The sequence below is a fragment of the Lucilia sericata genome, unplaced genomic scaffold (genome assembly GCF_015586225.1).
Source record: "Lucilia sericata isolate MDLA Ls3-8-SP2 unplaced genomic scaffold, ASM1558622v1 Contig000051F_arrow, whole genome shotgun sequence".
Classification (NCBI taxonomy): Eukaryota; Metazoa; Arthropoda; class Insecta; order Diptera; family Calliphoridae; genus Lucilia; species Lucilia sericata.
Genome location: NW_023994087.1, coordinates 101,585 through 245,763, shown reverse-complemented (window position 1 = coordinate 245,763; position 144,179 = coordinate 101,585). Strand labels below are relative to the sequence as shown.

General features: G+C 28.4%; 2 protein-coding genes across 8 annotated transcripts; one reads left to right on the top strand and one right to left on the bottom strand.

Moving 5' to 3' along the window:
• Positions 1-25,523: 25,523 nt before the first annotated feature.
• Positions 25,524-137,237, top strand: LOC119615972. Of its 7 annotated transcripts, none has more exons than XM_037972051.1 (8): positions 25,524-26,721; positions 70,107-70,410; positions 79,330-79,387; positions 111,885-111,984; positions 118,889-118,980; positions 119,496-119,606; positions 133,899-134,168; positions 135,260-137,237. In XM_037972051.1, exons 4-8 carry the CDS (start codon positions 111,903-111,905, stop codon positions 135,728-135,730), a joined length of 1,026 nt encoding a protein of 341 aa, XP_037827979.1. In that variant the 5' UTR covers positions 25,524-26,721; positions 70,107-70,410; positions 79,330-79,387; positions 111,885-111,902; the 3' UTR covers positions 135,731-137,237. The 7 variants fall into 7 exon arrangements, with proteins under 7 accessions (XP_037827979.1, XP_037827977.1, XP_037827980.1 ...); XM_037972049.1 differs by having other exon boundaries at positions 70,107-70,441; XM_037972052.1 differs by lacking the exon at positions 70,107-70,410 and adding an exon at positions 62,382-62,431.
• Positions 137,238-138,846: 1,609 nt separating this feature from the next.
• LOC119615998 (larval serum protein 2) lies at positions 138,847-141,222 on the bottom strand. Its single transcript, XM_037972101.1, has one exon. The coding sequence runs from the start codon at positions 141,095-141,097 to the stop codon at positions 138,992-138,994; it is 2,106 nt and encodes a 701-aa protein (XP_037828029.1). The 5' UTR covers positions 141,098-141,222; the 3' UTR covers positions 138,847-138,991.
• Positions 141,223-144,179: the final 2,957 nt, after the last annotated feature.

The window sequence follows — 144,179 nt, the reverse complement described above, 5'->3', positions numbered from 1 at the left end:
ATGGATACCCTAACATTTCCGCATGTGCATATGTACGTATCTGTTGTGTACTTTTATAGTTATTTATAAGGAAAAGTGTTAAAAAAATAAACATTAGAAAAAAACTACTTCTTTACTTTTTCTTACTTCTCAGATTATTCATAATTCCAAGCCTTTTATTGCAATCGTACATCTGTCCACAACATAGTTTTTTTGTCAGAAGAGCTGATATTTTTTTGTATTAAGAAATACAATTTTTAGTGCAAGTCAAAAACCTTTTTGTTGGTGCAGTCTGTAGAACATTTGACTAACAAACCGAAGTCCCTGGTTCGTATTCTAGCTGGCTCTTTTTATTATTAAAAAACAAAACAACTTATTCAACAACTGTTTTGTAAGAGAAATTGCAAGTACTTCTTTAACTCCCTGTTTGTAAGAGTGCGTAGAAGTACTTGCCTCCAATGACATCACCGTGTTAAAATAATGACTTAAAATGCTAAAGAAGAAGTAGTGAAAAGAGGTTTTATTAGCATTTTAACTCATTACTTTTCAATGTAAGTTTTTCCTGGGTAGTTGCAAGAATACCAAAAGATTCTGCGTAATTGTTTAAATACGTAACCCTACCAGTACTGAATGGAAAAATTATTGAAAAAATATTGTCTCCAGTATAAACTGTGAATGTTAATAACAATCATAGAGATCAGCAGTGTCTGATTTTGTATGTGGATGCACGTATTAAACAAGTTTCAATTATTTTTTTGTTTCATTTTTATATGAATTAGAGTTTATGTATGAATGAATTAGGAAAAGCTAACACCATTGTCGTCATTGGAATCAAAAGCAATGCCAGAAACATGAGAATCTTTCCAACATAATCACATTGTAGCAACAACTACTACACGCTACGCTCACATGATTCAAATATTTGATTAAATAAGTGATTAAGAGTGGTGTTTAACCGAAAAAAATAAGCTTAAACCAGGTTTCTAGTAGGAATGTGTAAAAATTGTTTCCCCTTTCGTTCAGTTTTGGAGTTGTGGGATTTGATTTAATATTCATATAATGGTAACATTTAGAGTCGAAATTCCTTTAAAAATGCCTGGAGGCCTGAAAACATGGTACTGACTTGTACTTACTCAACAACATGAGTAATTACTACTGCATACCATCTGCGTTACTTAGAAGGAGTCAAGTAATGATTTACAAATAATATATTTTGTAAGTACTTACTTTTTAGCCTAAACATGTTGATTTCGAAATTTCTTTTTAACACAATCGATAGACGCAGTGGACGCCTCATATGTCATCTCCGTGTTAAAATAATTTTATAAAATATTTTAACAATATTTTTACCAGTATCCAATACAAGAGATAGATTAAAGTAGTCGACAAAAAAAGCTTAGAAATATAAAATAGAACTGGTTCAATGTGCAGAGTCTTTACTTACAATTGTATAAAGCTGAAGAAAAGAAGATTAACGTTGGGAATAACACAAGCACATGCTCTCTTATAAATATGTAAATTACCCTGTTGGCCAAATCTTCAAGTCATAATCGATGATGCTTGCAGAACAATGTTAATCATAATTGATAGCAGGAGCAAATCAATGACGAATTTTTCGAACAAAGGGCACTTTTTTCGTTTCCGAAAATGTGAGTGTCATTACCTGCATATAGCCGTTGACGATCAGATAAGTAATAATGGGTTTAATTGACGACTGTTTAGCGACAGTATCCTTTCATAATGTCGTTGATGATAGTATAGATAATTCTATTTTTATGATATACGAAAATATTCCCAATCTCTTTTTTGTTAGAAATATCAAAATAATTTTTGTTTATTGTTTCATTTCTATGGATGGTATATTAATAATTAATATCAATATTAATCTGTTAATCCTTGTTTTATTTTCTGGAATTCGACGGTTTTGGTGTAAATATTAGCTAAGTAGTTTCGAAGATTCTATATAAAATACATAATAGTAGTTTTATTATAAATTAATAATTACCGTAGCTCATATTGTGATTAAAAATGCTCAAGTTTAAGAAAGGTTTCTCATGCTTACGTCTACATATTAAACTCAAAACACGAAAAATTGTTTTGTTATGAAAGTTATTCTAAACTTGTGTACAGGACAAATTTGAAAGATTCCTGAAGACAACATCGATGAATGTGGCGATCTGGCTAACTGGGTGTCTGCGCTGATGTATCTATGTATATTTGTATTTGTATTAGACAGCTACACAATTTAAAATATAATGATCATGACGAGAAAGTCTATGAACTTCTTATGGATTTTAGTGCATTACATAATGAAAAATGTTTTTTTTTTTTTTTTATACCCACCATCAAAAAAGATGGGGGGTATATTGATTTTGTCACTCCGTTTGTAACACATCGAAATATTGGTCATAGACCCATAAAAGTATTTATATTCCGGGTCCTTATTAAATTATAAGACGATCTAGCCATGTCCGTCCGTCTGTCCGTCTGTCCGTCCGTCCGTCTGTCTGTTGAAATCACGATAGGGACCACACGAGAGGAGCTAGACAGTTGAAATTTTGCATAAATATTCTCTTTTGTTAAGGTTTGTTTGGTATTGAAAATGAGCAATATCGGTCCAATTTTTCGGATAGCCCCCATACAAGTGGGCCTCCAAAAAACAGCTTTAACGGGCATAACTGTTTTATAAGTAAGAGTATAGCAATGAAATTCGACATAAAGAAGTTTAATGTGAGCCAAAATCTTTCTACCAAATTTTTGAGGATCGGCCTATAAATGACCCTACCCCCCATATAAGGTCCCCTTATGAAAATTACTTTAACACTCATTACTGGTCCCAAAATGCAAGTATAGCGATGAAATTCGGTATAAGTATGTTTCTTACGAACCAAAATCTCTCTACCAATTTTTTTTAGGATCGGCCCATAAATGACCCTACCCCCTATATAAGGTCCCCTTTAGAAAATGACTTTAACACTCATTACTAGCCTAAAAATTCGAGTATAGCGATGAAATTCAGTATAAGTAAGTTTCTTACGAACCAAAACCTTTTAACCAATTTTTTTTAGGATCGGCCCATAAATGACCCTACCTCCTATATAAGGTCCCCTCCTGAAAATGACTTAAACACTCATTACTGGCCCTAAAATGCAAGTATAGCGATGAAATTCGACATAAATAAGTTTCATGTGAGCCAAAATTTTTCTACCAAATTTTTTGAGGATCGGTCCATAATTGACCCTACCCCCCATATAAGGTTCCCTTTAGAAAATTAGTGTTAAAGTACTGGTCCAAAAATGCGAGTATAGCAATGAAATTCGGTATAAGTAAGTTTCTTACGAACCAAATTGAAAATTACTTTAACGATCATTACTGGATAAAAAATATGAATATAGTTCAAAAGAGCTCTGGCCATAATTGACTTAAGCCATATTCCAAATATCACGCTGATGTTTATAGGGGAGCATTCCTTTTACAGCATACGGTTTGATGGTGGGTATATGAGATTCGGCACAGCCGAATATAGCGCTCTTACTTGTTTTTTTTTAAGGAAGTGTTCGAAGGATATTATCTTTTTGATTATATAGTGCTATCAAATTCTAAAAAAATTGAGCTTGAAATGTTCATTAACAATTTTAAAAATGAATAAAAAAGTAAGAGTGTTATATTCTATGCTATGCCAAATCTTATATAGCCATCATCAAATCATATATTACAAAAATTAATTCGGCCATAGATATAGGTAAATAATAACATCTGGGTGATTTTCGGAATATAATTCGAATTCTATCGAATTCGCAAATGATTTTTATATTGGAGGTAGTGTCAATTATAGCCCGATTATCATAAAATTTGGTATATAGGTTTTTGTTTCTGTAGAATTTGAATTTCAAAGTTATTTAAAAACATAAGATCAAAAACTAGCATATAATGTAAAACTGTAACAATAAATAACACTGTATTACAAATGCTAACAAACTAATACTTATGACAATTCTATTCCGATAGAGTCCATAGAATTCGAATATATTTTTAATTTTTTTCACTTCTTAAGATTAACAATTTTAAAAAATTATAAGTTGGCAAATTGCCAATTTTTTAAAAAGTATAATATTGATTGAAAATTTCGTATAAAAGTATCAACTTTTTTTTATAATGTTTTTATTTTTTTATATTTAAGGGGAATTTGTATTTGTTTTATTAGTTTCAATATTCTGTAGCAAACAAAAATTGTAAATTGTTTTTTGAAGCTGTCTAATATCTCCCTATTTAATCGAAAAACGACTTATTTAATTTTTTTCATTTTTCAAAGTCAGGAAGACTATTCTGAAATATATACATATGTTTTTCCCAAGATTACAACGAAACAAAATTGATTTGTTAATCTTAAATCATTCTATTTTCTTCTCGATATAGTGAGATAAGTTCTTTCTACAAAAGACAAATAGACGGAAATGCACATACAAATGTATGTATGGCAGTTTAATGCTGAATGAATTTGAACAGTTTTTATGCGCTGTTACTACAGTTTAAGTTGATGGGGATTAATATTTATGAAAACTTATGATACAAATATAAAAACACTGGAAGATAATTTTGTACAGTTCTATACAGTCACCTCCAGATTCTAAGGATTAACTTAGAGGTAAATTTTCAGACGATTAAAACAACAGCTATATACATATGTACATACATAGTTATGCCAGGAAAATTGTTCATTGTTTAAATACATTATTTAATATCGAATAATAATTTAATTTAAGAATTTACTGGTCTAAATTAGACTTTTCCATTTTGGGTGTATTTTTCTACTCATTAAATTTTGCTGAATTTGTTTTCATATTTTCTTTAACTATATACCTACTCGTTATGTGCGACCACCACTATTCAAGATGATGTCGAAAGTGAATGTCAATTATTTTTTGAATCTTTAATTTAATCTGCATTTCCAAGTGTCGTTTACTAAATTTTTATATTTGTTTTGTCGTTGTTTCCACCATGATTTCTTGTTTGTTCTGCTCAGTGTTTTTTATTTATTTTTTTATAATGAGATTTTTGTATTGTATTCTTAAATATAATGACAAGCCTCAATAGGACATGACTTGTGTTCATAACAATTTACTTTCACAAACAAAGCTAAAACAAAACCGAGTGGTGGTTGGATGAATAGAAAGACGTTCCGACGATGATGATAGCGTGTAGTTGCTAACATTAGTGACAGTTTGTTGTTGTTTATTGTACATTAAAACGATTAAATAGGTGCAAATTTTATGATATTCATGCAAATGAAAAGCGAAAGGAAAATATATACATATATTTTTCATAATGACCATTAACAAGGACATTAGCAGTAAGGTCTATACTTAATGTCAAGAAAGAAGGACAACGTTGTCAGACAGAGCATCACTTAAGGAGACATTCGTGGAAAGAAGAATCAAATAAATGAAAACTAATGATGTGTTTAATTAACGTCAGTGTAAATGGAAATATTTTTTTTATAATTTAAAATTTTTTAAATAACTTTAAGGTGCTGTTTCTAGATAGCATGCGAACACTTTGAGTTAAAATTTTATTTGTATTTTGTTATTGTAACAAAAACAAAATACATTTAAAATTTTTACTCAAAGTACTCGCACGTTAACTGGAAACTACACATAAATCTTTTCCATATTTGAAAGAATATATTGGAAAATACACTTTGTAATCGACTTTTGGCACGGGTTCCTGTTATCCGATTTGGATAAAATTTTACACTAGTTAGTTCTAGTCACATGAAAATGAGCAAAATGATAACCATCCAATCAAAATTCAGACTTTTTGGTCTATGTATGTAGTATGTATGTATGTATGTATGTAGTATGTATGTATGTATGTATGTATGTATGATGTATGTATGTATGTATGTATGTATGTATGTATGTATGTATGTATGATGTATGTATGTATGTATGTATGTATGTATGTATGTATGTATGTATGTAGTATGTATGTATGTATGTATGTATGTATGTATGTATGTATGTATGTATGTATGTATGTATGTATGTATGTATGTATGTATGTATGTATGTATGTATGTATGTATGTATGTATGTATGTATGTATGTATGTATGTATGTATGTATGTATGTATGTAGTATGTATGTATGTATGTATGTATGTATGTATGTATGTATGTAGATGTATGTATGTATGTATGTATGTATGTATGTATGTAGTATGTATATATGTATGTATGTATGTATGTATGTATGATGTATGTATGTATGTAGTATGTATGTATGTATGTATGTATGTATGTATGTATGTATGTATGTATGTATGTATGTATGTATGTATGTATGTATGTATGTATGTATGTATGTATGTATGTATGTATGTAGTATGTATGTATGTATGTAGTATGTATGTATGTATGTATGTATGTATGGTATGTAGTATGTATGTATGTATGTATGGATGTATGTATGTATGTATGTATGTATGTAGTATGTATGTATGTATGTATGTATGTATGTATGTATGTATGTATGTATATCCAGACTTTTGTTCAATATAGCAGATACCTTATAGAAAATTCAAGTTTATTATGCATTTTTGTTAATTTCTTGGAGAATTAAATTGAGCATTTGAATATGCAATTGTAATTATCTATGTCAATATTTCATGATTTTAAAGATACGATATTTCATGAAGAAAGATACGTACTTGCGTAATTTATATTCATATGTATGTATGAAAGGTACAATAATGTTTTAGTTTATTTTTTAACAGACATATGTATTTACATACAAAAAAAAAAAAAAAAAAAACTGCAAGTATTTAAAGGTGAACAAAAGAAGCAATGAAGATTGGGTAGGGAATTTTGTTTTTCATCTTGTACAGGTAAAAGTTTTTCTGTATAAACATTATTATGGTGGTCAATAAAATTGTTCAAAATAAAACGAAAAGGAAACAAGTAACTATGAAAGTCATGTCCCACTATATTATACTCTACATAGGTATATTTAATTTTATTTTTGTGTATTTTGATACACATAAAATTTGGTGAATGGTTCATGAAGTGATTCTTAGCCGGTAGGTATACTTTAAGATGTATGTCGGTCCAACATTTTAGTGTATAACAAACATCTGCACAAACCCTTAATATCTTCCCCACAATAGTGGTGTAGGGTATATTTAGAAAACATAAGGTGCAGCTTGGAATTAAACTTATTTGTCGCCATAATGCTGTTGTGTCTTTTGTGGTATTTCGTTCATTCTTTCTTGTCCTGTCATGCAGTGCCGCAGAGTCCGCGTCTTGTATATTTTTGTTTTTTGTTGAATAATGGCTGAAATTGTTATTGTCTTAATGCCAGAACACATGTGTGGAGGTAAGAATTGTTACTTAAGTTTACTCAACTTAACGTACATTAATAAAATACACTTTTGTCTTTAAAAATAGTAGTTGTCTTTGGTTTTAATAAATTCATTTTAATTTTTTCATTTATTAACTATGTATAATCAGTCTCAGCAGTTGTAAGATTGATTACATATTTAAAACATAATTATAACACGGAGGATTTTTAATAAATCTTTGTAGGTGTATACTTTATTTGTAAAATATCTACTTTGCAATATTGTTTTTAAAATATTCCCAATAAGCACTCAAAAATTATAAATTCAAGTGCTTGAAATTTAATTATAATTCAATTTTAATTCCAGTTTTATTTTCAAGTAAAAGTCAAATAATGTTTTCAAACCAAATTTTCTTGTCAAACTTGAAAATAAATTAAAAATATTAATAATAAAAATGTTCATATTTTTACTTCAATAATAATAAATTAAAAATATTAATAATAAAAATGTTCATATTTTTACTTCAATGCAACAAAATAGAACAGCAAATGTTGGTGTCAGAATTTATAAAAATCAATGAATCCAATTGCAATAAAAGGTATGTATGCAGATTAAACCAACCCAAAACGGGATTAATGTAGAAAATATTCTTTGATATAGGCACGAATGTATATAGAATAATGCAAATATTTCTGGTTGATGCGTTCTTTCAAGATCTTTGCTGATTTATTTGTAATGTTAAAGAAACAGAGTGATCCTGTAAATTATGTTTTATACAAGTTTTTGCCATGTAAAATGTATAAATATGTATGTAATTTTGTCCTCATTCATTTCTTATTTATTATTAATAAATGTCTTAATTATGTCTGTTAAATTTTAAGATATGTGGTAGTATGTTACACCTACAGCTAATACATATGTACATAAATATATATACATATATGTATATTATAGGTGCTTGAATGTAATTACTTTTTCGATAGGAATTACATTAAAATTCAAGGTTTGAATTAAACTGTATTTCAAAGATTGAATTTAAGCATTTTTTCTACTCGAGTTGTAATGTTATTCAAGCCTTGAATTAAACTGTAATAACATTATAATGTTCGACTTGAATTCAAGTTTCCTTTTCACTGGAGAGTGCTATTGAATTAAAGTGTAATGCAAGTGTATTTCAACACTTGAAATTTGAATGTTTGACTGGAATTAAATTTGATTTACACTTTAATTCCAGCAAAAATGCTTATTGGGTTAAGTTTTAAGTTTAATTATCAATTTTTATAATCATTTTGAGTTTTCAATAATTTTCATTCACATTTGAAATTTTAACCAGTACACATTAAAAATAATTTAATTTTATAAAAAAAATAAAAATATAATTTAATTAAAAAAATATTAAATATCACAAAGCTAATTGTTTTCACCATAAACTTAAATCTATAGATTTGTTCCATAAACGCGCCTAAGGTTGTTACAAGTGTCATAAAATCTTCTCAGTACACATAGAATTTACTTTACTATGTGCAGTTTCTTCATATTGTGTATATCTATTGAAAAAGTCATCAGCTTCTAGAAAAAATATATTTCTATTTATCATGTTTTAAAATTATAAGCAATAATGTTTTTGAATTTAGTGCTAATATTTTGCCCGCATGTTGGAAAAAATGTCTCTCACAAATACATTTAACCCGAGGAAAGTTGCATTTAAAGAAGTCATCATTATTGTTGTCAGCGTCATCATCATCTGATGTAGTTACCCTGCCAGCACTTTTGTAGTCGACTACGAGAAAAATTCACTTTTACAGACGGACTATAAGCAAACTACAATGTGATGCAGAGCTGTCGCAAAATTTGGTATTTGGCAACGTAAATAACCGACTTTTAAAGACTAGCTACATGCTAACTATCATGTTTTAACATGTTTTGCATAATTACCAAAAAAGAAAAAACAAAAATTTTATGAAATATTTTAATAATACAAATTTTAATTTAGATAACTAATAGTTAAATATATTTTCCTTACATTTAATTAAAATGTAATTAATTTCTACAGTAGGTAATACAAAAGAAAACCTTTAGTTGACTTTTCTGCAACTAACTTTAAGTTAGTAATAAAGAGTTAACTTTAAGCTAATTTTTAAGTAACTGACTTTAAGTTAGTTGAAAAGTCATGCAGAGACGGTCAATTGACTGTTAAAATAGTCAGTTGGCTCCATTAAAAATAATCCAAGAATCAACCATAACTAGTTGATGAAAAAGTCGGCTTTTAATGCATGTAAAGTTAATTGAGTTGCTGGCAGGGTAATATCACATGAATACGTACACATACACATATACATATACATATGAATGTATATTATAAATCTCTTTGTAAGTTTGTTTATTTAACATGCATTATGAAATTCATTATTTGATATTGATTTATATACATATGAATGTATGTATGTATGTACTTATAATTCTTAATGACCAGAAAGAAACTCACAAATATCATAGAGATATATAATGAGATAGACAAAGAATTTTTGGAGCATTATGAAATTTGTAGCTTTATGCCATCGCTTAAAACTCCGGTCACCGCCGGGTATAAGAAGCTAGTAAGCATGTATCATGTTTTTTGTACTTTTACGTACATATATTGTATATACATACATACATTTGTATTAGGATGGAATAATTTTTGTAGAAAATTATAAAAAAAATAATATTTATATTTTTTTTTATTATTAGTTAGCTCCCCCTAAATTTATATACGACAACTGTTCGTTCGGAAAACAAAAATTCTTTTTATTGTTTATTGACATTGGGCCTCAAAGTGGAGAATCTAGCTTCGTCGTTTGGGAAGCGAAATTTACTTTAATTTTTTCTTCCTTTACATATTATCTTTATTTTAATTCTTTTTATACTCACCATCGTAAAAGATACTGGGTGTGTAATACATTGTAGTACTAACAAAATTTATATATTCTGTCCCGTCTGGTGAAAACATGAAACAGAAATTTTCTCCGAAAATTCCCAATTGATGCAATTTGTTTGGTGTTGAAATTTTTCAACTTAATTTTTTTAGTGGCTCCTTATTGTTTACAAAACATCTATACGCACTTGTATATAAAAATGTATGTTATTTTTATATTTTAAAAGTATAAGAGTTTCAGGTATTTATGCTGCACTAACTTTATGCGTTTTTCATTCTATGAAATCCTGTCATAAATTCCAAGTTTTATGAAGGAAAAGAAAACAACCTATGCTGTATATATGTATGTATGTACATATATAGATATGTATGTTTGTCTAGATGTGTATGTTTTAAGCTTATACTCCTGAAAATAATAGCATTTATACATTTTATTTTGTTTGTTATTCTTCTTTTTATTTTGCAAGATACGAGTTTAAAAAATGAAGTAAAAAATGTAAAATAAAGAAATAAAATGAGATATGAATAAGCAAAACACAATGCAACCACGACCACTGTGCTGTGTACTACACAAAGTTAAGCGGATGTTCACTTATGAACACAAACTTACTCTCTCACCATGAAGCATCTCAACTTTTGCACAAATGCAAAACAAGAAATGTCATCATCTAAGTATGTTTGTGTGTATGTTCCAGTCTATATGTAGGTGTGTGCGAGTATTTATGTATAAATGCAAGTTGACTTTGGCATGGCGAAGAGCTTAGAGTTGTGAATCTATGTACTACATATATGTATGTATATATATATGTATCTATTTGTGAGGATGTGTGTATGTGTTCTCTTTATTTGTGTTAAAAAATTTTCATTAAAGTGGCATTTGAAAGTTCTGTTGCCTTAACTGTTTCCGTGTTTTTCTCAACTTTTTTTGCAACTACACTCTTGAAAAAAACCTTTATTTCCTCTCTTTTTTTGGAATTAGTTCTGTTTTCACTATGCGCCGTTTAAAAAGAAAAATGTAATAGTTTAATGATTTAGTTGTAAAGTTTAGCATTCTCACAGGAGAATATCAAAAGTGATGTTAACAGTTTTTTATCTGTTTAGCACAACTTTGAGACCATAATTTTTTACGTTAAAAATATAATAAATTATATATATTAAAATGACATAAAACTTGAAAGTTGTAATCAGCGATATTGCAGTGACACCTTTTATGTATTTTGTCTACAAAATCTAAATTTGAATTTGTTAAGGAAATGTTGAAATAAATCGGCTTTAATATACTGTAGATAATATTTGCGGTTATTGTTCTTCTATTAACATGTAATTAAATATTTTCATTTTGTGGTAAACTTTGATTATCTTACATAATAATTGTTTATATATAATATTGTAAATTTGCAATCAGTTTAACACAGAGAACATAATTTACAATATCGCATATGGTAGTTTGTACTAATAATAGTGTTTGTTTAAATGAACAAACATTCTGATAAGATACACATACATATGTATGTACATTAATGATATAACTAATTTGGCATACCACCACCAATGTTGTATAAGTAGTGAAAATAACTTTTTTAGGCCATTTGGAATTAAAAACAACAACGCACTAACACCAATTTCTAATATAAACCGAATTTTTTGTTCAATTTCTCAATTTTTTATTTTAAATACAGGGCCCAAATTATGGCATACGATATCGATCGAAATCTCCATTTAGATTGTATTGAGATTTCGATCGATATCGTATGCCGTAATTTGGGACCAGGTATTTCCACCGACATTATGTGACAAAGGCACACTTTTCGGTGGAATTGTCTATATACATACCTTATGGGTATGACTTCTTGAAGTTGTTACAAATATAAAATTTAATATACCCTAATCAAAAAGTCCATAAAAAATAATAAGAAACACAACACTCCCTCTCAAAAAGAGTTGAAATTTTTAGATCGATTTTATTGGTTTTACACAAGGAAATTTCTAAGAGTATATGTATCTAATAAAATAATCTAAGATTTGGTTTCCGAAGATATGTATATGGAGCCTCCAAATTCAAAAAAGACGGACAGACATTTGGTGTCTGAACTTGTTTAACAATCGCGAAAAATACCAACTTGCATCTTTGTAAAATATGTCAATAGTTATATCCCTAATGCACATACATATGTATATACGTATGTATTAAAGGCCTGCACAAGACAACAATAATGCGACAATTTGCTAAAAAATTTCGTGTGGCGCACACGTTATTTTTTTAACAAATTGTCGCATTATTGTTGTCTTGTGCACGCCTTTATTATGTATATATTAGAGCCCTGCATGAGTGACTTAAATAATAAATTAAAACATTTGATTTTTTTGACTGTTTGACTCACTCATTGTTTTATGAATGAAATGAATAGTATATTTGAAAATAAGGAGTGTTAGACAATACTCAGTTCAAACGATACAAGTAATTAGAGTGTTTGTGTGATTCAAGTCAAGTACTATACAGTGAGTGAATCGAGTGAAAGCAAAAAAAAAAAATATATGTTCGACAAATTGACAGATTTTTCGAATATTACTTCGAATTTTCGAACTTAATTTCAAATAGTCGAAGATAATATAGTAGAGTCATCAACTGTACTTAACACTGCCAAATTTCAGCCAATTTTGTCCACGGAAACTGGTTTTATCAGCTTAAAATTTTTTTTCGTACATCAGTTCGATTTTTTTAGTTCTTTGTTCGAATATTCGAACATAGCATTATGTTGTCAACAATTGTACTCAAGACTACCAAATTTCAGCGAATTCGACCACGGGAACTAGTTTTAAAACATTCAAAATTTTTACCATTTATTCAAGAAAAAGTTTGAATCGATTCATTCGATTCAAACAATCTATTTTGTATTGTTTTAACATAAACAAATTGTTTACTCACTCGATTTGAATGTAGTTGCACATTCACTTGATAGTACTCACAACGTTTGAGTATAAGAAAACTTTGTAAATATTATTCTAAACAAACAATGAGTTGAGTGCAAAACAATGAGTCACTCATTGTGTGTAGCAAATAGAGTTACTGATGCAGGGCTCTAATATATATACATACATAAGTAAAGAGATTTAACGTTATGAATAATTGAAACTTGGTTAGTAGTGGTGTCTACATTGACATTTCCGGTAAAATAATAAAACAACGTGCCTATTTTCATTGTTTGAGAAAACTTACTTTTTAAAAAATATAAAAGTGCATTATTAGAAAATACTATAAACAAATACTTATAGTTTCTGAAATACATTCGACTGTTTAGGTACATAAACAAGGATTCGAATAAGAATGTACAAACAACGTCTTGAGAAATTTTTTAAATATTTTTATCAGAAAATACTTTAAAATGCTGATATTTTTTACCTTCAATAATAACAAATTTTAAAATCGAGTTCAAAGAGGATCAAAGTGGTGTTTGCGCCCTTATTCGCATCCTTGCTTCAAGTATCCAAAATATATATATACATTAGAGGTGTCAACAAATATTAATTTTGCTTGGATGGGTCTCATTTTGTTCGTTAGTGTCTAAAATTAAGTGGTGTAAAATTTTAGCCAAATCGGATAACGGGAATCCGTGCCGGAAATCGATTGAAAAGTATAAAATTGGGTAAATAATAGAACATATGGTGCCTTTGACAAACTGGAGAAGATCATGGGCCTAAAGTTCAACGAAAACAATTCGAAATACTTAATTGCCAATGCTAAAACATCACAACGTATCGAACTACGCATACACATGGGAGAGCCGTAATTAATAGCAGTAATGATGTCTGTTTGAAGATTAAACGGAGAATAACATTAGCAAATAGGTGCTACTTTGGACTTAGTAAGCTACTAAGGAGCTTGTCTTACCTGTTCTTAGGTACGGCACTGAATCGTGGACAATGAAGAAGTCGGATGAGTCCACACTGACAGCTTTCGGAAGAAAATTTGTCCGTAAGATCTACGGCGCAATACGTGTCGATGATATAAAACGGAAAAGGGCGGCAAATGCCACGGTTATGATAGCCATATAAAGTAAGTAAAGTAATAACAAATTCTTACCAATTTTGAAAATATTTTACTTAATTTAAAAAAAAATACAATTGTAGTTTTTCGCTTTTAAGAAGTAATACCTATTTTTCTTTCTATACTTGGAAAATCTAGTATTAAATAGTCGGGAAGGTTAGTTAGAAATTTACATTTTTATTGTTTGATGTACATAATTCCGAAAAAATGGATTACAATGTTCTCCCCATCTTATGTAACCAGTATATATTTATGTATGTACATGGTATTATTGTAATGACTGAAGAATATATTTGCATGTCATCTCAATTTTCCATACGACCTTGAATAAAAAGCGAACCAAATGGCTGTCCTTGTGTATGCTTCTTATGTTACTACTAATTTAACAAGTCAAGAACATAAATAATATAAATAACCCCCTTATATTAAAAGTACAATGATAAGAAAATGTATTAAATTACACGCATATACATATATACATATGTTTGTACCTATGTATGTTTGTATATCTACATAGTTTCATATATGCCAAAATATTAAAGTACATAATATAATTGAAATATTTATATTGAAAACACACAAGTGTTTCCACATACTCGAATCGAGTACATTATTAAGCTAGATTTTGTTGTTGGTAATAAGTATAAAATTGAGAAAATTTGCATATTTTATGCAAATATGTGATACTATTAGGCTTACACTCAAATTATTATTTCTACATCTACATGTATGTATAAATATGTATATTTTACTGTTAAATGTTGTAGGTTTATGGGTATATAAGTATTTTAACATATTTTTGCTATATACACTCCCGCTCACTTAAATAGGTTCACTGTTTTGTTTACATTCAAATTAATTTTTTGGAAAAAATAATGGACTAATTGGTTATATTAAAATTTTATTTAATACCATGATGTCTTATATATCAGTAGATAGACAAACATTAGTGCAATACTTAATAACCGATTTTTAATAATGTTTTTTCTAAAATACTACGTTTTTGAACAATATTTTTTTGGCTCATTTGAATAGGTTCGTCATCTTTAATTGACAAAAACAACAACAAATTGCATTTTTCATGAAACTTTTTTATTTTTATAAAAATTTTTACAAAGTTTTAGAAAATATTTACTAAGGAACATATCCGCCGTTACTTGATATAACTCCGAAAATTGGAGGTGATAAAGAGTTATAAAGATTCTTAAGTAATGGCAAGGAAATTTCGGTCCAAGCCTTTGTAGTTCCTTCAATTTAGGCTTCTTTTGTGTCATACTGTCTGCCCGACCTATACACATTACGAGAAAGAATATCCGAAACCTTTTCAATAATAAATAGGTGAGAAGATTATGGAGGCCACTCCAAAATTTTTACATTCGGGCTTCAAATCCACCCTTTTACAGCCCTGGCGGTATGGATCGGGGCATTATATTTTTGAAATATCCACGGCAATGGTTCAAAGATATGCGAAAATGTGAAAAAAGATGTTTCTAGTATAGCATTACAATTATTACAATTCTTACTAGATGAAAGAAATTTAAGCTCACATGTTTCATAATATGAAATTGCCCCCCACTACATCCCATATCCTCAACAGCTATGCAAACGACCGAGGTAGAGCTCTTCCTTTCAAAAATCATAAAAATAATGATTATATCGAAATTATTAATTATTAAATTAAACATTTTTTCATCCGGAAAAACAAGATGTTGATATAGCTTTTTATAACCATGTGTTCACGTGCAAACTGAAGAGGATTTCTCTTTTTTTTATTATTTTTTTAATATTTCTAAAGCCTTGGCCGTTCTTATAATTCATTTTACTGTAGCTAGGCTTGCTGTAACACCCACTTTTTCTCTAAGTTTTGCTACAGAATCACTTGACTTGGGGGCAAATTTTATGAAATCTCTTCTGTCTGCTTTTGTTTTGACTCTATATGTAGTTCCATTTATGTTTTCTTATACAATTGCGAATAATATTCTTAATTTGTCCAATTTTTTTGCCAAATTCCTATGATTTTGGACAGTTTCCAAAAACGCTTGAATTTTGTTATTTTATTCTTTAGTTAATAGCTTACCGCAACCTATTTGTTAAAAAATATATTGTCTATATTCACAGACACTAGAATACCCAGCAAAAAAAATTTGAAGTTGTTCAAGAAGAAGGGATATGTTCATGATTTCTTTTGTACGTATTCTTGTTAATGCATTTTAAATACATGCCAAAATTCTTATTGCATACAATTCACTTGTAAAATTCTGTTATAAGAATTGTAAAATTCACTATAATTTGGTATTCTCTTAGGATTCAAAAGAAACGTGTATTTCATATAATAAATATTAAAAATGCCATTAATTTTATTAGATTTTTGTATTTAATATTTGTTAAAATTAGTAATATTAAGTCCATTTTAACATCTTGATTAATAAGAGAAGAAAATACCAAGATGGCTGAATGCTTAACGGATTTTAATGCATTTTGAAATAAACATTGTGCACCAATGAAAATTTGCATGAGAATCATCGAATGTTCACTGGTTATAAGCACTCATTTTAATGTCGTGCTATTATTCCAAATACGAACCCATGCTCGCCAATGACACGCTAATGTTAAAATCATGCATGTTTCCCCTAAATATGAACCAGTTCATTATCAGTTGAACCCATGCATATACTACTTTTTTTGCACGTCTTTTTTTGCTGGGTATGAATGGATTTTACTCACTGCCAGCAGTAAACTGATTTTATTCTGATTGAACCTAATCAAGTGAGCCAAAAAAATATTGTTCAAAAACGTAGTATTTTAGAAAAAAAATTATTAAAAATCGGTTATTAAGTATTGCACTAATGTTTGTCTATCTAGTGATATATAAGACATCATGGTATTAATTAAAATTTTAATATAACCAATTAGTCCATTATTTTTAGCAAAAAATTAATTTGAATGTAAGCAAAACAGTGAACCTATTTAAGTGAGCGGGAGTGTACTTAATATTGTATACGATTCACTCAATGAAAAGAAGATCTTTTCAACTCAAAAAAGTTATTTTTGAATAAAATTAATTTCAATGTCATTTAATTACTCAATAGTGCAAATATGTTTTGTGTATAAAAATAGCTTTCTTTCTTTGAAAATTGCATTTAATATGTATATACAAAATACCAACATATTCAAAAAGATTAAATTTTGTGTTAGGACAGAAAATATCTATGTATACAGGAAACTGTGAACCATTTGTATTAACTCTGTGTACTCAGTTTTTCATAAACAGCTTTTGTGCCCCTGTAAAAGGACCTTAAAGCTTAAAGGACATATGATTTCAAAAGATGGAATTCCAAATTTATATAAAAAATATCAAATGAAGCTGAAAATCTCTGCTACAAAATCATATTATTTATTTCAATTCATAAGGTTTAAAAAAGAAGTCCTTTTATAAGGACATAAAAACTGAGTATTCAGAATTGCTATAAATGGACTCTAGTTTCACATGCATATCAACTTTTCTATGCTTTTTTTTAAATTGATACAGGGTGTAATAAACTCCTCTCGTTTTTATGCCACCAATTTTATTTTGTTCAGTAGTATTTAATTCTCATAAAAGTCTTTAAGACCCAGTAAAATACATTGTTATTTATAATACAAGTTTGGTTTTAAACAAAATTTGTAGAAAAAAATAATATTGTTTTGATTCAATTGTTATCACGGTTACTATTTTATGGAACAGTGATCTACAAATCACGTTCACTAAGAACGACATTCATCTCTAGTACGAGTACTGTATTGTAAAATAATATAGTATTGTTATACCCTACACTATGCTTTTTTTAAATTGATACAGGGTGTAATAAACTCCTCTCGTTTTTATGTCACCAATTTTATTTTGTTCATAGTATTTAATTCTCATAAAAGTCTTTAAGACCCAGTAAAATACATTGTTATTTATAATACAAGTTTGGTTTTAAACAAAATTTTTAGAAAAAAATAATATTGTTTTGATTCAATTGTTATCACGGTTACTATTTTATGGAACAGTGATCTACAAATCACGTTCACTAGAAACGACATTCATCTCTAGTACGAGTACTGTATTGTAAAATAATATAGTATTGTTATACCCTACACCACCATAGTGGGGAGGGTATTATACGTTTGTGCTGATGTTTGTAACGCACAAAAATATTGGTCCTACACCGATCTTAAAGTATAACGATCGACTCAGAATCACTTTCTGAGTCTATTAAGCCATGTCCGTCAGTCTGTCTGGCTGGCTGGCTGTCCATGTAAACTTTGTGCGCAAGGTAAAGGTCGCAATTTTCAAGATATTTTGCTGAAATATGGACCATGCGTGTTTTTCGGCCCAACGACGAAGCCTATTGAAAATGGTTGAAATCGGTCCATTATTTCACCTAGCCCCCATACAATCCTACCCCCCGGAAAGGGCTTTTGAGTTCATAATTATGTTAAATATTGTAGTATCTCTGCAAAAACGGCAAAACTTAGTTCTGTATACGTCTTAATAATACTACCGATTTTCGTAATTATCGGACTTTATTTGACCCTAGCCCCCATACAAAGTCCCCTTCAGATGGTCAATAATTCACTAATAAACACTAGTATCACGATGAAATCCAGCATACATAACTCTAATGTAAACGTAAAGCCATGTACCAAAAATTATAAGGATAGGCTCATATTTACCCTTGCCCCCATATAACCTCTCTTTTAGAAAATTACTTTTTTCAACAAATTGTTAAAACATTTCGGAATTAAGGTAAACAACTTAAATGCCTTGTTATTAAATATAATCCACATTTTTAACATACTCAGTTGTGTAGGGTATCATATTTTTTAGCTACAGAAAAACATTATTTATCTAACTTCAAAAGATATCGATTTTTTAATATTGTCCACCTAGATTTTGATTGGGGACCACAGTGTACAGGAGCCAATTTTGAAGATCATTTGGTAAAATTTTTCAAATACTCCTCTTTTGTCGCATTGAAAATGGTTGATATGGATCCGTTATTTCACCTAAACCCAAATAATGAAATCTACCGATTTGGGCATTTTAGTTCATTATTAAATCAAATATATGTATGTATGTACTAGTATCTCACAAAAAATGGCGAATTTTATAAACATATATATCTTCTCTGAATTTAAAATTCCAAAGCATTTTTTGTCAAAAATATCACAGTAATTAAGGAAAATAATTCCCGGGAAAAACTAATATGTATATTGTGTGGAGAATATATGCATAAGTTTCTGATGTTTCTAACTTTGAAAATTAAATTTTAGTTAATTTTCTAAGATACCGTTAATCAAAACGTTTGTCCTGGAGTCAATATTTGGTCAGCTGGGTGGGTCAAGAACAGAAAGGCCCTTTTTTAAGGTTTTCGAATTTTTTCCATATATCAAACAAAGAAATGATATTCAATTTTACGTGAAAGATCTTTAAGAGGCGCTTTCAAAAAACGTTTATATGACACCAATATGAAAAAAAAAAACATTAAAAATCATCATTCTTTGATCCAGGTTATCAAATACGTACCAGGAAAAAATTTTTAGAAAACTATCTTGGATTAAACTAAACTTATTGGGTTACCTTAATATACAATCGTCACCTAAAATGCCATAACTAACCAAAAATTCAAAATCTTTGTTGTTGATTCCCATGTATTGCATCAAAACAAATGCACAAAAGAGTTGGACAGTTCTGACCGAAATTTGCGATTTCATTCACGAAAAATACAAGACCCTATCTACAAAAACATTTAAATAATAAAGACAAAAAGTCCAGTCTATTCATTTTTATATACACCATTGTGAATCACAAATCATATAATTCATTATATTCACAAATATTTCTGTCAAAATTTCAAAAATGTTACATAGGGCCATTTGCGTTTTAGGTGACAATATGTATCAATGTATGTATATTTCAGCAATATTTTTGTAGAATTTTGTCGTAAACTTTAATAAATTGTTTGGAACATTTATATTAAATATTTTTAGTTTGTTGGTAGATATGAAATATCTTGTTAGGTTTATACATCAATATACTATTAATAAAGTGTCTTTTGTAAAATATACGCTTATACTTTTGATAAAATTTCGAAACTGAAGGTAACGAAGATTTCATTATAAATAATTAATTAAAACGTCGATGGCATAAACAGAGCTTCAGTCAATAAACACACCATTAAGATTATTGTCGCTTTGATTTTCAATTGGATTACAGCACTTTATGGAGTGACACTCGATTTTTCTGAGTTCTGGATTTTTTCATTAAGTAAACAAGTTCATTAGCAATAATTTCCATACCATTGATTTTCATATCTTCATTTATTTCCACATAGTGTGTCTGTGTATGTGATTTTAAGTACTCGTATCCTATCTTATTAAGCGTATTAAATGTGGCTGACTCATTTAAGAATTTTTCAGTTTATAAATTTCTTAAAAAATAAGAAATTGAACTTTATGGTTTTCTTTTTTTAATATGTTCCCAACTAATGCGTACATACATATGTATGTACATACTTATATACTATTTATGAATCTGTATTTTGGGGTAGGGATGGATATGAATAGATATGAGTATCTCCGTATTTGCGTAAAGATATTTCAGCATAGATATAGACTGTAGTTTTACCACACATTGACATATGAAAAAATTATGCTTCTCGCTGTAATAAAATCTAAAATAATGACGTGGAGACACGCGCTTGTCTTGCTTAAATCAGTGCAAAACGCTAACTTCCGCTCGTTAAACAGTTGAAAAATTAACTATCAACCAAATCGCACAAACAAAAAAATTACAATAAATAAATAAGTATGTATGTAGATTCATATGAAACGCGTTCAATATTGCCAACACATCGCGATATTATGTTTCCAAACATTTGCAAAACATACAAACACACGAACACACTCAAATGCGTAATTACAAACACACATAGATACACTCTGTTTGTGTACGTGTAATTGTGTAAGGAACATATAGTGAATTATGGCAATCATTTCAATGGCGCCACATACCAAATGACAATAAATAAAAATAATAGTTCGTTGTCATTGTTATAAACATGTAGATGACTATTGTAAGCGAAACGATACCCACCATAGAATAATAGACTTACACATATAAATACATACATACATATATAGATCTATTAAGTTTTTTCAAAAAACAAGTGTGTTGGTTTTAAAATAGGCCTCTTAATATTTAAAGTGTATCCTCAATACTTTGTTGGTTTCTTCAACAACGTCTGTGTCTTCACATGCATGTAAGTATGGACGTATGTATGTATGTACCTCTCACTCCCTTTGATATGATTTCATGTCATTTTTATTTGTGATGACATTGTATATGTGAATATAATCAAGGAATTGACAGACATGTTCATATTATGAAAAAAACAACAACACAATCTAATTGTATTTGCCTGTCTGCCAGCCTGGGTATTTTATTTATTATACCCTACACCACTATAGTTGGAAGGGTATTGTACGTTTGTGCTGATGTTTGTAACACTCAAAAATATTGATCCTTAAATGATACTGTCGATTTTCGTAATAATCAGGCCCATTTAACCCTAACCCCCCTACAAAGTCCCCTTTAGAAAATTACATTACTTATAAACACTAGTAGCATGATAAATTTCTGCATAAATAATTTCAATGTAAACATAAAACATTGATCTTGACAGGCCCACATTTACCCTTATAACTCCTCTTTCAAAAAAACCTTCTTTGTCAACAAATTGTTAAAATATTTCAGAATTATGACTAAAAACAACTTAAATGATATATTATTAAAAATAATCCACATTTTTACATACTACTCACTGGTATAGGGTATCATATGATCGACCATGCCCGACTATACATTCTTACTTGTTTATTTATTTATTTTCTCAAACGCTTTACTCTAGAATATTGTAAAATAAAAATATCCTAAAAGAGTTCATTTTTTATATACAGTTCTTCATTTCGTTCTTGTGTTGTTTGTTAGTAGTATGAGTATAAAGATTTACGAAACATTAATCTTAAGAATTTATGAGGAGAAAATTTACTTTCATTTACTATATGTATGTGTGCATGTATGCACGCATATACAACAACAGCGACAACGGCAAGGACAACAGCGTACTGTCTGTCTGTCAATCGATGTTGATTTAAGTTTTATACTTATGTATACATTCATACATCCTGGCATAACGGAGTATGAAACGATTTCATATTTTTTGTTTTTTCGCTTCTATTTGAGGAGGTGTTAAATGTGTCACGTGCCACAAAAGTAATTTCACTTTTATAAGCTCTCATCTTGTATGTGACAAAAGGACACACTTAAGTTTACATTAAGTAAAAGAAGAAAATGTGATGACCATAAACTTAAGTGTTTGCTGTAGTTTTTTATTTTTTGTTGTTGTCAACATTTGAAGAGATTTTCGTTTTTGCACAGTCACACATATAAATACCTTAATTTAAACTCTGCCAAAGCAAGTCGAGTTAAACATATGCTGACCGATCAACAACAAAACGTCAGGGACAGAGAAGCGGAATATTTAAGAATTGAGTATAGAATAAAATATTAAACACAAAAAAACTGCTAATAAAATTAAATTACATAAATTTCAAATTTAAATTTGTATATATTTCAATTTTGAAAAAAAAAAACATTACGGAATATTATCTTCAATTCATATAATTCAGTTCTGGTTAGTGGCTTCTCTCATTTGGCCAGCAATTTATGCATAAAAAAATTGAAGAATATAAATGAAGCATATGATTACTTACTAGAGTGATGGCTAAAATACTTAAATTGTTAATGTGTCAATATAACTTTAACGATGGCATTTTATTACCAATTAAATTGGTTGGATTACCATCGTAATTGTTATATGTATATAAAAATTGCTAATGTGAGTCCACCAGAGATTTGAATATAAATTTGAAAAATTAGAATGAAATATTTTTGGTCTTGTGGTGGATATTCTTGAATGGTGTATTTTTAAAAATATTTTTTAAGATATTTTTTACTTATAAGACAACCTACGTCCAATCCATTAATCTACTATATTTGGTCTATTATTTGTATCGAATTATTGAAAAGATTAATTGAAATTTTTCATTTCATTGTTTCATGCAAATCTTAAGTTGTACATAATATTTTTATGGTTTTGCATTAAAAAACAAATTATGATAAAGAAAATTAATTCAAAAATAATTTTTGTCATCCAAAAATATTGGTCCTTTGATGAAATTTCGTATATTCTCTGAGACGCTAGCCCCCTTCTGTTCCCTTCAAAAAATGACATGAAAGTCAACAATTCACTTTCAAACACTTGTATCACAATTAAATTCGGCATAAATAACTTCTATGTAAACGTAAATCCCTCACTTATTTTCATTAAAATATTTCGGAATATAAAAAATTAGCATTTTTAACTTACTGGTGTATCTGGTGCCATGTCCGTCTATTCATTCTTACTTGTTTGTATAAATAGTTGTGTTTAGGAAATAAGAAGGTGTTAAACTATCAAAAGAATTTCTGTTGTTTATTAATACAGATACAATCGTTTTTAACGAAAAGAAAACAAATTGTATAACCAATTTTGACAACTGACGGTGTTGACTTCTATTGGAATTTTTACAAAGAGTTATCAATTTTCTACGGAAAATTTCAACTAGCACAATCTATGCACTTTAGGAAATAAAATAGGAATGATTTTTTGTTGCAAATTAACACATAAATATAAAAATTGATTTTAATTCGAAGCTAACTAACAAAGACTTCACTACGGAATGTATTGTAAAACATTTAATTTAAGAAAAATCAGTCTTGTAGTTCCCATACTAGAACAAATAATCGCTGCTGTAGGTTGTATAAATTCGGTCATAAATAGGCAGGATTTAAAGATAATCACTGAAATAGCAATGACATTTTTATTAACGACTTTAAATTAAATGGTAATTGTTACAAGTTAAATAATTAAAAATAATTTGCAAGTGGAATGAAACATTTAATGCGAAGAACCATAAATGTACATATTTTATTTTTATTTATTTATTTATTCTCATTAAAACGAGGAAAGCTTTTCATACATCTCTGTTTACTAATCTACTGTGTTTAGAAAAGCTTGCGAGTTTTTTTTTTTTTTAAGAATAGCAAACTAAATAAACCTACAAAAGATGATTTAAACCAAATTATGGTTGGAAATACACAAAAATAATGAAATTTTCTCTTAAAAAATACAAAATTGCTCATAGGCTAGGTTATAAAATTAAAAAAAAAAAAATAAAAACAAAATTATGCTATTATTCAGCATATAAATAATTCGTTAATTATGATAACATCTTTATAAATATAATATATTCATTAAATTTATATGTGTTTATCTTTTGTTCGACTAGTTTCATTATTTTTGCTAACTTGATGCAAGTGCAACGTCATTTGGACCAACGATGGACAAATTTATAGGTCATGTAACATTAACTTGTGCTAGTATATATTTTTTCTCTTTCTATCTCTAATATAAAGAATATAAAGTTTGTAATTGCTCACATGCCCCAGAGAGCCCTTAATAAGGAATTTATTGAGAAGTTACAAAATAGTTTTATTTAAAAGAGAGCATTTTTAAGAAGAGAAATAAAAAAAAAACAATACAAAATCGCAGCTGATAGAAACAACCGATTATGAAACAGAAATATTTGCAAGTAAAACTATATAAACAAATAAAATAAATGAATCGTTAGTATTTCTAGTGAGAGTACAAGGAAACATAAGCGCCAGCGCCCCAAAATATTAACGAGAGCAAGCATCCTTTTGGTTTCTATTCAATATGTTTCAAGTTCTCCTTTAAAAATGAAACGGATAGGAAGTGTATAAAAAAATTTTGTTTACGTTCTTTGATGGATGAAACCGGAGCAAAAGAAGGCACTCATGAACAGAATACACACACAAATATCCATTATATTAGGAGGGCAAAATAAAGCACAACAAAATAAAACAAGAACAATAATGCAAAGAAACAGAAAGAAATATATGAGTTGAATTCGTTAGATAGTCAAGATAATTGTTTGTATATGATTCTGGTTAGAATCGGTTTTCGTTATGTGTCGTTGTTTTTGTTTTTGCGTTGTCTTAGATTCTGTTTTCGTCTTCTCAGAAAAAAACATTTACTGAGGAAATGAAACTGAAACACATTGAGTTCGCTGTCTGTCAGATGTTAGTTTGAAAAGTGCTTTCATAACGTTCGGTACGCATTCATGTTTAATCACACGGTTCTTTTTTATATGTACATAGCGGCTGAAAGGGATAACCGAATACCTACACAGTAAACAAATATGATGCTTAACGGCATAAGTCAGTATAAAATTTTCAATTAATTCTCTAAAATTTAAAAAAAAGCAAAGTGAATATTATTGTTAAGAAAAGTATTGCATCTCAGTTATATGTAGAATCGTTCATAATACTTAAATTTTTTAAATTACATATATTCCCATCTACTTGTTAGACCTAAAAAGTTAAATTCAAACTAATTAAACGCACTCACATGCATATGTATGTGTAATTAAATATTCACACACTCACAAATATTCGGGCAAGTGTGTCTGTGTATGTATGCATTATTGTGTTCTAAAAACATCTAAAAAATAATAACTATAACCACTATTGGATTGACACAGATACGTACTGCACTAAGTGCATACATCGATGTAAATATCTACCAAGATACACATATGCATTAAAAAGAAAGTAAAAAAATATGAAAATAAATAAAACCCTTTGGTTAAAGTGATAGTGATGCCAGGTGATGTTTTTAATCTTTTCACTCTACACATGAGTGCGAGTGAATATTTATTTTACACTGTTGTGTCTGTTGAACTCATAAAGTATTTGATGTACTGGTGAAACACATGCCACGCATACCAAAACTTCCACAAATGGTCATTATTTACCATTCACCTTTAGTGTGGTAAAACGTTGTTAAAATCTCACACATATGGAACGAAGGAATTTATTTGTGAACGTATGTATGTATGCATATATGTAAGTGATTGAATGTGTGTCTGAATGTGCATACAAATTCAGATAATTTGTACCAGTATAAACATACAAACAGTTACATTTGAGTATGGATTTGTGTTCTTAAGTGTAAAATACTTGCAAAATCATTCGAAGATATGTTGTTGTTATAAAAACAATCAGTAAAGAAGAAAACAGAAACAAAACGTGCATACTAAGTGTAAAATAAAAAGCGGAAAATATTAAATAAAGATTTTCTATACAAAAATCATAACGTGCATTGGATTAATAATAATTTCAAACAACACAAAAAGTGACTGCGAAATATAGTCGAAAACCGAAACAAAGATTTCAATATAATTCAAGAGCTTAAAGCAACAATCTATTAAGTGATATATGATCACTGCAACTAAGGTAAATATTTAATAAGATTATTAACCTTTTTTGAACAAATAAAAACTATTTACAAAATTATTGATAACAACGATAGTGATTGTTTTTCATTCAATTGATTTGTGGTAATCAAATCGAAATCAATTAACATTTGACATTAATTGGTATTTATGAACAACTACATTTTGTCGTTTAATTAAAATTCATTTGATTTACTTCAAATTACGAATCTATCTACATATATACCCTCCATCAAAATTTAGTCGAAAATTTAAAATAATATGATATGTTATTATTTATCACCTGCAGATTGATTTTAATAAGAAAGATGGGGTTTTCGGACAGAACTTTGTAGAATTTATCAATCTAACAATGGTATTTTAATTAGCAATTTGGAATAAATTTTCCCTTAAAATAAATTTTAACTAATTCAAAATAATATTAAATTTAAATTAAGATCTTTTCTTCTGCAACAAAACAATTTTAAACAATAATTTAATTAGCAATTTAGAATAAATTTTCTCTTCAAACTACATAATTAAAAAATGTGTTTAATTAAAATTTTACTTTTGCAGAAAAACACTGTTAGAACCTTTCGATTTTGTAAGTTTATTAAGAACAAGGATAATTTCCAATTACTCTGTTAGGCTCATCAAACTCATCTCAAACTCCAGTTAATGTTTAACCGGCAAATATATAGGATATCGGTTAAAATGTATATCTTTATATCTGTATATCTTTTCGATACAGTTTTAATTAGAAAACTGGAAGTGAATACATACATATGTATATGGTGTCATAGCAATCGAATCTCCACACACATAATAAGAAGTTATTTTTGTTAATTTATGTACATAATTAGTTACAATGTATATCACTTTATATGGCGTAAGTTTAATATTGGGGTGATAATAACCTTAATTAAAACAATTGTTTATATTTTATTATTTCCTACTATATTTACTAAAACATACGGACGTTATTAAAATCCCAGTAAAAACTTTCATTACCATGTAAGGAGTTAAAAAATGCTAAAATTTACTTACACAATAGCATTTTAAGTCATTATTTTAAGATGGTGATGTCATTGGAGGCAAGTACTTACCACAAACGATTACAAGTAATTAGAAAAAGTAGTCATTGTAAATCGCGCGAAAAAACGTAAACTATTGAAAGCTATTATCCAGTTTTTGCCGGAATGCTTTAATTTATACATATTATGTACTTACGAATAACTCTTCTTAGGCGTATACGTTATGACTATTACATATGGTTATTACGTATACGCGAATGATATTTTCATGTTTTTTTTTTTAGTTCACATAAATATGTACATTGTACATATGTACATATGTATGTAGTTGAGGAAATATGCACGTATGTTATTTTCCTACTAGGGAGTTCAATTATAAGTTTTTTTCAAAACCCGGTTTTCAGGATATTAAATTTGTTTTTCTTTTTTTAATTTTAATGATTTTATAATTATTTTATGTTATTTTACATACCATTCACAAAACGACTTGAAAATATTATTATTATTATTATTTGTAAGAGAAATTTATAAAAAAGATCATTTAAATTTGTTTGTGAAAGAATTTAGACACGCGATTTACCGAGATTTAGCGTGGATGGTTTTTGCACCAATATGAGTCCTGAGAAAAAGGACAAATTCTAAATTTTAGTTTATTATTCTTAATTCAATCTAAAAAGTTATATTGAGAAGAATTAAATTAAATTTTTAACGGGTTCTTGAATCTCATTTCCTTGAATCTCAAATTCATTTTAATTCTAATATAAAAACGATTTATACACATTAATGAGAATAGAACTCTAAAAAAATTTGTTTTGCTAATGAACTAAAATATTTCTAAATCAAGAAAACTAATTTTGAAATAAGGTCATTTTGGTATCAATTAGATTTTTATCATATTTAAATCGATCTTAATTCAACTCAATTTAAGTATACATTGTGAGATGAATTTAATTCCATAAAGTATAAATAAGAGCTAAAATTTTTGTATTTGATTAATTCACTCGAACCAAGTATTTGTACTTGGTTTAAGAAAATTCGCTTCGGATTGATTTGAGTACGGATTACTCAATTCTTTTTTGAGTGTATATTAGGATAGGTCGAAAATAATCTTTTCTCTCCGATCAACTTCTAATAGTAAAATTATGTTGTATTTTAAAGTCGAATGGAAGTCTGTAAAATATTATTCAAATATTTTGAGAGTAACAGCCCGCGCACCGCCGCCAAAGTTCTTAAATGCATTTATATGAGAGAAAATGGCACTTTTTTGAGTTTTTTCTAAAAATATGTTTTGGAGATGCTGTTAAAATAATGGCCGTTTTTTGACCACCGACTAAACCTAGTAAGCGTTAGCCAATTTCAACAAAACACATTGCACATTTATGAATCTCATAAAGGCAAACATGAAAAGTGTTAGTTTTTGGATCCTTGCTCCAATCTAGTATGGACATGCATTTTACACAATTGGATTTGAATGATTTTCCGCATCGATTAAACCATGCCCGTCCGTCCGTCTGTTCGTGTGAAGCTTCAGGGACAATTACAAGTAGATAATGGGTCTCAAAAATTCCGTAATTTTGAGCTTATTGCGGGAAAAATAATTAAAATTTTTGTTAGTGTATTTCTAACATTTCAAAAAATTTTGAAATGGACCAAACCAAATGCCAAACTATTTTATAAATATTTTTCTGTATAATCTAAAGATTACGACAATTTTGACACCTATTTCGATTAAAACGAAAATAATATGCCCCATTAACACACTACACATCATTTTGTAAAAAGAAATTTTAAGATTATCTTTCTCGTAATCAGCTCAAAATTACAGAAATTTTGAGACCCATTACAAAAAAATCGAAAATATTTTATTTTTCAAAAATTATACTGAGATCAGAATATTTAATCGCTGGTAGGGAGCTGAGGACCATGTGAAAATAATATTTTTTTTAGTTTTCTCGTGTTCAGTACATTAATACGCATCGATCGAGAGGTATTCATACATGATATTCTAAATAAGAGTGTTATACATATTGTACATATGTATATGTATTTTAAAGACTTTATGGCTGAATCTTTATAGGACACTTATATTTTTTATGTAATTGATATAGATATATAGATTTTAAAAATCTGATTTTTACCTAGAAGTGTCAGTAAGCGTAAAAAGTTGGAGATTAAAGGGAGGAAAGACCAAAAGGCTAAATTAAGGAATGCGCACGAAAAAAATGGTTTCGTTTGTTTGAATTAATTTACGCACAGAATTAATTAGTATTGTTATAGTTTTTACATTTATCAGAACCTTCAGTAATGTTATATCAAATTTCATCTTAATTTGTAAAAAATAAATATTATTATTTCCACTGTAAAAAAATTAATGTGGTTTTCACGAAATAATTTTTTTTGTATGGGAAAATGTGTGTGTCACCAAAAATTCATTTTGTAGATCGTAGGAATGTTGAAACTACATGTGACTATTGTTACACAAATCAAAATCAAATCAAAATAATTCAAAAAGGAAGATATATGAAAATAAGAAGAATTTGCCACTTTAAATAGGCTTCTGTAAACGGAAAAGACGTAGTGACTTTTTAATTAATTTAATTTGTTAAATAAATTTGAATGTGTATCTACTTGTGATAAATATACAATAAGGTTATTTCATTAACAATTTGAAATTGTTTTGAAGTTGCAAATTTGAAAAAGGTTGCTTGCTCATTTGCTAAAGCTTTTTCTTTTAAAATAATGCCAAAGTATTCACCCATAACAACGTAAGAGAAGCGAAGCAACATTACCAGAAGCAATGATATTTATGAAAGTAAATGCTATGTAAACCACAAAAGAATTACATGGAGAACAATTACCATTTTCCCCAAATACCAGATACCGGAGTAAACCACGAATGAAATAAACAAATGTGAGAATATAAATGTAAAGTCTTTTAAATGATGTTTATGTGAGTGAGAACGTCTTACACACATACACATGCAATACAATAAATAAAGACATTGCGAGAAAAAATAATATAATATAAAATACAACAGTACAAATTGTAAATAGTGATGGTGACAGACAAATATATTAACCAGAATGAAACAGAAAAACAGGAAGAAAAGCAAAAACTGTCCTCAGAGACCCAAACGAAAATAAAAAAATACAAAATAACAAATACTAAAATAAATTTAAATAACAGAACGCGACAAAAATAAAGCAAACCTACCTTAAGAAGAGTTCTTCAAACAAAAAGGTTTATTTTACGTGGTTGAAATTAATTTTGAAAGAGCTACCAAGAAATGAGCATTAAAAAATATACAAAAATATTTAAATTGTACACCGCTTTTTATTTATTCTTTTTTTATTTTAGCTTAAATAAATACAAAAAAAATTTATTTTATTTTCTTTGTTTTTTTAACAACATTTTCCACTTTAGGTTTAAAACACAACTTTATACTATAAAATTGAACTACATAAGTAAACAACAAATACACCAACATACAACTACATACAAGTGTGCTTATATATGTATGTAGGTATGTATGTGTGTGTGTGATTGTATCTAGAATAAATTTTTATTTCAAAACTGACACAATATCATTTATTTACTTATTTTTTAGATAAAGGGTACAAAAGGCACTTAAAACGTAAAATAAAACAACAACACCAAAAAACTTTTCTTATTCCTTTCAAAAGAAATGTGGGCGGGTGGAAAAACAGGTTCGCAAACAAAAATAAAAAAGAAATAATAATCCAAGAAAGAGAACAGTGGCAACATATTTTTTGAATTTGATTTATACAGATTTGTTAAAGTATGTGTGTATATACATGTTGTTTTTACATAAAAAAATAAAGGAAAAAACAAGTAACACAAGTGTACAAAAATTCAAGATTCATGTTGTATGTGTAGAATAACAAATTCTTGCAAACAAGTGACACACACGAGAATTGCGTTAAGAATTTCCTAAAGAATCTTAAGTGTACTTGCAATTTGGTTCCACCTTCATACTCCTTCTGCCTTGTTGTATTCGATTTATTATTATGTATTTCTTTCTTGTTTTGCTTTTACTTCACAAATCTTTTATTTTGTAGTCATGATGGGAAAGTGTGGCATAAACATTTTTGCATGTGTTTTTCTGTGAGCACGATTAACACGCTTTAACAATTACAAGAATATAAAATGTTTTCTCCGTTTTTAACATTTCATGCGTCACTTCTAATTATAATTATTACATGCGTTTTATTTTAAATTACGACAAATAATTTTGTGATTGCAAAACATTCTCACTGTGTTAAAAAAAGTTAAGCATTTAATTGTTTTAAAGATTTATGACATTTTTTATAGCAGTAGCTTAAAACGATAATATGTATATGTTTATATATGTATGTTTGTATTATATATGAAAAATTTTGCAGATGAAATTTTTTTTTAAAATTATTATTTTTTTAAAATTTTGGACTATTTGTGCCTATATACAACCAAATTAATTGAATAAAAGTCGAATTATTTTAACATATTGAATATAAGAATTGTATATTTTTTCATTAAATTCAATGTTATTACATTATTAAAGTCCTAATTGTGTAAAACATTACACCAAGTTATATTTATATGGATAGAAAGAACTAAATTTTAAGTATATATACAAACAATCACAAAATTCGGACATTGCTTTGCCTTTCATAATTTGAAAATTTTTTATGAAAAACAAAAACAAAAATCTTTTTAAACAAAAGAAGGCGGATGCGTAAATTTACAATTCAGCTTTTTGATATATCAAATAAAAAGCATCGATGTATCGATTAACACCGTATGATACGATACATCGACATTTAAACGATGTATCGAAACCAAAACATCGATATTTACGATGCTTCGATTAACATCGAGCAGCTCTAATTCAAAAACGTATTTTTTGTTTAATTATTTACAAGACGATTCTGCAAGGAATATTTCTTATAGATTTTTGACTACAAATACTTTTAGAATTTTATGGGTCATTCGAATGCGTTTTTTTAACACTTGTTATATAAATACATAACAGTTTATTAAAGTGTGCGACAGTGATATAATTTAAAAGGCATTTGCCATAATTCAATATAAAGTGTCACAGTTATGTAATTAGGCAGCAATCGAGATACAATTTTGCACAAGTCTTTTTTATACAAACAGATATTATACTGTGATGTATTGCGAACATCGAACCATAATTGACCAACTCCAATATAAGGTTCCTTTCAGAATATTACACTAACGATCATAATTGACTTAACAGTAGCAGCATAGCGACGAAATTCGACATAAACAAGAACAAAAATCTATCTTCCAAATTTGATTTTAACACTCATAACTGGCTTAATAATGGCAGATTTATGACGAAATTCAACACAAACAGGAACAAAAATCACTTTACCAAATTTGGTGACGATCGGCTCATAATTGATCCTACCCCCCATATTAGATCCCCATTAGAAAATGATGCAAAAAATATAAAATTCTTTAAAAAAAGATTAAAGTTTAAATTTTTTAAATAGACCAAGTTTTTAGTATTTAAGTGTATCCAAACTGTCCACATTATTAATTAATTACTATATTTTTAATTTCCAAAAAATATGTAGTATCACTGATATGATTATAGGGAACTTTTCAATTAACACTTTAAAGAATTAAACATTTTCTTACAATATTAACTTGTACATGGAACAAATTCAATGGGAGTGATAGGTTTGTATGGCTTGTTGTTTAAAGTTTCAAAAATGACTCTAAGTTTCTATTTGTTAGTTGGCTTTTACCTAAATCTTCCAACTTGCTTTTAAACTTTAACAATTTTCCACAACACAAAGCTTTACTTTTTATATTGATCAACTGGAAAAGAGCAAAAAGCTAATTGTGTTGTTTTCTTTCTTTCTCACTCAAAAAGTATTTGTTTTTGTTTTGCTTATGTACAGAACGATTAAGCAATGTTAAAAGGTTGTGTATATTGTAGAAACGTTTGCGAATTGTTTTGTTAGTTTTAATACATTGCTCGTTAATCGATTCGGAAAGATTTTAAAATATGTATACAAATATTTTTTTATAAATAAATAAAATGTGTGTATGCAACTAAAGAGCCACAGCTCCACATCCAAAGAGTCGCATTTGGCTCGCGACTCGCGAGCCGTAGTTTGCCGACCCCTGACTTAGTGAGATCTAATACCGCCGGCCACTTTTTCAATGCTGTGTAAACCATATGCAAAGTTTTGAAGTCCAAAATCTTAATAGTATTTTGGGGAATGGGCCTTTCAACACGGCCAGATATAATAAGTCTGAAACTGGAGATTAAGTACAGCAAAATTGCGTTCTAATTTTTTTTAATTCGTGATCCTGTTTCCCTGTAAAAGAACTTCAAAATTTCAAAGGAGCACATTAAAAAAAATATATAAATACTTCTGCTTACCCTGCTACGCCAAATTTGGTGTCGAATAACCAAGAAGAGTTGTAAAATATTTTTTGTTATTTATAAATTGATTTTGTCCGGATCAAAAGATGTCAAAAATGCCTTTCAAATTTGTTTTTGAAAAAATAATATTGAAAGCCTAAATAGAATGAAAATTTTAAAAGACATTTTTGACATCTATTTTCCTGACAGTATAAAATAAAAAATATTTCCCAACACTTCTTGTTCTCTTAACATCAAATTTGGCATTGTTTATTCAGTAGAAATATGTTAAAATATTTTTTGAAAAATTTTCTTTTTAAGACTTTGAAGTCCTTTAAAAAGGTCACAGAATCACGAAATGAAAAACTAAAAACGCATTTTTTCCCATTAAATTGATAGCTTCAGACTTATACCATCCACTTCGTGTATAACGAATTTTTTCTCTTTTTGTCGGACGGTGTTTTATACGAATAAAGAGAAAAAATACCCATAAAGTTTTTGACATTGATAATATTATATAGCAAGAATTAGTTCATATTCCTAATGATAGTTGTACTACACATCCAACCTATCGATTAAAACGCGAAAAATTTATAGTCGGGCATCTCTGATCATATTATATCTCTGAACATATATAAAATGTGGATTATTTCTAATAATAAAGCATTTAACATGTTTTGTTAACTCAATTCCGAAATATTTTAACAATTTGTTGACAAATAAAGTGATTTTCTGAAAGAGGTGTTGTATGGAGACAATCCTTATACAATTTGTGTGCAGTGATTTATATATGTTTACATCAAAGATATTTACCCTTGATACAGTGTTTATACGTGAATGTTTTGACCATGATATTATTTTCTGAAGGGGGCTTTCTAAGAGGGATAGGGTCAAATGAGGCCCGATAATTAAGAAATTCGGCAGTATCAGTTAGACTTACATAAAACTAAGTTATGCCCTATTTGGGAGGTACAGAGTCAAAAGAAACCTTTCTGCTAAATGCCATCAAATTGTCTTCAAAATTGTGACCTGTAGTTTCATTTCAGGGTTTACATGGATGGACGGAAATCGACTCAGTAAATGATTCTAAGTCGATTCGTAAACTTAAACGTGGATATAGGACCAATATTACTGTGTGTTACAAATATATGAACACTATGGACAATGAGGACATTATAATCTAAAAAACTTGGATCAGTAAGATGTGACATTAATGATATATGTTGAATAAGGATTTAATCGAAACAAATTATTTTAATGATGCGGAAGATATCACAACATGTCACAATTATTCCAGAGTGATGAAAACACCATAAAAAAGTTCAATTTTATCTTTTAGATTAAATTTGGATTTATTTAACAAATAAAAGTTGGTCGAAAGGCTAATTTTTCAATCCGTCCAGATGTCATGTATTCATGGCAGTACAATATTATTGGTATTACTGGTTCAAAATACAGTTACAGATTTTAAACTATAGGTATTGATATACAAAGTAAGCAAGTTAAATAAAAGCTTGTAATATGTATATTTAAAAATGAGCAATTTTCGTTTATACCCCTAATTTTAATTTTCCTACTACACCTGCAAGCAATCAAAGGAGAAACCAAAAACACACACGTAATAGTTTATGCACAACAATAAATCGATTGAGTTCACGTACATATGTATACAAGAGTAAGTACCGAGCAGTTCAACGAGCCAGTCACTAACTACCTATTTAACCTACTACTTAGGATTTCCCCTAGTCAGCGGCTAACCAGAAGTGTTGCTATTTTAACATGTGATTGTACTAAAAAAAAGTCACTCTTCACTTCATACATTACAAAGATACAGTCAGAAAGCTTGTCCAAAGGAGTCAATACATGGCAATGCATATTTTTGATTAAATTTGTTTTTTAAGCGTTCACTTTGTATATTACTTAGGGACAGAAAAGTGACGACTGTCTTCACTCTTGTTTACAATGAATACATTCGTGATGAAATACCAACCAATGGTTAAGCGTAGTGGAAATGACTGTCTTTTTCGGCTGCATTGCCTCTTCGTCGAACGGCTGGGTGAGTATGAATGCGTGTATGTGCATCATATTATTTTGTGTCACATATGTTTTAAACTTTAGCAGAACGATAACGTACTTGTAGAGCTTTTGCTACGTGATTTTGATAATTAAGTTCTATGTACCTGGATTTTAAACAATTCACTTAAACTATACACTAGAGGGGCCCAAAAATATAGATTTTGTTTGGTTAGATCTTATTTTGTTCATCAGTATCTAAAACTAACATTTAACAGCTCTTAGTTTTAGATATTAATGAACAAAATAAGATCTAACCAAACAAACTCTATATTTTTTGGGCCCTTCTAGTGTAAAGTTTTCGTGAATTGTTTAAAATCCAGGTGCATAAAACTTAATCAAAAACACGTAGCAAATGCTCTGCTAAAGATCCATCTAAACAAAATCTATATTTTTGGGCCATTCTACTGTATACAAACAGACTTCTTCTGTCAACCTGCCACATATGTATGAACACATACTGGCTTCGGTGTTATCTTGTTTGAACGTCTGTATACATCAGCATCTATTTTACATATAACAGTTCCTATCGATGTTGTTTTAGTATAATATTGATCAAACTGTGCTCTTATTTGCTGTTATTTCCCATTCTATTGTTGATAAAATTGAAAGTTTTCAAGTACGAAAACTAATAAACTTCATAAGTTTGCTAATACTTTAATAGCTACTGAATTCGCCGTTTTAGTAAATAACTTCCCTTTACTTTGGGATGCTTAGACTTAAGTAATATAAGATCTAAATACAAAAGAAATTTCTTTGAAAGTGCAAGATTGACAAAATCTCTAGTTCGAGTGAATTAAACACAACGATGGACCCATGTGAGGACTAGGTATTTCAAACTCAAGATAAAAATGTGCCGAATCTTGTATACCTTTCACCATAGAATTTTTGTGATTTATTGAGCATTTTTATTTAAACATCCTACAGTTTTCTGATAAAATTCTAAATAAATCAACAGTTATCTTGTCTCTATAAAAAGCCGTATTTTGTTTGTGTTTTTTCCCCCAAAAAATTTTTCTTCTATAGAAACAAATTATTTTTTGGGACTATATAAAAATTGTATATGAATCGGAAAGAATTTAATGTAGAAGCATGTATTATATGCACATTTTTTATTTTTTTTTAAGCTGTTTCTTAAATGTAGACATTTTGGGTTAAACGAAAAAAAGTGGTAAATTTTAACTAATTCTGTGATAATTAATCGAATTCTGCCACGAAATTTCATTATCCGATTGGATTAAAACTATTCACCAGTTAATTTTAGACATGGTGTAATAAAATTATACTCACAAAAGACAATTTTCAGGGGCGGGACTATTAAGCGAAATTTGCTTGCAAATCATAAAAAAGCTTTAAAAATAATAAAATAAGTATAAGTTTGGGAACTTTGTGGTGATTAAGTTTATAGGTTTTATGGACGTTAAAGTCATTTTATAAGTATGTCCTTAGAATATATGATAGAGAGATTTCAGTTCCTATACAATTCGCTACTTTCTGGAATTTCGAGGCAAGTTATGATCCTTATAGTAATTTTCTAAAGGCAACATTATATGGATTGTAGGGTCTATTATAGGACAATGCTTATAAAATTTAACAGAGTAATTTTAGTTGCTACAAAACTTGTTCATGTCGAACAACCATAAAAATTGAAAATCGACATTCATATTGAAAATGTTTTTTTTTTTTTTTTTGTTTTTTTGGAATTTTTGAAATTCAAAAGTTCGTAACAACAAATTAGTCACAGAAAATCCTAAAAAGCTACACATTATACAATGTCTATTATTGATAAAGGAAAGATAACATGTAAGAAAATGTAATTTTTATAACAACAATAGTTTTAATTTTATAATCACTGATGTCAAGAGAATTCATTTTATGTAAAATTAAAATTTAAAACAAGACACTAAAATAAACTAAAATTTAAATAAAAATAAATATTAACATAATAAATATAAACTTTTGCTTTTTATTGCATATTTTGCACTGTAGTATACCGTTCTCCCTCATTCATCAACTCTAAATTCAACTATATATTAACAAGAAATATTTCAATATTTCACTGCATTTGTTGCTTTATTTCCCCACAACATAAAATTACAAATACATACCTATAAATAAAAGTAAAATAATTTTTGGAAAAGACGAAAAACCCTTAACAGATTTCTATTGCATAATCTTTTATGAAAAAATAAAACCTAAAAGAACATAAATGAGGAATTCCATTTTAAATTTAAATGATTTTTCCCATAGTCACCGATTTAGACAAAATTTTGTAAACAAGTAAAGGAAGGTCAAACAACAAAATTTGGAATAAAAAACAAATCTATCTTTATTATTTTTTTTTTTTTTGGAAATTTTTATATTATTGGTTTTTTAGCTTTCCCTAGATTAGGATTCTTACTAGTCTCCGAGATATAAACAAAAATTTCCACGTGCATCTAAAAAATGGTCTCAAAATATTAAAAATTGCTTAATTTTTTAATTTTTCAACTGAACAAAATTTATAAAAATTAAAATTTTAAATTAAATTATATAAATTGTCTACATTTTTGTAGTGATACATTGAAATTTCTGTCCATATCTAGGAAATTAGTAGGAATCCCAATCTAAAATAATATAAAAATTAAAAAAAAAATAAAGACAGATTTTTTTTTTATATGATTCTTAATTTTGGTCGGACGTGATACCCTACACCAGTTATGAATATTAAATATGATTTATTTTTCATAATAAAGCATTTATCTTGAATATTATTTTTTTTTCGATTAATTTATGGAAGAAAAACTAAGGTAGGGTAAAGGCAAATATCAGGCGATCCCGATAAAATTTGGGGAATATTCTATATCACCGTGCAACAGTCCTTTTCACACATGAAAAAATCTATGTGTGCAGGAAACTGTGGACTATTAGTATTAACTCTGTTTTTCATAATCAGTTCTTAGCCCTGTAAAGTAAAGACTTTAAAGTTTAAAGGAAAAATGATTTCTAAGGTATTCCGAATTTATATAAAAAAGTTGGTATTAATATTAAATGAAGCTGAGAACCTCTGCTCCAAAATATTTATTTCAATTCATCAGGATTATTAAAAATGGAAGCTTAAAGAAAATTTGTCACAAAAAAGTAGTAAAAACTTTGGGTTTCGAAAATTAGACCTTTTTTAATTCATTTTCTTTACAGATTTTTTGTAAATAATATATATGAAAAGTAAAGATTCCCAGCTTTCATTCGATACCAATATTAGCATCGTACATCTATAAATATTTAAAATATTCGTTTGAAATTGTAAGTCTTTTAAACTTTGAAATCCTTTTATTTATATTATTGCTGAATTTGTTTGAAAGTGAGTTTTGGGATATGACTTTAATGTCATATTCTGAAGGGGATTTGTATGGGGAGCTTGGGTCAAATGAGGATCGATCTTTATCCAATTCGGCAAGGTCATAAAGGCTTGTATAAAACTTCATTGTGCCGCCCTTTTCTGAGGGTTCTGTTGCATGGGGCTAAGTGAAATAATGTAATAATGGGCTTCGTATTTGGGTCAAAAAAACGTATGTGCCAAATTTCATGCAATTATCTTATATGCTTTATACTTTAAGGTAGATATAGGACGAATATTTTTGAGCGATACAAACATCCTTAACGTATTTACAAAATTTTGTCCAAAGCAGTGAAAAATCTTTTCATTTTAAAATGGAATTTCTCAAATGAAATGATATTATAATATGAGAGGAAGAGAATGAGTAGCATAAAGTAGTGTAAGCAAGTTAAGAATTTTAGTTTTTCCCTCTTTTTTGTTAGAACTTGTCGTCTGCAAGTAATTTTGTAAATATACTACTATAATATGGATATAAGTTTGTTTACTCTGATACATACATAGTTTTTGCAGCTCTCAAGTTTGACTAACATTTACAAATAATTTTCGCAATGGTTTTTAAATAGCAGAAATGCACAAAAAAAATATTAAAAAGCTGAAAAAACTCTGCGACAAAAATCAAATTAGTGTCAAAACGTTGTGTTTAAGTTTTTTCCTGTGCAACAGCGTATAAAAACCCAACAATTTCCTTAAGCCTTCATAGTAAAAATAATACAAAAACAACGACAGCAGCAGCAAACAGCAACAGAAAAAAACATGAAATTTTGTTGTAGATGCAAAACATACAAATACAAGTACACTACACATGCACACACACACTCACTCACTCAAGAAACAAAAACATTGAGTGACTGACTGCTTGACTGACTGTATGAATGAATGAATAAAATGAATGAGCGAATGAACGAACGAATAAATGTTAAATAACAATATGAAAAACTTAAACAGAAAAAATAAAAAAATTAAATAAAATAAAGTAGAACGAATAGAAACAGCAACAGAACACTATAGAATATTTAGAATAAAATAAAAATTCAAATGAGAGTTTAACGTTTATTTAATGTTGTTTTTAAAATTTTCCAAATACTCGCACTGAAAGACGCTTAGTGGTTGTGTAAAACTAAAGCAAAGCGATGACATTCGTTTGTTATAATTTCGCAAAAACAGCTAAAATAGCAACAACAACGACAACAACACGAAAATCTAAATCAAAAAATAAACAAACAAACTGATTATGTCGAGGAATACAGCGCAGTAGGATTGAATGTAGTGAGGTCCTTTCTTTTAGCCGACTGGATGGCTAAATGTTTGGAAGTTGTAGTTATTATTGTTAGTTGACATTGGTCGGAAGGTGGAGGGAGATGTTGTAGTTGAAGCATTGAATATAAAAAGCTGTCAGTTATTGTGTCAGTAAAAACACAAATTGAAATAAAGTTTTTGTGACATAAAGCTAAAATACCAATGGGATTTTCGACATAAAACTTTTTATTTCTATGTACAATTTGTGTATCTGTGTGTCAGTGAGTGTGTTCGTATGTGTGTTTATCTACGAATGTATGAGTAAATTATTACAGTATGTCGTTTGTTAAAGTGGTACATAGTTTAATGTACATATGTTTATGTATGTATAGTACAAAATAATTGATGGCTCTTTCACTAACTAACCTTTCGTTAACTAACTATCCAACCAACGAACCATCTAACAGACTGACTGAGTTTCTTAGTGTCTGGTTGACTTTGTGTAGTAAATGATGTAAAATTACCATAACATTGTTAATAATGAAGATCATTATTGTTAAATGTGTCAACTTTGTCTATTCTTTCATACAATATTTTTATTTCTCTATTCTACATCGCACTGTAGTGTAGTATGTATGTATGTATAAAATCCTGCGAGTGAGCTAGTATAAGTTTGTGCATGTGTATGTGTTTGTGGAGAAGCGAACGCTGATTTAAGTGAATATTTACAATGACTGATTGCTATTCACGCTTCCAGACAACAGTTTAAGTAATTTTACTTGTTGTTGGCCTTTTATACTTTAATTTCTTTGGTGTAACTTGTGTTGTTACCTCAGTTTTTTTCAGTTCACGATTCAATTGAATTCAACTCCAAGTAAATACACTCAATCAATCTTAAATCGTTTCTTTCTTGCTGTTAAGGCCTTTAAAAATTGTGTAATACAAAGAACGGAAAAAGGAAAAGTTTCTTACAGGTGGCTGCTTTTAAACACGCCAGTCGTGCTTCAACCCATACCTACGTATGTACATATTTATATATATACGCAGCACTGTTAAACAGTTCCTTTGTGAAAAGTCAAAAAGTATACCTTTTGATTTCGCATCAATATAAACTAATTCGTGCGCGATGTTTTATTTGAGCATGAGTTATCGGGCTAAACTTTTCAATAACAAGCTTTTCTACTTCAGTATTCCTTTTTGCAACTTTTGAGCAGCTTTAAGACGCGCACTCCTACTCATGAACATTGTAAATACACACATTTTTTCATAATATTTTTCTATAACAGCAATTTTGATTTATTGGTTGTATAAGAAGTTACGTATTGTATTGTTGTTTTTGTCCTGTTCTTTCAAATTTATTTACTTTTGCTGGAATAATACAATTTTTATTTTACTTTTACTTTCTTTTGACATTTTCTAATGGTTTAATAATATGATTTCTAGATTAAAAACACTACAAATATCAAACAGTGGAATTGGTGGTTCAGTTTTATGGAGCAAAATATTTTTTTGTGCAGTTCGCGGTTAAGTATGAATGGCTTTATTTTTATGATCGTTTTATTTATATTTATTTCTTTCTACATGTTAAGGAAACTTTCATACGAAACTATAACATGAAATAACTAAAAGTCTTTTGTCATATTTTTCCCAATTTAAGTGGCTAAAGTGTATAGTATACTTTAGGGTTATAACTTTTATAAATTTTTTTTTGAAATTTCATAACGGCCCTATCCAATTTACAAGTTTCCGCGGCAAATGCGTTAATGCTTTCGATATTTACTTTAAACCCCCTTTAAAATTTACCTCCCAAACATGTATATTATACTATTTAAAATTCATGTAAATTTATTTGAAAATGTCTGTAGAAAATCGATTTGACACCAGAAACATTTTCGTTATTACAACACCACTGGCTACCACGTAGTGATAGGGCCTAATTTTGGTTATAACCCTAATACTCATACATACATAAGTATGTAAGTATATATATTTTTTTTGTTTTTTTATTTTATATGTGTTTACTTTATTATCAGAATTGTCCTGGTGGCATATAAACTATATGTTTCCATTTTTAAATCAATTATATTTTGCTTCTGGCTCAACCATATTTGTGGTGTGTTACTACATATAGTTATTATTTAACTTATTGCGTATCATGAGTGTACATATTAAAATTAAATTTAAGAATTCTAAACAGTGTTTAAATACTTTCAGGTAAATGAATTAGAGTTACTGTATTTGAAAATTGTGAAATCAACAAAATAAATTAGCACAGGTACGTATGTACATGTTCATTAGAGGTGTCCAAAAAATATTCTTTTGTTGATAAGTGTCTAAAACTTACTGATATAAAGAGTTAGTCAAATCGGATAACGGATAACGGGTGCCGTGCCGAGAATACGAATAACGCTTTGCTATAGGAATTTTGGTTTTATTTACGCATGAATGAAGTTTTTTATGTTTTATGTCCATGGACGTTATGACAATTGTGTCACATGCATATCCCTTAAAATTCCATTTAAAATTACTGCATATTTTTTGAAATAAAATTAAGAATTTTTTTAAAAGACAAACAAAATATTTTTATTTATTTTGACATTGAGATCATACAAGTACAAAAACAAAATACATGTTGTTTTTGTATTGTTGTAGTGATGCATATACCTGTTTAGTGTACCCTGCATTTATCAAAAAAGGCTTAAGCCGGTATTCGAAATTTCCTAGAGTTTAAAACTAGTGTTTACGACCTAAAGCCGGCTAACCAGGACACTTTTTAAAAGGAATCCAAAATGCAACATACACCAAATTTAGATTGTCCCTAAATTCTAAACAAATTTTCCAATAAATCTCTTTTTTAAAAGTGTGACAATTTCCATGGACATTATGACATTTTAAAAAAGTATAAAATCTGTTATGCCATCTGAAAGTCCAATCTTTCGGCTTAAAAGTAAAGGTTTAACCTCTGCTTATATTTTCTTTTTTTCGATATTGGTAATTTCATGTCAATTAACCCAACTTTTAAAATCGATGTTTTCCGATTTGCATGAATTTACACCAAGGTTAGTACTGTTAGAAAGTAAGCCCGACCTGATGTTCGTCATACTTTAAAATTTAATTTCTGGTTCCATAAAATTTCATAACAATTACTGTCTAATCAACATATGTATGTATTTAAGACTGTTCAAACCATATTCTAGGGGAGCCACTTGTATGAGAGCTAGGCGAAATCGTTCACCGATATTGCTCATTTTCAATGCTAAACAACCCTTATTAATAAAGATTATTAGAAAATTTCAGAGTTTTAGTTCATCATTTTATTCTAAAAAATGTCACTGATGATACGTTATTTTGTTTCAGAAAATATAAATACAAAATAACGCAACAAACATAACTTGTAAAATACTTCGAAAAATAATATTTTTTCTTCTGAAATTGATCTTTTATCGTATTTTACACATAAATCTTAAATAATTTTTATTTTATAACGTTTTTTGCACTTAACATGAAATTAAAATGTTTATTTATTATATTGCAATTTGTTAGCCAATTTAAATGCAGTAAATTATCAAATAAATAAAAAACAGAAACTGTAGAACATTTAAGGAAAGAATCCTGTTGACGTTTTTATATAAACTCATATAAATCCATTCAACATCTATACAAACATCCATTACATATAAGATGCTTAACAACATCAGTGTCAAATTACGCTTGACCAAACTGCAAATACCATTGAATGAAAATACAAGTCCAGTACATTTGGTATATACATATGTATGTATATGTATGTATATTATGTATGTATGTTTGTTCGTTATGTACATTAAGGTGTCGCGCATTTATGAAGGCAAAAACGGGTGTATTTAAAGGATCAGAATCTCTTTTAAAATTATTTTGAATGCACCATCAAATGGGTTGCAGAAAAGTAATTTTAATGTTTCTATTTTAGTTAAAGGCGATGGAAAATTAAATAAATTGAAATTTGGTAAAGATCGTTTTATTTTACTTGCGTAATTTTGGAACAAAGGCCTTCCGAGACAAAACGATTTTCTAAAACTATTCGTAAACTCATTTACATACATATATGAATTTATAATTGTTTTTAATATTGTATTCTACATGTTGGGGTACTAAATTTGAAAGAGGAATAAACTGCTGCCCCTATCACAGCTATTTCTCTATACAACTGTTTTGGGACAACTCTTGTTCATATCACAAATTATCAATTATCCTAATACATACTTATGTACAATGTACATTGTACATATGTATATATAATAAATCTCTTTGTAAGTTTGTTTGTTTGTTCATCAATCGTGCCTAAATGACCGATTTTCTTTAAATTTGAAATATAGTTAGATCTATATGTCGAAGAGTTTATAGGCTATATTGTGACTGTGGCTAGAAGGGAACAAAAAGGGGGTAAAATGGCTGACAAACGAGCGTAAATACTGATTATTGTCTATAGCTTTTTAAAGTGGCTGAAATGTGTATTAGCAAAGTTCCGTTGCGAAAAGAAGAAGACAATAAGTAGGACAGAGGGCGAATAACAGTGCTTTGAGACCTTTCTTCTGTTCTAAAGCCAAAAGGGAAAGGAGGAAAAGGAGCATTTTGAACCAAAAAGGGGAAAAATTATCACTTTACGCTCTAAGTAGCTTTATAAATAATATTAAATAATATATACAAAATATTTTTGAAGTATTTTCCAAAAATTGCTTAGTGCGGGGTAAATGGAGTAAAATTTTTTATATCGTAAATGTTATATAAGTTGTTTTAAATCAACGAATTTTTTATATTTCTGAAAGTTGAAAATTTTCAGCGATAAAATGAAACGCCTCTAATCAGGTGCATACATGGACAGTTTACCTAAGGGGAGAATACTTAAGTATAATGCTACAAAAAAAATTGCTTAAAGCTAATGTCGTAAATTATAATCCATTTGCAGCTACAATTTTTTTCCGTTCCTGAAAAATGTTCTATTTTCTCTGTGTTCTTTTTTACTCTATATAAAATGGGTAGGGCCGATTTTATATTTTCAAAAAATTTTATAAAAGTTATTGCCCTAATATATGAACATTTATTAGGGTATGTACATTGTACATATATTTGAAAATATTCTTGTAAATATACATATGATACATATGTATCAGACTATTTGTGTTGTATACATATATAAGAATCAAAATGACACATAAACATGTGGCGTTGAATGTTGTCATTGCTCATGTTCAGGGATTAAGAAAAAAGACATTAAATAAAGCACTTTCTAAAACTTATACACAGTTTAGAATTTATCGCTCAGTTTGTTAAATTATGATGAAGAAACAAACTTAATGAGTGTAAAGTATATATATTTACTATCAGATATGTACACTAGGGTTATAACTTTTTGCAATTTTTGCAAATATCTATATTATTTTTTTCGCGATCGCGAAGAAAGTTTCCGATCCAAACACGATCAAGTTTTGCATAAATATGTATAACTTTTTCTAAATGAGAAAAATAAGTATTTTTGGCAACTGTTTTGCATTTTTACTACATTATCTTAAAAAGAAAATTGTTCTTTACAACAATGTTATGGTATTTCTAAGAAGTAAATCACTATAATATTGGATATTTTAGATAATAAGTAGTATTATTTTATATAAAAATAATTTTAGAAAAATTACGAACAACAGCATTTTAGAAATTGCTTTTTATTATCAAGACAGTATTGACTATAAGGTAGTGCTGTGGTATTTTGCCACTTTAAAACAGTTATAAACCTAATGTACACATATAAAAATATTTTATATGTACACATAAAATATAATATATTTCGACTTTAATAATTAAGAATTATAATGCAGTAAATTACTTAAATTTTATTATTTATGTATTTATATTGAACTATAAGCAGGAAAAAAGCAACGCTTTATAAATTCTAATTACATTGTTCCTGCGGAAAAATTTTGATTTCTTCTTCATCAAATGTTTAAAATTGTCTTTCTTTAAAAAATTTGTATTTATTATGTCTTCCATTTCCTTTGCTCTTTTCGATTATTATTTTTTTATATAAAAATATATGTACATATATTTTTTGTTTTTCTTCCAATCAAATTTGTCACTTTTCCCAAAAGGTGTGATGATTATAAAATATAACTAACGATGCATACACTCTACTGCATGAAGAAGATGAAGAAGTTGGAGGGTGAATAAAAAACTTCTTGATAACAATGCCAGAGAGTATGATCACAATTTTTCGTATAAAATCATCAGATATTCTAGCAAGTAGTACAAGTGCATGTGTATGAGTACATACGTGTGTGAATGTTTGTGTTGGAGCACTAACACCAACAAACATTCTGATACTTTGAATATAAAATAGTTCGTAAAGAACTACGAGAAGTATAGATGTTGCAGAATGATTTGATGCATGAAATTTGCAAATGCACGTAAGTTATAACAAAAAAGTTGAAACCAAATACTTGTGATATGAAGAGAAATAACTTTTTACAATTCTACTAACAAGGTCAATAAAAAGAGAGCAAAAATAAAAACTTGTACAACAAAAACTTTAAGAAATTTTGGGCCTTTAAAGAAAATTAACAAAATTTTAGATTTTAACACGTAACGTAAATAAAACATGAAATGCTTATATTTATACATATTTATGAAAAAATATATTTTTTACTAATACTACCTTAAAAAGTATAAAAAAAATATTCTTTTCATATAAGTATGGACATATATACATTAGATGTGTCCAAAAAAATATGAATTTTGCTTTGATGGATTATTTTGTTCATTAGTGTATAAAACTAATGAGAACCCGCGCTGAAAATCGATTGAAAAGTGTAAAATGGGGTAAATAATAGGAATTTTTTAATTTCTTCAAAAAATGTACCATTAAAATTATATATTCTTAACATCTCAACCAACTCTTATCTTCTAGAGAAAATGATCTTTTAAACAAGGTGTAAAATATTAACTTCGAGCTACAAATAAGAATGTTATAGGCATATAGTAGGGATATAGGAGAAACTGAAGGGGTTGTCAATCAAAATTTGTTATTCTCTTCACACAGAAAAAATAATAAATATTAACTTAAACTTAATATTTATTATTTTTTTGCACACTTTTATTGTATTTAAAACCCCGAAAATAATTTATATTTTACTTACAAAAAAAAATATTTTTAATTCTTTGACATTTCATTTTAATTAAAACTGAAAAAAGAAAAGTTGTAAATTTTCGTATTGAAAATGAAAAAAGGATTTCACATACTTTTTTTCTTTTTCCATTAGTGAAGAAAAAATAACAAAAAGACGTGTTTATATGCTTTAAGATGAAATATCTTCTGAAAAAAATTAATTAACTAATATTTTCATTTACTAGTATATGAAATGCCAGTAATAACATACAAAATAGTTTTATGTTTTTGAGATTTTTTAACTGGTTCCAAGAAATTATTCAGAACTCATACAAAAGTTCCAATGAGCTTAAGAACTTCTTAGAAACACTTAAGTTTCTTAAAATAGCTTGTAAAAGTAAATGCGATATTATTTCTTCCAAGATTGCTGTTCAAGATCTCAAATGTTTCTGTATGCACCCATTATTGAAGTAGTTACATAAGAACAAATTCTTAAATGGTATGTGAAGTATTGTTAAAAAAAAATTTCAAAAAACGTTTCTTCATTATTTAGAAATAATAAAGTAATAAATAAAAGATTGAAATTAATTAAAAAAATGTGTAATTTTGTATGAAATAGTTATACAACAATTTTACTCTTAAATTTTAAGCTTTTATTAATCGGTTTATTCGTTTCATTTCATGTATTCAAGCAGTAAATCGACAAAAGATTATCGATTAACAGATAGACGGTTAATCGCTTGAATACACTAATAAATAGGCACGATTTAGGAAAAATCTGAAGCATAAAATCATAATATCGTGGAAAAACGATATCTGAAAGAAAGGTACAATTTAGTCCGTAAATACTACCGTTTTCGGTACAATCTTTTCTATCAACCATGTGATACCGTTATAATATCGTTTGGTTTATTGGGATTTTTCGATTTTATACGTTAGACTTTCATTATATCCTTTGTTAAACCAGAAATCAACTGTATTTATACAAAAATAGCTAGTGGACTAGAGTAAATTTGAAATGTTTTCTAAGAACATTAACATTTCAATGTTTAATTTATTATAAGCATCTACATAATTCAATTGATCGAAAGATACACAAAACAAACATACATACATTCAAATGCCTCTGTATAGATTCAGAATAATGGAATTAAGGACTAAAAAGTGTCTTTGTTTGTGTTGAGTGTATATACGTATATTAAGGTGGCGCCATTTGTATGGAGGACAATTAAAGCTTGGTTCATTCTATGATAACATTTCTCACTTTTAAGGTTTTTCCAATTTTTTCATGAAAAATTTTGATTATAATCAGAAAATCATGACTTAATTATATGTCTAAACAACAAAAACAAAATTTTATTTACAAACAATTTTATGCGAGATATTGTGTAAGTATTTCAGTTAAACTATATAAACTTATTTCTTCAATAATCCAATGAAATCATAGAATGTTATATTTTGTACGTGTGCAGAATATGATATCAGTTTTCATATGATATAGAAATATGACAAAAGTCATGATAACATTAAAGAGCTACCCTAATGTGTATACATAAATATATGTGGACATTATGAATTACATAAAATATTATTTTTGGACAATAATGTCGTTATCAAAGTCACTTGTGATTCAATAAAAAAAAACGCACACAGTCATTCAATCTAACCCAATAGAGAACCTACTCATGTCAATTTCAAACATTATTTTCGTTTAAAGAAACAGCCAATACAAAATAAATTAAACATAATAAAATAAAAAAAAATAAGTCAACATCAACAACAATAACAATGTCTCAAGGAATAATACCAACATCTGACACTTGTAATAATTCAATTGCATATACATATGTATGTAAATATATATGTATGTATTTATATATAATGTGTATGTTAGTTTGTAAGCGAGAATGTATGCTAGTTTATACTTTACTCTACATAAATATCTTGTATAGGAGCAATAGAAAAACACTATTAAATAAGATTGATGACATACACACGACATCAACATCCTACAGCAACATAAAAATATTTACACACATTTATATATTACCCATATATTTCTTTCACTTCCTAATTTCTATTTATACTAAGCAAAAACATGAAAAGGACAAAAAATTTCGCCATACCAAAAGGTTACTGGGGAGCCAATAAGTCCTTGGGCTATTAAATTTACTTATGTACATATTTATTCATAAAGTAGCTGTGCCCAGGGTGCTTCGCTATCATACAAAAATATAAATAAAAACACACTTTACGATTTGTTACTTTCATGATTGCTGCTCCACAATATGCATATAGTGTAAGCAATAATATTTTAGCAAAGTTTGAAAACTCTAACTATTTTCAACAGTTTCCAAATTATATTTTTTACTATGCATGAGGGGTGCCGCGACCACCATTGATGAGTTCTGCCAATTTTTTCCAATTGTTCTTATGGATGTAACCTTTAGTTTCTTCTAGACATACTGGAAGACACTGTGAAAACTTCAAGAAAATCAGTTCAGCCTTCAAACAAATCCTCAAACAAATAAACACACATTCATTTGTATCTATACATACATATGTTTATGTGTAAAAAAATGAATACATAGTTATATACATAGGTATGAGTGTATATATCAGTGTGTGTATGTGGGAATTCGAAGATTTATAGATTCCCCAGATAAAAGTTAATTTTTATTGTATGAAATTTTGTTATGCAAAACTGAGCACTTGCCCTTTATTATAATCTTAATAAAACACCTGTTGTAGTCAGACAATATACCAATAAACCTCAATATATCACACATAAGTATTTTAAATAAAATATAAGTATATACATTAGGGTTATAACTAGGTTTTCTAAGCGAGAATAATTTATCGGGAATTCCCGGGAAAATTTTGTCGACAATTTTGTCTACAAATTGTGCACTGGTGATTGTTTTACTTAATATAAATTACAATATAAAGATTATAAGTTTCGGAAATATTATATTTAAATTGTTTCTAACCATAAATCTGGGAATATCTCCTCGAGAACAAAAATGTTTTGAAGCATTTTTAGTAAAAAATATAATTAAAATTTTAATAGGAACTGAAAGTGGGATCTTTCCGGAAGAATTTTTAGTTTTTCTTATTCTAGAAAGCAAATTACGGAAATAGTTTACCTTTCCAATGGAATTCTGTAAAATAACTTAAAATTAAAAAATCTCTAAAGTTTTCGATATTAACTCTAAACAAGCGAGTGGGATATCTATCAAAAAATTTATTTTTTAACTCAAGAATAGGATTTTATTCAAAATTTTACTCAAATGAGAGCTTTGTGCATTTAGTTTTAATCATTTAATACCCAAACATGTAGATTATACTATTAAAAATGCTTACACATTTGCCGCGGAAGGTTTTTGCACCAAAATGACCCGAGAAAAAAATTTTCGGTATTAAAATACTACTGGCTACCTCGTAGTGATAGGTCCTTATTTTTGTTATTACCTTAATATATATACATGTAGGACGACAGGCCGCCTCTACGGTCTGTCTCTACTCTTTTCACTTGGATCTTAGATCCCACAAGTCAATTAAAACACAAACACATTTAATTAATGTAACATTTATTAAATAAACTTATAACTAAGTTAAAATAAAATTAAACTGTCCGTTTAGTGTTCAATTCAATTCAGACTCTATTCAAAAACTAAAAACTAACTACAACGTCTGTCCGTACTAGGTTAAGTCACTCAACCGAACCTGATCTCACTCAACTCTCTTTCCTAGTCTGGCTGACTGCCTTAACCCCCTAGGCACCGATCCTACATTCGGCCCTCCTGATGCAGCATTCGACCCGAATGTGGCGTTCCACGGCTTCATATATTCTGCGACCGTGGTACATCTCTTGGAACCTTCGAATTCTCCAATCTTCTCAACTTCGTACCGTCCATGATCCATCTTCTTCACGACTTTATAGGGTCCTAAAAACTTGGGTTTCAACTTTAAACCGGTTCCGTACTGTGTACGTTTTATCGCAACTAAGTCATCTAGTTTGTACTCTCTCTCAGGCACTCGTTTCTTGTCATAACTATTTTTATTCTCCTGCTGAATTTTTAGAATATTCTCCCGCGCTTCATCTCGTAGGGCATCTCGTTCTTGATGGAGCTCGTTGACCGCTACTTCCTCTAACAGCTCACGGATATCAGCACCAAATTTGGTTCTCATTTTCAAACCTGTCATTAATTCAAATGGTGTACTTCCTGTACTTCTGGTGGGTGTGTTGTTTATCATCCTCTGTACTGTTTCCACATGTCGGTACCAATTCTGTGGGTTTTCAAGGCACAATTTGGTTAACATGGGGATGACTATTCGGTGTATTCTCTCCACCTGTCCATTTCCTCTAGGCACCCCTGTTGCTATTAGCAAATGTTGTATGCCTTCTTCTGCACAATAGCCGCTAAATTCGTTGGATGTGAAAGCAGTACCTCTATCAGTAATCACTCGCACCGGATTTCCGAATAATGCCGCCTGCTTACGCATACGATCCACCACTTCACTTGAGCCTGTACTCTTTGTAGGATAAAGCCATACAAATTTCGAGAACGCATCCACGACAACTAAGATGTGGTTATACTGCTTCTTGGTATTCTCCATGGGACCAACGTGGTCCAAATGATAAGTCATCAATGGTTTGTCTGCCTTATCAATCGGATTCAGTAATCCTTCTTTCCTACCAGTCTTCGCTTCAGTCATAATACATTCAATACAACTCTTAACCACACTTTCAACCTTTGGGTTCAATCTGGGAATATAAAACGTCTTCTCGATCAGGTCTGCTGTCTTCTTTGAAGCAAAATGTCCTTGCCGATGAGCCATTTCTATTACTTCACGTTCCATACTCATTGGAACGACGACAAGTTCCTTGGTTGGATCCCTGTGTACTATACCAAACCTCAAATAGTAATCTTCATAACTCTGGCTCTCCAAAATTTTGCTAATCGCCCTGATCCAATCGTCTTCTAATTGGGCCTCTCTTATTCTATGACGTAACGAGTCTTCCATCATCAAACATGAGACTCTACTCAAGGCATCAACATGACGCATCTTCGATCCTGAACGATGCTCAATTACATAGTCGAAATCCTGCAGAAAGAGAGCCCATCTCGATACTCTTAATGGCACATCGTCCTTCTTCATCGTCATTGCAAACGCATTGCAATCCGTTACAATCTTCACTCTCATGCCTATCACATACACACGCCACTTCCTTAAAGCCTCTATAATGGCTAGTACCTCCAACTCATACGAGTGGTATTTTTCCTCGGCCGGTGTAGTTTTCCGACTCATGTATTGGATAGGATGTAGTTGGTTATCTTCCGAATCTCTTTGTAATAGCACTGCTCCATAGCCATGTTTACTGGCATCTGCGTGTATTTCCGTTTCAGCACTTGGATTAAATAGTCTTAATACGGTAGCTCCAACTAATGCTGCTTTTAACTGTTGAAACGCCAAAACTTCTTCATCTTTCATCCTGAAACTTGCATTCTTCCTTAATAAATCTGATAGCGGTTTCGCCACTAACGCATAATCAGGTATGAAACGCCGGAAATAAGAAGTTAAACCTAAAAATCGTTGCACTGCCTTTCGATCCTTCGGAACCGGAAATTTATGAACTGCTACAGTTTTCTCCTCGGATGGTAAAATAGTAGAATTCTCCAACAAATAGCCCAAAAATGCTATTTTCCTCTTTAAAAATTGACACTTACTCCATTTGATTTGAAGTCCGTTTGATGCCGCGACTCTCAAAACTCTTTTCAATTTCTCTAAACCTTCTTGTTCGTCCTTGGATGGTATCACCATGTCATCCATATACACCACTATTGTGCCGTCCATTATCAACTCATGAAACACTGCGGAAATATATCGACAAAACACCGCTGGCGAATTTGATATACCAAAAGGTACATATAAAAACTCAAATTGACCACTATGGGTCACGAACGACGTATATCTTTGGCTATCATCGTCGATCGGCACATGGAAGAAACCGTTTTTCAGATCCAGAGTTGTATAAACTTTTGCCTCTTGTAGTCGTTGCAGCACATCATCAATAACTGCCATCGGGAAATGGTCACGCACAATTTTCTCGTTTAGACGTCGATAATCACAGCACAATCTTTTAGTACCATCTTTCTTTGATACTAGAACTACGGGCGATGAGTACTCCGAACAACTGCGTTTCACAATGCCTTCTTTCAGCCAGTCTGCCACTTGTTGGTCGACAATCTGCTGATCAGTGTATGACATTCTTCGGGGGTTGTGAGACACTGGAATTTCATCCTTAAGTAAAATTTTCATCTTTACTGGGAACGTCTTGGGTCTAATCGGGTTATAATCCCCTATCATGTTCAAAATTTCCTCCTTCACTCCACTTTCCAAATGGTATACATCAAATTCACCTATTTGTGAAGCAATACAAATTTCGCCAAATTCACGAACGACTTCTCCATATTCTGATTCGTCAGCACTCTTCACCTTTACAACTTCCGATTTTACTTCCGGTTTTGAAGACTTTAATGAGAACTTCGCTCCATCAGCATTAATCGAAATGTCCACGTAATCAAGAATATCGTTCCCCAACACAGCCGAATATAAAATATCCCTTTCCCGAGCTACATGGAATTTCACTGGAACTAAAACACCATCCAAATCAACATCAGTCTCGAAAGCGCCAATCGTTTCGATCTCTTTTTCACCTATTCCCAACATCTTACATCTTTCCGCACTTATATTCACATCTTTCATCATCATTAGGGAATCATACCTCACACAACTGATGTCGCTGCCAGTATCCACTATAGCTGATATCTCAAATCCGAGTATAGTAACGACCTTAAATATTCTGTTAGAATGCGATAAAACATCCTCACACGATTTAGGGCTCTTGGGTGATGACAACGTATGCATACTGCTACCCGCCTTTTTCTCTTTCGTCTCACCTCCTGTATTATCACCTTTCTTACAGTTGAAGGATTTGTGGCCGATTTCATTGCACTTAAAACATTTCGGCTGTTTCACAGTGCACTCTTTTAAAAGATGGCCTTTTCCACCGCAATTGTAACATCGTAGGGTTCTCTCTTCCTGCTTCTTAACTTCTACCGGAAACTCCTGCTTTTGGCGCGATCTGTTGAAACTTGTTGTCTGAGCCGGTTTGGTTACCTTTTCATACACCTTCAACTTCGTCTTTAAGTCTTCAATATTCGTCGCCTGGTAAAGAACTGTCTTGTTGGCTTTACTATCGGGTATCCCCTCGATAAAGTACTCTATAATGCTGTCTTCATCTAAAGCTATTGGAGAACCAATCTCCATCAAACAATACAGGTACTCTCGAAAACTTTCACCTGGGCGCTTCTTCCTAGTTTTCAACAAACGATGAACCTCTATAGCTGAGAGTTTTACGCCAAACTCTTTTTGCAATGCACCTTTCAGTGACGACCAATCTCGAACATTAGGCTGGCTCCGACAAAATATTTTTGCTGCTCCTGAAAGTAATTGTCGTGCGTAGATATATTTTTGTAAATCGTTCCATCCTACGGTATAAGCGCAATCTTCATAATCGTTCAGCCACTGCCCTATTTCGGGTTGTCCCTCGCCTGAGAACTTGGATAATGTTTCCTCAATATCCTTCAGTGTGAATGTAGAAGGTCCATGACGTTCTGCATCCACTGGTCGTTGAATAATCGATGCCGCTTCGCCGTATTCTGAATCTTGACCATCAGCCCGCTGCCCAAAACTATAAAATGTAATAACTCTTTCCTGTAAAACAGTCTTCGATCCGTCCACGCCCAAACCCAGTTCGTTACACTTAGTCTTCAACTCCTCAACAGTCAGTCCTAAAATTTCTAATAATTCCATGTTGTCCTCAACGTCAAATATTACAGTATTAGTTTAATAAAATAAAATTAATTAAAGTCAATAAATATTATTAAATACAATATAAATATTTCAAATCATTAACATTAATATAATATATCAAAATTAATCCACAAAAGTACCCCTAATATTATGAAAATAATCCTAGGTCTACCCTAATATCAAACACTAACTGTAAATAATTTACTATGCTTGCATTGACGTGCAGCCTTTCAAAATTCACATTACTTCATAAAAAAACAAATACTCAAACACAATAGTAAACAAAGTTACTCTTCACCCAAAATTTACGTTAAATTTAAAATTCAACCTCTATACTTAAACTTCATAAAAAATTTAACTCACATCAAAATACCTTATCAGTACTTATGAACACTCATAAACATACTCTTCCTATTCGTTGATCACCCACTACTTCATTGAATGCTCAACTACTCAAAATCATATCAAAATATAAGGGTTGTTTTCTACAACCATATAATCCAATATACTACTCAAACTCTCTGAAACTTTAAATATAATATAATAAAAATACTTAAAATACTCAGCTCCTCCTTATTGCAGCATCATCTTCATAGCAGCATCATTCTTGTTGTAGTATATTCTTCATAACAACTTCGGCATAGTTGCGTCATCTTCTTAGCAACAACTTCTTCACGGCAAAAATTCTTCCTGCAGCTTAAACAGACTCCACCTTCGTATACGCATGTATAGTTGTCTTTGCCTTATACACTCTCACTGTTCTCTTTGAGTCTTTTCACATACAACTTTTTCTTCTCTCTTAACTTTTCATGTGTGTGTTACTCAAGATTCATCTACCGATCTCACTCACTGTGTGTGTTTTTTCAACATCTTTTTTATATGTGCTTTTCTCACTTCTGTAACGTTTTTCAAAACAACAACATACAACAACGTCTGTTTTCATCTTTCGGCCCGTTTTTTCTAACAGACTTTTTCACTCACAACATGTAACAATACACAAAACCTGTTCTTCCTATTGTTGTTGTTTTAGTTTTTTCCGTTCACTTCTTGCCTACAACACATATACACATAAACACATCACTCTGAAACGTAGAAATAGTTTTTTCTTATATTTCGTCGTTAATGATCGTTCTATTGTTTTTTTTTTCTTCTGATTTCAACTTAACTTCTTTTATACACACACAACTTCATCACCAAACACAGAAATTGTTTTTTCTTATGTTTTTCCGTTAATGATCATCAAGTTTAGTTCTTCGCAACACACATTCTCCAACATAAACACAGAAATTGTTTTTTCGTATGTTTTTTCTTCCTTATTTAATGATGATCATAGTTGTTTCCTCTTTAGTTTTCATTAATTTAACATCTTCTATCATAACACAAATCTTATTGTCTCTTTTCATTGGCTCGTTATTTTTTCCTTCTTAAATAGTTTTTATACAACACACTTCTCATTGTTTTTTTTTCACTTCCAATTAAATTATTTAATTTTTCCTTTCATACTTCTTTAACACATATTTTGGCTCATTATGGTCCATTCTGGACGAGTCCCCATTTGTAGGACGACAGGCCGCCTCTACGGTCTGTCTCTACTCTTTTCACTTGGATCTTAGATCCCACAAGTCAATTAAAACACAAACACATTTAATTAATGTAACATTTATTAAATAAACTTATAACTAAGTTAAAATAAAATTAAACTGTCCGTTTAGTGTTCAATTCAATTCAGACTCTATTCAAAAACTAAAAACTAACTACAACGTCTGTCCGTACTAGGTTAAGTCACTCAACCGAACCTGATCTCACTCAACTCTCTTTCCTAGTCTGGCTGACTGCCTTAACCCCCTAGGCACCGATCCTACATACATACATATATACATCACTTGTGTTCAATAAAGCTGCCCAAGCAATATGAATTAGCTTTGCTTCTGTTGTCAATATTTGGCGATTTGGGTCAAAAGAAATATTGTAGAAAAGTACATAATAACCAGGAAATTTAGAAACGTCTACATATAGCGGCCGCGAAAAATTTATGCACAAAATCTGAATTAATATAAGGCATGTGTTTCAAAATTACGCAAACAATGCGGAATAAACTGAAAAACTTTGTTTTCTACAGATGAAAGTAAGTACAATATTTTCGGATCAGAAAACCGAAGGATTGTATAGCGTAAACAAAATACCGCTTGTGAAGTAAAAAATCATAAAGCAAGTGTGAAATCCCTTGGTGGCAAAGAGGTGGTGTGGTGAATAATGTCTGTATGATGTTTCGGAAATATCATACTTAGGAATGATAGTAGAGAATATATATTTTTTAAATAGCATTTGGTAGCCAATGTAGTACAATTAGTCATGGGAGACGATTTTCAGTTTGTTTATGATGACAACATAATGCGCTCATCGAAAATTTTCAGAGTTCAGAATCCCATAGAACACATGTTGAGAATTTCGGAGAAAAAAAATTTTAATATACAATTCAAAACAAACCAATATTGAAAATGCGGAATGGCGGAAAAATCGATAGTAAATCGATCAAAATCTATGAAAAGTAGTTTTTGATATGTTATCCCAAGGCGAATTTCTTTGAAATCGCTATGGTTACCTAATTTAGGACACGTTTAAGTTTAAAGCATTAAACCAAATTATTAACGGAAATTATTAACGAAATGGCAAACTTATATATCGTCACCTAAAACGCAAACGGCCCTATCTAACATTTTTAAAATTTTACAGGAGAAGCAAACAACTATTTAAATTGAAAAGTTTGTTTCTATCAACGCGATTTATTTGTAGGAAATAAACAAATTGTTTAATAGTGAAACCTATCATTTGGTACGATAGTTGACAATGGCGTATATAAAAATGGATAAATTAGACTTTTTACCTTAAAAATTTTAATGTTTTTGTAGATAGGGCCTTTTGTTTTTTGTCAATAAAATTGATAATTTTGGTCGGAGGAGTCCAATTTTTGGTGTGAACATTTGTTTTGATGCAATACATTAGAATCAACAATAAAATCGATTTTGAATTTCTGGTTAGTTAGGGCCGTTTGCGTTTCAGGTGACGATATACCCTTTTCACGAAGGATATAAAAATACCAGCTAAATATTCCAATGTTGCAATTTTAAAATTAATTAAAGATGAGTGGTATTTCTAAATTTGATTTAATGTGATTTTTACTGAAAACTAATGACATACATAATTTTAAAATACATATGTATGTATATTAGGGTGCATCTGTTTGTAGGGAGGAAAAATAAGGTCTCAATATTCCAAACTAAAATTAAAATCTAATTGATTCTAAGATACCGTTTATCAAAATTTTTGTCCTGGCATCAATATTTGATGAGTTGGATCAAATGGATGAGTTGGACCAAATCACAAAAGCCTCCTTTTTTGAGGCTTTTATGATTTTTTTTTTTTCTTCCAAAGAAAAGATATGCATTTTTGGTATCATAAGAAAGGTTCTTGGGAGACGCTATCAATGGCATATCAGAAAATTTTCGTGTAAAAGCAAAAATAATCGAAAATTTATAATTTTTCGAAAAATTTTCAGATTTTTTACATTAACGCAATTTAATATAATTCGTTGAAATTAGTAATCCTCAATAAAGTCCACCCGTTATTGTATAAATATTCACATTAATGTCAAAGGGTCGGTTGCGTTTTAGTTGACGTATACTTTATAATATTGTACACATTTATTTTTTTATTATTTTATACAAGTATTAGTGCCATAGATTTTGTACGAAATTTGTATTATGTCTATGTGGATGTTTTTAAATTTTTTCTTTTTTTTATGTTCTTGTATATGATGATTATATATAATTGTGGATTCCACACGCATTCTCTGCATTGGCCGCAAATACAGAAGCGCTGAAAATCGAGAACACAATAAGGACTCGACATGAATTTTTAATTTTGCAATTGGCCAAGGCTAACTACACAAATATGTTGCTGGAAAAATAAAAATAAAAAAGCTCACAAATACTATTATATAAAAACGAACACGAATAGAAAGGAAACTACTTCAACGGAACGTACAATTCCATTTAGATTTACAGCAAAGGGGTGTCCAGACCAAGAAGCTTTAAATTTGTATGCCACTGAAGTTACAACTCGATAATTTATCACAGTTAAGAGAATTCCAAAGAGACGGACACTTGCAAAACAACAGCAACACGAGAACAGAGTAGTTATACAAAATAAGAAGGATTTAAAGCTGTTGTTGTTGTTGTTATTATTATTTTGTTAAATATTGTCGCACTACCAAAACTACCATCACTACTGGAGATGCCAATATCGATCAAAATCCCCGGATTTTGTCAGTATATAGAAAAAAGAATAAATTTGACATTCATACAGCCGGCAGAAGCCACTGCTGGATGAATTTTTGTTCATATATTATGTAGGTTATAATTTATTTCATCGTAATAATAGTGTTTACAAAGGAATTATGGAAGTTTAAGTTATTTCCTGAAGGCGACTTTATATCCGCAATCATTACGAAAATTGGTTGTGTCATTTAAGACTATATAAAATTAAGTTGTGCCAAATTTTGTAAATTTTTGTGAGCACTAATTTGATCGAAGCGAAGGAAATGATTTAAACGTTATTATTTCAGTCAGAAAGTATGCCGTTAAGCTATAGAATCGAATATAGTTTTACGAATTCCCAACATCAATTTTAGAATTGAGAGATATGTATAACAGTTTTTATGTTAAAATCAATTGCCTTGATAATCTATTGTACAACTCATCTCTGAGCTATTTGGTTAAAAGTAAATATTTTGGCATGAATTCACAAAGAATAATTAATTTAACTTAATAATAAAATAAGTTTTGTAATCCCAGTCTCGGAATCCCGAATTGAAAACCAGTTCCAGATTGGCATCCCTAGTCAAAACTCGACGACTACTTCATTCACAAAAACACAATAACAACAACAACTAAGTGTAGATAAACATTTTTAGGTCAACATTGTAGCAAACAATAAGACAAAGAAAAAAAAAATATAGAAGTGAAACCAACTAAAAAGTACTAGTGAGGCAAAAAGAAGCAAAATACAAAATATTTCAAAAGCAGCAATTGGTACAAATGTTTAGCGGAGAAAATTAACCAACGACTTGATGTAGCAGTAATAAAGACCAAAAGTAGACAGAAAAACAAAAAAACTAGCGGAAATTGGTAAAAAATTAAAAAATAACAGCTCTGCTTTTGTTCTTGCCAAATACTAATTTACAACATTCATTTTAAATCTGTGTGGAAAAAAAGTGCAAAATAAAATACAAAAATTTAAGAAAGAAGCACAAGCAGAAAATAAATACATACAAAAAAATAAAGGGTTGAACTCGCAGTATGATTGTACTTGCAACGAAGAGGAGATTTTAGGTTCTCGACTTGTGGTTTGAAATTTTTTATTTTTGCACTTTTTTGGATGTAAACAGAAAAAAAATATGTTTCAGCCTTTGAATAAACAGATGAAAAAATGCCAACAACAAGTATAACCAACATAAACCATAGCAACAAAGTCAATTAGCCTTTTCTTATTTTATTTTTTATTTTTCTTTTAGTGAATACATGGTACAAACAGAATTTATACTTTATTAAATTAAATGGTAGAGCGCAGTGAAACCTTATTTTTATAGAAACAAAAAAATATAAAATTTAACATTTACAAAAAATAAAAAAATATACAAATTTGTATAGTATGCGTGACTTGAAATTTTTAGTTTCACTTTAAGTTTTATAAGTAGAGAAATAATAAAAAGGTCAAAATAAAAGACAACAAAAAGTATAAAATTCAATACATTTGCCATTCATTTAAAAATATTTGAAAGTATTAAGAGAATGAATTCGAATTGAAAAAATGTTAATAGAATACACGGAACAAAATAACTACTGATACAAAGTAAAAAAGTAGTATTAAGTGATCATTTTATATCTTTTCTATGTTCTTAGTTAAAAAAAAAAAAAAAAAAAAACTTTACGTAATAATGCCGACATATTCTAATAAAAAATTGGAAATATCAAAGTTCTTACCCAAATATAATAATAAGTAATTAATAAGGAGCAATATCTTTGGTATTATCCTTAGTTATAACTTTATAACAATTTCATGATTTCTATGTGATGTTTTAATCTGTCTATAAATAAAGATTGTAAAGATTTTTGTGTAAAGATTTTTCATTTTTATCTGTGTAAATGATTATGACGATGACGCTGTACTACCTTAGAAACCAATTTAAAACTTTAAAACGTGCCTGCAATACACATATGCGCTTAAAAGTAGCAAAGACGTTTCTTTACAAAAAACTGTTCCATAAGCAATAGCAACAACAACTGCTTCTGTTACTTTTAGATTAGGGCCATCGCGTATATTTCTTTCCGTTTGAGGAAACAGTTTCTCTAAATATGTTTATACGTATGTATACTATTCGAAGTAAAAATTTGAAAAAACGATACTTTTAAAAATATTTTAAACTTTTTTAGGAAATCAATTTCAGAAAATATACACTGTAATTAATTTAAACTTTCATTTTAGTTGGCGACTTTTGCTTTGAGGTCTCACTAATGTACATACATATGTGTATTGTAAGTAATGATGAAATCCAATAAACAAGATTTTTTAATTAAAAAAAAATTTGAATCAAAATCTTTTTCATATACATATAAAAATTTTTTAAATTTTTATTTAAATTTGGAATATAGATATACATATATAAAATATGAATATCGATAAAAAGTTGTTTAGTTGTTATCGGTTGACGTGGCACCATCGTCATGATGACGATTATAATGCTGTTGTAGTTTATTCACACTTTTATCAACTCGGTAATCGTACATGCATATCGCCATCTTCGGTAGCGACGTCATCATTACCCTCATCATCAGATTGATGCAGAACATGTATCTTGAACTTTTCATTTTAGTTTAATTTTTTTTTATGTTAAGTGTAATTTAACTTTGGTTGTTGTTTCAAGGATTTCATTCCTTTTCGATATTTTTCATTTTGTGCTTTTCTTTTTTCATTTTATTTTTTCTCTCTCCAATACAGTTGTGTTACTTGCATATCATACGAGTTCTTGAGCGTTTTAAAGTGTATGTGTGATTGTGTTTTAGATTAAAAGAGAATTTTATAACATTTTTTAAAAGGCATTATTCTGTCGTCTGTAATGAAAATAGATGATGGTTTCGTAACACATAGGTGTTGACACTTATTGGTACAACTATTGCCTTATAAAGGGTTTCTTGATGTTGCAACAACTAAAGTGATTATCAATCAATTTTCATTTTGTATTTTTAAATTTAAAGATACATTCAGTGTGGGAGATATATTTGAAAATTGTAAGCCGCTTGTAATAATTAGTTTCATTCTTAAACCTTCAATTGAACAGGCAATCGCCATTTGTTTACGCTTTAATTAAAGGTAGTGTATGCCAATATTGATATTTAGGAAAATGACGAGCAATTATTTTGCATTGTTTGAAAATGTTTTTATTTTTAACAATTTAAATTGATTGCCAATCATATATTTTGATGTGCAATTGAACGTTGTTACTGATAGGTTCCACATAACTCACATACATACATAGGTATGTATGTATGTACATTGTACATATGTACGCTCTAACATTCTCATTTTTTAATGTCCGCTACGTCGCACGTTGGGGTAAAGTAGAGCTAAATACGGAGAGAGGCCATATCTATACATTTTGAAATCATTTTATTTTATATCTTTATTTATATTTTGAAAAACGCACATTTTTAAAAATTTCTTAAGGTTATGCTAATATATGTTTTTTAAACATGTTGGTAAGAGTACATGTCGTAATTTTGAACATATTTTAACAAAATTATACACGTGTTTATAAATCTAAAGGGAAAATGGTAAGCAATTCTCCCACATACACCCGTGACCTTCAACTATATAAATATGTTTAATATTTATATAGTTGGAGGTCACGAAAATCAGCAAAACTTAGTTTTTTATAAGCCGTTATATATTAAGTTCAGATGAGAAACATATTAATACCACATATTATTATATATTAATAGTAATATTTGAAAGTTATTTAAAAAATATTAAGTATCATAAAACATTCAATGTTGTTTTTTCTCAAAACGAAGTTTTTTGATTTCGGCTTTGTTTAAAGTCAAGAAGAACTTAAATTTAAATGTTCAATCAATCGCCACTTTTGATATGTTTTACCCCAAAGTGCGTCGTCGTCTGATTTCATGAGTATTTCAATATCTGAAAAGTGTTCATGTACATAACTAACATTTAACTTTATAATAAAATTCCAACGAAAATAATACATTCCATTGATTAAATGTGCAGTTACATATATTTTCTGCTTTTGTTGTTGGCCAAATTCGCAATGTTATATTTTTAGAGTAACGAACAAAAAAAATTAATGCTACCAACAATTTTGGTATTTATTTAATCAAATTTCTATGCACAATAATATTTATTTTAATCCATGTCATAAACACGCTCCTTTTTTCCAACCGAAACATGTAAAAACAAGCAACAATTTTATAACAAACAATAAATACTTATGTATATGTATGTATAAAAATATATGCACTTTTTATAGTATTTTTATTCTGAAATTTTATCATGCATATAAATGAGGAAATTGCATAGTTAGTAAAAAATAAAACTCACCAGATCAAAAAATACAAGCAAAAATTACGAAAAATTATGAAAAAACTTTAACTAAAAATATAAAAAAACAACATTTTAAATACAATATTCTAGATAACAACAGCACTACCCATCACATGGATTCACAACTTTTTAGGAATACATTGCGATTGAATTGAAGAAGGAATCCTTAATATAAATTTTAAGGTTGTTAAACAAAAAGAAGAATCTCGGAATACGTATTAAAAAAGTATAATAAAACAAATAGGAAAGTATAGTCGGACATGGCCAACTTATGATACCCTACACCATGGGTATATTTTAAAAATTATTTATTTTTCATAAAGAAACTTTTATATTGAATTTTACCTCAATTCCGATGTATTTAAGCAACTTATTGATGAAAAACTAAATTTCTAAAAGATCCTCAACAAATTGGGAAGAGTGATGTATTTTTATATAAAGGTTTGTTATGCTGAATTTCATCGCGATACTAATGGTTATAAGTCAATTTTAGGACGTTTAAAATATTTTTAAACAGGGGTTTGTATGGGGGCTATTTTTAATGATATAGTAGTATATTTGACGTAGTTATGAGTTAAAAACCCAGGTTGTATGGGGGCTAGGTGAAATAATGGACGGATTTCAATCATTTAGGCATCGTCCTTGTACCGAAAAACTCGTATGGTCCAAATTTTATCAAAATATCTTGAACATTGTGGATTGTAGCTTGCGCACAAGGTTTACATGGACAGCCAGCTAGCCGGACAGACGGACGGAAATGTCTTAATCGACACAGAAAGTGATTCTAAGTCGATCGGTATACTTAAAGGTGGGTGTAGGATTTTCATGCGTTACAAACATCAGCACAAATACATAATATTCTACCCAATATTGTGATATAGGGTATAAAAATAAATAGTTCGGTGTAATTTTTTAAGGATCCAAAAAACGATTCAGTACTCAAATGATGTTGAATGTGGGTTAATACCCACATACATATTTATGTATGTATATAAATAATAACAAGGACTTATTTAAAATTCTATTTTAATTACACACATACATACAGCATGCATGAAAATGTGTAAAATATTGTATGAGATATATACAAAATCTATCTGACTCTCGGTCTCTTTTATTCATTGAATAAACTCAATTGTTTCTGTATTGTAATTTAAAATATTTGATAAATGTTAAAATGCATGCAGTTAAATTCACAAACATTTGCACAGAGGTTGTTGCTGTTTTTTAGGTATTATGTATTATTTAGTTGAATTATATGCCGATTCCCCACCGCTGCTTTGAAAGAAACTCTTTTACATAAATAAAAAAAGAACATTCATTCATATACATACATCTCGTGTATTATTATTGAGTTCTAAATGTAAAATAACTCAAATTGATTCTTAGAAAAAACAAACAAACAATACACAATTTTTTTGGAGCCACTTTGGTTGCTCGTACCTCCTATATGAGTTAAATACTAAAAATCGTTTGTCTGAGAAACTATTGGAGTTAGAATGCTTAAATTTTACACAAATAGTTTTGACATCCTTGTAATATTTTTTCTAATAAATTGGCGTATTACGGGTATGGTCCCTCCCATAAGAATTACCTATGTATAAATCTTGAAAACCATTAGAAATATAAATTTAAAATTTATATATGAATTAAATACAAACAACTTTAACAGCCATGTAAACATTTGGGTAATAAATTGGCGGATTAGCAATAGGGGACATGGACCTCCCATATGAATTAAAAATATAAAAATTTGTGAATCTAAAAAACCATTAGAAATAGAAATGTCAAATTTTGCACTAGAAACATTGAAATCCATATGAACTTTTGCAAAAATATAATATGTATATCTTATTGTACGAATACTTTCTCTTTTATTTTTACTTTTAGATGATATTTGTAGTTAATAGAGATATTGTCCCGTCATTTTGTTCGTCTATGTAAACCTTTCAATCAAACTGCATGTGCCAATTTTGATGATCATTTCATGAAATTTTGCAAGCAAAGACTAACCCCATTGAAAATGGTTGATATGGATTGGCAATAGGGGAGAAATTCCGGGACGAGAAATTCCGGGAATTCTGAAGAATTTTCAATTCCGAATTCCCGGAAAATTGTGAGTTATTTTCCTTAGTTTTATGTGATATTTTTGACAAAAATTGTTGTTTAAAATAATATATATTGATTTGAAATGTTAAATCCAACGATGAAGTGTATATAAAAAGAAATAACTCGAAAAAAACACCTTTTCGGTTCATTCATTCGGAATTCAACATTTTTTCCGGAAATTCCCACTATTTAACATACAAAATAAGAAAACTGAGACTTTCGAATTACAAAATTTTGCATTTTTCTTTATCCTTTAGAAATCTATTAAAAAACATATGAAAGTGCGTCATTTTTTATTACTGTTTTTAGAAAAATTTACAAATTAAACAGAAAATTTTTAAAAAGGATCGAAATGATTCTTAATTTACTTTATAAATAAAAAAAAATGAATTTCAAACGTTTTTTTAAGTAATAAATAGTGTGTTTTTGTATTTGTATAATATTAAAAGGCGTAAATTGCACAGCAACCAACAAACTACTGGGTTTATTTGTATTTCTTGAGTTTGTGTAGAAGTAAGTTTATAAGTGTAAGACTGTTTGTATTTCGTTATTTACAAAGACTAAGACGAAATCCTTTTGTACACAAAAATTTGCAAACAAACGAATATTTAGTTTCGAAAGTAAAATAGCACAACTAAACTAAACAAACCGAAACAAACAGACGAATGAACAAAATAAAACAAAATCAAACTAAAGCAGCAACAACAAAAATAATAAAAATCTTAATAATAAATAAACAAGTATGACTAAAATGAAAATAGAAATAAATAAAATACCAAAAAAGTACTACATATATATGTACTTAAGTACTCACTGGCTGTCTATTTACATATGGGCAATTTCGTGTCAAGTGGCCCAGCTCAAAAAATCGATTTGGATGAAATTTTAGTACTATTGGATAGTAGATCAGACACAAATTTTTAGCTTTATCGGTCAAGAACTGCCGGAGTTAGAGGGCGTCAAAGTTTGACATAGCTATTTCACAAGGAGTTTAGATAGCTATTTTTACATATGCCCCTTGCATTCCACTAAGAGACCACATAGCTTTGGTGCAAATTTCGTCCAAATCGATTTTTTGAGTTGGGTCAGTTGACACGAAATTGCCCATATATGTACATACATATACATATGTAAAGATAAATATTTTTATTTGTATGAATTTTTGTCTGCTGTTTGTATCAAATGCTTTTTTAAAACTTTACTACGCATAATGGTTACAAATGATAAAATTATGTGTCTTTTTCATTCTACTTTTGGCCGAAAGCAAATTTTCAAAATTTTTAGTTACCATAATAACTTTGACAAGAACAACAAATATTTTGTTGTATTAAGTATGTATCTATTAAGTCTTTTTGAAATCAAACAAGTCCAAGTGCTATAATCAACTATGCTTAATTTTAAATACACTTCACCTATTATGTTGAATTTTACCTTAATTCCGATGTATATAAGCAATTTATTAATGAAAAAATAAATTTCTAAAACAGGCTTTATATAGGAGTTAGGGTCAAATATGAGCCGATCCTCAGCAAATTAGAAGGAGTGATGTATATTTATATAAAGGTTAGTTATGCTGAATTTCATCGCTATACTATGGTTATAAATAAATTTTTGGACATTTAAGTTATTTTTAGAGGTGGGTTTGTATGGTGGCTAGGGTCAAATGACGGCCGATCACTATATTTTCGGAGACATGACAGTATATTTGACATAGTTAAGAATTAAAAACCCCATATCAAATATATCATTTATCAAAATGTCTTGAAAATTGTGGCCTGTAGCTTGCGCACAAGGTTTACATGGACAGCCAGCCAGTCGTACAGACGGACGGACATGTCTTAATCGGTATACCTTAAGGTGGGTTTAGAACTAATATTTTTGTGCGTTTCAAACATCAGCACAAACATATAATACCCTCCCCACTATAGTGGTGTAGGGTATAAAAAAGGGCTTGGCAAAATTATATTTTTTTAACATTTTAACTTATATTAAAGGCCGGTAAAGACATAGGAAGCTGAAAATTGGAGCTGAAAAATGGAGCAACGCCATGAAGTATTCGGATCTAAGATTTATGGAATACGGGCGTAGTCCATAAATCAGCTAATTTTGATGTCCTCTAAAAACCAATGAAGTTAATAATTGCCAAGCATATTATACTGACGTTGTTACCTTAAAAAATTTTGAATTAAAATTTTTGCACAATGGACGGATAATTAACAGTAATAATGGGCGTGGAACATTTCTGTTTTTACATTTTATCTAATTTGGACGGTCCTCAATGACCTAGAAATATGGAAATTGACATTCATGTTGCACGGACCAAGGAGAAGATGAACACTGAACTGTATTTTTGATATCCTCTGTTAGGACGGAGAGGTAAAAGAAAAAAGGTATCTGGTAAATGAAAGGAGGCTATACTTATTACTCTCTGTTTAAACATCCGGTGCCTTTAAGTGATTTTTCTAACTTGATTATGCGGGCAAATTCAATTGATGCAAATATGATTAAAAAAGCGAAACTCATTACTTGAGACGAGGCAACAAAGTCACTCAGTTACACACTTAATACTGTTAATGAATAATAAAAAACTAATTTGGCATCACTCCGGTCCATAGTGCAATGTTCGTCTATCGAAAATTTCGATAAAGTCACAGGTCATAATATATAATTATATAATTTGAAAAAAAAATATTGTGGATATAACCTATAAAGTCAGGGAACTATTTCCACAAAATTTAATTAAAATCAAACTTTGGCTTCAATAGAGCTAATATAGACAACCGGCTTATTTTGTTTCCAACATTAAACCATGTATACCATAATGTTTTTACTCTTTTAAAAATTTTAAAATGGCTACAAATATTTAAAAGTTTTATTCATATTTATGACCTGTGACACTATCTGAAGTTATGGATGACAGACATTGCATCATGGGCCATAGAGTGATTCTGAAATAAAACATATAACAGAGTATAAGCACATATTAACAGCTTATAAATAACGCAAAAATTATGACAAAATTGCTATTGATGCGATCTATATTAAGATTTGAAAATATTAGTGAAAATAACTAATGAAAATAGCAAAAATAGTCTTCAACTAAAATATAGAAAATTTAATTGTCAACAGAAATGTAGTATCATCTGAAGTCGTGGGAATCACAATAAGCAAAATAATTCCAAAAAAAATGATTTTTGTAATCTTTGACCTCTAATACCTCGCTTGGCGTACATGGGATTAATGGTGACTTTTATCTCCTTAATTGAGATCCCAGGATGAAGTTCTCTTTGTTTTAAAAAGCTATCTAAATTTCCCCTATTTTTTTCAACTAATTTTGTTGGCCTATTAAAACAAAAAATGTTAAACAAGATTTGAACTTACAAATTGTTGTACTATTTCTTTAATTAATTATTAAGTTTATTTGTATTGCATTTTTATTTATTATCATTTGATTTTGTAAATACAATATTTTATTTTTCTTTCCAGGCTTAACAGCTGGTATACATATATTTTTCTTAAAAAACAAAAATATCGTACAAATATTTTGACATAAAGCTTTTGGACTTATGCCCTTTTCAAGCTGAATTTGTAAAAACTTTTACAATCTTCATACAATTTCTGTGTAAAATGTGGTTGGAAAGATAATTTCATATGAACCACTGCGTCACCAATTGAAGTAGTTCGATGGCTCTAATTTTCCCCGGAATGCATTTTTATACATAACCCAAAGTACAACAGCAGATAAGGTTCAACCGATATTCAATACATGATCAGTTATTCGAAAAAACAGGTGAATAGCTGACTAGTTGTTTGAAAAAATAGTTGAGTATACTTGTTATTTTTAATATACGTTACTCATACGTCATAACAGTTGATCAGTTATTAGAAAAAAAAAAAAAAAAAACAATTGAGTATACTTGTTACATACTTTCAATATACGTTTAATAATTTGATTAAAAAATAAGACAAATTTTGTTGTAATTTTTCTTAATACTAACTATCAAAATGATTTTTCCATCCCGTTTGTAACATTTGAATAATTGGTCGTAGACCCATAAGTTTTATTGAACTATTCAGAGATCTTTTTTATCAACATAAACCTTATGTTTTCACGAATATTTGATAAGTAAAAATTTCGATTGAAATTAAAAATATTGAAAGCTGGTTTTTATTTTACAAATCAAATGGTTTGTTTAAAAGTAATAAAGAAAAATATCATTAAACTGAAACCAAGGAAATAATGTTTTTTAGCAGTACCTCTATTTTCGTCAATTAAACTGAAATAAATTTGAAACAAATGTTCCGATTTCAAACATAAAACCTGATAAATAAGATAAATTGTAAATTTAAGCCGAATTTTTACTTATAAATTATATGTTTTAACATTTAAAGCAAAAAAAAAAATCTTAACACCGAAAATATTAGACAATTTTGTAATACACAGTTCAAAAAACCTAAAATTTGAGCTATTCCAATCTTATAGTAAATGAGATCTCAACACAGGTAGACCAAAAATATAGTTTCTTTATAGCATTTATAAGTTTCACGCTTGAAGCTTAAAAATAAACTAGTCCATTAAAAATTATTATTTAATAAACCATCTGTTTTGAATTCAGGAAACAAAAATCATATTTACTCGTTTATCCACAAAATTAAGTTGGACAAATTAATATGCAACCAAATCATTAAATAAACTTGAAGTTTTCTGCTTCAAAATATTCACATTTCCCTAAGAAAACGGCGTTAAAATATCTTCATTAACTTGCCTGAAACTAAAATTCTTGCTCTTCTAACTTACACACACACGAATATACTAATACATAGTGACAGACATTCATTTATGGCATAAACGGAAATGCAGAAAACCAACAGGATTTCTGCAATACCATCCATACCTTTAAGGAACGGATTTTCAAGTGATGAAAAACATACTTTAAGTAATGAAGATATGTTAGATGGAGAGTGGGACTTGTGGTGGCAGTGGTGCTGTTTTTCTAGCTGATGTTGTTGCTATTAATGCTGCTGCTCAAATTAGTGGTGTAAGATGGTGACGTGAATGGGTGGTGGCGAATAAGTATTTTTAATTGCCGCAGGCTGCTGTTGTATGAATGGCATTAGATACAGTCTGTATATACATATCTTATGTAAAACCAAGCTAAAACACTTAAGCGTTTAAGCAAAAGCGACAACACAAATTTAAGACTTCAACTAAATGACTGTCTGCCAGACTCTTCATATAAAAATACACAAAAAAGATATAAAAAAACAAAGAATGGATGTGAAGAAGTTAGTAGAAGTATAGTAGTATAGCTTGCGGTGACTAAAGCATCAGTGAGCAATTATCGCATACTCGTTTAGTAAAAGTCCTTGTGGTAACACCTCTGTGGAAGCGTAGTTAAGAAAAGTTTCTGTTCTGTTTTTAGCATTAAACTAAATTTAAGGCAACAGCTGGTGGCTTTAGAGAGTACTCTAAAAATCTCCTGCCGCCTGTCGTTTTAATTGCTTTTCGCCTGTTTGCTCGTTTAGAATACCGAGAGAGAAACAAAAAAAAAAAAACATCAAGCAGCAACAACTAATATTGTGCATCTCTTCCTGGTGAGCCGTTGCTCCTTTAGCACATTTGTTCATCGTTTTTGTTAGCGATTCATTCAAGGGAAAACTAAAAGAAAATCGATGTAAACTTTAGCATAAAAGGTGAAATTGTTTCTGACACTTAAACCCAGAAGTGAGTGGGAGCGAAGTGAGAGGGATCTAGGTAAAACAACACTATAATAGGGTGAGGTTAATGTTAATGTATTTGTGGGTGTGTATGTGTTTGTAAGCATTAGTTTAGTACACAGCAAGTGAATTGAAATGTTTTAAGTAATCATTTGTAACAGCCTCTCTCACCGTATTGCGCTACTGCATCGCGGTAGCAATAAATATATATATATAAATTTACATTAGGATAACCCCGTTTGTATGGAGAAAATATAAAGTGCTGTTACAACCGAAAATAAAAGCTTGGTTCATTCTAAGATACCATTTTTCAAAATTTCTGTGCTGGTGTCAATATTTTATGAGCCGACTGAAATTATAAAAAGGTCTTTGATAAGGTTTTTCCAATTTTTGTATATATAACGCAAAGGAATAATATGAAATTTTGATATCATATGAATGGTTTGAAATAAATTTTTGCGCTTCTTCCAAAATATTGAATTTATATTTTTAAATTTTTACATACATAAGTAGATTTATTTGATGTTATTAATTGAAATAAATATAGCATAAACCACATTAGGCGTCACCTAATCTTTTTGAAATTCAATATGATCATGAAATTGAAATTCAATCTATGATGAACTAACATTCATCCCAAATCATGGTTTAATATTGTAAACAACATTCAAAATGGTATTAGAAAGAAAGCACGAAAAATACTTTTCTTAGGTTAAATTGCATAAGTATTTCTATTTAATACTTACTTTATTTTCTAATGAAATCATAAAGTGATATACATTTTGTGTATGTCTTGATTTTATAAGAATACATAATACAAGATCGGAGATCGGGTTTCAAAACTAGATTTAATTTTTAAATTTTGCTGTATAGTTATTTGTGAAAAATATGGAAAAGTTATAAAAAAACTCGAAAATGAATTATCTAAATTTTAATTTTAGGTTGGAACATTAGCACCATCGATTTTGGGGACACCCTAATGTACATGCATTAGTTTTTAAACGATCATTAGCGTCTTTTGCAGTCATAATTTGCCGCGAAGGTTGCAACTTTAAAAGACCATGGATTACGACCACAGCATGCAACCTCAGCCAACAGCAATATATTTAAATGGAACGTTTTTTATAAAATTTTTAACCTCTTAAAATGCAAATTTACTACTTAAAAAAAAGAAAGAAAATATGTATATTAAAATGTATATGCAAACTAAATCATGCAGATGAAAGAAAGGAATATATAAATGGCTGATTTTTTAAATTCTAACAAAATTTTACACATACATATGTACATACATGTGTATTATTCTCTCGTTGTTTTCATTTAATGCCAAACAATTTGTTGATTAATCTTTCAATATTATGCGTTGCTTCACTAAAATTATTTAATAAAATAATTCAATTAAGATAAAAGTTTTTCCACTTATTTAGCAAATAATAATATTTATAAACAAAAAAAACAAAAGATATAAAACCAACAAACTACGCACAACCACAAAAGAATGAAAATACAAAGACGTTTATTAAATAGATTCATTCATATGGTAGCCAAAACGTTCAACAGTATACTTGTACTAGAAATAAACTTTTATTGAAATTAGCTCTCCTTTCTACTTATTTCTATTTTTTCTATCAGAAAATGCTTTTACTAGCGGAAATACATTAAAAAAACAAAAAAAAAAAAAATAAAACAGACTGTTTTTGACTTTGTTGTAGTTGATGGTTAGTGATATAAAGAGATCCATCCGATATGAACTGATTTGATACTGAGACACAGAAGCAGACTGACGACGGAAGCAACAAAAATACCATTTATTTTATGATAATAAAAAAACTTCTTCCTCTATTGCCTTTTTCACAAACTCTATTCATCCTTCTATAGATTCTACTTGTTACTCCTAGGTTGACTTCATAACGAACCAAAACTAAAACCATCGATTTTAACAGACAACATTGTTGTTTTATTTACATATATCTTCGAGATGAATAAGAAACGAATACTTGCCATTTCTTAATGGCGGACGAATGATATTGTATGAAAATATGTTTTTATTTGTTGTTTTTTTTGACATCCTACAACAATATCCTTCGTAGGAACAGAATTGAATATTTACTTTAAGCATTTATTTTTAACTAATTGAACTAAAATGAATGGAGGGGTACTGGTAATACTTTTTTGTGATAGTAAACAATTACTTGAAATGTGTTGCCATAAAAAGTGTATTTATAAAAGAATCACGTAACTAAATTTTTAATGAAAAATTCTGCATTCGATCAAAAGGAAGGAATTCATACATATAAATTTATTTGTTTATTGTTTTAAAATATGCAATAGCTAAAAAAACATGATCTCCCACCAACAGCCAGCCATTTTTAAGCAATTACTAATATGGAGAAAGTATCAAATAGACGAAATTTGACATATGTAAATTTAGGAGAATTCTTGATAACAAATTTGACAAATTATAAATTTGTCTACACAAAATCTTGGACAAAAGCTAAACAAATCTTCAAATTAAATAAGAACATTTAGTAACTTTTATGTATGTTATTAAAAAATTAATCTATCAGATAGAATGAAACAATATTATATTGCATTACAAAAGAATCTCGATGCGTTCAGATAAAAAAAAAAAAATATTTATAAAGTTTTTGAGATCATTTGCGGTTATATTTATCAAATAATGCAAAATGCTGAATGTTTGATTGCTTTTGTTGGTCATTTTATTTATTACAAATAATAATTTAAGGACACAAGGTATTACAAGATTACAAATTTACACAGAGATACACCCATACAGTATACAGTAAATAATATACATACATATGTATATACATTTGTATGTATATATATGAATATGTGTGTATTTGTTTTTTGTATGACACTAAAAATGTTTAAGATGTGCACAAAACCATGTTTCAGTGACTTGAACTTGATGCGAAAGCATGGTTGACCTAAATTTTTGTCAAATTGGCAAATTTTTATCTGGTTTGTTTTTTTTAATTTTTGTTCTTGCTTTCGATTTAGTTTTCGTTGTTACCCTTCAGTTTCTCACCACAGTTTTTTTATTATTTATTTATCAAATTTTTTTGTTTTGTTTTAATTTTTTATTAAAATTTTATTTTTGTTCTTCTTTGAAAATACCAAAAGGATGGCTGATGCTTGGTTGGCTCGTTGGCTGACTGGCTGGTTGTTGATATTAATAGTACTCGTAAACCATGAATGGTGACTAATATCTTTTTGTGTTTCTGTTGTTGTTTGTCAAAAAAGATAGGAACATAAAAAGTATGAAATGGGCGAGAGGGAAACGTAGAAAGCAAAGTAGACTTTGGTAGTTGCTGCTTTTATATCTACTAAATTGAATCATTCATTTAGTGCTGCTTTGGTTGTGCTTTTTCCCACTTTCTCAAGCCAAAATTACAATTTGCACATACAGTTGTCTGTTTTTTTTAGCCTTCAGAGACTGTCCGTACAAGTAAAATAGTTGCTAGCAAAGCTATTTGACTTGACAGGAGTCATGTCGCCTTTAGCTTAAAATCATGATTTACGATCAAAGACAAGTGGTAATTTTAATTTTTTTGTTTTCCTTGGTTTTCCTCTAAATTTTCTCATATTGTGTTTTTGTTTACTTCAAAATATTCCGTCAGATATTTATTTAAGAAATTCTCTTCTTCGTTCTTATTTTAATTTTATAAGCCACAAAAAAGATACTATTAACTATAAGCATTCTAAGTAATCAGATTTAATTAAGTTTTGTACTAGACATTGCATGTTCCACACACTCGCTCATTGATACAGAAATGGACAAACACACACATGTACATATGTATGTATATACACATTCATACTTATTATAATGTCAAGCGATAAGGATGAGCATGTTTATGAAAACGTTTACAGATAAAATAAAAAATACAGGATTTGTTGGAACATACATATTTGTTTGTTTCATAGTGAGCGCAGTTGTTTCATGTTCTGTGTACATGTACATTAGAGGTGTCCAAAACTATGAATTTCGCTTGGATGGGCCTCATTTTGTTCATTAGTGTCTAAAACTAACTGGTGTTAAATTTAAGCCAAATCGGATAACGGGAACCCGTGTCGGAAATCGATTTAAAAGTCTAAAATCATTAACATTATATATTGTTAACAATTCAACCAAGTCTTATCTTCTAGAGAAGAGCTAAAAATAACAAATAAAAAAAATGAAAAAAGTCCTATTATACAATTTTACGGGTTCCCGTTATGCGATTGGACTAAAATCTAACACCAGATAGACTTAGACACTAATGAACAAAATTAGACCCACCCAAACAAAATCTATATTTTTTTGCACCCCTCTAATTTACATGCATATGTATATCTATCCACGTTTAAGCTTGTTAAAATTGTATTCATCCTAATGTTGTATTTTAAATTCGTTTACTCCAACCATTGATCGAAACACGTCATAACTTTTTTTTAATCTTTAATGTACGTATGAAAGTATCACGTTTCTAAAAATATTTAAGAATTCTTTTTGAATTTTTAAGTGAGAGAGCCAGGCGTATGATAAACGTAATAGGTATTTTATTACTATTTTAGTTTCGCTTGTCACGTGAAAATCGAGAGTGAAAGCGAGTATAGTCGGGCATGGGCGACCTATGATACCATATGCCAGTTGTGTATATTAAATGTTATTTCTTCTTTATAATAAAGCATTTATCTTCAAATTTAACCTAGTTCCGATATATTATTAATTTCTAAAAGTGGCTTTATATGGACCGATCCCAATAAAATTTGATGCATAAATTTATATAATGTTTATTTGTGCTGAATTTTATCGCGATATTAGTTTTCAGAAGTGAATTGTGGGCTTTTATTTTTAGAGCATATTTACTAAATTTTAAGGATTATGAATTTAAATACTATTTTAGAGCATATTTTTATATTATTGTATATGTACATTATTTTTTATTAGAAACATTACTTTTGCTACCAAAAATGTTTGCTGTGACATAAACCTAATATGTAGTGCAATACAAGTCAATTTAATTCTGAAGAGCTTTTCCTGAACATTTCTAGCTTTAAATACTTGGTCATTATTTATATTTAATTGTCGAATTGTTGCCATAATTTTAACAATTAATTTTAATTTATTTTTTTATATGAGTCAGTACATTCAACAAATGATTGTGCGCGGTACATGTGAAAATAAAAGCGAGGTGGTATATGTGGCAAATAAAGAAAACGCAAATTATGGGATGTAATTATCGGCCATAAACAATGTGGGAAGAGTGTTTCAAAACTCACAAAGCACATTCATGTGAACAAGTAAATGTGATAAAAGTTTTTACAGTTTCATTGTGATACTGATGGCTTTTTGTAGCAGGGAAATAAATAATGATAAATAATTTGTTATTTTCTTGAACATATGTTTATATACGTATATATTTATATATTAGACATGACCATAAAAATAATCTGGGCCTTCTAAATTAAACTTTTTAGTCTGAGAAATAAATGATCTGTAATCAAAGACCACTCAGAACGTGCAAATAATTTGACTGATCAATATAAATCAAATGATTACTTCATTTGATATTATTTTTTCTAACAACTACTGAATAAAATAAATATAATAATAATTTTTTATAAAATAAAATGGAATTTTCAATATTTACTCCATGCTTTTTTATATGATATTTACTACTATTCAATTGACACCAAAGTTGGCTTTAATAAGAATCATAATATTTGAGGACAGGTCTAGGATACAGGATGTATGTATGTACATTTCATTATACACGCACGCATTTAAAAATTTCTATTCGGATACAAATTATTCTCCTGTGAGTTAATGTGTGTTTGAGAGCAACCGTAGACTAACAGAATCGTTTTTAGCCAAGATCTTTGTCTAGTTTGGAACAAAAAGTTTAAAGAAACTCCCATAATGTTTCTTTATTTATACAAATGATGATGTTGATTTTTTGTGTTTTCTTCGTTGTTGTTATAGCTAAATTGCTATTTTTTGTGTGTTCTTTTGGCAGTATGTATTTGTATTGGTATTTGTGTTTGTGTTTGTTTGTATATATGTATGTATGTATATGTGTTACTGCCATTAGTAAATTTGCTTCGTAATTGCAGTTTTCCAGGTGATTAAAAACCTAATAATTGTTTCGTATTTGTTATATTTTAGTTGTTTCCTCTCATTGTGTTTTAGTTGTTGTTATTATTGTTAATATAAAGTAATTACATGGGTGCTGCCTCTCAGTCATTACCAACACCACTAACATCGGAACACAACATGGTTCAACAAATTACAATGCTAAACAAAATTATAGCGGTCCATTACATATGATTTTATATTAACCTCAAATTCACATTCAATCTTTGATTATTTATTTCCATTCTTTTAATAAATATAAATATATTTAAATTTTAATTTGCCCTTAAAAGAATATCTATACCATTTGATCATTAATATTAATCGAAGATTACTTAGGTAGCCTTCGATTCTATGAGTTATAATTATGAACTCGATTGTAAGTATGCCCAATACACATTTAAATGAATGAGAGCGAGCTTAAGTTTAATTCAATGGATCGGAATGTTTATTTATGTTCTCACATTAATGTTTGGCCATTTTATTTTACTTCTTCCAGTTGGTGAAATGCGACTGCTACATGTACAATATACAGACATTCATACATATTTTACATTATTAATACTTAATGTAGTTAGTTGTACAAAATGTGAATCGATTTGTTGTTTTTGTTCATTCAGTTTATCACAAAAGATGAATGTCCAAGTGATTCACGTACTCGACTATTTTCTCATTAACAAAACATACTGAGCACTTTGTATTCAAATTTGAAAATGTATGAATTTCTTGTATTATTGTACAACAAAGAAATAAATACAATTACTGTTAATAACTCTTATTTCTTTACCAATAAATTTTAGTTTTCTTTAATAATGAGATTAACTAATTTTTTTTTAATTTTTATTACAGATTCCTAAATTAATGCCAACGTTTTAAATACAAAATATATTCAAAAAAAATATTTAAGGTAAGATCTTTTGGTGAGTTCCTTTGAGTCCTAATATCTATTGATCCAAAATGATTATTTATTTTGTGAAAAATATATCAAACAATATTTTTATGTTTAAAACTTCATATCAACGACGGGAGTTTCAGAAACAAGAGACAAAAATTCTTCACACATAAGCCGCATAAATTTTTTATTCTAAGCAATACGAATTCGTACCATATTCGTATTTTTTTGCTTGTGGGAATTATAACTTTTTTTGTTTTTATTTTTATTATATTTAATAATAGCAATAAATTATTTTAAAAATGTGTAAGGATTAAGGCCAACTATAGTATGCTTACACTAGCTGAAGTCAGCTTAAGCAACTGTTCGAACACATATAAAACTTGACAAACTATAATGTTAAATTACCTTAATCATGCAGTGTTTTTATAGTTTTTACGTCCTCGGCTGTTTGTTTGCTTCTGTGCTTTTTGCATTCAAAATTATTTTTTTAATGTGATTGTTTTAAAATGTTTTACGGCTGTATTTATAAAAATTTATTTTAGGTTTATTAAACAATTTTAGGAAAAATTCAGGAAAATCGTATTCATAAACGTCAAATAGCTTACAACGTCTTCAATAAACCATTGACAAATATAAGAATTTTATTGTAGGCTCGAACCTTCTTTAAGCCAACAATAAGTAGATTTAAAATTTTTTTTCAGATAAAGCTTTTTTCGGTAATTTTAGGTTGATAAATAAAATAATTATGGTTTCTTTTAAAATAAAATCTAAAAATTCCAATTTTAACGTTTACAAATTTGTAAATAAAATCAAAGAAAAATTTTAAACGATTATATTTGAAAAAAAAAAAAAAAAAAAAAACACAAATCTAGGCATTAATATATTAATACACGAATATTTAACAATATTCCAATTGGTCAGCACAATTTTTAGACAATTTGGAAATGCCCGTCTGTCAACCAAATGATGGACAAAATCATTAATCCGTTATACGGATACTTTTAATAATAATTAGAAATTATATGTTATTTATACATCTGAACTAAATAAACATTTATTAAAGCCATATATATATATATATGGGGAATTCTTAAAATCTTTTGATTTTTGAGTTAAAAAAATAAAAAAATTAAATTTAATGGCACATTCAAAATATTTAGAGCAAATGAAAAGCTGTCTATTTACATTATAAATCCGTTCGCGTTAATGATTTTTATCAAGTGGCGCAGAAGTTATGGCGGTTTGAAGTATAAATTAAAAAAAAACTCTCAAAATTAATTTTCATGATAAAATCTATCACAGAACAATAAAACTATTTAAGAGATATTAGAAATAAGCCATAAAATGAATCTTTAACAATTTGTAAAATACACTGAAAGAAAATTTTATGGAGTTTATTAAAAATTTCTATTTTTCGATAAATAACGTATATTTTATTAACAAACAAATTTAAAAATATGTATTATAATTTTATACTAAAACTATTAGATTTATAACAAATATTTATAAAAATTAAAGTAATGATTAATTTAAATTAGAAATTTTTTCTGCATATTTTGGATGGTCTGATAATTTTTGTTTTTCTTTTGGCAAGAGGAATATATTTGTTGGGAAGTAAACAGTAATGTACACAAGGTGGATTTTCTATACAGTGACTGCAGGATAAATAATTTAAAAATAAGGTATTTGGCTCTTTTGCACTAAAAATCAATTGATGTATTTTATTTGACTGAGGAGCCGGTTGAATATCTTTTTGCATTTTTTTCTCGATTTCTAATATATCATTTTCCGTTACTATTGATACATGTATTTTTGATTTATTTTCATTAATAACACTGACGATATCATGTACTGAGATAACATCTTTTCCGAACATTACAGCACGATCACAAAGACCTTTGACAGTTCCACCTGTTCCGTCAGCGCAGCTTTTGCCATGTCCCGCTGTTGAAAAATTCCATGTAGCTTTTTGTAGCTTTAAAAGTTTACAATGTTGAAGAAATAACATAAAGTTTGTTTTATTTTTATATTGCGTTGTTGGTCCGTCACTTTGAACGTGGATGTTTTGCACATTAGCTACAAATTTTTTTATAAGTCCAAATACCGGTTGCATATGAGCCCAAACAGCTACAGCATCATGTCGTAGGTTTTCTGATATTGTGCAGAATGAAACACATTTTATATCACCTGATGCAACATCTTTAAAAAATAATGCTCCAGTATGCAAACAAATTTGTTTCTTCGAAGCACCAAAATGCACACTTTGTATTTCCGATGAATATTTACATACATAATTCTCCGAAAAGTCAATAACAATGTATACTTCATTAATGGCTAAATTTTTTTTTATGTTTTGCATAAATTTATGTTGATGTCCAGTATCATAAACATGCTTTAAAAACTGTGGTGTACGTTTATTTATTTCCTCAATTAATTGTTCTAAGTTACATTTAACGATTTCTTTGGTAGTAATTTTCACATGGTAGTTTAAATTTTTAGATCCTTTTCTATCAATTTCTTTTTGGCACCACTGATAATAAAAAGTTGGTGTGTTGGGATCAATTGGTGTTGATATTCGTTTATTTTTACAATGAAGGCATTCTCTATACATACAGTCTTTAGACTGGGGATTACATGTTATTAGATAACTAAATTTCGTGGAACTGAATGTGGATAGTATTTTGTGAAAAAAAAGTTTTTGTAATAAGAAATCAAAATTAGCGTGTGCTTTGCAAAGGCATGTATTGCGATAAGACATTTTATTTTTTAAAATCCAAAATGGACGAAGTCTACAGAATGTTGCAAGAGATATTTTTATTTTTGTTTCACTTTGAAATTTTTCACAGAGGTTACTCAAAGTATCTTGCAGAAATCTTTTTCTAAAAGTGTTACCACGTTTTTTTATAACATCATTTTTTCCAGGTGCAATTGATGAATTTGAATCATTTTCTAAGAATTTTCTAACAATATTCTTTAAAACTTTTTGTTTATTTATTTTACGGTTGTTAATAGAAGAGATATTTAAAAGTTTGTTTTGCATGTATTTACTTACTAATGGGGCTAGGTTTTTAGAGCACTTGTATTTTTTAACGATTTTTCCTGAAATAATCTTTGAGAGAAAAGTCTTTTCATGCTGCATATTAAGTTTTTGTTTGTTATCGCGAATTTGATTTTCCAAAACCGAGCAAAACATTAATCTTTTTTTTATTGCAGTATTACCTTGCCGCATTATTTGTTGTGCTTCTTTTTCAGGAGTGCTTTCTGGGGTTTTAACCGCTCTGTAATACCTTTTTTTCCATACCTCAATAGTTCTTTTTTGGCATTTAATGGACTCCTCCAATTTTTTTATTTTTCTTCTTAATGCTGACTCCCGATTAAGAGTTTTGTTAAGACTTTTTTTACATACTTCATGCAATTTAAAACATTCACAGTGCTTTCCTTGTATGCTACAATATATGTATCCATCATTTGAAGTGCCGTTTTCATTTAATAATAGTTCACTTGTTAAACTTTTACCAATCTTTAAATATTTACAAGTCTCGGTTATTTTGTTGTTAAGATTATTTGCTATTTTCAATTGCTGTTTAGATTTATATTGAATTCTTGACGATTTTCTACCATTTAGTTCAGTTTTTGTTCTTGGATTCACATTTTTTTTGCGAATATCTCTCCTTTTCAAATTTTGTTTTTTTTTTGTTCAATATATTGTTTTCGTTTGTCGCGAAGTTTTAAAGCCTTTTCCGAAACCATTTTAGAATAGTAAACATGCAAAACATTCAAACATTAAATTTTGTAGAGTTTACCAACGATTGCTAAGATTGTTAAATTTTCTATATTTAAAGTTAAAACCTATTTTTTCTAAGTGTTAATATCTTAAATATATAAAGTTTCTTGAAGACTTATCCAAACTCATTTTAGGCTCCACAAATATTAAATTACGTAGTAAAAAAAAAAAAAAATTGCATAAAATCGCGAATTTGCAAAATTTGACAAAAATGCAGTTCACATAAAAATTGTATGTCAAAAGTTTATAAGAAAATGCAGTTAAAATGGTGAAATTACAATGAAATATGTTTTTACATTAGTGATACATTTTAAATCTAAGTAAATTTTATTTGGTCCATAAAACATGCAATCCTTTTATATTTTTGACGCCCACCAGTTTTTCATTAAATCATTAATAAAACTTGCAAATAAAGCCAATTTTGATGAATTTAGTCGAACATCCATGATGTGCCTTAGCAAAATGTGTTTAGATAAAAATGTCGCGCTTTCAACTATCACTGTATTTTTGAACAAATTTTTCATAGCAATGGTTTGCTTGTATCATAACCCTTAGTACAATGCGTTTAAATTTTTTCAAAGCCATTGTTTTATGCAGAGTTTAAATATTAGTAGATGCTTTTATATTTTTATTTTTGACTTTGCAATAAATATGCATTTACCTCATATTTAAAAATATGCATATTTAAAAAATGGTTCTGTTCAAAATATTTCTAGTATTTTTGCTAAAAATATTTACCCATACAAACTATTGCATATTACAGCTTACAGACAAATATAAAATGTTTTCACTTACAATATATTACGCAGCAACTCGCTAACATATTTATAATACCCACATATATTTCATATGGCTTGCCTATAATATTAAAATATTTTCCTACACAAATTATTCGCAGTCAACAATATTGAAGCCATGCGAGCAGTAATATACGAACATGAAATGTACGCAAGCAGAGCATATATGTGCCGACGAAAACACGAAACAAAACGATAGTCGCGACTATCAGGTTACAATATTTTTACTATCAAACTTAAATATTATTTACTATAGGAAATGACTTATGGTCTAAAATTTAACATTTCATGTTGAACTTGAAAAATTATAAAATGTGAAAAATGTATGCAAGATATAACCAAATTTTATTTAGAAAATAATTGAAAACGTTTATATCTATGTATGTTTTATGTATATTATGGGAAAAATGTATGCATAAAATAACCAAATTTTAATTAGAAAATTTTTGAATTGAATTATTGAATGTATGTATTTATTAAATTTATGTTTAATTTTTATGTGGAGTATTAAAATGTATGTATTTGTATTGATTGTAATATAATTAGAAAAAAAATATATAAATACTTAGAGGATCATATGAATGTAAAAATATATTCAAATATGTATATATGTAAAAAATTGTTTTTACAGGCTATATTTAAACATATTGTTTGTAACAGGATGACAATAAGTTTGTAAACAGGTAGTAATGCATTAGTAGTGTCTATGAAATGATCAATAATGAAGGAAATTATAGGTATTTTAGAAATTTGTAACAGGATGGCAAAAAATTAAGAGGGGACATAAAAAGTTGTTTTTGTAATTTTACATTGTGAAAGGTTAAAACAACAAAAATGTATGAGTGTATTACATACATATACAAGTATGTTTTTCATATGCATGTGTCACATTTCTATAAATTATTATTACATACACTCAATTATCTTACAATAATGAATGAACAGGCGCGAAGAAAAAAATATATAGGTGTTAATAAATTTGCATATGCCATTGCCAACCTTTTGAATTTGCATGAGAGAGACTAAATAATAATGATATTTCTTTCCTCTTCTCCCCACCACAAATTCAAGTAAAGCAAAAAAAAGGATCTTGCGTAAACCATCGTTAAGGAATGTGCGTAAAATGATAAAGTAGGAAAGAGAATTTCTACTACAGGTCATTTTTATGACGAATGTATTTTTGCATCACACGTACATATCTTCTTCCCTCCACCAATTCAGGGAAAAAATGACCTATCGTAATCCACCGTTATGGAATGTGCGTGAAAAGTAGGAAAGAAAAGTGCTGTTACAGGTCATTTTTATGACGAATGTGTTTTTTTGTTATTGTTTCACACATACTTACATACAGTGTCTCTCATAAGTATTCGAATTTAGGTAAACTATGAAAAGAAACCAAATTTAATAATATATTTTGTGTGGAAAATAAATAAATGAATTTGTTATATTGTCTAGATAGTCCTTAGTTTTGATATCACGCCCCTTAAAACTTGAAATTTTGGGGGATTTGTACCCTCTTTTCATGTAATATCATTAAAATGGCGATTTTTGGCTATATTTGCAATGTTTTCACCCTTTTTCCAGAGATAAAACCAAAATTTAATATTGGAATTTAATAGAACCCATAGGGTATCTAAAAATAATATTTTTTGTTATAAGGATCTGTACTTAAAAGTTCCAAGATGTATTTTTGGTATCGTTTTTCAGTTTCTAATTGAATTATCTGGATCATAAGTCCCTTTTCGTACCTCTAGGGACGATATTTTCCGACAAAGTTGTCTAGTGTATATTGATGTACATATTGGCACTAATGTATTTTAAATTTTCAATATATTATAGCGGTATGCAACCCCAAAACATGCCTTAACAAAACGTCATCCTACATAGTAGATTTCAGTTTTAACTACTCGTAACTTTCACGCTTATGTTGCCCGTTACAATAACACTGTAAGTCCTAAATTCTGGTTTTAATTTGATCATAGTAAATAATATTTAAACACATATCAACATTTTTGATGTGATCATAATGATATCGTGCCATGCAGCATGTAGGCCATTGGTATATAAAAATAATGATTTTACTATTTTGAATGGCGCTTCTTCGAGGCATGTTTTGGAGTTGTACACTTCCACAACACATTGAAAACTTAAAATGTATAAAAGCTAATATCTAAAAGAATATATACCAGAAAACTTTCCCGGAAAATAGTTGATCCTAGTATTATAAAAATGGACTTAAGTTCCAATATATTGAATTAGCGACAGAAAAATGATCCGAATAATTTATCTTGGAATGTTTAAATACAGATTCTTGTAACAAAAAATATTATTTTTAGATACCCCAAGGGGTCTTTTAAGTCCCAATATCAAAGTTTTGTTTTATCTCTGGAAAAAAGGAGAAAAATTTGCAATTATGGCCAAAAATCGCCATTTTAATGATATTACATGAAAACAGGGTACAAATTCCCCAAAATTGTGGACCAAATGGGCCAAAAATATATCCTTTCCGTGGATAGTAACCCCTTAAAACAATATTACGCATAAAAACCATTTGATTCTAAAATTTGTGTTGCGTATAATATGATCAAGTATGAAATACAGGAAAAATTCGTATACTTTTGTGGGGCAATTTCATGGACTTTTTTTAAAAAAGCACAATTAATTTAAGTCAATGAAAATTTTTCAATTTTTAAAAAGCGTGATATCAAACATAAGGACTATCTAGACAATATAACAAATTAATTTATTTATTTTGCACACAAAATATATTATTAAATTTGGTTTCTTTTTATAGTTTACCCAAATTCGAATAATTATGAGAGACACTGTACATACATATGTATATACAAAACCAGATATAAATGGTGTTGCATATTTGAATATATTTTTACATTCATATGATCCTCTAAGTATTTATATAATTTTTTTCTAATTATATTACAATCAATACAAATACATACATTTTAATACTCCACATAAAAATTAAACATAAATTTAATAAATACATACATTCAATAATTCAATTCAAAAATTTTCTAATTAAAATTTGGTTATTTTATGCATACATTTTTCCCATAATATACATAAAACATACATAGATATAAACGTTTTCAATTATTTTCTAAATAAAATTTGGTTATATCTTGCATACATTTTTCACATTTTATAATTTTTCAAGTTCAACATGAAATGTTAAATTTTAGACCATAAGTCATTTCCTATAGTAAATAATATTTAAGTTTGATAGTAAAAATATTGTAACCTGATAGTCGCGACTATCGTTTTGTTTCGTGTTTTCGTCGGCACATATATGCTCTGCTTGCGTACATTTCATGTTCGTATATTACTGCTCGCATGGCTTCAATATTGTTGACTGCGAATAATTTGTGTAGGAAAATATTTTAATATTATAGGCAAGCCATATGAAATATATGTGGGTATTATAAATATGTTAGCGAGTTGCTGCGTAATATATTGTATGTGAAAACATTTTATATTTGTCTGTAAGCTGTAATATGCAATAGTTTGTATGGGTAAATATTTTTAGCAAAAATACTAGAAATATTTCGAATAGGAGCAATTAAATATATTATATTCATAAAATATATTTATATTTTAATATTACATACGTATGCATAGGAGAAAATATGCATTTTGGTTACTAATATATTAGTAATTTTAATCACTGGTTTTATGTATTAAACCACGAAATAAAATATGTAATTTTTGCAAAATTTTCAAAAAGTCCATAAAATTTTTGCGTTAATTTATTTTTTAGCGCCTATTCGATTTTATATTTTTAAATAACAAAAAACTAATTTCACGCAATAATTTGCAATATTTTGTTTATGAGTGAGGATGTGCCGAGCGAAAAACTGATATTTTCAAAAAATTTCTCTTACGTTTTACTACTTTTGTGACTGTTATGCGTCCATACTATTTAGGGCACATCAACGAGATATACCTCAAACTGTGCAGAATTACGATGTCTAACTACAATGGGCTCAATTTTTAAATAATATTAAACGGCGCACGGGTCCATTCCAAAAAACTATTAAAAATTAAAAACTCAAGAAATGGTGGGGACAAATTTCGACACCTGAGTATCAACACGTAAAGTTATGAAACGCGGAAAAGTTGGTAAAGGATTGATCTCCTAATTGTAGTTACTAAGTACAGTAACAAAAAATACTCAGAAATCTTCAACCAAGACCAAAAAAGAAAAAATAATGGAGAAAAGTTAGCTTGTGACATACGATTTTTCAACATTTTTAAACTTTAAGGAACGATTGCGGATCGAAATAAAGAGTTCTAATCTAGAACTTTTGCACCATGTTGGTTTGAAATCTTGAGAATTCCACTGCGTAAAAACTTTGTTTCAGAGTTCATTACTACAGAAGTTATAAGGACTTAAATAAAATTCCAAAGGAATTAAAAGTTTTTAATAATCCCCCATATATATATATATATATATATATATATATATATATATATATATATATATATATATATATATATATATATACATATATATATATATATTTATTTTTCTTAAAAGTTCGTTTTTATTGCCGTTATACGGATACTTTTAATAATAATTAGAAATTATATGTTATTTATACATCTGAACTAAATAAACATTTATTAAAGCCATATATATATATATATATATATATATATATATATATATATATATATTTATATATATATTTATTTTTCTTAAAAGTTCGTTTTTATTGCCAAAAATCTCAAAAATATGAAATTAAGAAAACCGAAACAACGAATATTTTATCCTAATTATACGCAACACTAACACATAAAATGCCAGTCAAACTGTACAGTGATGCCAAGTTAAACATAAAAGAGCACAATAGTTAATATTGGTTTATTATTTGTTTATGAATATCACAATTTTATTAATGGTTTTTAAGGCTAAAGTGTGCTTTAACTATTGTTTGCATTAAAAGCAAAATAAGAATTTTTTATAAATATAAGCGTTAAATCTTTAAAAAGAAAATGAACATCAGATAAAAACAGAAATAACTAATCATTTACTACCTTATTCGTAGCAATTTATCAAAGGCTTGTTGAACAAATTTTGTATGAAAAATTGCCTTATAAACCTGTGATAAATTGTTATGAATAAGGCCCTTAAAATATTTTATTAAAGAAATGGATTGCAACATTGTACATAATAGCTTCTTTCGCAAATCAAGTCCGTACTGTAGTTCGATTGCCTTTTTACTGAAGTAATTGGTTTTTTGTTGCAACAAAACATTCACAAACACCTACTCAATGCACATAGGTTTCGAATTGATTCGTTTCGCTTGAATGTATGTTGTATAATAAACAGTTATGTTCTGTATCTCAACCAAATTCCATGTGGTGCAATAACACACTTCAATAAAACATGCCCCAAAGCTGGCAGCAGGGAGAACAGCAAATTAATTTACAACAATGTAGATACATATTCGATATTGTAGTGATATTCTTATCGAATGGTATTTGAATTGTTTATGATTGATATTTTGAACTGCAAAAAAATCTTATAGCTAGAATCGTTCTTGAGAAAGAAAAAACTTAAATCTGCTGTAAAATATACTGTGTATAATCATCATCATAATCATCATCATATATATTAATACGCAAAGCCAAAACGATTGGGAACATTTTCCGGCTCTATTACTTGACCGATTTTCTTGATTCTTTTTTGATGAATGCAGATTCGCGAGCCTCACTGCAGAATCTATATGTGATCAAAATCGGTTCAGTATTTTCGGAAATATAAGCGTTTAAAGTTTCTACCAATACACAATCACACAAACATGTGCTTGAATTAAAAAATAGAAAACAAAATAAGAAAGCAAAACAACAACACTGCTTTTTTTTCATTGCAGAAATAAAGAGAGGAGTGTGTAAAAAATATGTTACTTCTCTGTTGATGGTTTATTTTTGTATTTTGCAAATTGCAATGATATTTTTTGTTGTTGTTTTTAATAAGATTTTTGTAAACTAATAAGTATACAGACAGGCTTAGAAAAAAGCGAAAGTATGATTTTATTGTTTTTTATTTTTTAAAAGTGTAAAGTGATAAATTTTGAATGTAATAATGATATATTATTATATTAATGATGTAAGATACAAGAGGATGATGATGTTTGACCTGGGAAACATTGGTGGGACAACAATTCTACATAAATGTTAGTTTTTATTGATTTTAAAGATTTTAATGCTGGACAAAAACAAAGCCTTTTAAAATATAAGTAGGATAGTTTAGTTTGTCATGTCGGTACATGATACACCGTAATAAATGAATCAGTATATCGCTAATACGTAGGTTTAGCACAGTGAGGATTTGATGACATTCTTCTTTTTCGGGTTATTCTAACCAATTAGGAAGAAGGCGGTTGTTGAAATAGTAGTGTAAAGTGAAAACTGTAGTTTGTGTAGGCGATGGTTACTTATATGTTTTATAAAAATAGATGGTTGATGACTGCCCTTTCTTAAGGTGGTATTAGAGTTTAATACCACCTTTAGAAATTTATCGTTTACTATTCTTTTAATTGCAATTAAACTTACATATGTTAATATAAGGCTGGAATTTATAGTTTACTTACGTTTTCTTTCAAACATTTCTTAAGAAGTACGGAAATAATTCCACTTTTGATGGGAATGAAATCCTTTTACAGTCCTGATAGCAATAATTGAAAAATTTAATTTTAAATGAAATTTTGTTAGATCGTAATTTGAGAGACATTCCGCCTATAAATAATCTGTGTTAAAATCATCACTTCTGTAGGTCTTTTCTTTTTTTTTTTTTTTGCTGGGATATAGAGATATAGCTTGAATATTATTACAGGTTACAAAGGAATAGTGCTGAGCAGGTTCGACATTGTTTACGACAAGGGGCATGGATGATTGCTGGAGGAATTGGCAGATTGTTAAACGTAGGAAAATATCATATTGTAAAGAATGAATACATATATCATATTGTAAGTTTTGCATAGATTTTATAAACATTTATGTAGAGGATAATAAATCGAAATATTTTTGAAAAGTATGTTGCATAAATAATTTTTGAACTTAGATTTTAAACTTCTTTCAGAATTTAACCAAATTTTATCACATTTTCTAAAAGAATACGTTGATCAAAGCAAGTTTTACACTTTGATAATAATAATAATAGGAATATTTTTTTAAAGACATTTGAACTATAAAAGTAAGGATTTATTTTGCAGCATAAGTATGCAATCTTTTCTTCAATGGTTCCGGTCGAATTTCGGCCGCGGGGCGAACTCTAGTAAATAGTAATATTATTTTTTCATAAAAATCTACAAAAAAAATTTTAGACAAAGTAACATGTGTTAGAAGATCGTTTCTACTTAGATGTATAGTCTCAGTTAGGGTCCTCAGGAAATAATTACCATTACTAAACATATAAATACCCTTTTAAAATTACTGCGTAATTTTTTAATATTCTATTTGAATTACAAATAGACAAAAATTTTCAATTTATTGATAACAGTATCAGCCAGATAACAGAACAGAAACTTCTTGTTCCTGAGATATTCCAAGAACAGCTAAGTTTTTCAATTATTATTAATATAAACTTTGAATTTTTACATGTATACATTTATATTTCTTAGTTATAGACGTATGAAGAATTATACCTTAAAAATTTAAATGTACAAAGCTTACATTTCCATTTTCGTGGTAAATCTTGTATAGGGTTGAATATTTAAAATAAATATATCTTGTTGTTGTGTTGACACAGCAAAGGGTTTTCTTCATTGAAACAAATGTTAAACTATCTAACAAAACTGTAAATAAAAACTACATATCTAGAAGCATTAAATTCTTAATATACACGTCATGTAGAATTCTTAAACTGAGTTCAATCTTTTATATACAAATTTGAAAATAACACACACCCTAAAATATATACACATTTATAAAAGTAAAAACACTCATAATTGAAAAGGATCAAAAGTGATTTGTATAAAAGTGTCTTTTAAACTATGTATATTATGGTATAACTAAAATTAGGACCTGTTACTAATTGGTAGTCAGTAGTGTCTCAAAAACGAAAACCTTTTTCTTAAGTCGATTTGGAGCAAAAACCTTTGAAATTGATTTTCTAAAACATTTCAGCAAGAAATTTTCATTAATTTTTTTATAGAGGAAGAGGATAAACTGCAAACCCTATCATTGATTTTTCAATTACAATTGTTTATATCAAAAATTTCCGATTTTGTATTAAAAAATTTTAAATTTTGTTTAGGGAAAACTTAAAAGAAATTGCCGATAAATAATTTTTTTATTTTTTTATGTTGAATAATACACACAACTAAATACACATAACTAAAGAGAATGCATTTTAGTAAAACAATAAAATACAACAAGTTTTTTGACTGCTTGGCACATTTTTAAATTCAAAGTTTTAAAAATAGGGCTAAAAAATTAGTTTTTCAAGCGAAATATGGAGCGATATAATCGCATTTTTTTATATTTATTTTCAAGTTGAAATCCCGTACTCTATTTTAAAAGTAAGACTTTATTAATATTCAGTTTTAAAAGTTAGCTCTCTTTTTTTACAAAACGTCAATTTTTACTACTTTATACATATACCATAATAATACAATTTTACTTTCGAATAACTTCCAAAAAAATAGCATAAAAATTACTTCTTAAGAATAACTACAGAAGTAGTGAAATTGGAATCAATTAAAAAGGACATCCCTCCTAAGACAAGCCTGAGTTAAAATCATCACTTCTTCAGGTCTTTTTCAGTACTTCCAAGGAGGAAATTCTACTTTTTCACTTCTTTGGAAGTTTTTTTTCAGGGTAAGTACTATTACATTACACAGTTTTTGCCTACAAAAACTTACTTCAAACATTTTAATTAAGCGTCACCTTTGACCCATTTCAACCTAACTTGCACGGGTTTATGTTTTCCGATTGGACTAAACTTTTATACAAGTTAATTTAAGACACTATTGAACAATAGAACCATAGAAAAAAATCTATATATTTGTGGACACCTCTAATGTAGGTGTAAATATTTCCTATGTTGACAGTATTGTTTCTGTTACTTTGGTGAAATTTTTAGGTTCTGCAAATGTATGGTTAAGACAGTTTATCAGATACTTCTATTAGAAAAATGTATGTGTTTGTATGTCTATATTTTGATTATGTAAAGCCTACATGTATAAACATAGATACGTGTACACACATAAATAATTTATTTTCCAAAATAACATTTTAACTGACTTAAAATTTATTTAAATTTATATTGAATCGCATGGTTATTTATCTCATATTTACCAAAAAGTCTGACCTTGATAGGGTCATGAAACTTTATTGGACTTCTGTCTGCTTGTAAATATCCAAAGTTTCAGCCTTCTGGAATATAAAAAACAATTTCAAATAAATTTGAACAGAATTTTTGGAAAATTGATTGTAAATTATGCTTGAACAATAACGCTTGTATTCATAAAAAAAATTTATTTTGGTTTTAATGCACACAATAGTCAAAGCACAATTTAGTCGTAAAAACCATTAGTAAAATTATGATATTCATAAAGAAACAATAAACCTATATTAACTATTGTGCTGTTTTTTTGTTTAACTAGGCAGCACTGTTCAATTTGGCTGTCATTTTATGTATTAGTGTTGCGTACAATTAGGATAAAATGTTCGTTGATTCGGTTTTCCTAATTTTATAGTTTTGTTTATAATAGATTTTTGACAATATAATCGAACTTTTAAGAAAATTTAATATATATACATAAATATATGTATATATATGGATATAACAAATATTTATTTAGTTCATGCGTAAAAATGTAAAATATAATATTGAATTTTTATTAAAAGTATCCGAATAACGAATATAATTTACATTATTTATTACTTTATGGTATTATATTTAACCAAGAAACTATGAAAAAGGCAGATCAAATGACAGACGGCATTTCCAAATTGATTAAGGTAGTGCTGGCCAATTGAAATATTGTCAAATGTTCATATTCAAGAAAACGTAGGACAATTGCAAAATTAGACTCATATCAAGTTTGTATGAAAAAGTTTGGAAATTTTTGTTTTTGAAATAGACTCATAGTCTATTCAAGTTTGAAAAAATACAATATATTCGCTATACCTATTAAAAGTTTCATGTAATATGAAAATTTTAAATGTATTTTAGAACAAATATATAGGTCATTTCATGTCACGTGATCCAACTTAAAAAAAAACAATGTCTTCGGATTTTGATGCAATTCGCACCAAGGTTAGTGTTATTGGATAGTAGGCCAATAGTACTAAGCTGCGTCACTGGATATAAAATTGCCCATATGTAAACTATCATTTCCAGTTGCACACAGATTTTTAAAAATATTAAAATGTTAAATTTTCCATTTCTCATTTTAAAATCAATTGGACTCATACAACTTTCAAAATTCTTTTTCGATTAGCATGATTTTCCATAAAAAACGGAATTCGAGATTAGGAATTGCATATGTTTTTGATCCGATTATCATAATATTTCATGATATTTTCTATACAGTTTTGTAATTTGCAACCGATTTTTAAATTTGATATTTTGATTTAGAGATACAAGTGTTGTCTTTTAATCCGAAAAATAAATTCAAAATTTATGTTCAAATGTCTGAGACATTTAAGTAAAAAACTCACACTTTTTCACATTTTTTTATTTTCATCAGCTTTTTTACCTTTAAAAATAAGCACATTAGGTTGGGTTTCCAATGCTGGTCAATTTATAAAAATCGATGAAAAAAGCAATAGTTGTGCTAAGCTTTGTAAAATATTTCATACAAAAAATTTATTGTAACAAGGTTAAAAAGCGTTTAGAGAAATTTTTGTACAAAAATTAATTTGTATGGAAAAACATAGATTTCTATGAAATGATAAGCTTTGGAAACTTGTCTTTATGTGATTCTTTACTGAACTTACTGCCTCATGGTAAAAGTAAAGCATGATGAAAATAAAAAATTGTAAAAAAAGAAGTGTGTGTTTTTTTACTTAAACGACCGTACCTTAGACATTTTACCATAAATTTTTCGTAACATATATATATTTGTACTGCAAGGTATATATCGAAATTGGTATATGAGAAACCCAGTGTTTTATTTTTCTCCATGTTTGTATCACAGTGTAATTTTTAGAGTATTTTTGGTCTACAAAATAATTTTAGTGGGGTTTAGAGGCATATTATTTTTGCTTCTTAGCGAAATAGGTGTCAAAATTTTCTTCATTTTAGCAGGCAATATTTTTTGAACATTTGTACTGAGATCAAGATTTTCAGCTACTGGTAGGGAACATGTCAATTTTAGTACATTCATCCGCATAGTTTAAGAGGTTTTCCTAGATAAAAATGGTCCACGGAAACCCTAACGTACATACTTATATGTACATATATAAAATAAAAATAGTTGTTTCTATGTGTTTTCATTATTATAAATTCTTTAGACGGTTTATGTAGCATTTATTTGGTTGTGTAAATATAAGGCAGTAATGAATACAACGAATACTGTCTTGATTCTTTCCTATTCACCATAAATGTTAGTAAAATTAATAAGAATACACATACTTATGCTTATATTCATATCCAAAAATATTTTATATGTATACATTAGGGTAGCCTGGTTTGCATAGGTACTGATTCTCCGACGGAAAATGAATGTTAATTTTTTTTAAAATAGATCAAATTAAATTTTTATTTTCGACGGGAACATCAGGATTTTCAATTTTGGAAAAACTACTAATTTACATGCATATGTATGTATATAGTCACATTTATGTAAGTTAAGTACATATATACACATTAATGTATGTATATTTACTACTGTTTACTTTCTTACAATTATACATATTTACTTGATATTTCAACATCATTTGGCCAAAAATACAATACAGGAAAAGAAATCAAGAATATCTCAATGATATAAACGTATTCCTAAACCTTTATGAAATCGTATTTTACTTAAATAAGAAATAAAAACGTACAGACACACACTCTATATAACAAACATGAACACCTCTGGAAGAAAGTTTGCACAATGGTCTTGATTTGCATTACATCCTGAAAAATACAACACTAAATCGAAATATTGTTGGGAAAATAGAAGAGTATAAACAATAATTATTTTAATTTTTCAAATTGTTCTCTGTTGGTGAAAATTTTTCATCTTGTTTACAATACACTGAAATATATGTATTTATATTTTAAACACATATGTAGTAGGGTACTGGTGAGATTCTAAAATGACCTAGCTCTGTCCGTCCATCTTTCTTTTTTGGACAAATTGATAAGTTTTTATTGGTATTAAAAATGGGAAAATGGTTTAGGATTTAAGCTTCCGAACCTAAATCACCCAAATCTCTGAAAATAATGAATCTGTTAATTACTACAGAGTTAGGTCTTTAGATTGATTCATTACGTTCTGGAAGGCCTTTTTTCGAAAATACTATAATGTTTATAAAACTGAAATGTTTTTTTATAAATGTTGAAGTTTTGGGCATAAACAAGTATAGTTAAATGTTTTCTTTATTGTAATACTTGTTTGAACACTTACATGCACATGTATGTTTGACCATACATATATCGCACATTTACTACAACGCTGGTATAACTCAAAATTCGATATTTTTGAACTGTGTATTACAAAATATGGGATGTCTTATTTATCAGGTTTTATTTTTGAAATGCGATATTTTATTTGAAAGTAATTTCAGAAAAGTAAAAATGTCATAAAACATTTAATGCCGTTTTTCTTCTAACGTCTTTTTTGGATTATGCCAGTCTTGAAGTAAATGAGCGATATGTACTTTAAAGATTTCGAACTTTGAGCCATTGTGAGAAGTACAAACATTCTAATTCATATAACTAATAAAATTTCTGAAACGTACTGCTGCTTAAATTTACTACTTACGAACAACTTTAACAGGAAGAATTCAGACAAATGCTTTATAAAAGAACCAGCATAAAGACAAAATTGAAGCCAACAAAAGTTTTTAAATATAACGACAACAATAAGTATGTAATATAGTAGAAGGCAAACATAACAATAACGAAGACACAATGACAACAATAAACATTTTTACTGTCCTAATAAATGCCAAACAAAAGAGACGAAGAATGAAGTAAACCGAGTAAAGCAGAGAGAATGAGAAAGTTAGGAATATCAAGTTCCTACTAGACGAACTTTACCAACTATAAAATACATTTCGAAACAAAACATAACATAATCATATTCTATGACAAGAGATTTTTTCCATTCTTATTGTCCTTTATTGTGATTTGGCAATTTTCATTATTTTATTTGTCCATAAACTCAAAAATATTTCCCCCTAAAAACAAAACAAAAACAATAAGAAGAAAAAAGACCCACTAAAATAAAAGGCCTACAGAACAGAGATTTTTAGCATATAGAGTACAGTTTAATACTATATTGCTTTTAGCATATTGTTAAATTGTCCACCAAATACTCATAGATACCGACACATAGGCACATAAACACACGTACATTGTGTAAATATTTGGTTGTTTGTATTTATTTTATATTTGTTTTGTTAGTGTAAACCCTAGACCCGATCCCACTTCCGTGACCTCATAACATTAGCCTTAGTTGGCTCATCAGTGATAAACCACTTTTTATTGACATTTTGAGTAGACAACAGAACTTAAGTAGGAGGCGAGGAAGGAAGTGGAAATAGAAGTGGATAGATGACTTTGAATAAATCCTAAAATATTCCATTCCAAAAAGAACTTAATAAAAATGTAGGTGTTAGTGTATTATTATACTATATTATGTATAGTATGTCTTGAATGCGTGTGTTTTTATTATTTCATTTACTTGAAAGATTTCATTTGTTTTACTTGTTTTTTTTTTTTTTTTTTGGCTTCATATTGTTTGTACGGCGGTTCATTCATTTATTTTTACATTTGAATGTATTCACATTTGCATTAGTTTGTTTTCTTCTCCCATTGAAGTGATGTGCAAAGTGGTCTAATGTCAAATTAACATTTTGCACAGTTTATGTTTATTTAAAAGACTCCTTAAAGTAGTCCTTAGAGTAATACTAACATAAATAAATTTGTATATACTAGAATTTCATTCAATTTATTTCCAACTAAATATATTAATAAAAAATTAATTGTCTACATGTAACCATAACACAATAACTTGTAGTATATGGTCAAAGTAACATTATTGTTTGCAAATAAACTAAGAAACTAGTTGTTCTTCTGTGTGTCACAAATTCCACATGGTTCCGTATATGGACCTTACTGGATCAATGAACAGATCCACTTGATTATTAAAACTTTAAAATGATTTTTATAATTTTATCTTAATTTTTAAGCGATTAAATATCAATAATCATTTTTAAAGGATGCTTAACAAAGTCAACACTATAATTATGTTAATATTGTGCAATAAATTTGTTTAACAATATTCGTAGCCAAAGGATAATAAATTCCTTCAAATGTTGCTAATTGAATAAATTCAAAGTGGATGTGACTGTGTATGAATATTGATTAGAAATGTTGTTGTAAACGAAATCAAATCATGGAAATACATAAATGTTTTTGGCAAGAAAGAACAAGAAAAATGAAAATGTTTAATTTACAGGATAATCTGAAATTTAATGGGAAGTTAAATGATTTTCGTAAAGTTTTCAAGTACTTTCGTTTATACTTGTAAATAAACTTAAAAGTTATTTTTGTTGTTGAAAAATAAATAAATATACATATAAATACACAAACTTTTTATAATACAAATAATTGCTCTTATAATAAAGTTTCAAATTAAAAGACACACTCACACTTGTGTAAAAGTTTATGGAATTCTATACGCATTTACTCGTTTGTAATCAGTAAATTGTACTGATTTACAAAAAGAAATTCGTCTTAACGACCCACTCACTGAAATAAAAAGTACATATAGAAAAAACATAATAAGTATGGAAGATTTAACCAAATTCAGACATTTCCATATCTAGATGCATATATTCATACATTTTAGAAATTTGTGAATGAAAGTAATGTAATTTGTAGCTGATTTTAAAGAACTCGTCATAAATAAACAGCAACACACTTTCACGAACACAACACTTAAATGAAACCGGAAACGAGCTTTGAAATAAATTTGCAAAGGAAAAAATCAGTAAAATTCTTCGGAAAAGGAAAAAGTTATGCAACAACTCATCATTAGGAAAGAAACTTCATTAAATAAGCTGAGCAACAAAGCAAAAAAAATAAATAATACAAGAAAAAGTGGCGACAGTCAAAGCTATATCAGCAGCAACCGTTCGTTGCCAAGAGTAAAAAGGCGGCAAACGGTGGCAAACGTAAGGAAAGTTAAACGTCAAAGTTTAAAAGCAGCAAATAAAAATGCAAACAAACAAAAAATTGTTAATGGTACTTTTAACAAATCACACTTGTTTACTAATATTGTAAAAAACTCACCTTCTAACGCTTATGTACCTAACTATACACACAGGAAAACTGACTCGATGTACGAGTTAATCAATATTTATGATTCCATCAGCTTGGAGTTATCCAAAACAAAAATCATAGATTGTGGCTTACTTATTTAGTAGCGAAGTACGTCACGGTTTTGTTGGCTTAATTGTCTCGATTCTAGAGGGAGAGATTTAGAAGGCTTCGTTCGTAAATGGGTTTCTGTGATTTCATTTTACCTTTACTGTTCATGTGTAATGATAAAGTTAATCAAGTAGTATACGCCATAAGGAGATAAATGTGTATGTGGCATCATAATCAACATACGAGTATTCGTCCATGGTTGTGTGCTTTCAGGCGGTTCCCCCTTCCCTCCATTCTTACATTTATTCATTCATGAACTCATTTGTGCATATACCAGTAGACACCGAGTGTAGTGTGTGCGTGAAAATTTTTTTATGGTAAGTCATCCATGAACACATACAATCGCACACGTATAGCGACATACAGATTGTTACTCATTGGAAAATGGCTCTAAGGTAAAATCAAATGAAACAAAAACAAACTTTAGCCTCTAATCTGTTGAAAGAAATCTTGTTTTGCAGGCTGGTGCTCGCAGGCATTATACATACATACATATGTACATATGTAGATGCGTACATTCAAGGAAATATAAAAGATGTTGTTTGCTTCTTACTTGGTACAATTGCGTTTATTCATTGATTTGTTAAATTAAATAAATCTTATTTATAAGTACGTTGTTTCAATTTTAACTTGTTTTTGTTTATTTTTCACACCTCAAAAAATCTTTTGAGATTTATGCGTGTTGAAATGTTATCCAAATCTTGTGCTTGTAATTCTTACTTTATTTCTTTATTTGGTTCTACATATTTATAATAAATAATATGTTATACTTATGTAGTATGTAGAATTTAAATTTTTTCACAATTATAATTGTAAATATGTATAAAATGTACATATTAGTAAATCTCAAAAAATGTTTTCCTCAACCTTCCCCTATACTCGATGAAATTGCTAGTGTTCTAGATATCTGTAGGTTGAAAATTATTATTTTCCTGAAGCAGTGTAACTTCAGTTTGTGACGTCACAATGTAAAAAGCTTTCCCGGGAAAATATTCGTTACTGAGACTACTCAATACTTTATCATCACTAGGTGTTTCCGGTAGTATTCATAGTGTGGTATTAAAGATTTCGCAAATATTTTCAATGATGGAATGAGAGGACTTGGTGATGTTTTCACGTATTTAAATTGAAAAGTACGATGGTCTTTACGAAAATGTATACACATACATACTTATGTACTAATTCTACTGCAATCCATTATTGTATGTATAATCGTACCCAACAGTTCGACAAATTCAATTCAACTGAAAAATACATTATTTTCCCCTAACGTATGTATAACCACCTGGTTGGATCTAATTCTGTAAACGATAGTAATGAAACTAAAGTGACGAAGTGTCCCCTTTGTAAGTGAGAGCGGAAACAATTGTCATTTTACTCTCCCTAAGTAATCTAGGATAGACACACTTAAGCGAAAAGATTATTGGCATACATTGACTTCTTTGAACTAGCTTCCTGACTATCTCTTTGTAATCTATGGACTTCCTTCAATAGCAAGCATATTTTAAAATAGTTGGCCAAAGTGGTAAGTTAAATAGCTAGTTCGTACTGCCCCGCCGAACTGCTGGGCTTAGATACATGTGTTTCTATGCAAGTAGTTATATGTATTGTGAGACCAGTCAAGTGTTTCTTTTTTAAGCATTTTTGTAGGTAGCTCTCTGCTTTCATGCAAAAAATGCTCATAAATATAAATGAAAATGTTTTACCAAATGAAAATATACTCGTACATAACCATCATTCTCTAACTAATTTACATTTGCATCTATTCTCTGTTGTGTATTTTTACATTTATGTTTTTTCTTGTTTTCCTGTTTTGAGAAACATTTTTTAAATGTTTGAATTTTTTCTATGAAATAGAATTTGCATAAATTAAATACACTGAAAAATTAATGAATTAAAAGGCTTTCAAATCTTGGAACATAATTCAACCAGTACGTATACTAAATAAATGAATTCAATTAAATAACTCATACGACCACATAAATACTTTTCTTTCAGTGTACTTATTCAAATTTTTAATTGGTATTTCTTTTGTACTTATTAGGGTTCTCAATTAGTTGTAATAAATAATCGAATTATAGTTTTAACATTATTATATTAATCGATCATTGAAAGGTTCATTAATATTACAATTTCCTTTCGTAGTAAAAAAAATACTTTCTCGCTTTACCAAGTACAATTTTATGTAGAAAATATTATTACATATTGCAATATAAATTTCATATACACAAATTGAAATTTCAAATTTATTCGAAAAATCGAATGACGCTTAATTGAAACCCCTACTTTGCCCACACAAACAAGCCGTGTACAGTTTGTGCAGAGTTTTCTGTCAGAAACCATGTCAGTGTTTTGCACTTGTTTATAACTCATCAAAAATGCATTAATCATAATAAAATCTCACAATAAAAAGTGAATAAGAAAGGTTATATCTACTACGAATAAATTTAAGGCTTTAGGATTACTGTGTTTTCCGAATAGTTTTTTTAATGCATCTCCTAAATTCAAATAAAATAAATTTAACAAATGTTTTTTGAGTAAATTTGAATAAATTTTTAATAACAAATTCAATTAAGAATTTTTTTTTTAATTAGAAATATGTAACACATGTTAGAAAAAATGTCTAATTTCAAACCTTGTGTGAATTTCGTCAAACTGGGTTTATCTGTTACAGAACTCCATTCCGATCGATAGTAGAATTATTTTTTCCATTTTTCATCTTAAAATGGGAAGACGACAATGAATTAATTAATCTACTTCAAACTATAAAAGAGTGTTTGAAATTTGTTTATATTATGGTATTTTCGAAGTTTTTATAAAAGTTTATACTATGTAATAATTTCACTTTGGTTCGAAATCGAATTCTGTGACAGCCCACTTGCTAAAGTAAATTCTACCCAATTTTATTTTGTAATTATAAAACAACATTATTCGATATTTTGTCAATTTATTTAATATTAAACTCCATAAGTAACAAAAAGCACAAATAGCACAAACACACTAAATGTACAATGTGTTAAAGGCTGCAGACTCATATCTATAAATATAACATGGAGTGGCAGCACTATAGGTTGGTAAAATGGCAAATAAATCAAAAACTGCAACAAGGACAACAAACTTTCAGTCTTTCCTTTTGTTTGCTTTTTTGTTTCCTCTAAATATCTTTCATTTATCTTAAAACGAGTTAAGAGGATGGGCGTTGAAAAAATATGTACGGGTATAAATTGCTAAAACAAACAAAAAAAAAAAACAAAAAATCTATGGTAAAATGAAAGACGCAAACAAGTTTATTTGTTTAAATTCCACTTTAATATAAATCTGTCCGAACAAAAGTATCATTTGGTTGGTTTCTTGAATTGCTTTCTCTTTACTTTATTTATCCGCAAATAACAACATGTACATTAGGCTAGTTCTTAAAAAGAAATGTATTTCTTTTTTATATCTAAAACTAAATGAAAAGTGCAAAGTTGCAAAAAATACAATTATATAATATTTGATATACATATGTATATTAGGGTTTTAACCAATATTAGGCCCTATTACTACGTGATAGTCACTAGTGTTCTAATAACGAAAACCATTTTCTCGGAACATTTTACTGCAAAAACATTCCGCGGCAAAAATATTTTCTAAAACCATTCACAAACAAATTTACATGAATTTTTAATAGCACATATAATATACAAGTTTGGATACTAAATTTAGAAGAGAGATAAACTACAGCCCCTGTCCATACAAACGTTTATTAAAAAATTTGAAATTTAGTTTAGATAACTTTAAAACATTCGCTGCGGAATCTTTTTTAACGTTAGGGAAAAGGTGAAATACTTTTTTTCGATGTACTTTTTTCTACTTTATGAGGAATGTATAGGTCCGATTTGAAATTTTAAAAAATTGTACAAAAGTTATGACCCTAATGTATCTACAAACTTAACTACTTTACTTTGGCCTTCTTGGTATAAATGTGAACAAATTATTGTTAGTTTGGTTGGGTACACCAACAACTTAGGACCTGCCTAATGCAAATGCATTGTACATATGTACATTCTTATATATTTATGTACAATGGTTCTTAAATGGAACCATATGATGCTGCATTCTTTAAAGGTTGCACAAATATATTTTATTTATTATTTTATTTTTTTGTATGATGTTCCCCTTTGTACATGTGAATACATGAGGGTGTATTTTTCAAAGTTTTTGCTGAAATAATATTATTATCAAAAAAATGTATGACAGGATTTTGTGTTATAAAACAGTCAGAAATTATTTTATTGTCCACTAGACTACTACACTAAAACAAAAGTAAATGTGAAAGGTGCGCAATATACATATGTGAGTGTGTGTTGCGGTTGCATCATATTTTTAACAGTTTCATGTAGGTACGATGATATCAGCTATTTCATCTTTATATGTTATTCAATAATTTGTACAAGATTTAAAGAAAATTTAAAACGAAATTCTAATTTTATTTTTTAATTACGCTTTATTAAACATGTAATAGATGAAATACGATAAATTTATTTATCTACACGTACTTATAGTTCTTTATATACACATGAAATATTATACATATTTCACCAACTTTTAAGGCTTTGTCCTTTCGTTTTTATAAACTGTTGTTGGTCACTTTATTTTAAAGAAGTAGAGAAAGCAAGACGCTATGTGCAAATGGAAGACGGTTTTTAACTGATTCCAATGCTGATAGTATTATTAAATGGAAAGGAAAATGGAAGATTTTCATATTGCCCATTTACTACAAGGCTAGCATAACTCAAAATTCATGTTTTTTTGAACAATATACTACAAAATATGGGCCTAATATAATTTTGATTATATTAGATACATATTAAGCTACACCTTATTTATCTGGATTTATGTTCGAAATCCAATAACTAATGAAATTTTAAAATTATTTGACGATTACATTAGTTTGCAATGATTTTGCTCATGATATAAAACCTATATGGATTCCTTTATTTTGGCCGTCTAAATCCAGAAAAAATATTTAAAAATGTCTATGGCGTAAAATTTTTGAATTATTCATAAAGAAAATGCTAAAAAAGGGTTTAATAGAAGGAAAAATTATTTAGAGTTGTGTTATTTTTTATATCAAAAATTTTACTGATCTTCCTCACAACACTCTAACAATGGATTCTTGACACAAAAATATAAACAATTACTTTGCAATAATCTTAAATCTTGGTGAATAGATGCCATTTTTATCACTCACACTTCCAAGAGCTTTTCGGAGTATAAGTGGGAATGTAAGAAATGAACTACGAGGGATAAAATCAGATCCGTAAGTTTGTAATTTAGGAATAAAATGTCAATACAATTTTCGAAATTTATTATTTTTTTAATAAAAAAAAAATACCGAAAATCAGACCAAAACAGAAATCTGGTAAAAAGTGGGTTAATGAAGACTAAAGGCTTGCACAAGACAACAGTAAGACAACAATTTGTTAAAAAATGTCGTGTGCTTTTGATGGCGCATACTATATTTTTTTTTAACAAATTGTTGTCTTGTGCAGGCCGTTAACGAAGACCTACATCTTATATTATTGAATTTTTTTCTGAGTCGATTGTTAAGTTCTCAAAACACGTGCAAGTACCCAAAAATCACAACCGAAAATAGTCCTTTCCAAAAATATATGTTTCATTCCATGCTTGCATGCTATCTGGAAGCAGCGCCTAAGAATTTACTATTTATTAAATAACTTTTAAACAGATCAAGAGCTTTGAATAGAAGAGGTTAATATGTTTCTCATCTAAATTGAAATTAATTTTTATTTATCTAATATATGTACGTGAAAAATAGAGCTGCCCATCAGGATTGATTTTTAGAAATTCCGGGATTTGGGATTTTTAAATAAATCCTGGAATCCCGATATCGGTATCCCGGCCTTTTCGGGATTTCTAAATCCCACAAAATATAAATGAACGTTCAAAAAATCTTACTAATTTACCGAAAACTAAACTAATTTAGCGAAACTTTAACTAAAGTTTATTTATTTTATAGCCCCCAGTTCAAAAATCCCGAATTTTAGATAATTTAGATTATGCCGGTCTTGGAGTAAATGAACGTTATATATTTAGACATACATTTTATTATTTCTGTGCATTTCGAACTTAACTGAAAATATCTGAAGATATCTATGAACATATGTATATCTTTCTTAATTACTGTTACATTTACAAAAATGTGTTTACATATTGACATTGTCGTCGTGTGTAAACTACATATTTACAGTTTAATGTGTGCAATACTTTCGTTTTGAAATGTATATGTACATACATTAGGGTGTCCCGTGGACCATTTTTTTTTACCTCTCAAACGATGCGTTTTAATATAATAAATACGAGAAAATAAAAAAAAAAATTAGAAAAGGTCCTCAGTTTCCTACCAACGATTGAAAATCTTGATCCAGTACAACATGTTCAAAAAAAATGTTCTGCAATCTTTTCGAAATGGGTCTCAAAAATTCCGTAATTTTGAGCTTATCGCGGGAAAAATTTTTGTTAGTGTGTTTCTGATCCGAAAAACGACTTTTAGTGTATTATGAGGGGTATATAAATTTCAAAATAATCTAAAAAAATTTAAAATGGACCAAACCACATACCAAACTATTTTTTTAATATTTTTCAGAATAAACTAAAAATTACGAAATTTTTGACACCTATTTCGATAAAAAACGAAAATAATATGCCTCTCCAACCCACTAAAAATCATTTTATGGACCAAAAATACTCTATAAAAATTTTAAAATTATTTTTGCCGTAATCAGCTCAAAATCACGGAATTTTTGAGATCCATTTCAAAAAAAAAATCGAAAGTATTTTATTTTTCACAAATTATACTGAGGTCAGGATTTTCAATCGCTTGTAGGGAACTGAGGACCATTCGAAAAAAAATTAATTTTTATTTTTCTCATTATAGTACATTAATACACATCGATTGAGAGGTATTCATACATGAAATTCTTAAAAAGGCCGTTACTCGAGACACTCTACATACATACATATACAAATATTCTTCAGCATGTGAGTAGTATGTGTAGATTAATGTATTTTACTGGCCATTTTGTATACTTAACATCAAGTTTGTTTTAGATAATCTATTTTTCTATTTGAAATCTACCTTTTTCTCTTCTTCTAATATTTACTGAATTTATCTTTTACTTTATTTTAAATCAATTTGTGTGTTAGACATAAAACTTAAACACACATATAACCATGTTTATGTGTAGTTAGGTATGTTCGTTTTAAATAAAGACATTTGAATGCGAAACATTTGTTATTTATATCCCTACCATTTAACTAAATGATCTTGTACTTCGTTATTAAGCTGTTTAAAACTGATTATTATTATCTTAGTGTGTCTTTGTAAAGTATATCTGCTGATTAATGTTTGTAAGTGTTTGTGCCTATTTTATCTTAGGTTTAAATTACAACTTTTCAAATAGAAAATGTAGAGCATTTTTATTTTTAAAGAATTTTAGTTAATCAAATTAGAAACGCATTTATTATATACATACATATTTATGTATGTATTAGGCTTTTCAATTATTCGCGTTTTTGTCTTATTCGGTTTATTTGACATTACTATTTGAGGTTTTAAGTTAGTCGGTTATTTATCGGATAATTCAAAAATATTCGTTTAATCGAATAAAAGGAAACTTTATGTCTTTTGTTGCTTTTTACAATATTTTTCTCCCTATAATAATAATAAAGAGATTGAAGAAATCTAAAGTTTCTTAGTTTTGTTTTTGTATTTAATGTCATACTTTATCTCAATTAAAAGATTATTATTTTGTGGTCAAGCTATTTGACTGTTATGGGAGTAGAAAATGTCTAGAAATCTTTCTTGAATATATTTACACCCATTTCCCAGAAACGTGAGGGGTTGAACGTTCTTTAAACTCACTTACATGTTTGATTGATAAACCAACCCATCTAACAAATGACTAGTATCACTTAATCAAAAAACCATTTGACTATGAAATAACATATTCACAGACACACTAGCACATACATATAAATATACCTCTACATAATTATATACATACATTTGTATGTATATGTATGCATCTACATACATGTTTTTAGATGTATTTCTGCGTTCAGTAAATTCAATAAAATAACTATTTTATATATTCACATACATATGTATGTACATACATATATGGATGTATTTAAAGTTATATGGGTATGTGTAGTTATTACTACTACTTGCTTGTGTAGGCATTTGTGAATGTTTGTGTATTTGTCGTTATGGGCGTTTCCGGATCTTCTAATCAATAAACACTTTTTCAAGAATACATACATACTTATATGTTTATTTAAATGAAAAGTGGAAAAATGCTAAAACAATATAAAGCAGGCAACTGAAAAAGGAACAAAATGTTTCTACAGCTTTAGATCATTCTGTGTGGAAGACAAATACAAAATAAAAATATAACAATAACAATTTTGGAATTTGTAACATTTGTAGCCCCAAGAAAAACATGACAGAGCATAAATACAATGTAAAATAACAAAGAAAATGCCACGGTATACATATGAATGTATGTACATATACATATATTTGTACATTAGGATGATCAAAAAATATTTTTTTCCTATATTATTTACTTGAATAAAACCAATCCAATAATTTTTGTTTTTTTTTTTTACAAAATTTCTTTAACATTTTGTTAATTTCAAAATTAAAGAAATGTTTAAAAATCCAAAACAAAAATACATTTTATAAATATGTACATATGTAGGTGAAACATCGTGACTACCTCATTTATTCGATTCAAAACTTATTACGGATTCTAATTATTTTTTGTTTATTTTAAACTTTTTAAATTTTTAACAGGCAAGAAACTCATCATAATAAAAATATTCTTTTTGGAGTTTACGAGCAATATTTTGATATCATATCAATATTTCATATAGGTTTCAAAGGTAAATACAGAACCAATTGACAAGTTTAAAGTTTTGTCTCTGAACCAACTTTGAGAAAATTTTGTAATCAAATAAATTTGTATTTTAATACCATTTTTTTTTCTTTACAAATAGGGCAATTCTAATACATAGAAACGTTTAAAAGGAGTGTAATAATAAATGCTTAACAAAATCGTTATTACGTCTGTAAGTAGAATGTGAGTAGGTAATTCGAGAATGCTAGTGTTCATCTTCATAAGACATTAGAATGAATTATTCTAACAGAATGTAATAGAAACTGTCAGTGTAATAAAAGTGATAAAACTGAAGCATGACGTCACGCCTGCCTAATATAATGATACTAACAGTTATTTATCTACATATGTATGTATGTACTTATATTTACTACATACGACAGGCAGTCAAATAATAAGTAAGTCGATGTACAAAAACCGTACATTTATATTCATACTACGAGTTCTGACAAAACCGCAACTGGGTGTAATTTGTTGTCTCGAGGGCTTGCAGATCTTTTGTATGCCACTTGCTCCATAGTTCCTCGAGGCATGATTTCACATCAATCCAGCTTTTTCTTGTTTCTACAGCTTTTTTTTTTATTTTTTTATTTTTCGGTTTAAAGTGATTGTCATATCTGATGGTTTAGTCCCCTCCTAAGCAACAATACAATACAGATTGATTGACTATGGAAGAAAGTTGCCCTTAGATCTTTGAGGTTTGTGTGCGATTGTATGTATAACTTTTTTTCTTTCTCAAAAATACATACAGAAAAAACAGAATGATTCAAACGGAAGTATACACTAATGATTCAAAGGTTTCCGTATTGTTTGATTTTTTTCTTTGTCGTTTCTTTTTTTTCAATGCATTTCTTTACTACTGCATCAATACTATATAATATAAATTTGCTTTTGTTCTATATTCTTCTTTTCAATGGAAACCATAAATTGGAAACCATAAAAACGGGAGTATTTTTTAGAATAGTCATAAAATAATAATATAGGAAAAGAAATACAAGTCTTGTGCAAGGATACAGTTGATGATTGTAGTCAAATTCTATCAAATTGTTTTATTGACTTATTTTCACAGATACGAATGTTTTTTGGTGTTTTTTTTTTTTTTTTTTCAATTTTAAAAAAGTTTTGGAAATGCTTAACAATTTCCTTATTTAACTCTATACATTATTGTATTCCACCGATGTGAATGTGCGGGTGCATGAAGAGCAAAGTAAAGATAAATTTGTTCCTTGATTGCATGAAATTTGTCAGCAATTATTTTGAGTATTTGCTCAAAAGAAATTCCTGAGGATGTGTCTTAAATTCCTTTTGATTTAAATTTGTTATACGCAAACTAAATATGTATCAGTTAAAGTATCGATAAAATATATAAGAAGAACGTTTAAAATATTTAAGTAACATACACAAACACATTCATATCATACATATGTATGTATATACATTCTTACTTATCTATGTTTGTATTTGTATTTGTATAAATTTATACATTTGTAACCCTTTGAATGCTGGTATGTAACAGTTCATATAGGTCTTAAATTAAAATTCCTTTAAACTTTGTGTTTCTCCTTCTTCTTCTTTAGGTGATGCAGCGAGAATTTAATTAAATTTCGGTTAAACTATAAATACCAATGAAATGAAACGAAATGCAATAAAATATGTATTCGAACGAGTGAATGTATCTGAGGATAAAGAAATCAGGATATATACAAATACTCACACGCACATCTACATACATATGTATGCTTGATGCGAATTTTCGCATAGCGATGCAATTGTCAGCGATTTTCCTGCAATAAACCACAAAATACTGCCGTAAGTTATTATTGGAATGTTTGATTGCACTGAAAACCACAAAGATCAGTCGTAAATCAAATGATTTTAACCGAAAAGTATGACACATACAAACATCATTGTATAGTGTGAGTTTGAGATTGTTTAATTTGACGAGAATCTATCAATTTTGTTGGCTAATTAAACAAAGAAATTTTAATTGGCGACAATGCATATTTAAGTAATAGAGAGCAAATACAAATTAAGACTTTCGTTCAATTTACATGTTTAAATACGAAATTATTTGCATTCTATTATAAATTAAATCATTGTAAAATAATGATAATTTTTATTATAATCAGCTTATTTTAATTTAAAACATTAGATTATTTGAAGAATATTATTTTATATTTTTATTTGTATTATTTTTTTGTTTGTATATAATCTTGTTTTAATTTTATTTGAAGGAAGAAGAGTTTTATTTTTTGCTAAAAGTTTTATTATGCGTAAGTTATTGTTACCAATTCAAAAGTTTTTGATTCTTTATCTTTCTCTTCCTTTTGTAAAAATTTGCATGATGATGTTTTAACAAGTTTTTTAATTATCTTTTCTGGCCAACTAAAAACTCAGCAATAAAACCACTTGTTCAACATACATGTTTGTACATGGATGTACATACATATGTACATTAGGGTCATAACTTTTTTTGGACAGTAAAATACCACAGCTCTACCTTATAGCTAATACCGTCCTGATAAGAAAAGGCTATTTTTTAAATCAATTTGGTGAAAAACTTCCTGCAACGAAAGTTATTTCTAAGATGCTTTTGTTCATTTTTTTTTTTCGAAAATTAATTTAATAATTTTCATATTTTTTTTTATAAATTTCACAACAGAGTTTTAAAAAACAATGTTCTCTTTAAGACAATGTAATACAAATGCAAAAATGTTGGGCAAAAATATTTATTTCTCTCATTACAAAAAAAGTAATATTTTTTTTTTTTTTTTTTAATTTTTATTTTTATTATTATTCATTTATACATTAAATTCTTATTATTAGAAGTCTCAGCACCTCAAAACTTCAAACAAAACTTCATCGCCTTTGGTGTGGAAAAAAATGTTATATTTCTGAACATCTGTTCACGCCATACACGGTCTTGCTATGGCATTTTTGATATTCACAAAAATTGCAAAAAGTTATCACCCTAATGTACATATGTATTTATAAATACATAATTTTGTAAAAGCTTCTACAATAACGAGCAATATAAAGTTCGGATCGCAACATTGGCAGACAGAGATTGAAATGAATGAACTACTTAGTAGTACACATGGTAATTAGGAAGTTTCTCTAAATATGTTTATTTAATAAATTAAATAAATAAATTAATAAATGTTTTATTAATAAAGATAAATTGTTTGGAAGAAACCCTTGTATAACGTCAAAATGTTATAATTTTCACACTATATTTAAACAAATTTCATCCATAATACGGAATCAGAGATAAACATATGTATCTGTAAACGTAATAAACTACTTAATTAACCTTTTATTTCATTCCTCATTTCAGAAAAATCCTGACACTAAAATGATTGGACGAAGAAAATATTATCATTGGTTTAATTGGTTTGTAGCTGTTTGGATTATTATTTCTGATATCAGTTTAAATGGTAAGTATTTCATTTATTTCTTCCTATTATTTTAAACTTTATTGCGAAATAAAAAATCTACAAAATTGTATATTATTAATTTTTATTAAAAACATTTTAAAAATTAAACTTGTAAGCCAGAAAACAAAAATATGTATATGTAAAATAAAAGCCATACATTTTGAATTTTCCTTTTTGGATAAAAAGGCAACACTAGTATCCATAAAACAAAATGTCAGATTCAAAAAAAAAGTTAATAAAATTAGTGAATTTAAATTCAAAACAAACTGTAAAACTTACAAATACTTATCGCTCATTTACTACAAGACTGGCTTAATCCAAAAACATCCGTCATACTAAAATCATTCATATAGATTTATCAAATTGAAAACATGTCTATTATTTTCGATGAGAGATTGATTTTTTGCTGTAAACGTAAAAACTAAAACTCATGTTTTCACAAATATTAAATTAGTAAAAAATTAAAAATTAATTTAGATGAGAAATATATCAGATAGTAAAGAATTTGGTTTAATTTTACAGATCCCTTGATTTAATTAAAAAAAAAAAATAAAATGTCATTAAACATTTAAAGCCAATTTTCTTGAAACGAATTTTTTTGGGTAATGCCAGTATTGTAGTACATGAGCGATATGTATGTGTTTAAATTAATTTTTTTAAAGAAAACTTAAATTTTAACATTAAATGCAAAAATAAAATTAAGAACTTCATTATTTCATTTCCAAATTTTCGTCCCGAATGTAAAATCTTTCATCTAGCAATGTGGGCTAGGCACAACTACTTACATATTTATACATGTAAATAAAATTCATGCGACACGAAAAACCTTCAAGTATGTCCAGTTTAATTTATCAAAATTTAAAACGATAAAATAATCTATAAAATACTGATAAAATGTTCATTATAATTCAGTTATTAAATAATTAGACTTTTTTAAATAAATAATTACATTTTACCGCTCAAATTTATTATTTTTTTAATTTCAATTCGATTTAAAAAAGATAAACATTTTAAAATATAAAATAAAATGGGTTGCTTTCATGCAGTCTTTTACACATAAAATATGAGAATTATTTTACAGCCTTCTATGACTGTGGTTGACACCTCATTAAAAGTAAAAGAGAGCGTTCTATTGATTGCAAACCACCTAGTCATTGTAAAACAATTGCCGGAAAATACAAACAAAAATACATTCATATACTATAGTAGCCATGAGGAAACAGAGTATGTACATTTCGCTCATGTTCTTACAAAGTGCTGTAATTCAGAAAACATACATTCGAAGAAAATGACTTTGACGTTAACACACTTTTACAAATAAATAAATGAGAATATTTTGTAATTTTCAGAGAAAAACTAAATTTTGAGTTAGAACCAGGATGCACTAAGTAAGGTGAAATCGTCAAGGCAGCTGATTTTTATTTGTTTATTTAAAAAGTGCTTGGGTTATGTCAAAAGTAATTTATTTATTTTTATTCTAACATAAAAATTAAATTTGTGTTTTCTAACGAAAAAATTTCAAACCAAAAATTATGAATGAAAATGCTAATAAAAGGGTTCCAAATGAAGAAATTCAGATGAACCAGCAATAAGACGTTGTCCATCTGCGAATACAATTTAAATGTAACGACGGTTTTATAGGTAATATTGTGAAATACGCAAAAAATTTTCTTTCCAATATTTATTATTTTTCAATTTTAGAAATTTTATTTTGACAAAACCCATACTCAAAACAACAAAAAAATATTGTTTTTGTTGTGGTTGTTGCTCAAACGCTCTCACCTTACTTATTACATCATGGTTAGAACATTCTGAAAATAAATGAGCGATGTGTACTTATTAAAATACTTGACAACTTTTTGTGTGATATAAATTTTACATTAATTTATCAGATAAATTTATAACAACAATAAAAAATTCAACAGAAAAAGCTAAATTTATCATGACAAGCATTTCGAGTATTTTAAATGAATTGATAAACTAAACTAATTAATTGTTAAATTAAACAAATTACACAGGTCAACGAAATGAAGGTTTAAAACCATCTTGACTGATTTTAATGCATTTTTAGCTCCTAAAACCGAATCAGATATATATTTTTTCTATGACCCTCCATTTTCTCGCAAAATGGCATCGAATATTTTTTTCATATGTATATTACGCACATTTCATATAATTATAAAAAATATTTGCGTTTAAGGGTTCAATGTTATTACAAATACGTGTTTTTATATATTTCCAAAATATCATTTAATTCGGTTGAGTTTGACCTTCACAGTTTATGGGATAATATTTTACTAAGACTAGAATTTTATATTCTGTAAAGGTTTTATAAATGGGAGATATTGCCTAATTTCTTTACTATTTTCTTCCCTACTTTATTGTTCATCTCACATGGAGATTTTCGCAAAATTTTTAAATTTACTTAAGAAAATTGTTAAATGTTTAAAACTTTTGTTTTGAAACTGGGTTTTCCATTTATGACTATACCCCAAATACGGTTTACGCTATCTAATGAGAATAAAACTCACATTTAAGTTAATACGAATATATTTAATGTAATGACATGGTTTTATTAGAATGTTTTCCAATTTTTTCAAATTTTTAAAAATATTTCTCATTTGTGACACTAAATGATCGGATGATAACATTTACAAATTTTAACCGATACATTTAGTGCCAAAATTTTTGTAATAATCGTTTTCCTCTTTAGAGCCGCGGTGCCCACTAATTAACGTGGTCCTATCGTGCTAAATTTACCCACAATGCATTGCAATAACTTCAAGTATAAGTTTAGAGGCAGGGGCGGTCACTATTCGTATATTCTGTAAAATTACATAATTTTACATATGGACACAAGTATACAGTCAGTCCTTCTGAAAGATGAAAATGTGGAAAATTGGTGGGTGATACGACTTTTTTATTTCCATATTCGGAATCAGCATACCAAATAACATTGGGATTAGTGAAAATTATTTAAAAAGTTTTTTCATTGTTGGCCTGTGTTATTATTACACAATAATTATTGGTACATAAATGAATAACGTTCATAATTATATTAATCTAAATTTACATAAATAAATTACATACACATATGTGTGTACAAATGTATGAATGTATATTGCATGTGTGAGTAAGAATAATTATATAGCTATGTGTTAAAAAAATAAAAGAACTTTAATACTCAGGCCTAGAAGTATTTAGATTTTAAGCAAACACCCTTCAAAATGTAATGCCATCTATTGTGAATAATTAAGAATTGTTAAAAAAATGTCAAAAATAAAAGATAATAATAAGTCAAATTTGTTCATACTCGTTCTCAGATACCCAAATCTGTTATGGAAATTATAGTGAATGATTTTTTCTATATTAAGCAAATTCTATAATACTATTTTATTGCTTGTTACTATTATTTTCAATATTTAAGCAATATTTTAACACCTTCATTTTCTTCATTATATATATAAATAAAATGTTTAAAACTACAAAAATTCGATTAACAAAAATTAAAATTAATTTATGACAATTGAACGCTATTAACTTATTTAAATAATATAATATTATCAGCATCATTTTACCAGTAATATTCGTATGCGTCGATGAAAATCTTTGCCATACAATATATATACCACACCCACTACGCGGAATGATTTTTTTTATTTTTTTGCGTTAAAATCAATGAAATTTATTTTACAGCAATTCTTTATACATGAAACATTGTTTAATTGAAAATTCAATTATTGCCGTTGTCAGGGCAACTATTGTACATATTACAACCTTCTCTCTGATTCTCAGTATACATATGGATGAGTGTGGGTAAATTTGGATTCGCAACTCTGTAAAATGTATAAATTTATATCCGTGTATGTATATACTTATTGCGAATAATTCGTATGTAACAATTCAATTTCCTCGAATTCTTTCCATTTTATTTTACCCCATTACATGTTGGGTTACAGAACATAATTTTTTATGTTGATTATCATTTTTTTTAATTTTGGAAAAATTACAAAGAGCGTTAAATATGTATATAGTTAATAGTGTATACATACATACACTCACCAATGCGAAAACAAAGTACAATAAATTAATATTAGTAGAATTTTATTTTTTGTATTTAATTTTAATATCTATGTATGTATGTGTACATACAAATAGAAATTGCACACATATCGCTAATTTAACGGAATAACATTAAAATTCAAAATTATTAAATTATTAATAACACAGTGATACACCAAATAAATGCAAGGGTTCTCATATACCAATTCCATTCGTTATAGTCTATAGAGTACGAATATATTTTTAGTTTTCACTTATCACTTCGATAAGTAACTTCTTAAGCACAAAAAATGAGAAAAAGGGCCATTTTTGAAGTTTTAACTTTGAAAAGTTTGATAGTTTTTAACCAACTTTCAAATCTTATATTTTTTTATTGATACAAGTGTTTCTTTGTAACCCTGAAAAAATAAATCCAAAATTTATAGTCAAATATCTGATAATTTTTCATTTTCATCATGCTCTACGTTGGCCAAGGAGTAATATCGGCCTATGAAAAAAGCACATTGAGGATAGTTTCTAAAACTTGCCATTTCATAAAAATCCGTGAAAAACTATGTTTCCTAATAGCATGTTCATGTTCCTAGTGGTCTTTTTTTAAAAAAATGGCCGTAACTCAAATATTTGATAATAAGTTTTGGATTTCTTTCCATTAATATCATTAGTTAAAATTCTCCAACAAAAAGACAAAATAAACAAGGTTATTTTAAATGTGGCTTTTATGACAAACTTTTATGTTTTATATTCGTTAACTATTTCAGTTTTTGTTTTGTTTGAGCACAAACCAAGAAAATTTAAACAAATTTTATTTTTTCCAATTTGCTGTGAAATTTTAAAACATGGCAATTCCATTTTTTCATATTCACCAACCAGAGGGTGTACATTAGGGTTATAATTTTTTGGGCGGCAGAATACCATAGCACTGAATTATAGCCAATACTGTCCTGATAATATAAGGCTATTTTTTAAGTCAATTCGGTCAAAAAACTTCCCGCATCGAAAGCAATTTCTAAAATGCTTCCGTTCGTTATTTTTCAAAAATTATTTCAATAAAATTCTGTTACAAAATGTTTACCATTGCAAACCCACAAACTAACAATGCAAGTTAAATAAAAGCTTTTAATAAAAAAGAAAAAAATGAATTCTAAAACTTACGTTGACAGGGTCTATCGTTTTATAGTTAGAAGCTCTCACCACTGGCTACTGACCTCTTCTTGTTACAAAGCTCTAATTATTGTTAATTAGAGCTTTGTAACACGTAATTTTTGTAACAATTTGTGCATTTTTTGCTTCATTAAATGCAAACGGTTACTTTCAGCATTACATTTCGTCAGAAATGTGCCATACGGTTACTTTAAGCACTACATGTAAGTATCAAAGTGAAATTTTTTAAACATTTAATTTTCTGGAATTTATTTTCATAAACTTCATGCGAAATTTTATCAAATGTGAACCATTGATTACAATAGTGAAATGTAGTGAACGTAATACAACTAGTGAAAAGTGTCAATTGGCACTCTTCGTACTATAGGGTATTTAATTAAAAAATATTTATTTATACATACGAACTATCATACTTACATATACACTTATGTATGTGTAAGTACATACATTCATACATATGTATGTTCTAGATTTTCGCGCCCGGCGTTGCCCGAGGTCTCATCAACCCCGTTATTCCCTTTAGAAATTGTCTTGATATAAATTTACTTCGCAATTTTATTTCTTGTGTAAGCTACAAATCAAATTGAATTGAGTTGGTACGACATTCGCAAAAGGTACCAAAATAGCAAAAGGTACCAAAATAGTACCAAATCACTAATAATTACCCCTTTTATTTTCAATTAGCCCAAAACATTATTTTTCTCTGTTTTATGTTTCATTAAAATATTAACGTTTAAATGTTTGTTTATAGAAAATGTTGAACATACACACGATTTTATTTCTGAAACTTTAAAAAGCTAAATCATAAATATTTTCGCTCTTGAACAAACAATAATAAGTATTTAAGACAAAAAAACAGCCCCAGTTTTTATACCTTTTCCCCAATTTTTATCCCCTTCCGGTCCGATTTTCAAAATTCGAAGAAAATCGGTCCAGCCGTTTAGCGATGTCTGCGGAACAAACAAACAGACTTACAGAGAGATTTATAATACATATATATTAATATATTAAGATTTAACAATTATTAAATACCCAGCAAAAAGACTGTAATGACTTATACCTACTCAACAACTTACTTTTCAATGACTACTACATACTGTCTGCATTACATAGAAACACAAACGATAAAAACTATTCTTTTGTGAAAACTAATAGTAGACGCAGTGGATGAATCCTCGTTGACAATTTTTTTGTCAAAAACAAAACAACTTACTTAATTTAGTATTTTGACCCCTTACTTTTCAATGTAAATTTTTGCTGGGTAAATCCACTATAAACAGACACGCTGCATTCGTTAAATAAAAAGTTAACTCTTCACTAAGTATACACAAGTATGTAATAAGAAAAATTAACCAATGTAGTATATCAGTATTTTTTTAACTTCGTAATCGGAGTTTTAAAAAAGTCTATAAATATGTATATAAATAAAATATGACAGAACATTTTTAATATACATACTTACATATGTATGTTTATTAAATATATACGGACTAAAGCATGATCAAATATTTTTTTATATAGACTAAAGTCATATGAATATTTTTCTATTATGAATTGCAGCTTTTTTTAATTTTTTGATAATTTACTAATAATTATTTTAATGATATTTTTCTTGTCACTAATCCATTATTTTCTCTTTTTATCCATCTCACCTTTTCTGCTGAACAACGAACATTCACAGCTGATTGTCTAAAAGACTTGAAAATTTTCGTGCCAGATGCCGTAATTATGGGAAACGCTGCAACATTGTCATGTCAGTATGATCTGGAACAGGTAAGTGAAATACAACAAGCCATTAAGTAAAAAAAAGAAAATAATAAAGAAGAAAGGCAAAGAGTCCTGACGCTAAAACAAGAATTTATTTATTTTTTTCAATGAACTTCATTAAATATTTTACTTGCATAAAAGGCTGTAGACAAACACTAAATAAAAAAAAGAAAACATTTTGAACGATGTTGGCCAAAAGCCCAGACTAATGGCAAAAACATTTCTAACTAACCTTCCTTCCTATCTGACGTCCAACCATTCATGGGACACATTGTTCAGAATTATACTGCAAGAATGTATGAATATCCTTGCAGAAAGTTCTGTTGGCTCGGTGTCTTTGGTAAAAGATATCGTTGTTACACATCTTAGTATAAAAAGTCCTAATTAAATTAATTGCAAGTGAAATTGTTTCTAAAACTGATGTTGTTCATCTTCATTTTTCTTGCATTTTTTCACATTTCTTGTTATTGCTTTTTGTCCTTTATTAAAGTACTGTGTATGTGTTTATTTTTCCATTTCAGGCGGCCTTGTATTCAGTGCGTTGGTATTTTGGTACGGAGGAATTCTATCGTTACGTGCCAAAGGAGTCACCGCCTACACTAGTGTTTCCCGTGTCTGGAATTAATGTTGATGTAAGTTATAAACTTGTGTACTTTGTGTTTTTGCCTTATTTCCTTGCGTTGACCCTTTTCGCTTACATACAGGAGTTGGTCGGATAATCATGAACGTCGAATCGTAAAATATATGTATATGTATGTACAATGTACATATGTATGTGCATTTCGAACAGCAAATATAGAATATGTATGTACTTTATATCTATATGTACTTTGAATAGTTACCGAGCAAGTTAATCCGATCCCTCCTCCCTGTATTCAGTTATTTGCATAATACCTACAAGTACATATTCCAAAAATGTTTGTTCTTTTTCATTTGGTTATACTCGTTGTGTTTGTTGCTAAAACTAAACAACATTTTAAAACACAAAATTTAGTTTTTGTATGTTTTTGCTAAAATAAGAGACAGTGTTTGTGAAAGGACGCACATAAATCATGCACACGCGCGGGTACTCCAAGTTCAACCCCGTTACATTTTGTTTGCAATCAGCTTGTGAATGAAAATGTTCACAAAAGTTGTATTGTAAGAATGACGGAATATTAAATTTTAGGATCATTCTAATTAACGTACATGTTTTTTCAATTATGTGTTCTTCCTTGGAATCAACTTTAAATGGAGTTAGGTCTGTATTTTCACCGATATTTTCAAGATTTAAAATATCTTGAATTTTATCTTGTCACATACATATTTTGACCAAATTGGACCTTATATTGAAGGTTTTCGTATATATATATTTTTTCTTTTACTTGATTGTGAACGGATTTTAATATATTCCATAATCTGTATCTAATTATAATATAATTTTGTTTTAAATTTCGTCATAACTTAAAATAGAGTCTCGACAAGATTTTCCATTATTTTTACAATTTTTTTCAGTTTTTAAAACCTTTCTTCCAGTATTTGTATCTAAAGGGAATGTAGAGACTATGTACCAAAAGAATTGGCAACTTTAAAAAGAATGTGTAAATACCTTTTAAAGACAAAAAATTCATGTAAATAATTTAGAAAGTTTAGATGTAAGACTTTTTTGATTTCAATCTATTTCCATAGAACTTTTTGTAATTTGTTTTAACAAATTTTTTTGAACGTTTGTCGTTTCGTTTTATAAAATGGGGCCCTTAAATTTTGAATATGTCTAAATATAAGAATATATAATCACAAGTATTTAGATTTAAAAGCTACGAGCAAAGTTAAAATTTAACAAACCAAAAATACGATTTTGTTCGATGTACTGATAGAAGGAATCATATGAGTTGTGGTAAATTTGTGTGCCATTACCCACTGGTGACTTATATGATGGTAAATCGTTATGATGTACCCGAAATGGAGTGGATATAGAAGTCTAAAACATCTAGTGATAGTAATATTTTTTAATTTTCTACTTTAACATCGGTGGCACATGTTTCAAATCTAATTCGCAAGTAACTTTTTAAGTAACTTTTTCAATTAGTATTGGTTTTTTGAAAAAGTACTGCACAAACCTATTTTTTTACTGCACAAACCTATTTTTTTACCCCCCCTAAATTAGGTTCATAGGTTACATACAAAACATGGAATTTTCCCAACATATCAATTTTATGATTATTTTCTTGAAATTTTAATTACTAGACATAGTGACTTATTTTAACTTAATCACGGACTTATTATGCTTGTCGAACCGACAATGTCGGTATTGTCACAAGCAATTAGATTAGAAAATATGTATGTAATTCTCATGTAATACGTTCTTTGCAGAAAATTTCGTTTCAAAGATTTGAAGGTTGAACATAGTTTCTAGTATAAATACTATACCAGTTAAATTAAAAATGAAAAAATATAATTGTGTTGCATTTGTGTGTGTTTATTCATACAGTTTTAGTAATTAAATATTAGCATTTGTCATTTATATGGCTAATGGCCATGCTAATGTATGGCATATACTTTATATTTCAGACAAGAGAATAATATTTTTTGTTTATTTTTTTTTCATTGAATTTTGCATAATAAACAATTCTAAATTTGTATGAAAATGATTTTATAACTCAAATGTATTTATGCTGCAATCAACGTTGCACAACCACAATGTGGCCAAATGCATGTGATTGGTTTGTTTGCTTGAGCCTGCCAAATACCCGGTCCGCACCTGATCAATACCAGAGACTGTTATTGAAAAGACAAATAATAATATACCATTAGTGGTGTTCAAAATATCTATTTTATTTGGATGGGTCTATCTTATTTATTAGTGACTAAAACATACTTGTGCCGGAAATCGACTGCAAAGTAAAAATTAAAATAATAGGACCTTTTTTTGATTTCTTCAAAAATTATTACATTAAAATAATTTTTTTTTTCGATTAATTGTATCTTCTAGGAAAATTTCTTTTTCTCATAAAATATAAAATAGTTTCGATTATATGGTGTAGAAAATTGTTGTTTGACCTTCGACATTAAAGTTTTATACCTCGTTTGATAGACAGTATTCTCATCGATATCCGGCACGGTTTCCCGTTATAGGATTGTACCAGTTTTGTACTAATAAACAATATGAGACCTATCTAAGCAAAATTCATGTTTTTTTGGCTGCCTCTAATGTACATACATACATATGTATATATGTACATACATACAGGTCGCAATTTTCAATATAATTTCATGAAATTAGGCACATATGTTTCTTTTCACCCAAGGACGAAGTTGATTGAAAATGGTTTAAATCGGCTATTATTAACCAAGCCCTTGTACAACCGTACCTCCCGAATATGTCTTTGTAGCTTTTTATTATGTTATATGTTCTACTGCCTCTACAAAAATCGGAACCCCATTTTTATAAGCAGAAATGATTCTTCCGATTTTCGTAATAATAGGGGCTTACTTGACCCTGCCTCTTAAAGACTTTCATTATGATGAAATTCTGCATATCTAACTCCTATATGAACATAAATCCCTCCACCAAATTTTGATAGGATCGGTCCATAATTTTTTTATATTTTTATAAAATTTAGCAAAACTGTTTAATTTTTCACGGATTTTTATAAAACATGACATTTAGTTTTTATGCACGTGATTTTGTTATAAATTTAAAAAAATAATGCTGAATAAAATGATGTTTCTTGTGTTTAGATAGGGGGTAGAATGCGACTTTTGTATTGTAAATTAATTAAAAAAAATGTTTTCGACCATATGCCTAGCAAATTAATTGTTTAATAATAACTATACAGAAGAAGGATCCGAGATATCAGAAGTCGCGCATAGTCGAATTAAAAAATTGTACAAGACTGAAATGTATCTACAGTAAAGCCTGACTGACTCAACTTATTTTTCGACCCACCCTAATGTGCATATATGTATGTATTTATATTCAGTAGAGAATTAACTATTCTTTCTTTAATTTTGATTTATGTGAAAACTACAATAAGAAGATTATTCTTACACTACATACTTACATAATAAATGTACATATACATATATAGAAATATAATAATATTTATTTAGCAATGTCACACTTTTATTACAAAAATTTATTCCAAGATAGAATTGCTCCTAACTTTGATATACATACATATGTTGCATTTTGGATTCCCTTAAAAAAATGTCCTATATATTTTGCACTCTTGAGTATTTGGAACACTAGCATCGCTAAATTATGTTTTTTCTTAAATATGGGCTAATTGTCATTAGGACCATACAACATGGAATTAAGAAATTCAAAATTTTGTATAAAATTTATATTACGTTCGCGAATATATTAAAATGTATTTTTTTAAACATATGTACATTAGGGTGGCCCCGAGTTAATGTTCCCAACTAAAATGAAAGTTTAATTGATTTTGGTGAGCTGGATCAAAGGATAAAAAGGTCCTTTTTTTAGGTTTTTATGTTTTTTTTTATATTTCTCCAAAGGAATAATATGAAATTTTGGTATCATATCCTTGAGAAATGGCATATCGAAATTTTTGAATTTTTGGGAAAATTTTCAGATTTTTTACATTTTAACACAGATGAATTTAATATAATTCGTTGAAATTAATACATAATAATCCTTAATAAAATTTACAGAAACGGGTTTTTCCGTTTGTCAAAATTCTATCTAGATCGAATTTTATTTGAATTTATCGAAGCCGAAAAAATGACTTTTCATTTCGAAATAAAAACAAAACAAATTATAATTTTTAAATTAGTGGCATTTAATAAACAAATTTATACTTTTGCAGTTGTAATTTTGTATCTTTAATGTTTAAATTTGAAGGAAATTAACATTACTGTCGTTATTTCAAAATAAAATGACGGGATTTGTTCGAAAATTCGAATATCAAAAACGAGTAAGCTCAGTGGAAACACTTTGAAGAGGTTAAAGCAAACCTAGTAGATTTCAAGCCAGTGGAAACATAGTATAAACAACAACATACAAACCGTTATCAACAAAGCAAGTGTAACAAAAAAGTAGATTGTTAGGATATATTGTGTTAATATTTTAGTTAAACTAAAAAATTTGATTTATAATAGAATGAAATTATAAAGTAGTATATACCAATGTAAAGCTAATAACATTGCGCTTATACTTATATACATATAAAGTACGTTAAATAAATATAGCTGGCACAATACGGGGGAGAAAATAGGATTTAAAATTTTAAAATAAAATACAAAACACATCGAATTTCGAAAAGCTGAAAAAACTGTTGCGGTGAAATAATATGAGGTTTATAATGTAATAATTTGAATTAATTACATTAAGTAATTCTATGTAAACATTTTAAAAATCTAAAAATTTTCCGAAAAATTACAGCATTTGTAATAATTTAGGAGTCGTATATAAAATTCTGTTATGTCATTGAAATCCTCTCTCAAAGACCTTTCATATATTTGCCACAATTATGAAAAAACAGAAAAACCTTAAAAAAGGACGTTTTTATCCTTTGACAATTGGTATCTAAAAATGAACTAAGTTTTCATTTCCGGTGGGAACATCAGCAACTTTAATTTTTGGGCCACCCTAATGTACATATATTCTCGTATGTATTTTTGTATATGTAGTCATGCATTTTTTCTCAACAAAAATAACTACTACCATTACAGATAGACAGTATTTTAAATAAAATGCATAACTTTATTTTGTGACAAAACATGGTAGAACTTCCTCTGTTTAAAGTTACAAAAAATATTCAAATGAATTTTTGAATGACAAATCCACAAAAAATAGATATTAAAACAAAGTTAACAGTCATTCAAAAATTTCGCTTTACATAATTTTTTTTAATTTTTGTTTTGTCTTTTACAAAATAGGAAACCCGTCCACTGTAACGCTGTGTGAATTTTGTCTGTGTTTGTGGTAGTGATTTAAGTAAATGAGTGGTTTCCGTTCTTTTTTCACATTGTATTTTTTAATAGATATGTATGTATGTGTGAGTTTTCTTCTTCCTTTTGGTTTCGCGGAAGTGAAAAGAAGTTAATTTTTTATTGCGGAAAGTATTTTAGTTTGTTTTGTTTATTTTTTCTTCATGTATTTTATTTTTTAATTTAATTTTCCAACAATACTCGGGAGATTTATGCTTAATTCTCAGTCGGGAAGACTAAAACTTCTCTAATGAATTACTTCCTTTTTTCGCTTAGTTGTCCTCTTAAGTGTTCATATGAATATTAACATGAATGTGTTTACACTCGTATGTGGGTTTCCATGTGTGTGTAAAGATTTTAAATGAATTTGAGTGTTTGTATAACTGTCGGTTGGTTGGCCGGGCTGGGTCTGCTTGTTTGTCTGTTTCATTGCGAAACCGTATGAAATGAGTGTGAGAGCATCATATTTTTGTGAAAAAGTTTTATGTTTTAATGATAATTTTTAATATTTTAATGGATATTACATACTCATGTACAATTCTATAAACACATATACATACATATGTACATATGCATGAATTAACATTTTTCACTTAAAATTTGTTTAAAATGAGTGTACATACATTAGAGTATTCAATTATCCGTGTTTTTTTATTCGGTTTATTCGACAAATAATTATTTGAGGTTTTATGTTAGCCGGGTTATAATCGGGCAATTCAAAATTATTCGGTTAATGCAACAAAATAAAACTGAAGAGATTTTATTAATTTTATTGCTTTTTTACAATACTTTTTACAATAAATATGTATTTATATTGAATTGTATACGAAACCATTGTAAAAGGAAAATTTTGTATAAATATGTATACTGAATTTTGGAAGAAAAAAAATCGATATCACACCGAAAATAAAAGACATATTTGAAAATTGACAAAACTATATGAAAGACTTTAGTACATAGTTTAGTTCAGTTCAAAAAACCCGAATTTTGGATTATGCCAGTCTCGTAGTATGGGCGATATCTATTTATGTATATGTATGTATCTAGAAGATAAGATTTGGTCAAAATGTTGTGCTAGTATAATTGTAATGGTACAATTTTTGAAGATATCAAAAAAGTCCTTTTATTTAGCCAATTTTACAATTTACAATCGATTTCCGGAACAGGTTCCCATTACCAGAATGGGCCAATATTCAACACCAGTTATTTCTAGACACTAATGAAAAAAATAAAACCCATACAAACAAAATCGAAATTCTTGGTAACCTCATATTAACCACATATTATTTAGGTCTTCATTAAAAATTACTCCGAATTTGAATAATTTATATTGAACAAAATTTAAAATTTAATTCTTAAATACGTTTGTAATCGTTTGTACCAAAATTGTGTGTTTCATTGTAAGAAATATGTAAAAAATCATAAAACCTCAAAAAATTACTTTTTTATCATTTGATTCAGCTCAAAAATATTGTTGTTAGGCTTCCATTTTGGGGCCAGCCTAATGTTCATATGGGAATATTTATACATTCTTCAATTCTACCAAATTTTCTTTCTGTAAATGTTATACTCATATTAAAAGAAGAGTTAAGCATTATTATTACTGTTCGCTGAAAAAAAACTTGTCATATCAGTTTGTTTTATATTAAAGTTTTTATTTTCTAACTGCATAAGTTATTGCCACACCCAAGTTTTTGAGTGTTCCAGCATGTTGTCAAAAAACTATGAAAAATAATAATAGGAAGATGTTAAAAAATAATAACAACAAATATTTCATACGTCACATATTCCTATAAAAAACAAAACCTTTTACAGTACGGTTATCTAAGTGAACATGCCAGTGTACATTTGAGGTATCCAAAAATATGAATTTTGCTTGGATGGGTCTCATTTTGTTCATTAGAGTCTAAAACAAACTGGTAAAAAAATTTAACCAATTTGGATAACGGGAACCCGTGCCGGAAATCGATTGAAAAGTATAAAATTGGGTAAATAATAGGACTTTTTTATTTTATATCATTAATATTATATATTTTCAACATTTCGATTAAATCTTATCTTCTAGAGAGAATAATATTTCCAACAAGGTATGAAGGTATGAGCTACAAATAACAAAGTTATAGGCATTTTCTTTTCACAAATATATGGACAATTTCATGTCAAGTGACCCAACTCAAAAAATCTATTTTGACAAAAAAATGTAAAAAAAAAAATTGGAAAGAATGAAGAAATAGCTATTTGAACTCCTTTGGACCATTTTTGCTAGGACCAATAAGTGAAAAGTTACACTCATTTGAATAAAACCCTGTATGACCAAAATGTCCAAATGCCCTCTGACTCCAGTAGTTCTTGACCGATAGAGCTGAAAATTTGACTGGCCTACTATAACATAGTACTAACCTTGGTCCAAATTTCATACAAATCGGAAGACATCAATTTTAAATGCAGTCTTGTTGCACTCTAAGTTGAAAATATATATTTATATGTACATTAGAGGTGTCCAAAAATATCGACTTTGTTTGGATGGGTCTTATTTTGTTCATTAGTGTCTAAAACTAACAGTTTTAGACTTTTTTTAATATCTTTAAAAATGTGCCGCAAAGCAGAAACGCAATCCGTAATAAAAAATATTACCTCAAATCGTTTAAAGTAAAAATGTGTTCATTAAAATTAATTCAAAATGCCGTCGAATATTTAAAACACTTAAAACTTAAAGGAAACCATGAAATTCTCTCAATCTACGTCTTCCACATAAACTTCGTATTTAAAATACGATTCAAGGAAAACATTCAAGAATGTAAAAACTTGATTTCCTGTAAAGCCTGTGTCCTTCGCATCTATAAATTTATAAGTACGTATCTACGTCTAAACTTGTGTAGATGTATGTGAGAACAAAATTATTTATATGTATGAGTAGACGCGGGCGTACAAGTCTTTATGTGTGTGTTAATGACTTTTCCATAAATTTGCATTTCCAATATTATTCAAGTGTAGACTACTTGTATCAGTACTACTTGAATCGGATAAAATGTCACTTGACAGCGGTAGATATCAGTTGCAGGTGACAACAAGCGTTACCCGAGACACGGCATTTGCACAGAATGCAAATATGTACTTGCATTCTTATGTGCATCATAGATAGATACAAAAACGCAGCGATAATGGCAATGCTTAAATGTATACAAATGTACATACATATGTATTGTAAATATGTATGTATGGATATGTACTATGTAGGCAGTTGAAATTATTCAAATTTATTAAGGTATATACATATGTATATGTACACATGTATGTGAATGTATTTTTGAATTGTTTTCCGGCCGATTGTCAGAAAACTAACTGACAATCTTTAAATAATATATACATAACTTAAAATCAAAATAAGGACCACAATTTTGAAGATAACTTAACAAAATTTGTGCAGTACTTCACCCGACCTCCACAGTTAACTAACTCAAAGTTTTCTTTTTTATTATCACCACGCTTTATTAAATAATTATTTCTTGATAATTATTCAAGTACTGTCATGACATTAGTTCGTTTAAATTTACCGTTTTTAAATTGCTGATATCCTCAGCATAATTATTGCTATACAAAATCATTTTCGATTAGTTCGAATAGTTGACATTTAAAAAAAACTGGTTGATATTTATTATAAATAACAAAATCTATTTTATTTAAAAAAAAACATTTATGTTTACATTTAATGACCCGAACTGATTTTTAACAGTTTAACCCTCTGGGACTGACGTGGTAGTCTGACAGACACCAAAAAACCAGAAAAATTTGATTTTTCAATTTGAACCTTGTCAATAAACACTGTTTAACATGAATTAGTGGGTTTAAAAAAAAAGATCTCAGAAAATATAAGCTTTCAAAAAAATGGCGCCTGGTAGACACCACGTCAATAAAATAGTTAAGAAAAATCCACGTCGGTTATAATTTTAGATAGATTATTTCTTTAATGTCAAAAAAATGGAAAAGAGTGGGCACTTCTGTTAAATATAAGGAACTATGTAATCCTTATTCTAAAATCCCTGTTTAAAGAATTTTCATAAGCATTCCCACACATCAATAATTTTTTGAGCCGCAAATTAATTATTGTAAATGGAATATAATCTTAAGATTGATCAAATTTTATCAAATAGTTATTCCAATAAAATTTACAAATAAAAGATATAGGGTAATTCCAAAATAAACCAACAAAAAAACTCTGTTTTAAATTTTTGTCTCCTTCGATTTTTTTCAAATCGGGAGCATATATTCTACTCCTGAATGCGATTTATTATTATAGCCTCTAATTTAATTTAAAAATTTACATTACAAGAGATCGCACTATGGGTCAGAGAGAAACTCAGGCGCGAAAAGTATAATTAAATACTGACATGTTGTTATTACTATTGGCTGTACATAAAGTTATCACAATTAAAAATGACTATAACTCCAAAACTGCTGATAATAGGGAAAAATTGTCTAAATCCAAAATGCCGTAAATTTGATTTTCTACAAATTTTGTAATGACTCCTAAATCCGTAGAATGTATGAAAAAGGAGATATTTCAAAAAATGTATTATTTTGACCTATGACCTCCAATATTTCAATTATATAAGACATGATTTCACATATTAGTCACCATCATATTTATAACATTAATTTGATGTTCTGTGGTAATTTTTACTTTATTCGGCATTAAAACCTCAATTTACTAGACTATAAATGTGTTAAAATGTTAAAAAGCACTCATTTACCATGGAAATTGTAAATGTAGCTAAATAAAAACTCCTATAACTTCCAAACCCCTTGAGATCCCATTATAAAATTTTTACACAGCAATAAGAATAATTTTGCCTATTTGTCATTAAAAAATTAAGAAAAATAAAAAAATATCCTTTTTTATGATATTCAAGGATAAAGGACATTTTCCACTATATGGTCCTTGCGTAATTTTAATGAAATGTTAAAAACTAGTAATCGAAGACCTGTCGAACGAAGCATCATTTGTTAAAATCGGATAACTGGTTATAAAGTTATTCAGTTATCAACATTTCTAATTTTGAACAAAAATACCCGAGATGCCCTACTTTAGAGGCCCATAAAATATGAACCGAATGATGTAAGGATCAAATTTATACGCCATAGAAACCGCAATTAAGAGTAGAATGTATGTTTCGAGTTATAACAAAATCGAAAGGGATGAAAATTTGAAGTGGTCGAAATGTCTGTGGAATTACCCTATATTGTAGTTTTCATGTTTTGGAACTACTCCACTGTTCGCCATCTGGCTTTAATTTTTGTATATTTTAAGTTTTTTATGGTATTTTGTACTTTGAATATTGCCATAGGAATGGTAAGCGCATTGTGTGCATAATATTCATATTTTGTATTTTTTCGTTTGATAACCATGTTCCTTTTTTTCACCAATATGAACAAACGCCTGTTGGCATTGTACATGTTGATGTGCAGATTCAATACAGGATTGCATCTACATCAACTCTCGCTATTATAGCACAACAATACTATAGTAAAAAAATACAGAATAAAACAAAAATTGTTGTTTCGGATTAAATCAAAAATGTCCAATATTTTTATAGAATTGTACAGTTTTTATTCTTCTTTTTTTTGCCAGTGCATGACATTTGTCCTTTCTTTTTAGATTTTTATCATATAAGCATGACGTAGAAAACATGATGTCTGCATTTATATGGTGACCACTTATGCGGCTCATTCACAATCATTGCCATATGGGGTGGTTGGTTTGCGATTGACATTTTCAAAATAGAAAAAAGACTACAAACACAAATACGGACAAAAAGAGGCAACAGTATTGACCAAATTTCAATTTGCTTTAATTAAGTTATCGAAAATTTATAAAGGGTTCGTTCGCGGTCACCACACATCCGAATTAGTGATGATGTTTATATGTACATATGTATGTATGTACGAATGCATTAGTGTGTACTGCTTTAAAATATGTATAGTAATCCCGTCCTTTATTCTATAGTAGTATTTATGATGGGTCCAACTTTGTTTCTTGGAATCATGAAATATTTTTTAATTTGATAATAATAATAATAATAACACTAATCAAAGTAAAATAATTTGACCTAATCCAATTCACAGTCGATGTCGTATCGTTGTATGGTTGTATTGTATACCGATTGTGAATTGTACAAATATCCCTACGGAACGAAAAGTTCCAATTTGCACCTTTCACTAGTTATATACCGCATTACCAACTAACTAGTTACCTCTCGTAAATGAAGTGGTCGATATTATGCCTAAACGTACACTACATTTCACCATTGTTCACATTTGGTAAATTTTCGCATGAAGTTTATGAACATAAATTTCAAATAAATTAAATGTTTTAAGAATGTCAATTTGATAGCCACACGTTGTGCTTAAAATAACCACATGGCACATTTCTGACGAAATGTAATGCTGAAAGCGTCCGTTTGCATTTAATGACGCAGAAAATACAAAAATAACAACAATTAGATCCTTGTACTAACAAGAGATCAGTAAGCTCAGTGGCGAGAGCTTCTAAGTACAAATCGATAGACACCAAGTTCAACCCCAGTTTCAGAATTATTTTTTTAATTAAAATGTTTATTTTTTCACAGAAAAAAGTTTCAGCATAAATATTATGAACTGCTTTCATTGACTAAAGTTAATAATATTTAAGAATAAGTTCCTAAATTGTATGAATTTTTTCATTTTTATATTTTTAAACATAATCTAGAAGCCTTGACTTAAAATATTAAAAATTTTCTTTATATTTTTCTGTTTGTTAAAAAATGTTTGAAATTTTCTTTAGAAAATTTTTTATTTCTTTATGATTTTTAGATTGAAAACAATGAAATATGCGCGTAACATGCAGCATTTTCTGAAGAATGGATGTTTAGCTATATGCTGGTTTTTTTTATTTCATATTTTGTTTTCCAGCATTTTTATTTATTTATCATAAAAATACGCTAATATGTGATTATTTTCTAAAAAATGGAAGATATTAATAGGTTAATAATTTATAATTTATATAATTTATTATAATTTATATATTTATTTATAATTTATTTATTGCATTTTTGATGAAAATCAAAGAAAATGAACAAAAAAACAAAAAAATCTTTCATGTACAAATTCATACATTTTATGAACTTTTAATATTCTGAATGAAAATGGTTTGGGAAAAAAAAGTCATGTTCGATTCATTCAATTTATTTCAAAATTCATTCCAAATATGAATTATTTTTTTCTGTGTTGTTGGAAAATTTCAACTAGTGATACTATCGGAAACATGTTATTTATGCATAAAGTGTCAATACGCCACTCCCAATGACATTCCTATGTTTAATGCAACAGTAAATAACATTGGATTGGATTGAAAATTCACTAGTGGTAGTTCTTAGTGCCTGTTGATATCGCCGTTGTCGAACTAGTTCGTCATACTGCTGAGATATAACTGAAATTTAATTTACAAATACATATGTACAATGTACATACATATGTATGTACAATGTATCTTCGATATAAATGTACAAATGTATTCGAATTGAATTGAAATTTCATGTCCAAAGTTATTTGTTGACAAAATATTTTTTTTGAAATTTACATAATTTATAAATACATCTTATTTAAAAGGAATAAAAACAGCTATTGAATTATCGAAATTTGTATTGAATTATGTTATTATTTAAAACTACATTGTTATATTTTTTAAAAATCTTGTAATTTATTTATTTAAATAACATTCTTTCAAATATAATAATAACTCAACTTTTCCTTTCTTCATCTACTTATACGAAATTTTATTCGTGCTTAATTAATTACACAGGCCAACAAAATTTAAAAAAGTCGAAAACCTGAGGCCATACTAAATACTTTTCTAAATGATTGAGCAGCGATGAATACGAATCTAGTTCAGGTTATTAAAGAAAGAAAGAAAGAAAGAAAGAAGAAAATATAACAGTTCTGTCGTGAGATTGGAGTTTCAAATGGCATATCAAATTTGATAAATAAAGGTGGCCAAAAATATTTTTTTCTAACTTTATGACACGATATCTGGCTGGCCTGTGTTAAATAAAAATATTTTGGATTTAATAAAGCGAATCGAGTGGCGATTTAATTAACATATCTTCCAGTCTTGGTATTTAATAAGGTATACATAATTAATATAATTAAAGGCGTCATGAAATAACTCCCCAAAACAAAAATTAAATAATTCCTCGAATTTGGGGACTTATTCAATATGGAATAACTCCCCAATTAAAAAATAAAGAAAAGCCCCAACGAAATGAAATAACTCCCTAAATTAAAATGAAATAACTCCCCCATTTTTAGGGATTTATTTCATATGAAAAAAATACATCATTTTAAAATAAAATAAGCTCCAATTAAAAAATCTGTAGTTAAAAAAATAAAAAATTATGGAACAATTCGGTTTTAGTGTCATTTCTAAAAAATGTAGGTCGCGCATACTTTCGAGTGGGGCTCCAAAGTTTAATACATTTTAATTTAATCGCTTAATAAGATTTCCTAAATAGCCGGCATACGGCCGGGCGCTAGGATTTACCACTCTATAATATGTCCAACATAGGCTTCACTTAGTAAATATTTCCTAAATAGCCGGTCTAAGGCCGAACGCTTACACGTAGAGTGTATTCATAGCGAAGCCGGTGTCCAATATACCTCAGAAGAAAAAAAACTTGCGCACGACCGAAGGCCGTCTATTAAACAAATATTTTTTTATTTCGTGTAATAAAAAAAATATAATGAAATAACTCCCCAAAAGTATATATAAAATAAAATATAAATTTAAAACAAACCCTTATTAAGGAATCGAAATACAATGAGCAAAAAATACATTAAAAATATAGAAAGACATATTTTTGGCGAAAGTACAATATATTCTTTACTACAATCTCTGTTCACTTTTCTTGGGTGTATATTTTTAAATATTTTAATAAGAAAATTACATTTCTTTACAGTTGACAAATTCTGATGCCACTTCTGTTACTCTTAAGGGAGTTACACGTGAATTGACCGGAAATTATCAATGCGAAGTATCAGAAGATGCTCCGCTTTTTCACACCGATATACGATCTGCTCATATGCAGGTAATTGAACTGCCTAAAGATGATCCCACCATGCAAGTAGATAAGAAAGTCATAACGGCAAATGACAACTTTAAGGCCGTTTGTACGATTGGTCCTTCATATCCGTCAGCAAATATAACTTGGTATATTAATGGAAGAAAGGTAAGTTTGATTATTATTTAAAATTATACTGCATTAATGTTTTAATTAAGTAAGAAATTAAAATTAATTAATAGTTAACTTGAATGATTTTTACATTAAAAAAAATTAGTTACTCCTCAAAAAATATAAATTGGTTTTATTTATATATTTTCCAAAATTTGTATTTTTATATGTTTAAATGAGGTTTAATAGAAAAATTGTCGTGATTTAAAAACTTTTTTGTTTATGATGTCTTCCAAAATAAAAATGTGATGTAACCTTATGAGCTGACACAATTTCAAAAGAACATATCTCCCCAGGAAAATTCGTCAATATTGGGGATCAACGGTTAAAAAATTTAGTTTTTTAAAAATATCTCGCTTATTTTGATTTTTTCTATCGCACTGATAATTTAAAATCTAATCGATAATATCTTTCATAGTTTGTTATATGTTTTATCTCAGAATCACATTATGGCCCATAGAGAAATGTCTGTCTATCTGATAGTGTCACAGGTTATAATTACAAAGAGAAATTGAAAAAAAATGGAGGTCAAAATTTAGATATTCAGGATAATATTCCCTCCATATTTAATTAAAATCAGACGTCATTTTTAAATATTTTTTGTCATGTTTGAATGTTCAAAGAAGAGACCCATAACATATGAACCGTATAAGTTAAGGATCCAATCTATACGCCATAGAAATCGCATTAAGGAGTAGATTATATACAAAAATTTAAAACAGCGTATTTTGGTCGATTTATTTTGGAATTCCCCTTTTTTGATTCATAAAATTGAAGTTTTTTTAAATTTTTTTTTAGTCGCATCAAATATATTCAAGTAAGTGATCTTAAAAATACAATTTTCACAAAATGTTCCAGATTGCCCGGTAGGCTAATTTGTAATGTACTAGCTTATCAGTCATCGTCACCTTGGTAAATTTGGTTAGAATATAATTTGAAATTGTTTTGTATTGTTTAGATAAATAAATAAAATTTACCTTAAAAATTTTAATTTTATTGAATATGACAATATTGAAATTTTCTTTAAACAAGAATTCTTCTAATTAAATCTTTTCGACTAAATGTTTAAATTTTTGTAATAATTTTAGGTTTATAAAACACCATTCCAACGAATTACGCAGGATACATATGAGGGATCAGCGACATATTCCTCCCTGGAAATTTATCCACACAGCCAGGTGCTGCAGGGCTTTTTCCAAGCCGTTCCCAAATATCAAACTAGCATTCTTCTACTGTGCGAAGTGTCGATATTACATGTCTTTCATAAAAATGTACAACAGCGTTTAATGCTAAGTATAGGGCCGCCCACAACAATTTCACCAAATCTCTTGGGGCTCGAGGGTTCAAAACGTTTAAATGGTGATCCAGACAATTCCGCCTTAACGGGAGGAGCTACTAGAATAGCAACAACAATAACACTAACAACACAATTGGCAGCAACAACAAATATACTTTTGCCGGTGGCATTTGTGTTTATGTGTTTCCTCTGCAGCAGCAGTTGGAGTCATAGTGTATCAGCGATTGCTGCGCACCGACAACGACATCGGCGTCAACTGTGACCAAATGGTCATAATTGTTTATAAATGTTTAACAATATAAAAGCAACAACAACTGTACTCTGTTTTTTTGTTGTATTGAATAAATAAATAAAAAAATAAATTAAATTAAATTCATAACAAAAGAAAACCATAGAAATAGGTAAAACACAAACGCTCAAATATACACAGACATACACACACACACACACAAAATAAAATATTGAAACAATATGCAAATAAATAGATTAAATTGTGAGAAAAACTTAAATAAATAATAAACATTAAACAATAAGAGGGAGATTGAAAATTAGTGAGATAATTTTTATTTATGTTGTTTGATAAACAAAACAAAAAATTAATTAATATTAAAAATAATATTATTAATATTTTACGTATTAAAATATAAAATTGTTTAATTAATTTTTATACATAATTTGTAAAGAACGAAACAAAAAATAAAATAATCAAAAACAAAGTAATTATGTTAATTCAACAAGTGATTAAAAAATGTATTTGGAAAAAATATATAAATACATACATATGTATGTATGTATATGTATATACATACATATGTATATAGATCGACTTTCTAAATACATAAAAGCAGATTGTAGCAATCGAAATCTTTGACTCTTTTCTGATAAATCATCTTATTCTACATTTTCTAATAATAAATATAATTTTATTAGAAAAATTACAATAGTTCAAAAATTAATTATTTCCGGAATTTTGAAATATATTAAAAATTCTATTTTGAATGGAATTTCCAAAAATATATATTTTCTTTAAACATTTTCATATAAAGAGGCAAAATTAAAATTATAAATTTACCGTATTAATAGAATAAAGATAACTTTGTTTTATAACCACCTAAACTCATAGTAAAATATCCACATCGTTTTAATATTTACACTATGTAAATTGCAGTTTCCAAATTAAAAATATATATAGTATATATTTTACTGTTATCCAGCCTTGTTTAAGATTCTTGCATAAAGTAGGGTGTTGAATTAATTAAAATAATAAAAAGCAACAACCGTCTGCCATAAAACAATTTAACAAAATAAAATTCAATTTCCATTAGAAAATTGTGTCAAATTGTAAAAAACAACAATTGAAGAGTGAAAAACATAAAAAACAAACAATTAGAACTAATTAAATTACAACTTAAATAAAATAATAAATATAAAATTTCCAAGGCAAAATAAATTAAAAATAAATAATTAAAAAGATAATAAAAACTAAATTAGAATACATATGAATGTACATATGTATAAGCTTTCTATGTATATACATATAAAATAAATAATTAATTTGTAAAAAAAAAAACCTAAACACACACAAACATACATTAATTAATCGATACATTGATTATATAACTCAATCAAATACACATACATTCATACAAGAAACGATTCTAATACCAAATTCTATAAGTTTTTACATAAGAACAAGAAATAACAATTTTGTTTTATAAGAAAATTTGTAAAAAAAACTAAATAAATAAAATAAGCAAATTTATTTTAAGCTAAACGAATATTTGAATAAATAAATAAATAAATCTTAATCTTATAATTTGTATTTTTTATTTTGTAAAAAATCGAATTTTTAAAATGTTGAATTTTATAAACAATAAAAATTAACAAAATAACAAAAACATAAAAAGACAATGAATGCATTTATTATATTTTTTTAAATTGTTTGTTTGTCCTTAAAAATAAAATTGTCTGCAAAATTAATAAAAGACATTTGATTATACGTAATTTTACCAACAATAACAATAATAAAAAGCAACAAAATTAAATAAATTCAAAACTGAGATCAAGATCAAATTATGTCAAACAAATAAACAAATATTTACTAAATAAATAAACAATTAAAATTAACAAACAAATAAAAATTACATGTAAATTAAAATCAAAAAAAATCTAGAAAGTAAAAAGATGAAAAAACACTACAGGTACTTATAAACAAAATAAAACTAAATAATATATAATAATAATTCACAAATACACACACAACCACCCCTCTCCCAATCCAAAAAAAAAAAAAAATTAATCGAAATGAACTCCCATACCCCAAGATGAAATCAAACAAAATCAAACTATTCTAGAAATGTTATTTGTATAAGTAGGAAAAGTAATTTTAAAAGAAACCAAAATCTAAAATCAATTATTATTAATTACTGAAAAAGTAACCGTGAACAACCGACAGACAAAACTGAAATGATATTTTCCCCAAAACATAAAAAATAAAATAATTTACTTTAAGTTAAGGATCTTGATTTAATAAATGTTTGCTGCTTAAAGTGGTTAGAAAATAAAATAAAATCAGGACTCCTTTTTCATGATGATTGTGTGCAAAACAAAAAAAAAAAAAAAAAAAAAACAAAAGTAAAAAATAAAAAAAAATATATGTTCAAAAATATATAAAAAACAAACTAAATAAAGGTATGATTATATAAAAGTATTTTAAAATGTGTTTTATTTGCCTGTCCGAATCTATTTAATATTCTGCGGTCTGCTTTATACATAATTTAAAACAAGTTTAGTCGGGCGTGACCGACCATATGATACCCTACACCAGTTATGTATATCAAATGTGATTTATTTTTCATAATAAAGCAATTATCTTCAATAGTACCTTGTTGCGATACATTTAAGCAATTCATGGACGAAAAACTAATTTTCTAAAAGAGGCTTTATATGGGGGCTAGGGGCAAATATGGATCAATCTCGATAAAATTTTGTGAATAGATTTATATTTACATAATATTCTTTTGTACTGAATTTCATAGCGATATTAGAGTTTATAAGATAATTTTGGACATTCAAGTCATTTTCTGAAGGGGACTTTGTATGGGAGCTAGGGTCAAATGAGACCCGATCTATATGAAATTTGGCAAGGTCATCAAGACTTGTATAAAACTTATATACCCTACCCACTAAAGTGGTGTAGGGTATAAAAAATCAATACCCAAAAAACAACGTAAAAAGAAAACATTTTACGATTTTCGTATTTGCTTTTTTATGGGAAAACCACTCTGATTTTTCAAATTTCTAAAACTTTCACTATTTTGGTTTCATTTTTGCTTGTTCAGAAAAAGAAAAGCTCAATACATTTCAAACTACAAAATGTTTAAGATTTTCAGATTACAATACATTTTCAAATTACAATTATTAAGACTCTCGAAAAATTTACACTTCTATTTTATTAAAAATGTATTTATTTAACAAATTTTTTACTTTTTAAATTACAATAAATTGTTATTAAGATAGATTCTTAAACCACGTTGGTGTGATCGTCTTTGTGATAAATTTTAATATCGTAGAATTTGATGTTATCAACATTGAAGTAATAGTCGTGGTGGATGGGACGATTGAAAGGGAATCCGAAGGGTAGAGCGTCGATAAAACGACTACCAGAGCCAATACCGCAAGAAATAACGGGGTCATAAGTTGAGTATTGTGGGACTTCAGGAGCATGGTATGGATAAACAATGAAAAATAATTGGAATGGCATGCCCCCCTTCTTTCCCTTTGGCAACATGATGCGTCGGGGTATACCACAGTGAGCTTCATCCTGATTAAGAGGGAATTTGTAGTCGCTATTGGTGGCATCCATAACCTTTTGGTAGAGCTCCAAGTAGGTAGTGCGGTCGCTGACATACCAATTGAAGTCATCAGAGCTACGTTTCAAGTGGTTGACACCATCGACCAAGTCCACAACGTAGTGATCCAATTCGAAGAAGTTCATGTAGTTGTCTTCCAAATGTATCAGATGACCATTTTCATCGTATTTCGGACCAATGAACACCTTTACGATGGCCTTTTGGCTTTTGTCTGATGTCACGTCCAAAGTATATTCGAATGGTTTGTGGTTCAAACGTAATTGACGAGCTTTTATAACAAAGCTTTGTCCATGTAACTGTGAGTTGCGACCGAACTTGAAGAGAGCATCGGCTGAGCTTTCTGAGTTGGGAACTTCAACGTTCACAGCGTTGCTGATGTCGGCATCAAAGTATTCAAAGTATGTAGTGAGTCCTTCTGGCATGTGTACGTTATCGATTTTAACACCTGGGAATTCCAAATCTTTAGATTTGTATTCAGGGTAAGTTGATGTTAAACGCCAATAGTACGAAACGATGTCTTTGTAGATGGAATAGAACAAGGGATCGCGTAAAGATGTTTCGTAATGCATGAGTATGGCTGGTAGTGTTTCGCCATATTTGCCGTAGGGACGACCTTCATTAACCAATTCGCGGTATAGATGGTCTAAACTACCGTACTTTTTGAAGTTGACGGAATCGGGATTGCCTTGGATCATGTTGCCCAATTTGTCGACAGCTACCAAGTAGTCATCATTGGTGGTATCGACATAATGAGCCAAACGAGCGCCATAGTATTCAATATCCTTGGCGTATTGGTAGTTGTCCTCATAGTAGAAGTTGTAGTGATTATCACGGTCGGGAAAGCTAACACCCTTGTAGTAGTGTAAATTACTGAAATAACCATTTTCGTAAGGCTGGTAAATGTTAAAGTGTGGAATTTCACCCAAATCAACGGACAAACGTTCCAAATAGTAACGAGCCAATAATTGCCAGTGCAAGAAAAGATAAAATTCTCCACGGCGATCCTTATGCAACTCATGACCGACAGGGCCATTGGCCCAATGGGGATAATCGATGTTATAATAGTAATAGAATGCATTGAAACCAATATCTTCCAAGAAGTAGGCCAAGTTGTGGTCATAGTTTACATCGCCATAAACATTACTATAGTTAGACTTGATTACCACATTATAAAGATTGTCCAATTTCTTAACATTGTGGAATCCGTGCATTCTATATTTCTCAGACAACTCCAAAGTGTCAATATCGAAGAAGTGCCATGGTTGAATTTCGTAGATAGCTGGCAAAACGATGCCTCTCAAATCCTCGCGGTGAATACTAGCTACAGTCAAGGAATAGATAAACAATTGTTTATTGACATGCATGCGAGCCCAGTAGACGGCATGGGTAAAGGAATTCCAATCCTTAGCAAAATAGAACAAGCGAGCAAGGTAGTGAGCGTATTCAACGTGGCGTTCGTAGATAGGTGAGAAAATCTCATCATCATAGATGGGTTTGTGCTGCCATAACTCAAAGAAATCCTTGATCAAATCGATCTCATTGTAGTCCTCTACATGTTCCCAAGGCTTATAATTGATATAGCTCTCATCATACTTCTTTACAAAAACATCATCCTGATAAACATGCTGCAAAATGTCAAGCAAAAATTTCTGTTTAACCAAAAAGTCCTTATCTGCCACTTTGGACTCGATATGTTTGGAGGAGGCCAAGGCAAAAATTGCCAAAGCAATTACTGCAACTGCTGTGAACGACTTCATCTTGCGAAATCATACTCTATACCGGCAAAGCATCTCATATTTATACTGCACTTTTATTAGAAGTTTATCAGACATACATGACCCTTATTTATTGTAAGCAAACAGATGTTTCTCAACGCCGCCTATGAATGCATTCGAATTATCACCTTGAAATTCGCTTACCGTCCGACCATCTTATCAATACGTGAATATTTCATGCATGCCCTCATACATGTATGTATAATCGTCTCCACACTCAAACAAACCCATACAAGCAAGCATTGGGCCATACAATACTTATTTACTCTACTTCACAAGAGTACATCAGTACTTTTCCAAATTGAAACTAAGTTTAAGATTTGCATGAATGAATGCATCTCAAGAAGACCATTAAACGCAACAACAACAGACATCATAAAAATTTTGCAGCAGACAACAACCACAACAAAACCAAAATTAAAATAAACATTGCATTTTGCAAAAATAGCATAATAAGAAAATTATCATCATCTCGAACCCAATTAAAATAAATTATCGAAAAAATTCAACCATAAGGTCATTGATTCAAGCAACATAAATAATAAAATCCAATCTTTAAATAATAACAATAACGAACAATTATATATGTATGTACATATATTTGTAAATTTGGTTTGTATTCAAATACATTAAAATAGTTGTACTTACTTAAGATATACAGAAATTATATATGTATATCACTTTCTGAAATATACACTGATCTGATATTTTTCATTTTTACTGCTTAAGTATTTAATGGGCTTAAAACAATAAGAGAGGACTTCGGTTAAATGTTCATTCTACTCACTAAACCACTGCTTAGCTATTTTATTGCGTTTTAAATAATAGTTTTCACATAAAAATTTAATTTTGTTTTCTTTTTTGTAAAACACAATTCTTAATACGTAATTAAATAAAATGTGAAAACAAAATGACAAAACCGAAAATAAAGTACTTCTATATCAGATTAAAAGGAAGTCATTACTAGAGTAATTCTAAGTAACGAAGACGGTAAGTAGTTGTCATTACCATATTATTGGTGGAATATTTTTGGATTCTCTGGTTATAACACAATTGGAGATCAAAATTTATGAAATCATCATCCAACGAATGTGTACTATAATTTTATTAAATTACTGTATACAATAATTTCGCATGTGTTGTTATAACATTATAACAGTTATGTTCACTTATTAACGACATTTATTATCAAGTCTCATTTAATATCATTATACTCCATTTATCGCTACCACCAACACTGGTGTGCATGTACTTGTACCATTATCATATAGGATTATTCGAGATATTAATAGCTAATATTTCATGTTTATTTGCATGTAGTATACATGCATCTATAGAAAAATTTACACCCTTTAGAACATAAGAAAGTACAAAATATACATTCATATGTTTAAAAATATTTTTTTTTTAATTATATACCCCCTTATTCACAAACAACATTTTTATTTTATAAAAGGTTTATAAAACAAAATTTCCATACAAAATCTAATTTATAAACTGTTTATAAAATAAAAATTTTGTTTGTGAATAAGGGTGATAGTATTTATTAGAATAATAGATACAATACTGGAAAAAACAGTAAAAGTTTAATTTCAACAAATTTTTATGTAGTCTTTCTTACAACTACAACTAATATTGTGTAAAATATTTAAGAAACCCTGTTTTAATAATTTTTATCCCTAAATTTCCAAAAATCACTCATTAGGAGATCTAGAAAACCAAAAAGACATCTACTTTAAAAATTTCACATATGGGCAATTTCATGTCAAGGTTAGTACTATTGGATAGGAGGTCAGACACTAATTTTCAGCTCTATAGGTCAAGATCTGCCAGATTAGAGGTGGTCAAAACATTGTGGTCGTTCAGGTTTTAATCAAATGAATGTAACTTTTCACCTATTGGTCCTATCAAAAATTGTCCACAGGAGCTATTTCTTCATTATTTCCAAAAAAAAGATATTTAAACATTTTTTTTTTTTTGTCAGAAGAAAGTTTATAAAAGAAATAAAATAGTGTAAATCGAGGATATTTCTGTTCCTATATTATTAAAAGTAATTTAAAATAGAAAACTACTTTACGATTTGGAAATAAAATTAAATAAAAATTAATTTTCACAAAATTAATATGTTCCAATTGGAACAAACTTAAAAAAAAAAATTAATTCAATTCGCCTATGTTATTGGTGTTTAGATTTATTGCACTCTAATCATTTTGAGCAGCACTAAAATTGTTTTTTAGAAAATATTTTTTATTTCGGTAACTGCTGCGAATGTATTCTTTCTAATATTTATGTTAATTTTTTCATTTTTGTCAAATCGCCAAAAACAGAGTATAACAAATACACAAATATAGTAAACGAAATATCGCTTTAAGACAAATATCACACACACATTCATAAGCTTATATACATACATGTGATACCACTACACAAAAATATACTTATATTATAAAAAGGAAATAATTTTTTTATAAACAAAATCACTTATCGCATGTATAAAAATATTTCATAGATATGAATTACACCGTGCGACAAAAAAATATAGGGGAAGTGATAACATTTTTCTGAATCTGTTTTTAAAATTTGCTAAACACTTCCAAAATCTTAAAAATTTTTTGGAATATGACAATTGTGAGAAAACGGTTACTTATGATTAACACATCATTAGACGCGGCTTTAAAACACCTTTCAAATGATACCCCATATTTTATATATTGTCTCAAAACAAAACTAAATTTGGTCCAGCTCACGAACGGCCATGGCTGGACTTAGAATATTTTAGGAATCATCATATAACAAAGCAAGGTAAATTTTGAGAGGGGTAACAAAAACACGTTTTTACTTTCCATACAGAGTGAGTCGATCTAATGTACATATATTACGTTGAAATCACCTGGAGAAATATGTGAGCATGTCATCAGATTTTAGTTTTATACCAGCCCATGTCCCCTTCAGGAAGGGACATAGCAGAATATAACACTCTTACTTGTTCGTTACTCATTTATTCGGATTTTTATATTGATCGAATCTTATTTGACCATAGTTTCCATACAAATATCTCTTTAGA

Excerpts from the sequence above, each read along its gene's own strand:
- LOC119615998 (XM_037972101.1), bottom strand. The coding sequence starts at position 141,097 with ATGAAGTCGTTCACAGCAGTTGCAGTAATTGCTTTGGCAATTTTTGCC.
- LOC119615972 (XM_037972046.1), top strand. Across the intron at positions 111,985-118,888 it reads TTCTGATATCAGTTTAAATG|CTGATTGTCTAAAAGACTTG; the intron begins GTAAGTATTTCA and ends GAACATTCACAG. Across the intron at positions 134,169-135,259 it reads GGTATATTAATGGAAGAAAG|GTTTATAAAACACCATTCCA; the intron begins GTAAGTTTGATT and ends TAATAATTTTAG.